Source organism: Artibeus jamaicensis, unplaced genomic scaffold, assembly GCF_021234435.1.
Source record: "Artibeus jamaicensis isolate MK-2021 breed Jamaican fruit bat unplaced genomic scaffold, CSHL_Jam_final contig_1998, whole genome shotgun sequence".
In the NCBI taxonomy this organism is placed as follows: Eukaryota; Metazoa; Chordata; class Mammalia; order Chiroptera; family Phyllostomidae; genus Artibeus; species Artibeus jamaicensis.
The window spans coordinates 4,198,579-4,319,155 of NW_026521407.1; the positions used below are offsets into that span (position 1 = coordinate 4,198,579).

General features: G+C 40.4%; 1 protein-coding gene across 4 annotated transcripts; it reads right to left on the minus strand.

Moving 5' to 3' along the window:
- Window positions 1-5,180: 5,180 nt before the first annotated feature.
- SPAG9 (sperm associated antigen 9) lies at window positions 5,181-118,772 on the minus strand. 4 transcript variants are annotated; one of them, XM_037129638.2, is made up of 30 exons: window positions 118,281-118,772; window positions 93,430-93,550; window positions 79,604-79,674; window positions 71,805-71,899; window positions 66,343-66,493; window positions 49,598-49,805; window positions 48,929-49,028; window positions 46,602-46,723; window positions 39,713-39,770; window positions 38,661-38,813; window positions 38,207-38,258; window positions 35,907-36,037; window positions 33,854-33,910; window positions 32,666-32,839; window positions 31,537-31,666; window positions 30,730-30,819; window positions 30,329-30,496; window positions 29,739-29,910; window positions 29,237-29,455; window positions 28,757-28,952; window positions 27,258-27,383; window positions 25,975-26,055; window positions 25,231-25,298; window positions 22,676-22,824; window positions 21,301-21,472; window positions 19,098-19,211; window positions 17,772-17,810; window positions 16,684-16,860; window positions 13,844-13,993; window positions 5,181-8,823 (listed from the first exon to the last, which is right to left on the minus strand). In XM_037129638.2, exons 1-30 carry the CDS (start codon window positions 118,581-118,583, stop codon window positions 8,708-8,710), a joined length of 3,963 nt encoding a protein of 1,320 aa, XP_036985533.2. In that variant the 5' UTR covers window positions 118,584-118,772; the 3' UTR covers window positions 5,181-8,707. The 4 variants fall into 4 exon arrangements, with proteins under 4 accessions (XP_036985533.2, XP_036985535.2, XP_036985536.2 ...); XM_037129640.2 differs by lacking the exon at window positions 17,772-17,810; XM_037129641.2 differs by lacking the exons at window positions 71,805-71,899; window positions 79,604-79,674; window positions 93,430-93,550; window positions 118,281-118,772 and adding an exon at window positions 70,947-71,453.
- Window positions 118,773-120,577: the final 1,805 nt, after the last annotated feature.

The following is a 120,577-nucleotide window of genomic DNA, read 5'->3' on the forward strand; positions in this document are numbered from 1 at the left end:
ATCAATATTGGGGTCTTTTCTGGTGAGACACATGCCCAACTTTTGTTCCTTGTTCCTTACTTACTGCTCCAGGTCAGCTCTCCAAAATACAGACACAAATTGTCTGCAAAAGCCTGTTTCCACAGAATTGCAACAGGCTAAAATGCAGCAAAAGGCAAACAGCTGAAAATTCACTCTAGGATCAGTCATGTCTGGTCTGGGCTAGCCCAAAGGAGGGAAAGCAAGCTTGATGAAGAAGGGCTATAGGAAAAGAAATTGGCTCTGGCTGGTGTGGTTCAGTGGATTGAGCACCGGCCTGCAAACCAAAGGGTCACGGTTTGAGTCCCAGTCAGGGCACATGCCTGGGTTTTGGGCCAGTTCCCCAGTAGGGGATGCATGTGAGTCAACACATCAATGTTTCTCTCCCAGTCTTTCTCCCTGCCTTCCCCTCCCTAAAAATAAGTAAGTAAAATAAAATAAAATAAATTGAGCCCTCACTGGGGTGGGGAGGCATGCAAATATTTGTTTACTGTTGTGTTGGGAACCGCCCTGTCTGGTTTCAGAAGCTGTAAACCCCACATGACTAAAGCTGAGTGAGCGACCTTCAGACCATAAGCCACTAAGGAGACAAAGCTTATCTCCATGGCAGGGCGCTGCCTCTGCTCCTTTTACTTCACCTGGCCTGGTCTCCAATGCTTGGTTGGTTAGCCAATGACGGGTAAGATTCCTCAAGGGAGGGACGACATAAGACAGGCACGATCATGGGGGCCCCCAGGGAAGTACCTGGGGGACACAGAAAAGGGCTGATGGGCCCTCACCCCTTGGCTGTGACACAGCCTGAGTCCTCATTCTGTCTGCAGGAAGTCTCCTAATCTCTTGGCTGCCTTCCTTTCCCTGCCTGACTTAAGCCTGAAACTATGCTGGTGGTGGGCGCAGCCCTGTGCTGGAAAGGGCCGGTTCCCTAGGGCAATCAGACCTAAGAAAGAATGCATAAAATCCCATGAAACCTGCTTCGTTTAGAATGCTCTCAATTAAATGATAAGGGTCCAAGCAGGAAGTGAGTTTGTTCCTAAGTTTTATGGCCATTTATCTATCTGACCCTGATTCAAAATAGGTCCTCAGAGTTCTTTGTATATTATCTATTGTTTGATCCTTACTGCCTGACAATGATTAATGAGCTTTGCCTGTTTTCCTGTGCAAACTGAACACAATAAAAGCCTGTCAAGGCAGGGGTCAGTGCGATCTTCCCTTGAAAGAGAAGTCGTGCCATCCCTTTTCCTGCACAGGACTTGGTAGTCCATGTGAATTTATTTCATCGTATCTATAATGCTGCAGACACTGCGGGCTGGCGTCCGTGTCACTGTTGAGTAGTGCATTACATTGTTTAATCTTTCTAATAATCCTGCAAATAAGAGGTCCTCATTATCACATTACTCCCAAGGAAGAAATTCCAAGTTTTTTAAAAACTGCTCCACTCTCTTTGGGTGTCTTTGCACCTGAGATGTCCTGTATCAACCTTAATACACAGGAGTTTGTATTCTTGCTTGGGCAGAGTAATGCTAAGCTTTTTAATCACATAGAAAGCAAATAACCCCCCTTGCCGCCATTCCTCACCCTGCTGTGCACCTGGTAATATTATATTTGGTTCTGTATGTCTGTTCTCTACTTGTTTATTTAATACACAGTGACTGGAAGGTTGTCATAAAGCATTATGGGAAACAGATGTTGAATTAGTATGTTTTGGTGGCATCTAAAACTGTCAAGCTTACTATGTTCATGCTTCACTATGTCCCCCAGGGCGCCTACATATGAGTCCGATGAGCTTAGATGCTGAAGAGCGTGTGGGCCTCCTCCTGTGTTGAATGTTCACAGAACACTCCTTTTTCTTCAGCTGGGGTGGGCTGGGCAACAGAGAAAGGCATTCCTAGAGAGGTCGCATAGGACCAAGGTACCTCTGTTTCCTAGAGACTTGAAATAAGAATACGCTGCACTGAATAATCATGGATGGTTTTTCTATTTTCTGCCCCCGCCATATTACAAAATATCCAAAGCAGACACCACCTCGGCACTATGCGGCCAACTACTGCTTACAATGTACCGCGTAACACTTCATCACTACCCACCCCGTGTGTCTCCCCCCCTCATCCTCCGGAGGGTGTCTTACTCATGCTCAGGTACCTGACCCCAGGAGCCTCCAGAGCTTGCTGCTGAGCGCCTGCTGGGGGCAGGCAGTATGCTGGGTGCTATCACATAATCACTTCACTCAGCCACGCCAAGAACCCTGGGGGCGGGGGGAGTCACTCTCTTTGTATAGTAAGGAAACAGAGTAGTTTAAGTGACTAGTGCAGGGTCACAAAATTAGGTAACAGTAGACCCCGATTCAAACCCAGGTTTCTCACTTGAGATCCAGAAGTATCTCCAATACGCCTGCAGCAGCCTCTAGTGTTGAGCTGATCTGGCTATTCCCTTCCCACTCCAGTGAGGACTGTGGGCCTTTAATGTCTCTCAGCTGAGCCTACTTACAGGGGGGCAGGCCCCCTTCTGTGACCCGGCCTCTAGATCCCCTGCAGATGGTAACACACTCCAAAGGGTTGCTCTGCTGACTGCCTTTGAATTTATGGAATAAACACCTTGAGCAACTATGAGACGGTATGTAAATGCAAGCTGGTCATGATAACAAGTAAAGGGTTATGGCTTTTGTAGGGTAAGTGGAGGCACTCTGGGCTCCTCACCCAGGTGTCTGGGTAACTGAGGGAAGCAGTGTTCCATAGCCTCGGAGGGGCCTGATAACCAGTGTTCACATAGCCTTGAGACCGGGTCTGATAAACCGTTCCCATAACATGAAGTGGGCTCGCATGTGCAGAATTATGTTATGTTACATAATGCTCTGCCAGTTTTCTGGCTTTGTTCCCCTCTAGTACTTAAAACAGGCAGGGACTCCCCGCTGGGGGCGATGACGGTGGGAGACACACAAGGGGACAGGTGCCATGATGGGTGTCATGCTGGGGAGCAAGGGCCACGACATGAGACATGCAGACAGACACGAAGTTTGCAGCATGCATGGCTTGCCCACCCATGAATAAAGGGGTGCCTGACATCCCAACGGCTCCGTGAATATTTTCCCATCTGCAGGAATACCATGAACCTGTCTGGCCCTGAAGGGTGGCAACACGGCTTTCTTCTATGAAAAAACCAACCACCTTACCAAGTGAACGGGAGACAAACTATTCTCTGTAAGCTTTTCACGTAGCAGTAGGCTCCGAGGGCCCTAAGCTTCAATTATTCATGAATCAAAAAGGAAAGAGCTCTGCTTGGGCCTGGGGTGAGTCTGCTGACAGGTCCCCATGTGCTGGTAACAACGAGCTAAGAACGAAGGAAGCTCTGTGCTCCTGAGGTCTGTGAATCCAGCTGCGGGGCCCTTCGGTTCCTACTGTAAGACTCAGAATCACTGGGGTACCCGTTTTGCAAATACAGAGCTGACAGCCCTCAGAGGAAGAAGGAAGTATGTCCGTTCTGGGAACCTGCTCCGGGTGCTTCAGGCCATGCTCCCCTCTCCTGGCCAGGCTGAAAACGGTGGCTTTTCCGTGAAGTTGCTGGCACTCCTGAGCTGAAGCTGGTTGCTGCACCTCTCCTTTGAGGCCTCAAATCAAATTGCATTTAACTTTTTTTCCTGTAGATGGGAGCCAGTGTTCTGCTTGGACATAAAAGGAGCTAAACAATCTGGCTCCTTTTTGGACTGTGTAATTCTGACAAGTTGGAATTCTAAGTAATCAAATCCCACCCACCAGGTCCTGGGGCCTCCGCAGGGGATTAGGCTCCCCTGATCTGTGAGCGGGTGTGGGTGCGTGCAACACGCTCATGCAAATTAGCGCCAGGATCACAGAACCAGAAAGACACAGCTAAGATTTTTCTTAGATCACCTGGATGAGCCACTACCTTTAACATATGAGAAAACTAAGGTCCAAAGATATTGAATAGCATTCTTCAACCTTGGCCTCACATCACACTTGCCCAGGACACGTCACAGATGCCTGGGTTCAGACCTCACAAGAGAATCCAACTCTGTAGGGAGGTCTGGGGCGCAGTCTGATGCCCCTCTGGGTGATTCAGGGTGCTGCGACCCTGTCTAGGGTCGCTGCCACTACACTACCGTGTCTGTAAAGGAACTGACTTTACAACTGAATGGTCACTACCAGATATTTAAGGCATTCTGTAAAGTTTCCCAACTACTTTTTAGGGAAAGCCTTTTCTAGGGAATTGGCCACTGAGGAAGATTAAGTTCATGCCTTCTGTGATGGCCAGGGCTCCCAAACCTACACTGAACAGGAGAGCGCTGGGCAGCAGGGCGGGCGGGTGAGGGAGGGCTGGGGTTGAGGCCTTTGGCTGTATCGCTCCACTGGGCTATGACAGATTCGCCACTGGGTAGGACTGCAGGCAGCCCAGTGACGAGACAGCATCTGTCCTGTTCCCCCAACAAAAGTAAAACGGGCATTTCCCGTCCTGTGCTGCTGCTCCAGCGTCTCACTAGGGACTGGGAGGATCAGGAAGATGACTGAATGGGGCTGGAAAGAATTAATCAGTCTCCGAAACAATGACCCGGCAGGCCCCAGGGGCGGTTAGGTAAGGTCGGGATGAGCCTGGCTATCACTGTGTTCCAGAGCGCTCAACCTCACTAGACAAGGGGCTGTGTCTTCGTCTCTCAAACTGTCCTGTCAACATGCCAATCGGAGCGACTTTGACCGCCACGTCGGAAACCCACAGTTCTTGTAAACAAAACACACTGGATTAGTCTAAGCACCACTGCGCTGAATGTGGACTCACACTGGCCGCCACGTGATTCCTCGTGTAATCGCCCTTCCTTCCAGTCTCTCCCGAGCACACGGACCGCCAATAAGCACACCGTCTCGTTAACACCTGCACTGCAGCCGGACCCTCGTCCCTAGGAACCTGGAGAGTGGCACGCCCCGCCGCCAGGTGCGGGTCCCACCCACGCTGCTGGGAAGCCCTGTCGTCTGCTCTTCACGTCTCATGTGAACACGTGGGGCGAGCAGACGTGTTCTTCCTGGCTCCTGCGCAGGCAGTGCCAAATGGCGGCAGCCCCTCCAAAATGAATGTGTGATTGAAGATGATTGGACTTTCGAATAAAAACCAGGTTCAGACTCCTGGGAAAGGCAAAAACAAACAAAACACACCAGACCTCATACGTGTTTCATATACATATTTATATATATTTCATGTACAAAGTTACATTCCGAACCCCAGGGATTCCATAATAGAAATAAATACTGAAATAACTACATTGCTAAATGAGCCTTTTGCTCATAGAAATGAAGCCTCAGCCTCTAAAAGACAGCAAGTAGGACACTCGAACCCCTTTTTCAGGTTATAGAGGCAAGTAAAATTATGGATAAAATATCTATGACAAATAAACAAATTCAGAACATAAAATGGTTAAAATATAGTCAAATATTGAGAAATGTATGACATTAATAATAAAAACTTAATTTTTTTAAAGAGAAAGAAATAAAAATATGTCTTCTGTTCTAGAACAGCATAACCCTGGCCCTGGCCGGTGTGGCTCAGCTGGTTTGAGCATCGTCCCGTAACCGAAAGGTTTTGGGTTCGACCCCTGGTCCGGGAGGATACGGGAGGCAACCAATCGATGCTTCTCTCTCTCCATTCCTCTCTCTAAACACAATGAAAAAATGTTCTTGGGCGAGAGGATTTTAAAAAAATAGCATAACCCTGTTAGAAAAGCATTTATGATTTCCACCTTTAATTCTCTCTACTCTTCCCATGTTACAAACTGGGACCAGTGAGTCCCTCTCTCAACATGATCGACTCAGAGGAGCCCTAGTGCCTGGCTGAGTCCTTTGGTAACGGTCATAATACTCACAGGAAATAAATATTCAGTTCCACAGCATTTGCAAGACACACGTTCTTTAGGACAGTTAATATCATAAGACAATTGTTTTGCTTTGTTTTGTTTCTAAGGCAGCCATCGTTAAAGGGTCTATTCTCTAATATAGGAAGATCTTTACAAGAAATGAACACTACAGCAACCGAATGTATTTTAACCTTTTCTACGCAGACGCACAGTTTGGAAAAGTCATGTGCTGTATATTTTGTGCTCAAAACCTTTTACACTCTCAACAAGCTGCAGCTATTAAGGTATTAATTCCTATTAAAAAATTTAGATCCACAAGAATTACAGAAAAACACTCAAAACGGGGTTTCTAGAGAATATTCTCCGTTTGCCTCACAGGCAGTTTGACTTGCACTTAACCTGCCGGCCACCGTGCATGAGCTGCCGTCTGGTGAGGGTCGACCGTGGTGGGCATTCCCGCGGCCCAGCCTCACACGGAGCCCACGCGTAACTAAAGGAGAAAACTCGGGCAGCCCTTGTTTCTTCCATAGGTACGGCTTCTTTCTTTTCTGCCCTTGATGTGCAAGCTCCAGGCGGCTCACACAACCACTGTTCTGCCTGCAAGGCGCTTACATTTTGGCATTTTAATCCACAGGTTGCCACCTTGAACAAAGGGAACATTACAAGAATATAAACCTATTATTGGGGAAAAGGGGGAAATAAAGCAATCCATAGAAAATATTTAACTGAAATTACAAACATGAGGACAAGCCCTTAAAACACACCGTACAGGTGATTTGTCCTCTCTCTGGTCCCTGGAGTGAATTAACAGGGCCAGAAAATCTGACAGTTTTATAGATAAAATACCTACACACTCATATTCCTTACACTGAAGCCACTAATTTAAAAGAACAATTACAATCATTGTAACACGTTTGTTTGCATTTCTCATCTTTAAATCCTGATTTCCTAACTTACATTCAGTCGTACAAACTGTAAAAGACTCAACAGCGAGTGGGGTGTGGCTCTGGGGTCCACGTTCCCGACACTTCGCTCTCTTCTTCATCAATTTCCACAACATTCCTCAAACATGCTTAAGGATGTGGGTTTTTAAAGGTACTGCCGAAATAACAGACTGAAGCTGAAATACAAACGTAGCCTAAGCGTGATGGAAAAGCGGCCTAAGTGTTGGTGCCCTGAAGAAAAGTACGCAGCTCAAGCAAAAAAATCACCCCTTCGACGCTGCTTCACCACGCAGCCCGCGAACCGGCGGCAGTTTCACTGCGCACGGGACGTGCTTGCAGACACACGTGCCCAGAGGATCCAAACGCCGCCTCTGGCTCATTAAACCTCATGTGTTTTATAATCTAGCAGAATCGTGTATATGTTTAAAAGACACTGGTGCACTCCTGCAAACATCTTCACACGACAGCTCAGGAAAGAGTCCGGGTACTGCGGACGCCTCGACCACTGAGACCTGGGCCTGCTTTCTTTTCTTTGAAATAGTCCTTCTGATGCGGGGTCTTACCCAATAGGTTTACATTTTTTAAATAGCACTTAAATTTATATTTAGCTTTGCTTAAAGTAATGAAAAAAACATGGTAACTCACACATTTTCAAGAAGTGTGAGAGGGAAAAACGGCAGCATAATGGTTTCTTAAAACCCTATCACAGGAAAAAGCGTCAGACTCAGGCTCCGGCTCTGAGTGGGCACCGAGAGGGAAGGGACGCCGGGGTGACTCACACCCCGTGGTGTCTTGGCTCTGTCATCTTGCCCTTCATAGATGGCCTTTTAATCTTGCAAGGGCATAAAAGCTCAAACAGGTCTTTTACATGCAAAATCCAGTGCCAGCTGTCCTGCAGTTTTACACAGAACCAGAGAAAACACCGTCTCTACTCAAACCCCACGTTTACGTCCCTGGCCGCATTCCATCACCACTACAGCTTTGTTCTTGTGAACTGGGAACTGCAGTCCAAGAACAATCAGGAAACAGGTAGATTTTTTACGTGAAAAAACTCATCCAACCACCACCATCTGCGGTACAACAAACCCAAAACACAATTTCCTTTTTAAAAATCCTCCCGCTGCTAATGCCTACTTTCTAAACCTTGTAAGTATAAACCTTTCGGACACACTGGTATGAAAATGAGTGAAACTAACTAGTCTCAAAAAAAAAATCAGAATATTTGGAGAAGCAGGCCTCATAAACTTTAGAGCTCTATTAAGTCAGAAATAGGAAACATTTATTTAAATAGTGTAGTCTTCATTTCTTTAATATAAAACCCCCCAAATCTGATGAAAACGAAGTTTTTATATACCATATAAACAAGATTTGTCAGGTTTGAAAGTGAAAGTTAAAGCAATTTACAGTTAGCGTTTAGCCCTCTTGGGACACTTAGCTAGATCCCGACAATCCACCCAATGTTAGTTTGTGTCAATTTTATAATACACTGGGGGGAACTTGACTATTGTACTAAGTGGTACAGTTTCATTTACCAAGTATTCCCATTAATTCCATTATTAGTGACAGCTAAAAAGTGACCCCATCAGATGAAGTGAGTGATATCAGCTGTGGCTGAGTAAGCCACATCTGGATTGCTTTCTGTAAGTCACCAGTTTGCAGACAGTAAACATTCTTTGATTTGTTCATAATACACTGAAGTGGCCAATAACACTGGTGCAGTAAAACAGCTAGTTCTTGTATTGTTACAGTAAGACAGATTTTTGTACAGTTAACAGGGAAAAAATGCTCGTGTTAAGTGGTGAAACTTGTTTCACGAAGAAAGCATTAAATGAAGAGGGCAAGGGAAAGAAACCATGCAGAAGAGACGGCTCCTCCGTCTCCACCTGGGTCCACGGGCTCACTCACTGCCGTACATCACTTGCCACACTATCAAGTGACTCCTTTCCGCTCTGGCAACAGAAGGTTCAAGCGGAAGATCCTCTCCCAGAAGCTCTGATTCTCCACCTTCGTCACCTGGGGGATGATAAGGAGACTGCAGTTAGGGTGAGCAAGCAACACGCAGGCTGATGCACATCCGACGCGACGCTGGGTGGGTGCACAGACAGGGGTGGGTGCACAGACAGTGCGCACCCAGCCGGTCTGACTCCCCTCGCTGAGAGCACATGAAGAGAGGCGCCGGGAACCCAAATCTTCACTGCCTGACCTCTGAAGAGGCTAACTCACTTTTCGGACAATACCTGCAACACTGAGTTCACCATACTATGTTGGAGACTCATCCCAACATGCCTGCATAGTGAAGATCAAAGAAATGGGAGCTGCCCTGGCTGAGTGACTCAGCGGACTGAGCACCGGCCTGGGAACAAAAGGGTCTCCAGTTCGATTCCCAGGCTACGGCACATGCCTGGGTTGTGGGCCAGGTCCCCAGGAGGGGGCCCGTGAGAAGCAACCACACACTGATGTTTCTCTCTCTCTCTCTTCCTCCTTATCCCTCTCTAAAAATAAATAAAATCTTAAAAAGAAAAAGAAAAAGAAATGGGAGCTAAGAAGGCAAAGCTGTCCAATTCTGTGTTTATCCAAAATGGACAGTCTACTCCTGTCTGTTGCAAACTGAGAACCGAGACTAGAGAGCATCATAAATGTGAAAGTGTGGGGACAGACCCCCCGCACTAGCCAAACCTGGACAATTCATGCTTATTGTCGGCGACGCTGAAGTTCTCCGGTCCAAGAACCCAACACAGCACATGGAAACTCATCATCTCCCTGCAGCACTAGGAGATGGCAGAATCATCACGTGACATACTGCTTTTCCTGCCCACGGTTTTCAAGTTCAGGACGGGCAATGGACTGACAGTGTATGGTGGGGATGAAGAGATGAGGAGAAGGCAAGGCAATGAAACTGGAGGGATATAAAGGAGACTCGGAGGGGACTCCATGACATATTTTTTCTTTCTTTAAGAAAGCCAGAAAACAGACTAGGGTTCCTTCCGGGAGTAGCTGAGTGAATTTGGCAAATGAGGCCCTGATCAAAGGCATGGAGCGGCAAGGCCCAGCACCAGCACGCCAGACTTCTCGCTACAAGTGCACATCCACCGTTTTGTCGCTGCAGAGCTGGGTTATTCTGCCACAACGCAGTGACAACTCGAGTAGTGGGACAGATTCTTCAGCAGAGTTCTACCGACTTACGTAACAAAGGGCAAAGCTGTAACACTGATCTAGAAGAATTCTGTAATGTGCCTCACCTGAATTTCAGCTGAGCAAAAGAGGAAACACTGATACTGCCAACAGAACTGGTGGAAAAGACTAGCATTTCCCCCTGCGGCCAAACCCTCCTGTACCCAATCCCCAGTGGCTTTTCAGAGCAACGCAAATGGTGGAGAGGAGCACGCTTTAAAGGCTCAAGAAAAAAATCTGGTTTCTGAACTGAAATATAATCAGGTAGTTAGTTAGAATGTAAAAAAATTAAATTTGGTTTTTCAATTTTTTAAAATTACAATGATAATGACGTTAATCAGCTGAGACAAAAGACTTTTGTCATTTGTTTTTGAGTAGTTTTTATTTTGAAGGTTCTGTTTTTAAAATTACCATTTCAAGCGCAGAGAGTCCCAATTATGATGGATGCAAAGAGGCCCAGTCAAAGACACATTATTATTAAAAAGCCAAATGTTAAAGATAGAGGCTCTTAAAAGCAAAAGAAATTAGTTACCAGAAAGTTGCCAGCTGGGAGGGGCAGGGGGGAATGGGTGAAGAGGTGAGGGGATTAAGTTCCAATAGGTGGTCAGAGAACAGCGGTGGGATTCCAACTCAGTACAGTGTTGGAAATGGAGCAAAGATATGCACCACGGTGGGGGGACTGCCTGAGGGAGTGGGGGGTGCTGGGTGGAGGGGCGAAGGAGGAAAAATCAGGGCAAATATAACTGCAATCAATATCATATAACTTAAGAAAAATAAATAAAATTACCCTCTTTCCTAAGGCCTCTACATCCTTAATTACTTCATTAAAAATATGGAATTGCTGCCCTAACCAGTGTGGCTCAGTTGGTTGGGCGTCACCCTGCAAAGCAAAAGGTCGCCAGATCCATTCCCAGTCAGGGCACGGGCCTGAGCTGCAGCTTCGGTCGTCAGCTGGGACACATGAGAGGCAACAGATGGATGTTTCTCTCTCACACTGACGTTTCTCCCCCTTTCTCCCTCCCTACTCCTCTATCTGAAAATAAATAAAAATCTTCAAAAAAAAAAGAATTGAAGATATCTTTTAAAAAATATTACATTGTTGAGATGTGTTTCTCATTGTTAATATATTATAGGAAGTGAAAAAGGAAAAGAAACAAAAAAGACCAAATTGAAATTTAAAAAATTTACTATTGAAATTTTAAGCTTTAGGACAAATCTGTTTTTCAGGCTGGATTACAAAGACACCGACAAACCTGATAAAGCAGTTTCTATGCTATTTCCAGAACCCGCAGTGTTAAAAGATTTTAGTGGAGGTGGAAGCACCACAGAGCGGTTTTATTGGCCTAAGACATTCTGTGCAGCTCCAACCGCCGCGTCGCAGCCCAGAGGAAGCTCCAGCAGCCGCCCTGGCCGAGCGAGTCCCTCTTCAAAAAGGAATTGTGCACCAATCGTCAACTATTTAAAACCCTTCCAAGTGACTCTGCTCTCGCTAATGTCACCAGACACAATTCCTAAACTTAACATCCAATAAGCCTTTTTGCATCAGATATTCTAGTATGTACCAATAACATACAACACACCATCATTTACGTAACCCTAAATTTTAGACTTTTTATAGTATTCATAACTAAAAAGCATCTATCACAGATCTATAACATTTTGTCTTAAAGCTTTATGTTTAGGAACTTTTTGAATCGCTGTAAATTTTAGGCCAGTCCTTCACTTACGGCAAACAAACTTACGTCACGGTGCTTTACAGTTTACGAGGCACTGGACTTTCACCAACACCGACTCTACTTTCTTCGCACCTCTTTGGCTAGTCCTTCTTAGAAAGGTCCCTTCATAAGCGCTAATGATTCTTTAAGTTATTAACACAGGGTTCTACCCTAGAACCTCTTCTTCTAGCCCCGACAAAGCCTTCTTGGGTGAACTCATCAACTCTTGCGGCTTTTAGCACCACTGCAGGCCGACAGGCCCCCACCCCTTCTTCCTGAGACCTACAGCTCTTAAGCCCAAAAGCCTGGTGCACATCTTCTACCCAGACAACTCCCAACTCCCATGCTCTTCAAGGTCACCATGTCCAACACCAAACCCCTCTTTCATTCCCTCCAGATCTGCTTCTTCGACAGTCATTTCTAAGTAAATGGATTGCTCTCTCATTGCCCACACCCTATTACAGTCATGTATCTTATAATGACATTTTGGTCAACGACGAACCACATAGATGAGGGTGGTCCCATAAGACAATGGGACTGAAAAACTCCTTTTTCCTAGTGATGGCTTAGCCATCACAATGTCATAGCATGAATTACCCACACGTTTGCGGTGGTGCTGGCATGAGCCAACCCCCTATGCTGCCAGCTGTGTAAAACCACGGCACGACACATTTCTCAGTGTGCGGTTGGTGAGGGACGCGTGACTGCACCGACCACTCCCCACTGCCGCTCCTCCACGCGGGACTCCACTCGGCCACGCGCTCTCCCCTCACTCCCCTGTTCCTACACGTCCACCTGCCACACACACCTGATCACACGGCTCTTCTGTTAAGGCCCCCAACAGTTCTCCTTTGCTTTAAAGATAAAAATACAAACTACTTAAAATTAGGTACATAAAGGCTTTCCATAATCCAGCCCCACTCCCTTTCTGGATTTATCTCTGGTCAAATTTGCTTCTACTCCATGCTCTAGTTATTTTAAAAGTTTTTCTTTAATTAAGGTGGCTTCACATTTCCAAACTTTTGGTCAAACTATTTTTTTACCTTGGAATGCCAATCTCCCCAGGACCCCCATCCCATTCCCTAACCCAGTTCTTTTTTTTTAAACCCCCACCCAAGGACATTTTTTTCATTGTTTTTTTTAGAGAGAGAGAGTAAGGAAGAAACATCAATGCAAGAGAGAAGCGTCAACTGGTTGCCTCCTGCATGTACCCAGACCGAGGGCTGAACCCACAACAACCAAGGCATGTGCCCTGACCAGGAACGAACGTACAAACTCTTTGCCTCTTTGCCACTTTGCCACAACTGAGCCACACTGAGCAGGGTGCTAAAACCTGATTCTTCAGATTAACACTACTCGGTGCTGCGTCACCTCCAGCATCACTTCTGCCTTCCCTTCCCTGTCCTCCGCCAGAGCACCTCCGACATTGCCGTGTATTAGCACCGTCTCTGCACTGCCTCCAACTACCGGAGGGAGACTGGTCTCAAGGTTAAGGCTGACAGGCACATGATTAATGTTGATTAAGGTGAGAAAATAAACAAATGAAATCAATTTTGATACAAACAACACTTTATAGAGTATTTTTATTTCTCTATTTTGCAGGTGAGAAAGTGGGGTTCTGGGAGGTTGAATGACCAAGGTCTTCTGACCTCATCACACGCTCTTCACATGTAACTCCATACATGACAAAACCTGCTAGTTTTTTTTTTAGATTTTATTTATTTATCTTTAGAAGAGAAGGGAAGGAAAGAGGGAGGGAAACATGAATGTATGGTTGCTTCTTGTGCGTCCCCTGCTGGGACCTGGCCTGCAACCCAGGCATGTGCCCTGACTGGGAATCAAACAGCGGTTCTTTGTTTCACAGGCCCACACTCAATCCACTGAGCTACACCAGCCAGGGCAAAACCTGCTATTTTCTAAAGCTCCTTCAAATAAAATACATTTTAGTATATAAGAATACTAAATAGGTAAACAAATAAATTTTAAAAAAACACAGAAAGGAAGAAAAAAAAGATATATCGAGTCCTTTTCCAGGTAAGGAATTTAAAGAAAACCTCTTAGAAATCACTTATTAAAGCGGTTTCTTGTTTCCTCTAGGAGAAAACCCAAGTCACAGAGCACGGTGGAGACTGGGCCCCCAGACTTACCCATTCGGAAGTCAATGTAGCCCTCTCCTCCACTGATGACAAGCATAGACTTCAAGGGCGTCTGGCTGCCAGGCTCCTGTGCAGATGGCCCTGTTTTGTCACCTGTCAGATCTGTGCCACTAGGGCCACTTTGCGGGCTGACAACTTGACCTATTTATACAGGAACAAATCAATATTACTCATCACTGATTGGGGTGGGGAGACTCCTTTTTTTCTGAATGTTTTCAGAAAGTTGAACAAAAGCTAAACATTTCCTAATACAACCAAAGTACTGGGGATGCTAAATGCCCTGCATGATCAGAAAACACCTATAAAGGCTGTAAGAGCCCAGTCTGAAAACCTAAGTGAAGCCAGTTTAGACCAAAGCAGACACAGGCCCAGAGTCCAGCCCAGAGTCCAGCCCGGCATCTGTGTTCGGCCAGGCTGGGGGCAGCTGCCTGCCACAGACTTTCCTCGTCGGCACTGTTCGCACTGAGGGACCCTGGGAAGGTCTCTCCCAACAGGCCACGTGTGCATTTGTGTAAAAGACTAAGAAAAGTCTTCACCTTGAGCTGGATGAGCCTAATTGATATTTATATTTCAAATCCATGGTTTTCCTCTCATATGGAAAAAAAGTATGTCTTCTTTTTAATTTAGATTATACAAATAAAATTACCAGTAAATGTGTCATCTGCTCTGAAGTTTAAGTCCTAAGGTAGAATCCTTGAGCATGAAACGGTGGGGAGAGAAACCTTCAAACACTACTCACATTCTACTCTCTAAGACATCCCTCTTAGAAAGCTTTGACTGTGGGGTATTTGTTTTTTCTTGCCAGAATCTACTGTCCTTTGGTCAAACTGCACAGACCATGCTTCCAGGACATAGTCCTGTGACGTGGCACACTTTTAACAGTTAGTTTACTCTGAAAGGGTAGGACAGTTTGACTCCTTCCCGCAGTGTCTCATCCACACCTTACTCAACTACACTCCCGAAGAAGTCAGGCCGCCAGAGACAACCGGCAGCAGACTAGCTGGTTCCGCTGCAGAAGCAGGAACACAGGAGTGTGATAGTAAGGCCAGCCTGAACAGCCTAATGCTTAGGGCCAAACTGGTCAACGATGTTGCCGACTCTACTTCTAGATTTATACCCAGCAGGAAAGTCCTTCCCACATCTACAGGAAGGTCTGCTGCAGTATTATTTAATATGGGGGCAGGGAGGGATCTGAGAGGTCCATCAACAGAAGAATGGAACATGTTTATTCAGATATTGGAACACAGTTCATTGAATGCACTAGATTTTTATGTATAAACTTATTAACAAATCTCAAAAATGAGAAGGAAGTTGCAAAAGAATATACACATACCATACCATTTAAATTAAATCCAAAAGCACAAAAACACTACATATTGTTTATAGAGACTATGTCAAATGTAGTAAAAGCAGAAAACCATGGGCAGGACAATGGTTACAGATGGAGAAGGCAAGGCAATGAGACTGGAGGGGTGTAAAGGAGACGTGGAGGGGACTCCATGACGTATTTTTTCTTTGTTTAAGAAAGCAAGAAAACATTATAACCAACAGTTCCATATTTGGGAATTTGCCCTTAGGAAATAACTATACACACATACAAAATCTGGGCTTCAGGAAGCTCATTTCCCTGCTGCTCAGACTGTGGAGCAGCCAGGTACCACGTACACCAACCACCTCATCTCTGGGACACCTTGGGAAAGCAAGTGCGGTGGCTAATTTTAGGTGTCGGCTTGGCTATGCTATGGTGCCAAGATATCTGGCACCATATCAAATGGTGAATTCCAGTCGAGATATTGCTGTGAAGGTATGATTAACATTTAAATCAGTGGACTTTGAGTAAAGTGAATTACGCTCCATACAGTGAGCAGGCCTCATCCAATCAGTTGTTGATCTTAAGGGGAGAAAACAGCCCTTCCGCCCCTTCCCCTTCGGAGGAAGAGGGAACTCTGCCTCCAGGCGGCTTGTGCACTCATCTGCAATGCTAACACCTCCCTGGGTCCCCAGTCTGCCATCCTGCCCTGCAGATTTCAGGTAAGCCAGTCTTCACAATCACACAAGCCAATTACTTCAAACAAACAAACAAACAAACAAACAAACAAACAAACACCCCCGTTCCTCCCCTGCCTCTTTCCCTCTCCCTTCTCTCTCATGCTCCCCCCCAGCCCCACCTCCACCGTTGGTTCTGTTTCTCTGGAAAACCCTAATTAACATACTGAGAAACTACTATTTCCAATACTACACAGTTGGTTGGTGTGGCAACGAACTTGCCTCTTATGGGGGAAAAATTCAAAACAGGTCCTGATTACGGATGGTGAAGTAACATCACCACGACCACCTTTCATCTCTAGATGATACTTTATAGTCCCCAAGGCACTTTCATTAATTTTCACAACAAATGAGGTCGGCAGAGAGCAGATACCACGTCCACTTAAGGAAATGAGGAAGTGAGTCTTAGAAACTAGGCGACTTGTGCAAAGTAACATGCAGGCAGGCAGTGAGCAGAGGGCACCGCCGCCCAGGCCTCCGGCCTGCAGCCCCAGTGGGGACTCTGCAAGTCTCTCCTGCACAAAGCCTTGGTGACAGGGGCTTCCTTCTCCTGTATTAAGCCAAGACCATTTTTGGTGTTCTGTGGTGACAAAATAATAGCACTGCTTTTCAAAAGTAAGCGGGTTTCTTAAATGAAAATCAAGAAGTTTGTTGTTGGGGGGTGGAGGAGAGATTCCAAAACAATTTCATTCAGGGAAATCGCCTGCAATTCCAGCACTTCACATCTGAGTGGGGCTGAGGGACAAAAGACAGACAGTGACATATGACTCCTGGATCGCACTCACCCGGGACCGCCACAAAGAATTTCACAGCATCCCGATGCCCGTGGAAGCAAAGCTGTGCATGTGCCATCGAACAATAGGGTATAAATGTCCCTGGAGTCACTTTATCGCTGTTTTCGTCTCCATATACCCGAATCACACTTCCAGGACGGTTTCCCGGTGCCCCTGAGGTTTTATTTGCTGCAACGGAAAAACCAAATGCCAGATTTTATCTCTAGAAAATAGTGATGATGCGAGAGGTTACTGGTTAATCCTTATGATATTATCTAAAAGCTACAGCCAGTTGAGGTAAAACGAAGGCAGCAATGCCAAATCAAGACAAAGCTGGAAGAAAAGATACACAGCATGCTAGTCGCTTTTAAGTACCTCAGTAAATGGAGTAGGGGATTTTGCCAGTCTAGCAATAACAAGCTTACTTTTTAAATACATCTATTAATTTTTAAAAATCGTTTTAGTTAACAAAGGAAAACATTTGAATCTTAGGTATGTCTCTTTTGTTTTTTTTTTTATCCTATTTTAGAAAGCTAACCAGTTACATAGTATAAAGGAAATGGGTATATTTTTAAATACAATTTTTACACTTGATCTTCTGATTTGTCTGCCCTGCGGTAAGAATATCTCCCCTGTGGGGAGTGGTAAAGAGCTGTGCTTAAAAGGACCCAGTCACTACTACAGGGTAACTGATTTACACCAAACCAATGATTTGCTGGATTATTTTAGAATGACCAGACTCACAAAACATCCCCATTCCATGGGCCAGCAAGTGAATGAAAGAAACATGATTGGTAACAAGAGTAAACAATGTAGATTAATGACAGTTTTAAGAGATGTTTCGTGTTTTTATTGGCAGGAAAAACAGTCTGAAAGAAAGGTCAGCTGCAACAAAAGATGATAAATAGACTAAGCTGCTGCGCAGTGGTTTGGTGGCCATGTAACAGACATCAAAAACGAAACAGAAAACGCCTGCTGCGAGGCAGTGACTGCGAGTGGATGACATTTAGGAACATTCAGAGGGATCTAGAGACGTGGGAACAGCCTCACAGTGGCTACCAGAAGCCAGGAGGAAGAGCTGGTTCAGGCTCCGCACTTACCCCTCAGCCCCAGTAAACGTCCCTGGTGGAGGATTACAGCTGAAGTGAGAGAGGAGGAAAGGGGACATGGAGAGGTGCACGACAGGGAGAATTACAATGGGCCGCCACTCTCGGCGTCTTCGTCTGGCAGCTCGGTGCCCAAGCTCCTAACCAAACTCAACTCGGTATAACAATACCAAGTTACACTCAAAGATTCTTACCAAAGCCTCTCTCTAGAATTTCACTGCTCAAAAAGTACAATTTCTTGATTAACTGTGATTTTGTTTTGCTTAATCAAAAAGCAATTTCAGTGCTTCATGATTTAATAAGAACTTAATTGATGGAGAGCATTTCCTAAATGCTAACATCCCCCTCCCCCCACCTATATAAAAGAAATCCTGTTCGGGTCGGCTTTAGCTCAAGCTATTACTTCGTCATGGCAGACACTAAAAAAAATCCTGTTCAAAGTAACAATGCTAAAATGGAACTCTCCATTATGAAGAGCTGAAATGAACTCTGGGGATATCCTAGGATCTCTCAGGATATAAGTGGTCTAAACATGCAGACTTAGAGTGATTAAGAAGTTAGGTTCCTTAAAGGCCCCAGACAAACCGCCTTTCACTCCTCCTTCCTTTCCCCTGAAAAACGGTAAGACAATTCTGAGGTGTCTATTACCTCATTTTATGGACTCAGGGCACTTGTTTTCAAACCACTGCATGCCCATGAATCTTGCAACACAGAAACACCTATTTAATGAATGGTTAATGCAATGGAACATAACATGAGAAACATACGATGCATATTTTGTTCACAAAAAAATAATAATGGAACATACTATAAAAAACATACAATGTACATTTTGTTCACATTCTTTTCAAATACAGGCTGGATGACTTGTCTCCCACATAAGGAGGGCTTGCTGACCTCCTGAGAAACTTCTCCCGTGATGTTTCCTAAACCGTGAGTAAGCCGAATGGCACATCCTAAACTCACTGCCAGGGAGAATGTGAAAAACCAGGATGAGCGCCAGCAGGGCTGCTGAATGCGGCGTAATAAAGTGGAGCGGAAACAGGACTGTTACTCCTGAACTGAAAGAAAGCTTCTCAGGAAGAAAAGCTTTTCATTATAAACACTGGTCCTGATACATGGGAACTGGCATTTGCTACACAGTTCCTAAGTTCCATAGGAAGAGTGAAGGAACAGCGGTCAGACCCTGGCCGCCAGCTTGGTGTTCTGAGCTACCAGAGTTGCCGTTACCAAGACAACGCCTTCTGCCTGAACTCCAGACCTGAGCATTCCCTCCACTCGCCCGCCTGCACTGTGACAGCCAGGAGAAAACATACTTACTTTCTGTTAGTGGGATGGAGATAATGACACCATTTCCTGTCCCCACCCACAAACGATTGCAAGACACCATGAGAGCTGTGATCCTCACAAAAGAGAAGCCCAGTTTTCCAGTACCTGTACAGCAGGGGGAGACATTTCATTGAGAAACTAGAGCAGATGACGTTTTGGATTACTAGTCCCTCAGAGTAACGGGCTAATATAACAGGGGAAATGTGACCAGAACCACCTGAATGTTCCCTGAAGGGAAACATCAGAGCAAGTCTCATTTGGCTTTATCACCTACTGAGGGATAATGGGAAAAGAAAATTCTAAACATTGGTTGGCATTACACGATCATTTAGAAGTAAGATATTGTGGCTCAGGTAATACAACACAGGATTTAATTACGGAGCTGCAAAAACCAAAACACATAGCAAAACCGAAAACCCTCAGTAAAAACAGTATTTACTAAAACAGGAGGTCAAATGTCCTTCCGATTTATATATAAGCTGAAAGAGTTCTGGCTTGCCTTGAATTTCTTTGCACAGGTAAAAACAATTTGTGCTAACAAAACCAACACTCTTTCCTTATTCCTACATTTAGGATTGATAGAAGTTTAGCAATTTTAGGAAACCGTAGACATATAATTTAGGGAGAATCAATGCACTTTTATATTTCAAGGGAATTTTTATAATTTATCTTATTTCTCAGCTTAAGAAGCCAAATCATTAAACAGATAAATACACTTAAGACGAACAGCATTTAGTGCTGCCTGGTGTGGCTTGGTGGACTGAGCGCTGGCCTGTGAACCAAGGGGTCACCGGTTCAGTTTCTGGTCGGGGCACATGCCTGGGTTGCAGGCTGTGTTCCTAGTTGGGGATGTGTGAGAGGCAACCACACACTAATGTTTCTCCCCCTCTCTCTTTCTCCTTCCCTCCCCTTCTCCCAAAAAGAAAATAAATAAAATCTTAAAAAAAAAGATAAACAGCATTTTGTCATTCAAGTTCTACTTGTACAAGCTCAGGGTATGATCACAGAATCACAGTTAGAAGAAGTCTTAACTCTATTCAGTTTACACCTATGGTCAAGGTTCATCCTTGAAATTAGTCTGTGTCTACGTGTACATGTGTCCGATGCCAGGGAGCACTCACAGGTTAAAAACCTCTAATGCAGCTCCGCCTCTCTTCATAAAGGAATCGCTAATGACATCCCTAAAAGTCCTACAGCCCTGCAATAGGGGCTAAGGATACAGCAGGGAACAGGCCCCAAGTGGCTGGGCCCTTCTTGGGGTTTGTGGTCTGTGGGAGAGAGAGTTAGGGAATAAGAATCATATAAAACCAATGCAAACTCAATGACAAGCCCACGAAGAAAAAGCGTAAGAGCCCTGACCAGTGTGGCTCAGTGGACTGAGTGCCAGCCTGCAAACTGAAGGGTTGCAGGTTTGATTCCCAATCAGGGCACATGCCTGGGTTGCGGGCTGGGTCCACGGTTTGGGATGCATAAGAGGCAACTACACATTGATATTTCTCTCCTTCTCTAATAAACAAACAAACAAACAAATAAATCTTTAAGTGAAATAAAACAATTTTAAAAAGAAAGAAAAATAAAATAAATAAGAAAGAAAGAAAGAAAAAAAGTGGTCCTAAATCAAACTGGGAGATAAGAAAAGGTCCCCTCTGGCTATGACCTGTGAGCTATGGTCTGAAAGCCAAGTAAACAGGGACCAAGAACTTCTCAGGCAGAGGATACAGTGCACGTGAGGGCCCTGAAATAGAAAGGAACTTGCTGGGTTTGCATCAGTGAGAGTGTGGGCCTGTGTGGGTAGCACGGAGTGAGGAGAGGGGTCCAGGCCACCCAAATTCCTTCAATCATGTCACAGAATGTCACCTCACCTAAAGACAGTAATATTCCAAAAGTGGCTGGATTTACGTAAGTGGTGATGGTGCACGTGGCTTACTATGTAGACAGTAACAGGGACACTCGTGGTTATCCAGATGGGAAAGGGTGGTGGCCTGGTATAGGGACAGTAGAGATACAGAGATATTTTTGGAGGCAGAGTTGACAGTTCCCCACAGGGTAGATGAAGTATCTGTCTGACACTTTCAGTGATAAGAGCTCACTATTCCTCAGGCAACTGATTCGCTGGTTCTATCCAGCATTTAGTAACATTTAAAAATAAAACATTTCCTTTAGTTGACAAAAATGATATGATCTGGAAGCTTACCTAACATTTTGCTTACATAAGGCTCAATGTCCACATCCTGCAGATGTTGGTAAGTGTGTGCATGATAGAGACGCAGTGTGGAGTCCAGACGGATGGAGACCCACACGCCGTCACCTACCCACGCGAGCTGCCGCACCTGGCTCTCCTTCCTGGGATGTGCATCAAACGATTTCTGGAGAAGATTGTTCAACCACAACGTCACTCTTATTATGTAGGAGTTTGTGTTTAAAAACAGTGCTAATCTGCACAAAAATCCGGCAGAATGTGTATTATAGGAGGAGCTTAACTAGTGTTCACTAAATACGATCAATCCTCTATACACAATAGCTTCTCTCCCAGATTGCAAAACAGAAGGAAGAACAAAGAACTAAGGGATGCTCGACTTTAACTGTGCAGGTCATCGACTTATGGAGCAATAGTGGCATATCCATGCCATGTGTCAGCATTCAACAAAAAGACTGAGTTTGAGCTCGAGTTCTTGGGGGATGCAGAGTAATACATGAAGTAAGATCTGTTTGTAATTAAACAGAAGGGAACCTGCATTGCCGCATGTGTGTGTATGTATGTATCTGCATGCAATAAACAGATCTGAAAAATAAACACCAAATGGTTAACTTTGGGGTTTTGGGGTGAGGGAATGAGATTTGGGATGAAAGGCAGAGACCTTTCACCTTAAAATTTACTTGCTTTAAGTTTCCTTTTCTTTTTTTTTTTACCACTTTTATATTACTGTCCATTCATTTTTATGTATTCATTTATTAAATTATTTATTCAATTAGAGCCAGAAATTATGGCTCTTAATCTTCTACTCAGAAGATTAAGAATTATATCTTATTCTTTTTATTTTATTTTATTTAGTTACTTTAGTTTTTTGTCTATTTCTCCCATCCCAGCCCCCCCCAAGTTTCCTTTTTAAAAAAATCAGAATTGTTGCAAAGCTTTTTAAAAAGAAAGCAATACAAAGACGCTTTTGTTTTTACGATACATACTTATTGCCATCTTATTTCTCAGTCTTTGACACACTTGCGGGTTTGCATAAATATATGTGGGATGGCAGAGACTTGGGAATTCTCCTTCGTCACAACCCATTTATAATTAAACAAGTCAAGAGCCACACACTCAAACAATACATGTATGCATCTATGGATACTGAGACATTATGGATATTTAAACAATTATGTATTAATCTTCTTCCTTAAAAGAAAAATGCTTCCCACCCCCAAAGTCAAAAGTAGCAAGATGTCATCAATGTATCACTGAAGTACCCTAAAATACACAGATTCAAAAACAGTTTCAAAGGAAGCTGAAAATAATTAGTCTTAGGATCTTCAGGAAAAACAAATTCATTAAGCAGAGAAAACAGGGGTTAACTTGCCTCTATTTTCATGGCCTTTGGCTGAACCACATAGATTTTGTTCCGGTAGCCACACCAGACTTTGTCATGCACCACGGTCATGCATCGAATGGAGTGGTGAGGCCGTCCAAGGTCGAGCAGGTGATAGTTTGACAAATCCCACTGCCCATCTTTAAAATAGGAAATAGAGTATTAATTAATGCATACCACTTTTTACTGAACTTTAACACAAGAAAGATTCTATCGGGGTGTATAATTAAATTTATTTATGAAGCACCCCCAAATACTGTGTACTCAGTTTATCTTTTATCTGTAGAAATCGAGTTCTCTCAGTCTATAAACTGCAATGTTGGAAGAGACCGCGAAGGTCATCCAATCTGACCTGCCACCCAGTACCTGGACCCACACACTCACCAGCAGTGACATGATAGATTAGTTACAAGTTATTTATAATAACATTTTAAGAATTAGAAGGGATTAAAATTATTTGGGGGATAACCTGTCTTACTTGCATTCTGATACATTTTTCTGGGGTAGAAGTCAAGGGCAACTTCAGGAATCATGTGTACTATACTTTGGTGATGACAGAGTACAAATGAGAACCAACCACGAAGCTGGCCCTGCTCGCACAGTTGCAGGGAAAGAAAACATCCTGCCTCCCAAAGCAGCTGCTGCACTTGGAGAAAGCTGTAACTGTCGGGAAGTCCCCCCACCACACCTAGCTGAGGTCTGCCTCCTGGTATGGAATCGCTGACTTATCAGTCTGAAGTTTAGCTCAGTGAAAACAGAATAAATGCATTCCAACTTCTTTATTCCTGCCCCATCTCCTCCTTTCTAACCAAGCATTCCTGGCACCTGTTAATGGACCCTTCATCCTAACTCTTCTTTGTCCGCGTCCATTTAATGTTGACTATCGACAGAGTGGAGCCCTGCTCTGGACACTCACTTCTACGAGACTTAAGGTGTTAACTACCTCACGCTGAGTTTGCAGTCAGCCTTCAAGTACGTCTCACTCTTCAGACAGGTCTCCCCCATCTTACTCTTCTGAACCCACAGGCAGAACTTAACATTTTTTAAATTAAATGTACTTTACTGGTCTTGCTGTCAATATAATTTTGGATTCAGTTCACTAAAACATGTACTATTCCGTTTTTTCCAGGCTGTTCCACTTCCTAGCCGAGTTACACTCTGCCTCAGTTCCCTCACCTGCAACAGGAGGATGAGAGCAGAATCCCCTCCTCCGTTCCGTGAGGGTCAAAACCCAAGCCTGTGAAGGGCCCGAACAGAGGCCGGGCACGCTTTCTGTCGTGCGGTCACCAACCAGGAACTTCTAGCTGCCGGTCGGTTGGTTGTAAAGCTACTGAAGTACTCTTGCCTACCTCACATTTTTCCAAGCCCACAACAACATGAGACTTGGGAAAAGCCTTGCTAAAAGCTGAATTTAGTATATTTACACTTTATAATATTTCCCTGATCTAGCCATCTAGCAGGGAGGAAATGAAGTATCATTTTGAGTTGATATGTGTACCAAAGAGTTATGAAGTGCTACATGCTCAATCCCCTTCATTCATTTCACTCAGGGCAGGTGTTCTGACGCCACCACCCCTCCGTCTGTAGATGTAGAAACACCGGTTCTAAAGGGAAGTAACAGCGCTGACCGATGTGGGTGTCCTTCCACAAAACAGAGGGTCACCAGTTCCGTTCCAGGGCAAGGCACGTGCCTAGGTCGCGGGCTCAGCCCCCTGTTGGGGCATGTGCGAGAGGCAACCGGTCAGTGTTTCTCTCTTACACTGATACTTCTCTCCCTCTCCTTCTCCCTTCCTTTGCCCCTCTCTCCAAAAATAAATACATAAAATCCTAAAAAAAAAATAATCTGGGGCAGGGAAGAATATAAACAGTATGATATAAAAATGATTAAACCTTGACCCAATTAAAAGTTATTTTTAAATACTTAACCAAATGCAAGTGGATGCAAATTATTTTTTAAATACTAGAAAAAAGAAAACATACCCTCTCCCTAAATTTCTTCCAACTGAGTAAGTGTATGAGGGAAAAGCCAGCACCTCTACATGGCACCGCACAGAGGACCGAGGAGTGACGGACTGCCTGCTCGTTGCAGTAAACTTGTCTTAGCCCAGGTCTACTGCTAACGTTTACACCTCCACGCGGGCACCCCCTCCTTTACTGCTGCCACACACTGTTAGCATTCAGTTCGAACCTTTACTCTCTCCCTCCTTAAGCATCATTTCTCTAAAATATAAGAAACCAGGCTGTGTGGCTCAGTGGACTGAATACTAGTCTGCGAATGGAAAGGGCTGGTTCGATGCCCAGCCAGGGCACAAGCCTGGGCTGCAGGCCAGGTCCCCAGTTGGGGGTTTGTGAGAGGCAACAGATCATGCATCTCTCACACACTGATGTTTCTCTCCCTTTTTTTCTCTTCTCCTCCCATCCAAAAGCAAATAAATATTTTTTAATCTGCTTTTTAAAAATAAAAATAAAACATTAAGAAACCAATCTGCTTGCAAGTGCTTTTGCGAAGCAATGAGCTAGTGCAGGTTATACTCATCACAACTCACCAACTCCTCTGTGAAAGATCGCAAGGGTGCCATCAGCCAGGGCCACTAACACAATTCCTTTCACGTGTCTGCAGACAGGAAAGAAGGTGTGAGAACTCTCTGGGAGTACGGGAGGGACCGTGTGATACTGAACTAGTTCAGGGCTCTCAGAGGGCCGGTGCGTGACCGACGAGGGGCTTAAGTCAGAACCTAAATGAACACACTCTTCTTCACAGAGTAGGTTGTGCTATTAAAAACGCCAGCTGAACTAATACACAGCACGTGTGCTGACGCGGGAGCTCGCTCCCTGGCACAAAGCCCTCCTCTCATCACAGGCTGTCGGCACAGGGTCCACAGACCAGACACGTGCACCCTGAGTGGAGCCAACAGAGGCAGCTCTGTCACCTAAGAGACAAACTGATTTTTGGTGGAGAAAAAGGACTGGTAAATGCCTTAACCATCATATTCACAGAGCACACAGGATACTCCAAAACAAATATATATTAACAGGTATTAATTGCTTTTTTTCCCCCCAGAATTCTAAAGAACTCACAGCATGGTAAGCTATCCACCTGGCAAGTTTTCCTTTTAACTTTCTAATCAGAGTTTCAATCTTACTCAACTTCTCTAATTCTGTAAAGGTAAAAAAACAAAAAGCCTGGATACTTATTTAGTCATGAAGTACATGTTTGCTTTAACAGTCTTAAAATCTAGTTTACACCAAAACACAGTTTTTAAAGGAATAATTTCTAAAATAAAACTTACACAATACTGAGAATCGAATCTTTAAGTTTAATAGAATGGAGACATTTCCTCCACTGGGCCACAGATGAGTGGACGTACAAACTGCAAGAACAAAACCAAGACTGGTAAGGCATAGAGAACTTCAAGTCACTCGTTGTATCTAATAACCACCACAAAGTTCCTTCAGAAGGAAAGAGTAACAAACAATTTAGGGAAAGAAAACAGAGTATAGGTAGGCCTAAGGAAGAGAAATAAGCTGCTTAAGCAAATAGAAACATGCGAAGAACAAAAAGCCAGAACCAGAATAATGTGGGGTCAGTTAGTTTCAGGTTACCTACACTTCAGAATCCTTGGCTAGAATCCTTTTTTAAAAATGATCTTACTTTTCTACCAGACTGAATTACGCCTTTGTGACAAGTGGTTTACATCAGGCAGAGGAAAACTGTGGCCTGCGGGACACATCCAGCCCTTCACCCAACTTAGTACAGTCTGCAAGCTAAAAATGATGGTTTTGACGTGGTTGGAAAAAATCAGAGTATTTCATGACCTGTGAGATCTGTATGGACACGAACCCCGTCTAACCCCTCTAACCCCGGGACCACAGCTCCACTAACCCACTACATACTGCCACGCAGTGGCTGCTTCTGCACCACCACAGCACAGCTGAGAAGCTGCTGGAGGTCACATGGCACTTCTTACCAGATCCTTCGTGGAAAAAGCCTGCCCGGCCCTCACTTGGAAGTATTAGACCCCTATGGAAAGATACCCTAGGGACCTTGCTTACCTTCTGGAAATGTACAATTTTATAAGACTCCCACACGCTAGAAAGTGAACAAACCATGTAATAATGTTCATTATCACCTCCTTAGCTTTTACTTGATCTGTTCTGCTTTTTCTAGTAACTCTAGGAAATGTTTGGATTTGGGTCTTCCTGCAGCCATATACGTAATCCTTGGTATTTCCTGAACATACTCTGGCCTGTACAAGCCTTCTATATATGCATCGATAATTCTGTCACTCTGCAATCTTCTGTTTCTGGATCACCCAGATTTTAAAATTTTATTAACCTCTTCTTCCAAGACTATTATATAAAGGGAACACCATGACAGAGAAACATAGGGCTTACCTTCAGAACCAAAGCAAGTCCAACTGCGATATAACCTTAAACTTGTGTGTATACAGAATTCTTTAATGTAATTTTTTTGTTTATATTTATATGCACACCACATTCTACTTATATTCTTATTTCAAAAGCAAAGGTAAAAGACTAATGATACTCTAATATGAAAAGAGTTGCCACCTACCAGCCATTCTGAGCCCCAAGCCACATAGTGGGTAAAAGGCTACTCATTTTCTGGGCTTCTTCTCTCACCAGGTCTTGTTCAGTCGGCAATACTGATATTTGGTCTTTATACATGTCTGAGTCATTACTGGAAAAGGTAGGACCATAGGAAAAGGAATCAGAGTATGCTCATTTTTTGGGAATTGGTCACTTCTATATTTTAGTTTACAGTTTAAGAAAAAAGATCAAACATTAAAATTCCAGAAAAGCCAAAGTTAAATGCTTACATTAAATATTTCAACAATTTTACCACAGGAACATTAACACACTAGGAGGACCAAGCTGTGGCTAAGGGAGTTAAGAAACAGTAATGAAGTACAGCACTTAATGTATCTAGACTAAATTACGGCTCTCTCCCACAGTCCTTTGGAATTTAATGAGCTTCATCCTAAAGGAGAAAAGGTGAAGAGATGGTCTGTTTTAAAACCACACACATACACAAAGGAGGGTAAAATATAAAAAATTTACTAAAATAAATTAATAAGCCGAAGCATGCTTGAATTCACCCCCAAGCCTTTTCTTTTAGATTGGTACATATAATAAAGAAATATAACTGGGTAACCAAATTCAACACAGACAAGGAAATGTACTAATTCTAAAAAGATGACTTTACTCTTATATTAACAATTAAATATTAAGACACTTTGTTGTTCTATACAATAAGAGGAAAAATAATAAATTTAAAAAAGGATCCAGTTTCACCCCGACTGGTGCGGCCCAAGTGGTCAGGTGTCGTTTCGCAAAGCAAAAGGTTGCCTGCCGCTTTCATTTGGGGTCAGGGCACATGCCAGAGTTGCGGGTTCGGTCCCTGGATAGGTGGGAGCAGGAGGCAACTGATAGATGTTTCTCTCCCTCTCTTCCTCCCTCCCTTCCCCTCTCTAAAAATAAATACATAAAATCTTAAAAAGAAAAAATCCAGTTTAGACATACCCCATCAGCTTTCTATTAAGACCTAGAGTAGGCGAAAAAGAAAATGAAAGAATTCAATAAATAGGCCTACATTAGACAGCCTTTTAAAGCAAGAGCCTGCTAGAAAGAGTTTGCTAGAAAACTAAATTCAAAAAGGTCCTTCGAGCCCGAGTGGGAAACTGAAACAATGGCCGATCTCACTGACAACTAGAGTGGGAGTGAAAATATCAAGGATCGCTCAGAGTGGAAGACGGCGAGTATGACAATCGGAAATCAAGAGCCATACTACAGGAGAAAGTGGCCGGGGAGATTTTGACCAATATATTTTATGGACAAGACTTTTTCTTAAGTTGGAAGGAAAACAGGGCCACTGGGGGAAAAACGTCCAGAGGGGATGATAAAGGAGAATAAATGAAGACACGGCAGGAATAAGTAGTAACACCTGCCACAACGATGCCAGTTGGTGGGAGTATCTTCACTGTGTGAGGTCATTTTGGTTCCCTCTGTGCGCGCCCCTATCTGGTTCCCTAGGTTGCTGGCCCACTTGTATACCTCGACTGACACACGGGTGAGAGGTCTTCTGGGAGCTGAACTCCCAAAGGATCTGTGAAGACGTGCTCCGTGTACACGCCGCCTTGGGAGGTGTCCGCGCTGTCTTCCGCTGACCCCGCATTGCCTTCTGTGGCTTCCGTTGCTTCCTCTGCTGTAGGAACATTTTCATCGATCTCACTACTTTCCACTTCCTTTTCTAAAAATTAAATAAATAACACATGCTGACCATTCTGAGTTTGAACTTTTCTCCCAATAATTTCCTCACACAAATCCTCACTACCAAATTCCACTACGCCTACCCCTCCCTCCTCTGCATTATATCATGAAACTGAGAATTCATGACTTCATTTAACAGTCATTGCAGCATCTTCCTTAGGTTTTTTCATTCTTGTTACTTTCAGACCTCAGTTAAGTCCACAATGAGGCATCTGGAGTAGGCTCCGACTCTAGAAAGGGGGTATGTAGGGAGGTCAGCTGTACCTGGTGGTTTTTCTGTCACTGGAGAAGCACCGTTGGTACTGGGGGAAGTGGCAGCTGCTGTCACCCCTTCCGTGGAACAACCAACCACTGTGATGCCTCCCAACAGGCTGTCTGTCTCTGCGGAGCTATCGCTTGTCACGCTTCCACAGAGAGATGCTTTGTCTACCCGTCCAGGTTCTGAAAGCTCTTCTCCCGCAGGGTAGTCTGTTTCTCGAGCTCCTTAAAAATAAATAAATAAATAAACCTTCTTTTAATGCTAAGGAAACTCATAATAGCATTTTCTGCATAAAAGCACTACAGGTTTGAAATAAGACTCTTATTTCAAGTGGCAACCTTTGGCTTTGCGGGACCACACCCAAGGTCTTCCTCGACTAGAACATAAACTCCGTGACAGAGAACATACTCTGCATGCAGGAGCACATAACTGTGTCTCCAATGCCCTGATGAGGTCCTGCGGAGCAGGTGCTGACAGTGGGGAGAGAGGGGCACGGCTTACCCTCACCTGGTACACTTGCGATACACAGAACGTGCGAGTTGCAGACAGTGAAACTGTCCAGGATGTTGCCTGGTTGGACAGCATCAATGATGATAACTTTTGTAGCTGAGTGAGTGCTCGTACAAATCCAGACTAGACTGGATAATTCTTCTTGATTTTTTAACTCTTTCTGCTGCTCCTGCATACGCAGAGTAAAGAAAACAAATATTTACAATGAACTATGTGCCAATAGTCATAAAGCTGTGCTATTACAGTCAAGGGCACTACTAAGTTTATTTCCAAATTATTTGGAAGGTCGAAAATACAACATTACTTATCAGTCTAAAAATTTGCACTTAAAGCATATCAGTACCAAAAATGTTCTGTATCTTGACTGTGGCATATATTAATCAAAACTCTTTTAACTGTACACATTTCAAGTATAAGATTTATGCAAAATATACCTCAATAAAACCAATTTTCAAAAGGCAGAAAGGGTGAGGAGTAAGCAAGGACAGAGTAATCCCAATTAGAAGTTGGACCCAGAAGTCAGTTCTGGACCAAAGAGCTAAATCGACAGCCTCAGACACCAGGAGGGCAAGCGTTCTTGCACACACCTTCAGCTCCTGGTCCAGCTTGTCCAAACTACTCTGAGATGCACTACGCTGTTTACTGCCTTCTGTATCCAGACCAGCAACATCCTTGTAAAACACACTTGCTCCCACAACAGAACCGCCATCTCTGGTCTTTCCACCAGATAAATTGACTCCAACAGCACACCACAGCTTTTAGGGGTAAGAAAAAAAGTACTAAGTTACTTTCTAAAAAATGTTTAAAATTTTTCACATTTTCTTTAATAGTCTAATGATTATAAATGCAGGTATTTAATATTTAACATATCCAGTCTAAAACTACAAAATAACCTGATCCATAAAAGCAGATTTTAACATTTTTGCTTTACAAAAAAAGTCCACCCAGATCTTATGAAGTAACTCCTTTAACTTCAAAATAAATGTACCTTCATTGATGTATCTTTTTCATCTAGCGGTCTGAGATAGACAGGCACAGGTAAATTTTTCATTTTATTTTCCCCTTGACCATTGGTTACCTAATGATTGGAGAGGGGGGAGAAAGCCACATAGGTTAGCCTCATCCAAAGTGAACTGAACAGAACCGCTGAGATGCAGGCAAGCACTGCCACTGCATGTTTTCTCTTTGAAATCAAGTTCAAGTTAATTCTGTCATTCTTACTTGAAAAATGAGAAAATCAAGAAGCAATTAGAGAAAATAACAAGGTGCTACGGGATCTCAGAAGACATTTACATGTGTGGGAGTAGGAGTAGGAGGGTGTGTGCGCCGTGCGCAGGGTCGGGGAGGGAGGGAGAAACAGAATTAATGGATGTGCTGCTGAGTCTTTCGGTAACAGAGAATGTGGAATAAACAGGTAAAGTTCCTGAAGACCTAAACTGAGTGTTAAGTCAACAGTTTTTAAGGTTCCATGCCAATAGCCTCTTAAAACTTTTAAACAGATGCTTTTACTTTCCAAAAAATGAAGTCTTCAAATATTAAAACAGAGCTGGATACTTCAAATTCCACGCACTTGGCCACCTCCTATGGACCCCTCCAGACTCAGGAATTTCTTTTGGGCTCCGGAGCTGTGGAAAGTAGCCTGAAACCCACTTCCATCAACACTTCTCTAAACGGACGCCAAGTCCGTTTAGCTGGAAATGAGTGGGTGTGGGTGTGCCTTTCGATTCCTTCAGGCCCAGCCACTCTCCTGTCCCCTGCATTTCCCACTAGATGCCTGACCATGTTCACACATTACCTGTTTGTACTTCTGAGGCAGGCTCCAGCCAAAAGCCTGCACTCTGCCATCTTCCTTCTGAACGTGCGCCTTTACCTGGCGGTACTGTTCTCTCTTCTGTTCTCTGCGTGACGCTAAACTAGCTTCAGTTCTGAAAGGGAAAGAAATTTCCTTTTTACATCAAGTGATTATAACAACAGCTCTTCCCCTAAAACAGCAAAAGTAACAACATAAAAATTACATGATTTCAGATTACTTGGCTTCAGACTAAGATTCCCCCTTAAAGTGTTATACCAAGGCTGGTCTTAAGTTATGCAGTGAATCCAGTATCCAACTTTTAACAAGTTAGTAAGCTGCTTATTATATTGAATCAGCCAACATTTCTATCAGGTTTCAGATTCTGGCTATATGAAAGGTAAAAATTATTAAATATATATATTTAGAATTTTCTAATGCCAGGAAATGTGCTAGAAGTGCTAAAGACCACTAAATAAGACCAATAAATCAGAATCTTTCTAGGAAGGTAATGCAGGTTAACCCTTGGATCCCATTAACTTGTTTCAGAAGACAAATATGCAAATTGACTGGGTAAGCTATAGAGCTATGAAGTAAAATGCTGTGAAAATAATTTCTCTTTCTCTGGGCCATTAACATTTTTGTGTTTCTGACAGTTAACAATCTACCTCTGTGCCAGACCCTTCTCAGGTACTCTGTAGTTTAACCCTAACACCTCTGGGGCAGGTTCTTACACTCGCTACATTGGCAGAAAAGCTGGGGCTCTGAGAAGTTCAGGTACCAAGTTCACGCACCTGGTGAGAAGCAGAGTCAGGATAAAAATCCAAGTCCTCTGACACCAAAGGAAATGTTCAAAGTTTTAGGATAACAGTTTATATAAGCCTTTAATATTTCTATTAATATTTATCAATGTCATAGCAGCAAAAAAGACACATTAAAAAAATTCCTTCTCTTCATGAGAACTGAAATACAATTTTCCTAAAAAGTACTGACTACAAATAATTTACTTACGATAGCCAAGTTACAGAAATAGTTTATGTACAGATGAACACTTACGGCTGATGTTTTAAGGGGCAGGAATATTCTGAACCGCTACCTCACTGAGGGCATAAGCACTAGTCGGGAGAATACTTACTCTTCGCTAAGGAAGTCGAAGGCTTTGGACTTATCCCCGGGCAGCTGAGATAAGGTGCTGCTTCTCTTCTTGACAGAAGGAGTAACGTGAGAGGTGGGTGCATTATACTTTAGATTAACAGGTGGTTCAGGTTTCTTAGTAGTGTTACTTGAAGAGCTGAAAAGTCGGCTAAAACTAAAAAGAAAAGAGGGAGTGCGTATGTCTGTGCACGCATTACATGCACCATAAAGAACGATCCATAATTTCCCACAAATTCCAGAGTGCTTTTTACAAGGCCATTGAATTAGAAACCAACAAAAAAAATTCTTTTTGTAGTCACACAGTGCAGCCTTAGCAATAACTCACAGCCAAATGCAGCCAAAAGCAGACACTCAGGAAAGAGAAACCACTGCTCAGCATAGGACCCCTGTTCTTTAATGAGCAACTCCCGTAATGAAAGGAAGCAACTCTGAAGTACCAGAACGTCTCGTAACGAAGAAACACATGAAGATGTAGTAGTGTTAAACAGCAAGGTTTTGGCTGCATGGTTTGAAAAGAAGTCTAGTGCATCAGTTCTAAAAACAGTTACAGTAAAGTATAAGAACACTCATTACCATTTTAACACACACCTTACACATTTTCTTATTAAAATAAATTTAAATAATTATCTTCACACTCACTCAAAAAAACCAATACTTCTATTCAATAATAGATTCACCAAAAAGGGGTGGTAAGTGTTCACACTAAACACACGTACTTCTGGCATGAACACAGTTCAAGTCCAAAACTGACACACACACACACACACTACTCAGACCCCACAACCGCTGCATCTCTAAACTTTGCTTTGTAAAGTTCTTTACAATCACACAATCAGTGAGTAAGTCCTTAGTAACAGGGGTCCAGGTAGTTATCAACTCTATGAATAATTCCCTGCTATTTTATTTAACTTATCAGAGGGTTCCATCAAATACACAACCAAAAGGATGCAGCTTACGACAGCATTATTTCTGTCCTCGAGAACAGCCTTACCGAGCCGGCACGCTACATATCAAAAAAGAAAAGGTTCGGTTTAGCTCTATTCCCCAAACTCAAGAAAGAGAGGGAGGGGGAAATGAGGAAGAGGGGAGGTATCAAATCATTCCTGACAATGAACTCTGACTATAAGTCAAGGCCATCTAATGTCTTCGTGTGCTTTAAGATACTTACAACTGCCAGATGCTTGACCTTTTTTTTTCCTGCATGGCTGGATTTTCTCTTGATGCTCTACATTAAAAAAAGAAAGAAAAAGACAAAAATGTCTTATCAGTGAGGCGTTCCAGCTTCCTAAGAAGCAAGGACCAAAGAAGTTCATGGGATATGAGGAGCGTCAACAACTGAATTTACTAAAATACTACTGAGCTACGGCGTCAGTCAGTCTGCTAAGGCTGCAACTGAACCACCATCTTTCCCGCAAAGAGCACGATCCGAGAGAGAAGATGGTTACCTGTGCTGGGCAGATAGGCCACATGCCTGAATGTTAATTTTCTTTTTAAACATTATATTTATTTACTTTTAGAGAGGGGTGAAGGGAGGAGGAGAGGAAGAGAAACATTGATGTTCGAGAGATAACATCAATTGGTTGCCTCTCACATGCCCCCTACTGGGGACCTGGCCAGCAACCCAGGTATGTGCCCTGACTGGGAATTGAACCAGGGACTTCTCAGTTCACAGGCCTGCATTGAGCCACACCAGCCAGTGCTGAATGTTAATATTAAAAAATTTTTATTGAATAGCGAGCTCTACCTCTCTCCCTTTTATCAACATACAGCCTTGTAAATCCCTGCCTTTGCACAAAGGTTTGCATCATCTGTATTCTCGGCTCTCACAAAGTAGCTTATAATTTTACTGTTCGGGTCATTTTTCATGGGACTAAAACTTTTCCATCACTGAAAAAATGACCAGAGAAGGGGATAAACTAGACTGACAGGTATAATTCAACAACATTTCAGAAGATAAGGCATCCCAAACTGATTTGGTAAGACGATAAGGGTTCTGCCACCACTATGAGAGCCCTCCTTTCACTTTTTCAAAAAAGACTGAATTACATCTTTTAATTCAATGGAAAAGGTTAAAAATAAGCTACCATTTATTTTCACTTTATTTATTTACTACCCATTAAATGCTGGAGTTGAGAACACATTTCTTAGGACATTCTTTTTTTGTACAATAAATAAAGATGAGAATACTAACCTCCTTCCTTCTTGGAAGCCATACACGACTATACTTTTAGCAAACTGTACATACTCTACAGAACTCTAGTATAACCCTTGTAAAGGAGATATACACCGCTAAACTGATGTGATCATAAGGAAGGAACTGAGGGAGGTCAGAAGACATGCTCGTAAACTGTGGAAGAATCTGTGTGTGTGTACAATAGCACAGAGAAACCAGTACAGATTTACTGGTAAAGCTGAAGTGACAGTCCAAACTCAAAAACATGGACAAATGAGAGGTTAACTAGTTTCCAAATTTTTTATACGCTGTTCCTAAATTAAAGGCATATTGTGCCCTAGCTGGTGTAGCTCAGTGGATTGAGTGCAGGACTGCGAACCAAAGGATCAAGGTTCAATTCCCAATCCAGGCACATGCCTGGGTTGCAGGCCAGTTCCCCACACAGGGGATGCATGAGAGGCAACCATACATTGATATTTCTCTCCCTCTCTCCTTCCCTTCCCCTCTAAAGATAAATAAATAAAATCTTTTTTTTAAAAAAAGGCGTATTGTTACCTAGACTCTGACCCTTAGATGGCAGTGTTGGAGGTGAGACTTCAGATCTAACTGACAAAGATCTCAAGGGAAGTGGGATTCTGCATGAGCAGTCAGTCAGAAAGGGAAGGGAAATCCAGCAAGAGCATTTTACAGGAAGACACTGAGTAAAAAATGATTGTTTCCTGTGGCATATGAAATTCTTGTATTTTCCTGATATTATTGCAAAAGTAGTGCCAGTTGTCTTCTGAAAAATGAACATCATTCCTGAGTCATAAGAGTGTGGTTAGAGGTTGCGGGAGCATTCTCCAAGAGCCCTTTACTGGCCCCAAAGGCACCCACTTTGATTGCAATCTGTTACTAATTAATTCCAAGTGTCACTTTACAAAGTCTCTCTGAGGAAACAGAGCAAGGGGCTTGGATCCCCAAAGGCAGGACTCTCAATCTGAATGAAGAAACACCCAAAACTAGGAAACAATATTAGAAAAACACCAGAGGCGCTCCTCATACAAACCGAATCATCTCTGTCCATCGAACAGCTTCCTGAAGCTCCATCAGTCTCTCTTTATACTGGTTTCTCTCCATTAGAACTCGGGCCATTTCTACTCTAGTAAACCGCTTCCTCTGCGCCGTGGGAATATCGCTCTACGATGAAAAGAAGACCGCAGGTCACTCTGGGAGCCCGTATCTGTTTTGGTATTATCTCAGACTAAGGCAAAATCTTGAAGGTTTTAAACATCCCTTAAGTTCTAATCTACTGGATCACTTAAAAATGACCTTATAAAAATAAAATTGATAGAGATTTAAATAATTAATTATGACCAAAAGAAGGCAGACAATTTAATTTCTGATTATAAATACAGATATTTGAACATAAAGAGAAATACAAAGAGCAGTGCAGATTTTGAACTAAAACCAAAAGTTCACTATTTCCTATATACATTTAATATGCTCACCTGGAAACGTTGCTCTAACAATATTATTTTAAATTCATGTTCTATAACAACTGCTAGTCATTCAGAAATTAGTTACCAGTCAGTTTCAAAGGGGGTTCATGTATCTCAAGCCATAGATCCATTTGCCCCAAGGCCAGCGTGAAGCGTAAACTCGTTGGCCAGTTACCAAGGACCCAACTCTAAGAGTCACTGAAACACCAACAGAAATACAAGATGAAGACGACGTAGTAAAGACTCCTTGTTAGGAAGAATAAGTGATAAGAGTGCGGTGAAACCCTAAAAAGGCATGCTCAGGTCAACTGCTTTCCACTGCTGATTTCTAAAGGAGGAGCAGATTACCCTGAAAGCTTTTGTTTTGCCAAGTAAAGTATGCACATTTTGGATCAAAGCTGAAAGGCTTGGGTCACTGAGAAAGAGGCTCAGAGAAGACTCATCCTTTGTCCTGCCACAGAACTTGGCCTGTCCTTTCAGTAAAAGTCAAACGACAAATGATTAAAGGAGTTTGCAATACAGAAATCCCAGTACTAGGTCTGGGAATACCCAGGAGACTTGTATTGCGATGTTCACATAGACAGCGCTGTGTGCAGAAGCAAAAAGCTGAAAACAACTGAAGCATTCACTGACAGGAAAAGAGACGTACACTGTAGTATATTCATATAATGGGATACATTATAAAGCAGGGAATGTGAATGACCTGTACTAGCTACAATACAGGTGAGTATGAAAAACATAATAGTGGGTAAAAGACACAGGTATTCCAGACTAAATACGGTATAAAAAGCAAAAAACAATGAAAATTAAACCATACTTTGTATGAATACATATATATGGTATGACAAAATTATTTTTACTTAAGGTGAGAAAATGATAAATAGGACAGCAGATTCCTCTGGAGGGGAGAAGCACAAGGCAGCTTCAATGTTTGAAAATGTTCTATTTCTCAGGTTGGGCAGTGGATTTATAATGCTAATTTATTATAATGTTACTATTCGTAACTTAGTTATATTACATATTTATTTTTATACATCAAATATTACATTAAAAAACAAGTAAGAGATAGAAGGGGTACCAATTAGTCATTCTGCCCAGTACACCAATATATCTCAAGACTGATGCTTAAGTAGCAAACACCTGTTACAGGAAAGATAACCTAGCTACCAAAGAAGCACTAGAATGCTAAGAATACTGGCAATTAGCTCATACAGTCACACTTTGGTAATCATCAGCTTCAGAACTCATCAAATCCGGTACCCAATGCATTTTGATAGGAAAGAAAGTTTCAGCACTTGGCGCTTGCTCAGGGACTCATGGCACTTGCTAGAAGTTCTGTGATCCACAATGCCACCCCACGAGAGAAAATGCTTCACTGTTTGGCACTTGTCTCAAGTTTAGCATGAATTAATGGTCAGTTCTGAGGTACCACTGTATTTATTCCTTTGTATTTAAATATGTTGGCAACATTATGTGCTAGTGGCCTAGTATTACATGCTAGAGTTCATCTTTTTATGTTTAATGCTGTTAAATGATTTGTGTTATTTAGCTTTCATGTTTCTAAGTCAAACTATGAAGCCAAATAAAAAAAAAAAAAACCGAAAAATGTCCCAGTTGGCCCAGGTGCTTGAACGTGCTCAGAGCGGAGCCCCGGGGGGAAACACGCACATTGCGGAGATGCCGGGAGAGCACGTCTGCATTCAAGTACCACGGGAGCATAAGCTTTCCTATTCCTGCCCACAAATATGTCTTCTGACTTTAAAAAAAAAATCTTTATAATATTTTATCCAAAGCTTAATTAGCAAGACTTCTGCCCCCAAATCAAAATATCTACGGCAAGAAAATGAGTCCAAGACTGTAAACCTACATCATCATCATCTTTTGCTTTCTGCCTTGCATCTTCAGCTTCTGCACGAGCTCTAGCGGGAAGAAAAAACAAAACATGTTATATGAGTTGAGTTCATCTTTTCAAAGAATTAAAGAGTAGATAAAATTTAACCACCACTAAATGATTATTTAGCTGCCTTGATTTAGGAGAATGTACCAGGAAACTCATAGCACTGTACTAGGAAAAAACAAAACAAAACCAGTATTAAGAAGGCTGGGTGAAAGAAAATAACAAATGCTTCTAATTTCCTTATTAGCAATATTTGAACACTTCTAACTTTTCTCGCATCATAACAAACATAAAAAATGCTGACACTCAGTAGATGGAGAGGCGTGCTCACAGCAGAGGCAATCAGATGGGCACTTCAGCCCACCCCAGGCAGCGCTGGGCCCACTGGCAAAGACAGGTTTGGAGTAGCACAGCGGACACTTACTTCCTCAGCTCTTCCTCCAACTCTCTGTTCTTTTCCTCCAACTTCAGTTTGGCCTGCTTCACAGCCTCCAGCTCCCCTTGCAGCACATCTTTCTCACAGGTCAGTTCATCCACTTTTGCTATCAAGTCATTCTTCACTACATTCAAAGCATTTCTAGGAAACACATATTTGAGGTGCATCATTACAAATAAATATTCTTTCCCTCTTTCAGGTTATTCTCTTGTAGACTAAATATACGATCATAAAGCTGAATAACTGAATACTTCAAAGGCCTTCTACCTAATGTTACTTGTAAAGTTAAAAAGAAACAAATCAACTGTCAGATAGCATCCGTACGTGTTCTATTGTTATAAGTTCTGAAGATATTACCTAATCGATTAAGTAAAATTAATCCTTCTATTTAACTTTAATAATTAATGAGAAAAATGTCTGACCTAGAAAAAAAAATCTAAGATCTAATTTCTTTTGGGTACAGTGGGCACACGACCTCAGAGACACGTTCTGTTTTGGATGTACACAAATGTTCCAAAGTTGCTCCAGCACAACAAGTTAACGGTGGGCCCTGACGTTCTCCAGATGACAGAACCTACCCAATAAACAAGACTCTACTGTGTCTGAGGACCTAAGACCACACTATTGTACCGAGGAACCTGCAACCATGCTGAGGAACTCCAAAGAAGTGGGCTGGGTACAGGGCAAAGTGTTCATGCAGAAATAAAAGAAACCACAGGAAAAGAGGTAAGAAGACAGATATTCTCAGGAAAGAGCAAAACACACACAGGACACATCCAGAACATTAATACGTATAAAGTGGAACGAATATCTGCACACGACTGAGCAATGAAAACTATTCATCTGAGAAATTGGGTCCTGTGACCTGTTTGCTCGTCCGTGTATGTGTGTGGACGTGCACAAGCCGCACACAGAGAAAGAGGAGAAGATGGGGGAGTGAGACGTGTCGGTGCTGTGCTGAATTGAAGAAGTGCCAGTGACTTGGGCAGGAAGAAAATTCAGTACGTTTTCTTCAATAATAAGATTTTATATATACTTACTTGGTTTCCAACAGTTGTGTATTTTCTAATATAAGATTCTCAACTTCACGACCCATGCCTAGCAAAAGAAAAGGGATAAAAACTTTGAAAATAAATGTATCAAAAACTAAATCAGTTTATAAGCTATAGTTGTAAATTTGATTTTATACTGTATCTCCTTTAGTAATCTCATTTTGTCCATAATTCCACTTGATATAACTACTTGAATGGATTATAAAATTATAGTTTTCCATCAAAAAACAAAGCTATAGATTTTGTTAGCCAATGCTTTATAACAGTCTCTATTTTCTGAGTATTTCAAAAGGATCAAGATTTTTCTGCCAAATATTCCAAAATGTAACAGCATTTTGGGGAAAAAGGGAACAGCATTAATATGGATCAGAAATCATTTCCAAATCACAGGCTGGTATTTTAGGCTTTTCCCTAAAAAGCAGGCCTTATTCATAGAGAATTGGCAGAAACAGGGCCAGAGAAAGACGAAACCCCAATGCAGATGAAACCTTACCAAAGAAATTATGGTCTTAAAGCCCATGCATTCCATGTAAAGCAAAAACAAAGAACAAGAAATGTTTTATGTAAGAAACAGCATGAAAATAGATCGTTAATCTGTAAAGTTTTATGCATGATATGAAAAACATCTGGAATCACAATGCTATGACTTAATGCATAATGATGTGCATAAGACAGATATTACAATGATTTTCTTCATTCATAAGGATGTTCTGATAGCTTACGCCTAAAAAATGCTTTACCAATTCTTTTGCATAATAAAATTGAACGAGATCAAAAACCCCAGATCAATAAGTTTCCTTCAAAGTGTCACATCTGAAATGATAATGTTCAGTTGTCACTTTACAGAATTGTGTTTAACAATTTAATGAGCACTGTAAGGTAGGCAGGTAGAGCATTCAATGCAAGATCAAGTGTAACGATCTTTAGGGAGAAGAAAGCTATTTAACTTATTCCTCAACAGAAACAGAAGAAATAAAAGAACACACTAGAAAATATATATCAAAAAGTCTCAAAAACAAAGAAAGCAAAGAAAAACAAAACCAAGACCATAATAAGTTTAGCTCACTTAACCCTAAGCTAATGTTAGAAAATTACATACAATGGAGTAAGTAATATTCATAACCAGCTAAACAGGAAAAAATATAGATTCCTGTTTATTTCAAAGAAGACTATGTAAAGGAGCTAATATATCCCCTTATTTTAAAAAAACAAGGTAATACTTAAAATGTTTCAAATATTTCAAATAGGAATGCTAAAAATTCAATTCTCACATATGGACTCATATTTTGTCCATATTATAATGATCTCAAATATTCTCAAAGATTAAGATACTTCTACCATAAAAATTTAAATATTAAAAATAGTGCTTAATTATCTCTATATTCTCCAAAACCAAAGACAAAGAAGAACTAAAAAAGTTTCCATATTCTAATCCCAAAATAAAATTTAGCAAGATATGCTGAAATGTTTGCTTTAAACACTGATGTTAACTTTTCAATAAAGCTATAGAATCAGAAGAAATAAAGTTTAGATTTGTTTTAAAAAGTTTCTATAATGACTACATTTGCTATACATTCTCAAGCGTACAGGGAGATAAGCATAAAAGCTGCAAATATTTGCAAGGCACAAAAAAATAGCTAAGCAGAAAAAAAAAGATGGGAAAGCATTAAATGAGAACAGCAGCCAAGAGCACCTAGCTCAGAAAGCAGCACACTGAAGTGTTTAAGAGCATACACACCAGAGTATTCCCCTGGGTAAGCAGCCCAAGAGCAAAATGAAAGAATCTCAATTAGATCATTTTCAGAAAGCAAGATTGACACTCATTTATTTCAAAATGAGAGAGAGGAGACAATAAAATTCAAAAGGTGAAGAAATCATTAACTAAACACAATAAAGTATACATATTTTAAATATAAAAAAATGAAATACATGGGAATCATATCCTACAATGTAGTTTCTAAAGTTTATATACTCCCAATGAAAATTCTCTTAAAAATTTAGTTCATAAATTTAATATATCAAAAGAATTGTCCAAAGTTTTCACTTTAAAATATTTGATAAACACTAACTTGTAACCAAAAGGAAAACATAACTTGAAGTGGCCCCATTTCTATTCAAGACTTCAATCAAGCATAAACTTAGGTCTAACATATCTGGAAACTTTACTATTAAAACAAGTAAAAAAAACTGCCTGACAGTTTTCAAAATCATAGATACCTCATTTGGATTTTAACTTTGAGTCTCAAGTTAGTCCATAGGTGAGCTTCCGGATTATCTGTTAATCTCTTGAGAAAGTACACAGAATTTTATCTAGTTCTATGTGGGCATTTTTCTAAAAGTATACTGATCTCTCACAAATTCTCCAGTAAAAGAGTTTTAATTCCAAAAGGTGAAAAATCACAGATTTAGAGGTGAAACAAAACTGGCAGAACTATGTAGGAATCCATTCACCTAGTTGCTACCCAACGTACTGAAGACTCAATAGTGAGGAAAAGACACAGTTGTCTTGGTCACATATAGTCTATTCAAGGAGACAGGCACATAAAAAATTACAGTGAAGTATGAAGAGTGGCATAATAAACAAAACACAGTGCTATGGAAATACATTTCAGGGACAACTAAGCCTTAAGTAGAGGAACAGGACAGAATTCCCAGAGGAATTCTGGGAAGATGCAAGATGGAGGTAAGACGGAGGTAGATATACCATATTTTTTGGACCATAAGACACACCTCTGTTTTAGAGAAGGAAAATAGGGAAACATTTTTTGAAGCAAAAAGTTGTGGTAAAATATTTAGTAACATAAATAACATAATATTTCACCAGTGTAAATGTAAACAGAACACAACAACAGCATTAACTACCATTATTTCTCCCAAATTGGGGAGGGGGTGCATCTTATAGTCCAAAAAATACACGGTGTGTGTGTGTGTATTTTTTTTTTTTAAAAGAAAGGGAGCAAAGAGTTCTTTATGATTGGTTGTGAGGAAAGAAAGGAGAGATTTAGAATGAAGAACTGAGTGGACGGTGAGGGCATTCATTCACTGAATTACTACAAGCTGGTACAGGAGGAACCTTAGGGGACAGAACAATACAGAGGATGATGAACTGAATTTTAAACACAGCAAGTAGAAAGCTCTAGAGATCATAAGAGCTGCCTGTGGGCTGTTTGAAAGTGATGGTCTGGGGCTCTAGAAAAAGATCTTGGACGGAGATGAAAACTTTGGAACAATTAGACATGAAAGCCAGGAAACAACAAGAGCAAATCTCCTAAAGAAGCAGCCTTGGGACAGGAACATCGTGTCTGAAAGGTGGGTAGAGGAGAGGAGCCTGCAAAGCCCCATGAAAAGGAACACTACTCAGAGGCAGAAAAGAGTGCAGGAGAGTCTGGTATTACAAAACCCAGCAAAGACAGTTTTAAAGGCCATTTGAGAAGTCACGTGAAATGACAGAGGAGCTGCTGGATACAGCACACAAGGCTGTTTCAAGCCCGGTGAGTGTGGCGTAGAACGCTCATGCAGACTGCACTTGGCCAAGACGCAAGTGGAACTTGGGGAACCCTGCCATTTAAAAGTAGCCATACTTCTAAGAAGCCTTTTCTTTTTTAACAGAAACTGTCAATACCGCTTTTTAAAGAGATTTTATGTATTTACAAGAGGGGAAAGGGAGGAAGAAAGAGAGGGAGGGAAATACCAACGTGTGCCGGATACATCAATCGGTTGTTCACATGCCTGCAACCAGGGACCTGGCCTGCAACCCAGGCATGTGCCCTGACTGGGAATTGAACCAGCGACCTTTCGGTTCATAGGCTGGCACTCAATCCACTAAGCCACACCCGCCGGGGCTGTGAGTTACAGCAGGATGATGTGCAACCCACTAAGCTACACCAGCCAGGCCAGTGTTTTTATTTTTAAATGGTAAAGGCCTGAACATGTTTAAATGATAATAGAAGAAGTTAACAAAGATGCAGAAGTAGAAAATATAGAATATAATCAAGAGAAAGAAAACCCCAACATTAGGATGCATGAAAGTATGATTTCTAAGTTCCAGAATGTGGCCATGGGGAATAAGTAACTAAAGTGAATGGAAAAAGGGGTAAACAAAAATAAGAAAGTCAGGGGATGAGACACCAATCAAGATAAAGGTCAAATTGTGAGGGGTCACCACTTTTAAATTATTAAAATCAGAAAAAAGTAATATAAGCACTGTGTACATGAATAATGATCATAAAAATTTTATAGCCTTAAACAAGAAAAGTTTTATAATAATGTAATTAGAAAAATGAATAATGAGTTATAGAAATGGGCCATGTACTTATTCACCAGCCCAAGTCCTATCACTGCAACTTGGAACACAATTTGGTTAGTTCAGCTACATTCCACTTAGTGAGTATGAGACCTTGGACGCTGCCACTGAGCTGCCCGGAAGCCGTGAACAAATAACTGCCTTGGAAAGTTCATGTACTAGCACTGACCGGAAGTGTTCATGTAGGCATAAGCTGCTACACCTATGGTAATATTTTTAAATCTTCTGATTTGAAACATTCTAGAAATAAACATAGCAATATCTGCAAAAGAAAAAAGATAGCAATTTACGGTCTATTCCTTATTTTTCAAAGTGGCAAGAAAAGCACAGTATTTTAATTTTGCTTTTAATCTATTTACTATGCTTAAATTTTTATCGTAAAGATGAAAGCCTTCAGGAAAAAACTTGATTTAGAAGACTACAATTACTTCTAAGTACTATGTGACTTCTTAACTCTTTATAAAAAAAGAAGTTTGGGCTAACATGTTCAAACATTAGATTACTCAATATTGGACAGTGAGGCAGCAGAGTGTAGAAACTACTTTAAAAAGTACTTCATTCCAGTTAAATTCAATGGGGCAGCATGAAGGACATTTTTGGGGTGATGTATATGATTCTGGTGGTAGTTATACAACTTTATGCATTGTTAAAACTCAAAATACTCACCAAAGAGTGAATTTTACTATATATAAATTTGAATCTAAATCTAAACATTTAAAACTTCTCCTTTCTTGCATTTTTTACTTCTGTCCCTCAATTTTGCCAGAGAGTCAGTTTCTTAAACCAATCAAATCTTAAAGGAACTTTTCGTGCATAATTTAATATTAAATAAAGTTAAAGCATAAATTTAAATGTAAAAATTCAGTATTTTTAAAATTGTTGTTCAAGTATAGCTTTCTGCCTTTCCCCCCGACCCCAGCCCAACACCCAAGCCCTCCCCACCTCCCTCCCGTTTCCACCCACCCCTGTTACTGTCCATGTGCTCTGCATAATTGTTCCTGCAAACCCTTCACCCTTTTCCCCTAAATTCCCTCCCGTCTCCCCTCTGGTCACTGTCAGCCTGTTCTCAATTTCAGTGGCCTTGGTTACATTTTGCTTGTTTGTAAAAATGGAGTATTCTTTATGAATGAACCCTTTGGCTCTCCTTGAGAAAAGCAAACTCACTCAGTTCCAACATTTGACCTCTCTTAGACTTCAACAATGGCAGCCCATGTCTAACACAAAATACGTTTACTTATATACTTCTGATCTCTTACTAGATAGACTAGAAGCTCTGTTTATACAGAACTTATGTCTCCTTCAGAAGAATACTTCAAACTGTCAAGTACGTAACCGGTAATTAGTAACTAACATGGAAGCACAGACTTTTAAAAATACCACAAGGTTTTCAATTTCTGTAAGGTCTTAAGTTATAAGAAAAGGCACACAAAAGCTATTTGACATGCGTCAGAGTCATGGCCTGCTGTTGAAAGGGCCTTTACAGAGATGACCTAGAATAGGAGTTAGCAAACTTTTTCTCTACAGGGTCAGATGGTGAATATTTTAGGCCTTTGAAGCCATATGATCTCTGCTGCAGATTACTTAAGTCTTCTGTTGTAGTGCAAAAGCAACTGTAGACAATAAACAAATGAGTGTGACATTGTTCCAATAAAACTTTATTCACACACACGGGAGGTAAGCTGGATTTGGCCCATGAGCTACAGTTTGCCCAACTCCAGAAACAGAGTCCATCCTCTTCCTTTTATACACACGGAAACCAAGGCCCAGACAGGTTATCTGGCAGAGGTCACCAGATACACAGAACAGCTGCTGCACTATTCTTTTCAAAGCAGATGTTCTTCAACAACACACATTCTGAAATTATTACATTTCCCATAAAGCTAAAACAGAATACTCAGTGAAATCTGAGAAAAACCAAGTATTTAATTTCACATATAATTAAGGTCAACATAATTTTTTTTTTTTATTTCAGAGAGAAAGAGAAGGGAGGGGAGAGGGGAAAGGGGGAGAGATGCAGGGATGCGGTGGGGTGGGGGGAGAGATGGAGAGAGACAGACAGGCATCGGTTGCCTCCTGCAAGAGCCCCTACCAGGAGCCGAACCCCCAACCTAGGCATGTGTCCTGACTGGGAATCAAACCCGCAGCCCTTCGGTTTATGGGACAACATTCCAAACAACCCAGCCACACTGGCCAGGGCAAGGTCAACAAAATTTAATGAAACCTATTTGAGCAAGGAACTAACTAGCCATAAATCTATACATCTATACACACACACATATCACTGTGTTCCTTCTGTGTAATACTGTCTCAAAAAACATCAAGCATTCTATAAATTGTGTTCTATGAATCTGAAATACAAATTTAAGCGCAACTCGATTTTAGGCATATCCATATGCAAAGATGCTTTCATTTAAAACCTTCATGTTCTCAAAGAATACATTCCTATTAATTACCTAAAGGTACAATAACTGCACCACTAAGCAGCTGTGGACACTGTAAAGGAATTTTCAATTAAATCATTAAAAAAATCTATGTTTAAAACAGCATGATATTTTTTCAGCTAAGCTATCATACCTAGTAAGTCTGCTCCTTCATCCACATCTCCAATTAGGCCCGTGCCAGCTGAAGACAGTTCTTCAAACAGAGATTCTGTGTTGCGATCAAAAGCTTTGTTCTCTATGCCTTTGGTGGGAGTGCTGTGCAACAAAAAAAAACAAAACCAAATCAACAAATACTACAAAGACTTTTTAAGTGCTAATGAATACAATAGGCTAAGTTACATACAAAATTTTTTACCTATAACTTCCAAGTAATACAAAACATGATTTTAAAAGATTTCCTAAGAAGCCCCCATTAAAGTCCACAGAGATAACTAACCAGTGAAGAAGCAATGCCTTTGCAGTGAGATCCCAGCAGACAGGATGGCAGCTAACAGCACTGCTCTGTTCCGATCCAGGCAATCTCTGAGTACTTTACATATACTACTTTGGTGAAGTCTCACGCCTATTCTACAAAACAGGTGCTGCTATTACACCAGCTTTACAGAAGAGGAAACTAAGAGGTTAACAAATTTGCTGAAATCATCCAGCAAATGAAGGAAAGAGGCAGGATTCAAACACAGGCAGTCTGGCTTCAGAATCCATGACCTTACCTACTATGTTCAATGTTGCCTGGTTATAAACTGGCGTGGCTGTTTTGGTTTTCTTTTAAAACGTGAATACCCACACCCACCGGGCCAAGAATTCAATGTTAAGAAAATATCCTATAAAAACCCTGTCACAAGAGGAGTGGTCACAGCATTTTTATAGTTGCAACACCTACTATAGCAACCCGAGTTACTAGGTAGGGCACAGATGAAGTTATGGATATATATAAAATTAAAACCATTAGAATAGAGCTTTATAAACTACAGAAATCCACTATATAAAGCTATTTTTAATAGGAAAACAGTATGTATAATATAATCCTTTTTTGTAGGAGTTTATAGGAGAGAAATGGGAAGGTGCATGTACGTTTGTACATTAATGTTACAGTAATCGAAAAGAATCTATGCAAGATTTCCAATTAAACATGGTGAACCAAATAGTCACTGATCACCTAATAATTCAAAATTGAACTGAAGTCACAGTAAAGAAATTAAAAAGGACCCACAGGACATACAGAATAGAAAAAGAAATTAGAGCAGACGAAATCTGAACAAAACTCTGTAAGATGGCAAACAGATGGGCAAAGAGTAAAAACTGGTTTAACAGACAAGAGAAAACTGACACCCAAGCCAGTAGGGTTTAGGGAGGATGTCAGTAAACTGCCAAAATCCCTGCAAAGCCCAGGAATGAGGGAACCAGCGATCTGCAGAGAGGAGCGTGCACGGGGGAATACAAAACAGGACGGGATGAAAGCGACAGAAGCAGGAGTATGAGAACTGGGTCCAATCCTCAGGAAGGCTCAGGCCTCCCTCCTTGCAGCACAGCTCCCTGAATAATGGAAGCCAAGTTTAAATGTTACCGGCAAGAAATGAAATGAAGAGTAAGTCATTAAGTGTGAACAAAACAGGCACAGAGCATCAAACAATGAATTGTGTACAATAATGATGTTGATAATATTAGCTAACGTACTGAACCGGGCACTTTGCTGGTGATTGAACATATACTGATTCATTCACGTCTCACAACCATCTGAGGTATTATTACAAAGTCCTTTGATGAATGACTTTATAAACGGCTTTACAAATCAGATTCAAATCCAGTGCGGATTTGAACCCACACAGCCTTACCCTAGGCTCAGGCTTTCAACCATGACTGCATACGGCATAATACCAGCAGTGATCAACAAAGAACATGCATTTTTAATGGTCATTATTAATTAATTAAAGAATAAAATTTATAGAAGAAATTAAAAGGCAGTAGCCCCTGTCTGACATCCTTAAACATCAGTCTATTTCCATGACCTCAATTAAGATGATAAATAACCATTTTCTTCCCACCACAAAACATCCTCCCCATGTAATCTGAGATAAATTTCTCCCAGTAATGAGACCATTACACTTCTGAAGGGAGTACACTCTCTTCTTCCTGATCTTGAGAGGGAACAAAGTTCGCGCAAATTGTTAATTCCCCACTCCTGCTCCTACATGTCCTGAAGTTCCGGAATGTATGGGGTGCCCTCTGGCTGCCCTTTCCCCCTGTTCTTCGGCATTCTCCTAATACCTGAGTCCGCAAAGGCAGCATCTCATAAAACATCTAAACCACGTGCAAGTCCAGTTTCAAAAACGTAAATACCAAAATTCTTCAGCAAGACATTTATTGAAGTGCATTGTGTCCGGTGAGAGACCAGAGAACAACAGTATACTTCTGCAAGAGGGAAAAGAGGAATAAAATGTCTTAATCTGACATTTACAGCACCTTGAGCCTTTATATCCACTGAGATCTTTGTCCATGTCCAGCTCAGGAGTGGATTCAATGATCGCCTGAACTTCTGACTTCTCTTCATTTTCCACAGAGCCTAATAAGGGACAAGATGACACAAATCATGAGTATATTACATACTATCCCTAATATGAAAATTCTGTTGTTTCTGTGGTTGCAAATACATAATTTGATCATAAAATTTTTTTTTTGAAGAGTGGATTCTAGGAAACATAGTGTAAGACAATATGTCATATATTCAATTAACAATATCAGAAGCTAATAAATAATCAAAGTTTTTATTGTATTTCTCGGGACAGAGTTCAGGGTATCCCAGGCCAGAACTCCCTGTGCTCCTTCCTATTTAAGGGGTGGGATGCACAGAGCCTGAAGACAAAGACTAACGATCTGAGGCAGGGGCAGAACAACAGAATCCTCCTACCTTTCGGGCTCTCCAACCTTCCAACCCCCAACAGCTTTCTCTCCAAACTTTATTCAATCATCAGCTCTTTAAGCTTATTTATAACGGAGCACAATGATTTGTTTGTTTGTTTATTTGTTTAATAGGTCCAAAGCACCAACAACCCAATGATGAATTTTCTCACACCCACATCATCTAGATTTATTGAACACTCTGCTAATAAGTAAAGCACCAGGATTCCGTACCTGTTGATACACTTCTAGTTTCCTGGGCTACTTGTACTTCAATGTGCTTGCTTATCTCTGACGTATTCGGTGTATCTGCAGCCTTCGCAAATCCTTCAGTATCTTCCTTCAAGGGAGTATCAGTAGGAAGCGCTGCCACATCTGAAGCGGCTGTTGATGCTGGGGTGGTGGCTTTAGATCCTCCTTGGCTAACATCAGAAAGTTCATCCTACAAACGAAAGTAATTACAGAAAAAAGTTTAAGTAAGTAATTTATTTTAAACCATTTTTAAAATGGCTAAAAAATAAACCTGCTGAGAGAAAATCCTATGAAACACAGTAACGAAGGGTAACTGTGTGGGGGGTGGGGTCGAGGGGCCCAATATATGCTGGCAGAAGGTGGTTTAACTTCAGGGTAGCGGGCACATAGTGCCATACGTAGATTTTGTATCATGAAAGTGTAAATGTCAATACATTTAATACAAATTTTTTTAAAAGAGTCACTGATAAAATGTCTTAGAAAAAGACATACTGTAGTCAGCACTGCTGCTGTGTGCTATGACGGACAGCAAACACAAACGCAACCGCACCTGGAGGACTTGACTTCATCACCCAAACTCTCAGTTTTACAAGCATGAAAATGATTTCATCTCTATTATCTTCTCTCGGTACTAATTTACTATCATTCATTTTGATGTAGCACAGATTCCACCACCAAGATGGCTGGAACAAATATAAAATCAATTGCCAGATGAGAACATAGGTTATGCAAAAGGAATGATATTTACTGTGCAAACAGAGACCTGTTTATCCCTTCCCTTCAAGTCTCAGAGCCACAGTTCCACTCCCAGGTTTGGGGGGGATGTGGGAGGGTGGGGGCATTGTTTTTGTTTTTAAACAATGAGAAATGCAGACAGTAGCTGAATGTGAGCACTGCACTCAGCATGGAGGTATCACTAGGGTCTTGAATACCTTAGCTTCCTGGTGGGCTTGAGCTTTTACACATGGATAAAACCAAACTCAAGTATTTGCTAAAGATACATTCATCCTACTAAGTCCTTGCTATTATTCTCAGTATTTGACAATTTCTGTTGTTCTTGGACTTGGATAGTAGTTGGTTGGCTACCGATTATTTTGTTGTTGCTCATGATCATTTTAAAAAACATATAACTATGGCAGATATTGATCCATTTACCAAAACCAAATCTGAGTCTTAATCCATCAAAAAAACCAAACTGATTTATCCACATTAGCATATAATACTTAAAATGAATTTTTGGTGACACAGAAAAATGGTTCTATGTTAAACTGGAAAAAATGTGTATTTAAAAAAATAACCAGGGATGCATACAAGTTGTCATTTGTAACAGCAAAGACAAACAAATAAACAAAACAAAAACAAAAAATGGGGAAACCACTTAAATGCTCCAAAATAGGGAATTAAGAAAATTACAGTATACCCACACAACGGAAATACAGTGCAGCAATTAAAAACTGTGGCTCAGCTGGTTGGGCATCACTGTGCAAAGCAAAGGTCACTAGTTTGGTTTCTGATCAGGGCACATACCTGGGTTGCCGGTTCAGTCCCCAGCCCAGGCACGTATGAGAGGCAATAACCAATGGAGTTTTTTTCCCTCCCTTCCCCTCTTTAAAAATAAATAAATAAATAAATTCTTTTTATTAAAAAAACCTGCATTGCAGAAGAATATTACTGAAGTGGGAAATACTCAAAATATTTTACAATGAGATGGGGGATTAAAAGGTTTGTACAGTATGATCAATTAAAAAATAGATGGCTAGAACAAATTAATTCTCTTCGGACACATCCAACCATTTTAATGGTGCCACTGGGTTTGCTTTGCTCTTATTAGCATTTATGTATTTTTCAAATAGAAAAAGTTATCAGAATTGGAATATAAACCTTTATATACCTAAAATTTTCTGGGACACTATAAAGTGATTACACAGTAAATATTATTTACTCCTTATACTTTTCTGTTTCCAAATTTTTTAATATGCATGTGTTACTTTTATAAAGAAATAGTAAATAGGTTCTACATAAACTTGAACTAGTATAACGAGATAAAATTACCTTTTACCTTGAAAGTTTTGAGAAAAAGAAAACCATTCATACTATTTATGAATGAAAAGCTACCCATTCATTATCACCCATGTTGAAGATAACTTCATTTATTTGTCTAAAGTGCAATACTAACCATATGTTAATAATGTTAGCCCAATTGTATAGCCAACTATTTTCTTCTGTGTATGTCCAATACTGAGCTGATTTCCAATGGGAAGAGAAGACAAACCAAAGAAATAAGTACTCCAATTCTCTAACACCTCCTCCCCTCTTAAAATTACAAGACAAAATTGCTATTTCCTTGACCTAGTGACTAGTACCCAATGTAGCATCTGATAAAAATTTACTGATCAAGCAAACTAGTAAATCAGTAGCCAAATTATTTTGTTGTTTGTGGAGTTGTGTCAGAAAAAACGACAGTAATATTTCTGGAGCCAAAGAGGCCTACATACAGTGAAGACAACTGGAAGGCATCCTGAGTATCGCTCTCTTGGTCTTTGCTTGAATGTGTATTCCATTAAAAAAAATAAAGTGGTGTTATACTGGTTAATCTAACAGCATGGTCAATTCATATTCATGTTATCATACACATGATTCCCACTCTTTGAAAACTTAAAATATCAAATTCAGCCCTAACTGGTGTTAGGTTGGAGTTGGTTGGAGCACTGTCCCATAAACAAAAAGGTCTGGGGTTCAAATTCTGGTCAGGGCACATGCCTAGGTTGTGGTTTCAGTCCGTGGTCAGAGCACATACAAGAGGAAAACTGATTGATGTTTCTCTTGCACACAGATGTTTCTCTCCCTCTCTTTCTCCAAAATCAATAAGCATGTCCTCAGGTGAGGATTAAACTATATACACATATATAACATTTGAAAGATGATATAAAATAAACAGTCCACATTCTTGATTGAGAGTGTTAATGAACAACAATTAAACCCATCTGGACCGTGGGTTCAGAAAGTCCCAGAGAATATGAAGTTTGTCTACACTGAGAAAATATGGGTTTAAAGCTATTTGAAAAATAATTAATTTAAGGAAATTAGCTCCTTTTCTTCCTTATCACTTCCACGCCAAGATCTAGTTATTTTTACCATTTAAAAAAATGACTCAGCGCCCTGGCTGGTGTGGCTCAGTGGGTTGAGTGCTGGCCTGCGAACCAAAGGGTCGCTGATTCAATTCCCAGTCAGGGCACGTGCCTGGGTTGCGGGCCAGGTCCCCAGTAGGGGGCATGTGAGGGACAACCACGCATTGATGATTCTCTCCCTATCTCCATCTCTTCCCCTCTCTCTAAAATTAAATAAATAAAATCTTTTTAAAAAGTGACTTAGCAATTAGAGTTCACAATATAAACTGTGGCAAAGCCATCCTCCCCAGGTCTTTTTGAAGATCTGGAAGTATGAAATTAACCAGGACGAAGCCGAACCTAAAACAGAAAAAGGACTGTGAATCTAGAACAGAAAAAAAATCTCAAGGTTTAGGGTCACAAGGAAGTGGTAAGTTAGGATGCGTTTGGAAGAACGTGGTGTTTTATATTTTTCCCGCGCTATCCAAATAACACGAAATTTACTTATCTGAAGTTTACTTCCCTCTTACACTTCTTTGACACAAAAACATTTTCACTCATTAAAACAGCTCACTGTGTGGGCTCTACTTCTGGATCCCAGGGATAGAGTATACTAGCTAAGGAGGGAAAAACTCAAGAGTTTTAGGGGACAGTTTTCAAAAGATCTGTTTCTCCTTGGTCTGCCAGGCGGGTGACATAAAGCTTCTACCATCAGGATAGCACCAAGATGGGGAGTCTCTGCTCCAGTGCTTGGCCGGGGATGCAATATTCTTATATTGCATCTCCTATGGAAGGAATTATGAAATTCTGTCTCCAACTAAAGATAGAATGGACAAAGACAAGCCTAAAAATTAACCTGTTAAAAGATTAAATATACATATGTCACTTTTAGTCCATAGTAAGCTCATGTGCAAAATGAGGGAAAATTCATACTAAGACCCAAGCGGAAACCAGAAGCATTTATATGAATTTTTCAATATAAAGTTATAGGGGAGCTGCATGCTATCATTTCACATTTAATCAGTGACTCCTGGAAACCTCCAATTCCTCCTTGACGCCAGTCATATGCCGGGTTGTATTGGTTTGAATAATAGTCTTAAGGACAAATGCCATTTAACTTTTCTGAACGCCACTGGCCTATCAATTCCAACTGCCTGATGTCATTAAGATATCCTCTTCAATGGCACTTGTGGGTGTCAAACAAGGATATTGACAAGGTTGTCAAATCTCTGATAAATGTACTTATTTTATAACCCCATTCCCCTCTGTAGTCTTTAAGTAACTCTCACATTATAGGCTGTGCGCGTCACTGGAGAAATGTCCCAAAAAAAGCAGGGACCTGATTTGGAATCCTAGTGCTTAATTACAAAGGAATGGTGATCCTATGCACACTTAAGTCGTACATTAAAAAAATAGGCGTGAGCCTTGGCAGCTGTGGTTCAGTGGATTGAGCGCAGGCCTGTGAACCAAAGCGTCACCGGTTCCATTCCCAGTCAGAGCACATGCCTGGGTTGCAGGCAAGGTCCCTAGTGGGGAGTACATGAGAGGCAACCATGCACTGATTTTCTCTCCCTCTCTTTATCCCTCTCTTCCCCTCTCTCTAAAAAATGAAAAAAAAATCTTCAAAATAAAAAATAGGTGTCATTCAATGATTATATATAAAAAGGCAACAACTGTACAAAAAGATGCTCAATATCACTAATCATCAGAAAAATGTAAATCAGAACCACAATGAGATATTGCCACACCCATGTTCACGGCCGCACTATTTCACAATAGTTAAAGGGTAGAAGCAACTCAAGTATCCAGTGACAGATGAATAAACAAACAAAATGTGTTATACACATACAATGGAGTATTATTCAACCTTAAAAAGGAGAAAAATCTGGAGAGCATTTGAGATCTTAATTCCCAGGATTGTCACTGTCACCAACCTGCCTGCTAAAGGGCTTTAGTGGACCTGGATTAACGCCGACCAAGTGGGTTGGAGATATCTTGTCTTTCTATCCCAAGCGCCCAGCTCGCCAAGCCTGTGATGAAGTCGGCTCTCCACAGGTGTTTGCTGTATGAAGCTGAGGGTGCCCTGATTGGGGCTAAAGAAAGCTGTTCCAGCAGGAAGGCAGCCCATGGTACAAAGACACTGGGCTGTGTCCAGGACACACAGAAAGTATGCACATGCTGTCCCAAGGAAGACACTTGTGCAAAGCGTGCTAGTTTTCTTACCTAAACCTGTACAAATGTAAATCGGTTGCCCTTCCACACAATTCACTGTATTTTCTCTCCCTTATTTGAAAAAGCTGACTTCAGAGGGGTAAATTATGGATTACAGTAGAGCCCTGGCAACCACTGTAGAGGAAATAACTTTCTTTCAGTGAATAACATCACTGAAAATGATGGAAACCTCCAATTCCTGAAAGTGATGTTATTCCAAACTGAACACTCGATGTCTTGAGAGACCAGATGACGAACAGCCAATGGTCAATAGCTTTCACATACTTTTTGCAAAATGTTTTGAAACACCATTCTCACGTCCTATTCTCCAGCCTTCAGAGATTCAAGACTACTCCTGATCTGGTGAGAGGTAAAGATTATAACGGAAAAATATCATGCATTTTCTAAATGTTAGCATGTTTCCAAGTATCTTTGGCTTATACTACCTCAAGATGACAAGATCCATCTATCTATTATCTACTACTATGTTAAAATGAGGGGCTGGGTTGATTTTTTTTCTTTTGACTTAAAACCACTTTCTTTAAGCCTCTAGCTTAAGCAATATCAAGGTTCAGAAGTCACCATATGAATCACGTCGTACCTTATATTTTACCAATAAGCAGCTCATCACCTAACCCTTTTTTTCTATTCAGATAACTCTATGACACCTTCTTGAAATTTATTCTAATCATTTTGATTATTTAACATACTAAATATTCTAGTTTAAGTGCTCACTTAGGCAGCATGTAATATATAATATATATATAATAGCATATAATATAATAGCATATTCCAGTTTATACATGGAAATGTTTTACTGCACCTTCCTTTCCCCTTCACATCATTTCTGAAACTCTTCAATAAATACAAATAATCAAAGGGTGACCAAGATTCAAATTCTTCTTTTTTTAAATCTTCTTGTTCGTGTTTTTTTTAAAGATTTTATTTATTTTTAGAGAGAGGAGAAGGGAGGGAGAAAGAGAGGGAGAGAAATATCAGTGTGTAGTTGCCTCTCGCACGCCCCCGACCAGGGTCCTGGCCTGCAACCCAGGCATGCACCCTGACCGGGAACTGAACCACCAGCCTTGAGGTTCACAGGCCAGTGCTCAATCCACTGAGCCACATCAGCCAGGGCTCAAATTCTTTTTTAAAAAACATCTATTTATGCATATTCTTTATTTCTATCTGTATACTTGACCTTTATGACACCAAAGAACTTCAAGTTTTAAATATTCTTGGTCTGGAAATCTATCCAACTCTTGTTGAAAGCTTAAAATACAGCTGATAGCTCTCTGATAATTCTCTCAGAAACACATATATAGGCTTGGCTGGTGTAGCTCAGTGGATTGAGCACAGGCCTGCGAACCAAAGGCTCGCGGTTCGATCCCCAGTCAGGGCACATGCCTGGGTTGCAAGCCAGTCCCCAGCAGGGGACACACGAGAAGCAACCATACATTGATATTTCTCTCCCTCTCTCTTTCCCTTCCCTTCTAAAGGTAAATAAAATCTAAAAAACAAATAAAATTATTTTAAAAAACGTATAGATTAGCAAGACATTACTTACTTTCCAGAGACTAGATTGCCTCTCCCTTACGGTTTACATGACCTTTGATTTTGAATTCTCACCATGTTTAACTGTTCTCAGCTACTCATTTAATCAAAAGTTAGGTTAAAATAAATGGGTGGCTCTCTATAAGAATGAAAACATTAAGAACCTACATTTTTACATGAAAAACAAAAAGCAAGCTACAGAAAAATGCTTAAAGAATAAACTCACTTATCTTCCAAGGACAGTACTAATATGTATCATCTTTGACATACATAAAGACAAAGGTCTCAAAGATACACCAATGACTGGGGAGAGTGTAATTTAGGGCTGGGGAAACTTACAGTTTTACTTTAGATCCTTCCATACTATTTAAATTTGTGAAACTATATTAATATAACTTCTAAAAAGTTCTTAGGCCAGTTTTATAAACTATTTGAACGATGATTACCTTAACAGCATTTCTAGTACCTGGCATTGGGACTGACACAGTGGGTATCAACAAATATTTTTCTAATGTAAAAAAGCAAGGTAAGTTTTTTCCAACAGGAAATATTCGAAGTTATTTTTCCTATTCTAAAAGCTTGTTTAAACATTAAATGTCAATAAGCTTATGTGCCAATTACTTCAAAAGAAGTCACATCAATATATAAGCTTTAAACAACATCATATGCAAATAGTGTTGTTTAGGTTTGCCAATTTTCATTCTCAACAGCATCTTTGTCAATATACAACCCAATAAATATGCCAAAGAGAAAAACTCATTTATAAACACTCACTAAGAAAGAACCAATTCCATCCCCCCTTCTCCAAGCAAGATCTTAAAGGGGGAGAAAGTATATATCTTATCATTTTATTTGTTATTATACCTCAATAAAATGGGATGAATGAATGAAATAGGGGAAAATTACAAAAAGATTAAAGGAGTAAATCTTCACCCCTTTTTCCCTTCAAGCTCCAGTAGTCAGCTGTGTTTGGTTTATGAAGTTATCAAATACAGATGAATATGAACAAAAAAGTTTGTAAATAAAAACTGATGTTACAGAAGAAATTCCTTATCCTCTGTCAAAAGCAAAAGCAACATGAAATATTACAACATATAATGCATTTTCCTTAAAATTTGATTTCTATTTTACCCTACTGTAGACACTAATAGCAAAATGCAAAAGGAGGTGCTGTATAATATAAACAAATGAGAAAACACAACTAACACATCAAAGAAAGGGCCTAGAAGTCATCACATTCCAAACAACAAGTACATTTGGTGCATAGATCTTGATTCCCACATATCATCCTCCACTAAAAAGAACGAGGGCTGTTTCAAGAAGTAGTGGATTGTGGGGCTGAGGCAGGGTGATTATGTAACAGCGTGGAGCATCTTAGGAAGGAAGGAAGGAAGGAACAAAGGAAAGAAGGGGAGTCTGGGGAGGAGAGGGAGTTCTCAATAATAAAGGGTGGGGCATGTCAAAAGCGTGTGGGAGTCAACCTGAAAGGGCTCCCAATGTCCAACAATTTCAGCAACAAAATAAATGACAGAATTAGATAACCTACATAATAAAATAAATGTCCATGAGTACAAACAGGATGGAAGGGAGGTGTGTTTGGTTTCCGAAGTTATCAAATAAAGATAAATGTGAGCAAAAGATGTGAGGGAGGGAAGGAGGAAAAGCGAAAGGAAAATTTCCCCTTACAGAACAATTTTAGTTAATAAATGTAGAGGATTAAGAAAACAGAAAATAAGCATTGCAATACCACAATAATAACTGTAGATAAGATCCACTAATGGATACTAAAATCAGTGGATGAAAGTTTGAAAACAGGGTATTTGCACGGTCCTAAAGTATATCCACCATGAATATATATTAATTATAAAGGGAAAAATAATAACTTTACAATGGAGAATCCGACATGCTCCATTTTAGCTAAACTGAGTGATCAAGGTTAACATCACCCCTGAGGCATACTGCATTTTGCAGTATTCTTGCCAAAAATCTATAACCTCAATTTAATCATAAGAAATCAGAGAAGCCCAAATTGAGAGATCCTGCAATATAACTCACAGTACCCTGCAAGCCTTAAGATCATGAAAGGCTGAAGAAATGTTACACATTAGAATAGACTGAGAAAACAACACAAAGCAGTTTTCTTAACATTTTATTCTAAAGGATGGACAGATGGACCAAAAAAAAAAAAAAAAAAAAAGGCCGGGGCATGTCAAAAGGTTCAGCCTGAAAAGAGCTCCCAATGTCCAAAGCCGGAAAAATTTAAGCAACACATGTCGGATCCTGGGACATACAAAGGACAGCAGGGGGAAAACTCAAAAACCCCAAATCCGAGTCTGTGGTCTAGCAAATGGCATCATACCAACATTAATTTCTTAGTCTGGGTAACTGTACAATGGTTAGTTAACATTGGTGGATGCTAGGTGATGATGGATAGATGGGAACTGCGCTATTTCTACAACTTTTCCGTAAGACTAAAATATTCAAAACAAAACGTTTTTTTAAAAACTGGGAGCTTTCACTGTTTGAGAATTTAAAATTATGCATGCATTTTTATAAGAGAAAGTTTTAATCACAAAAGATACAGGAGTAAGGTTCAAGTACCGTAGAGATTCAAGTTTGGGAAACCTAAAAAACAGGAATAACCGAAGAACTTGAACCACGAATGGAGGAGGAGGAAAATTCTTCTGAACAAGAATGCCCGCTGGCTCTGTTCAGGCAGCTCCTGTTCGCATGCAAAGCACATCTTCTGAAGAACGCAGCACCCAGTGACTACTGGCTTTATATGCCAGACCCTGCTAACCAGAGTTTCTCGCAGTTGTTCTACTAAAGTATTTCAAGTCACAGAGTTTTAAAAGTACTCTTTTTTAAATTTTTCACAAGTAGGTACCAATGCATGGTACTTTTAGTTAAAATTGTTTTTCTCGGTTCTAAAAGTTACATTCTACTAACAACCCGGGAGACTCTTTTGGAGCATATACGCACATGCATACATATACTCACACACGTCTTCAGGCATGTGTGGGAACATATGTGTGTATGTAAAACTGGATGAAGCCTGTGAAATCATTGCCAAATTGATACCAACCAAGGTCTAGAAAAAGCAGAAACACTTTATATGTAAGATATATGTCAAAATATTTTATCTCTTTCCATATTTGGGCATAAAGGAGAGATATGTGAACTCTAAACTTATAAAGTAATAAAGAATTTACACAGCACTGCCAATGAAAGTACAATCCCTTTGGCAGGTGATTTGGCAATATTACCCAGTCATCTCACCTATGGGAATTATAAATGCGAGTATGAAATTATGCACACAGTTATCTACTGCAGCATTGTGGGTTACAGCAAAAGACTAGGAAAAACTAGATGTTCCATCAATACAGCAGATTTCACTGCAGTTGGGATATGTGATCCCCCCCCACTGCTCTTCCTCTACTATTTATTCGGATGTATCACCTTCCTTCACACCCTTGTTTTAAATTTCTCTGCTGGATTCTTCTTCTAAGCCTACAAACAACTCGGTCTCTCCATTCTCAGAGTACTGTTCCCTCCACCCTGCCAACTCAAGTTATCCTTTTTCTCTCCCACCGCTACAGCACCTTCTTCCTTCAGTAACCTACACTTTTTACTTCCTTCTTTCATAATTCACATCCACTCTTGTTACTGACCCTGCAATTCAAACACATACCTACAGATTCAGTCCTTATCCCACTTGACTTCACACAGCTGACTCTGCTAATAACCCCTTACATTTTAAAACTCTATTGGCCTTTGACTTTCAGAGGTGCTGTCCCTTGTGGCTTCACCTCGCTGCCATACAACCCCCCCCACCTGCCATGGAACCTGCCAATGTCCTTCTCTCTCCCTATACATCTTCTGCTTCCTCTTCACTCTAGGCTGCCCCCACCCACACCCCAGGATGCAGCGTAAGGAAGCATCGGGTTTCCTCAGCTGCTCAGACTAGGGCCCTTCCTTGGGGAGAGCCTCATCACTGTGTTCAGGATCTGACACCCCTCCAAGCCAGGCTGTCCCTCTGCAGGGACCAGGGCCCTGACCTCTACAGCAGGCTATCCCCACATAGGTCCCCTCCTAACCTTGCTTGGGTTTCAACCCCCACCCCCCGTGAACACTTAACTTGCTTTGCCCTTCCTAGTACCTTTATGACTGAAACATGCAGAAATAACAGAGGAAGGGCAGCTAACGCAACACTACACTATCTTAGTAACTACAGCTTTATAGTATGTCATGATGCCTAGCGGGTCAAGCTCTTGCTCTTCTTCAGGTCTGTCGTGGGTTATTCTTGGCCTTTTGCTCTCCCATTCCTTTTTTATTTTCAGCTTATTCATGAATATTAATTCAACTGAATGAACAACCCTACCTTAACATTTCTGCCCATCCTAGCGTTAACTTTTATAATACACTTTTAACAGTACAGTTTTGGTCATTTAACCTAAGAAGCTGCTTTTACCAATTTTGCTAGAAGCCCCCAGCAAAAAGTTTCTGTTGATGCAATAAAAACCTCCGCTGCTTTTTCCCTTGAGCTGACCTCTAAACTAGACTTGAAGACCATCAACTGGGTATCAGGCGAGGCTTCATATAAGCTGTGGCATTTAGAATGGCCTTGAAAGAGGGTTATTTCTTTACTGGTAGTAACCTAAGCAAGATATGTACGTGGGAAAGCTATAAAGGAAAGCAATTGGATGCCGAGGTCTGGAATTCAGGGGAAGGGGCCATGGCTGGAGATTCAAATTTGTAAACATCGGATCTGTAGGTGGCATCTACAGACGTGGAACTTCAGTGACCCACATTAAGTAGGGAGGAAGGCTGAGCTTTAAAGCCTGGGAACTCAACATTAAGAGGTCCAAAAGCAGCAATGGAGGAGCAGTGAAGCAAACGAGTGAGTGAGAAAGAACTGTACCCTGGGAGCAGAGTAAAGAAAAAGCATTTTGCCCTGGCTGGTGTGGCTCAGTGGACTGAGCGCCAGACTGTGAACCAAAGGGTCACAGGTTCAATTCCCAGTCAGGACACATGCTTGCGCTGCAGGCCAGGTCCCCAACATGAGGTGTGCAAGAGGAGACCGCACAGTGATGTTTCTCTTCTCTTTCTCCTTCCCTTCCTCTCTCTGTACAAATAAATAAAATCTTTTTTTAAAAAAGAAAAAGCATTTCAAGAAGCAGAGAGCATTCAAATGTGTCAAATGCTGCTCCAGTGTAGGGCAAGGACTGATAATTTCCCATTAGATTCGTCAAGACAGATGTTCATTCTGGGGGACCCTGAAAAAAAAGATGTTGGTACAATAGGTAGGACTGAAAGTCTCAGGAGCGGGGTGAAGATAAAAAACTGTTCCTCAAACATGCCAGTGTGTCCCCACCTCAGAGCCGTGACCGGTGCTGTCTGGTCATCCCGCAGCACTCGTCCCTCCAGACCTTTCCTGGACGTGCACATCCCTCACCACCCTAAAATCAGCACCCTCCCTACTAACTACTTTCTACCCTTATCTCGCTTTCTTTAATAGTGCATAACAATACTTTAAATTGTGTTATTTCATTTGTTTACTTGTTTGTTGATCTCCCCCACAGTATGAAGGAATAGTATGCAGAAGCACTTCTTTTTAAGGACAACAAGGACATTTTTCTAGGTGCATTATTCCCAGCAGATCTTCCAGTCCCTGAAGATACAACCTTACTGACTAGCAATCTCCTACGATGCAGCAGCAAAGAAGGTCCATGACTTTACCACCACGAGCAAACCCCCTTGACTGCCATTCTTCCGCCACAAAGTTTCCTACTTTCCTTGGTTATAAACCCATCATGAGGTTTTCTCACAGAACATTTTCATCTTAACCAGAATTCACACACAAAAAAATTGTGTTAGTAAAATTAATGTTAATTATGATTCTCACTTTCAAGTTTTTTCATAATAAAGGCAAAGCATGCTCTAAATGTAGCCAGTGATCCCTAAAGTTCTCAAATGAAAGGTGTAAGCTACTTTACATTAGAGACAGTCTGGTCCGTGGTCCAGTTCCTGTCATTCACGGAAACTGAGAAGAGGGGGTACATGTGATGCAGTCCACAGGTAACTCCAAATGGACTCCCAGCCTTTCATAAAGTTAGACAAAGACATCTGGTCAATAGCAAGGCCTTGGGTAAATAATATAACATGTCCTAATGCTTAGACCCACTTTACAGACTAGACTTTTGACATTTTATAAGGTCAAACTCTGTTCCTGGAAATCTTAGCTGTTGAGCCTTTATCTTTATCTCATTTACTGGCTCCATATTCAGAGGAGAGTTATTTTTAAAATTCTCTAGGGACATGTGCCTTAGTATTTCTTCGAGGACACACACAAAAAACACCCATGATTAAGTCCATATTAATAATCTTATAAATCAGCTTATAAATCACCAGTCAAGTTCTGTCACATCCTGTCAATGGATTAAAGGAAAGAGAATTACAATACTCTTCTCTTAAGGTGCCTTTTCTATAGTAATTAAAATACTGTTAGCCCTGGCTGGTGTGGCTTAGCGGATTGAGCACTGGCCTAACGAACTGAAGGGTCACTGGTTCAATTCCCAGTCAGGGCATATGCCTGGGCTGTGGGCCAGGTCCCCCGCAGGGGGGACACATGAAAGGCAGCCATCAAACATCCATTGATGTTTCTCTCCCTCTCTTTCTCCCTCCCTTCCCCTCTCTCTGGAAATAAATAAAATCTTTTAAAAAATATATAAATGAAAAAATAAAATAAAATACTGTTACCATATGGTATAAGTTTTTGATGTGCTAAAAGTATCCCTCCTACTTAATTTTGTTTAGAGAAAGGGACACAGCAAGTAGGCGACTGAGGGCTGGTGTTTCAGAAGATCTGTTAAACCTAGAGACAAGCTAAAAAAGCCAGTGTGGCTGTAGCAGTACAGAAAGAGAGTTTCCTGGTGGCATTGCTGTAGACTGATACTGAGCAGCTACATGATTAGCTTCTAATAAAATGAGCAACAGCAAAAGAAAAAGGAAAAAAGGTGAGGTCGGTCCTACTGTTAAAAAAATAGTCTTCAGGAGAAGGAAAGCTACCAAGTATTGACTGACCGCTTAGTTCTCTGAGCGCATTTCAGAGGTCAACAGAAGGGACCTCCACCTTCTAGAGCTGGGAAACAGACCATTTGCATCATCCTGGAAAAGTCTTCCTGACATCTAAAACAAATCATTCATTCAACATATTCTGAGTGGCCATTGTGGGCTAATAATACAGCAGTAAACAAACTGCAGGGATTGCATGTTCTTAGTGGAGAGAAACAAAGTCAGTAAGTAAATAACTTAGCATTTTAGAGGTAGCCGGAACACCTAAGGCTCTGCTCCTCATACCTAACAGGCACAACAGATCAAAACATGGCTCAAGAACAACTCAGAGCCCCAGAGCCCATAAATCTAAGTGATGAAGAAATAGCCAAACGTTCAGATGCATAGTTCAAAACATTGGTGATCAGGATGCTCACAGAACTGGTTGATTTTAGCCACAAATTAGAGGCACATATGAAGGCTAAACTAAGTGAAATGAAGGGAAATGCACAGAAAACCAATAGTGATGGAAAGGAAACTGGGACTCAAATCAAGGGAGTGGACCAGGAGGAGGAAAAAAATGACCAAACAGAAAAGGATGAAGAAACAAGAATTCAAAAAAATGAGGAGAGGCTTAAGAACCTTCAGGACATCTTTAGAAGTTCCAACATCCGAATTACTGGGGTACCAGAAGGGGAAGAGGAATAGCCATGAGTGGAAAACTTATTTGAACAAATAATAAAGGAGAATTTCCCCAATCTGGCAAAGGAAATAGACTTCCAGGAAATCCAGGAAGCTCAGAGAGTCTCAAAGAAGTTGGACCCAAGGAGGAACACACCAAGGCACATCATAATTACATTAGCCAAGATTAAAATGAAAGAGAGAATCCTACAAGCAGCAAGAGCTAAGGGGACAGTCACCTACAAAGGAGTGCCCATCAGACTGTCAGTGGATTTCTCAAAAGAGACCTTACAGGCAAGAAAGGGCTGGAAAGAAGTATTCCAAGTCATGAAATCCAAAGACCTACATCCAAGATTGCTCTATCCAGCTCTATTAATTTAGAATGGAAGGGCAAATAAAGTGCTTCTCAGATAAGATCAAATTCAAGAAGTTCATCATCACCAAGCCCGTATTATGTGAAATGTTAAAGGGACTTACCTAAGAAAAAGAAGATAAAAAAGATGAACAGTGAAAGGACAGGAAACTCACAGTTATTAAGAACCACACCTAAAACATAAGCAAACTAAGAGGACAGCTAGATCAGGAGCAGAACCACAGAAATGAAGATCACATGGAGGGTTAGCAATAGGGAGAAGGAGAAGGGGGGAGAAGGTACAGAAAATAAGTAGCATAGATGGTAGCTAGAAAATAGATAGGGGGAGGGCAAGAATAGTATGGGAAATATAGAATCTAAAGAACTTGAGACACGACGTGGTCATAAACTAAAGGGGGGAATGGTGGGTGAGGGGAATGAAGGGGGGAAATAGAACAACTGTAATGGCATAAAATATATTAAAAAATAAATAAAAATAAATTATTTTAAAAAAAGAAGTATCCTACAAGCTATCTTCAAATACTTAGACTATGACAAGTACTTTGGAGAAAAAAAGAGAGCACGAAAAGAAATTAAGATATAAATAACTCATTCGTATTCACTGTAGGCAGCCTGTTTGCTTTATGACAGAATAGATTTTCTAATGTAACAAGGTTCCTTTATAATTAACATTACTCTTTTAAAGTATACAAGTATTCCACTATAAGATATAGAATACAACTTTATTATATTTAAAAAACTAATTATTAGTATGTCTCCATTCCTAGAGTACTTTATATATTATACTGTATGATATATATTATACATATATATCATATTAATAACTTTTTTGATGACAAGCTCTTGGTCAAGAATATACTCTATGATGAAATAACACCAGGACTTAAAAAAAATTTTTTATGTATTTATTTTAGAGACAGGGGAGGGGAAGGGAAAGGGAAAGAGAGAGAAACATCAGTGTGTAGTTGCCTCTCACATGCCCCCCACTGGGGACCTGACCTGCAACCCAGGCATGTGCCCTAGACTAGGAATCAAACCAGCGACCCTCTGGTTCACAGGCATGTGCTCAGTCCACTGAGCTACACTAGCCAGGGCAACACCAGGACTTTTTAGTGAAACACAATGAAATTTTGGATATTGCTTTTTGAAAGGTTTTGAGGATGGAGCCAATTATTTAAAAGTGAAGTTCTACTGAATTGTGAAGGTTCAGAACAAAGAACCAGGGATTTCAGGTGGCAGTAATTTCCAATTCTAAAAAACATAATTAGCCCTGGCTGGTGTAGCTCGGTGGATTGAGCCCAGGCCTGAGAACCAGAGGATCGTGGTTCAGTTCCCAGTCAGGGCACATACCAGGGTTGCAGGCCAGTTCCCTGGAGGCAAATTCCCAGCAGGGGATGCACTAAAGGCAACCATACATTGATGTTTCTCTCCCTCTCTCCTTCCCCTCTAAAGATAAATAAATAAAAATATAAAACAAGAAAACCACATAATTAGGTTCACTGGTCGCCCGGCCCTAAAATCATATATGTAGCCTAAGTCAAATAGAAATTTTGGTCATTAGTATCATTAACTTGAAAAAGAATAGTAAAAAATGAAACTCTTTGGGATGAACTCCTTAAAAAGACAGTTTTACCAACTAAAATGTACCCAAACTATTTCATTTTTATTATGTTTTGATTGTCGAGTACTTCAATTTGGATTTAAAAGCCTTACAAAATATAAATTAGATATTTCAGCAAAATAAAGTTTACCTTCAGGCTGGTGTGAGACCGTGGTTGACTTAACTCCTGAAACTTCCATTGCTCTGATCCAGGGGTCTCTCCTCCCTTCTTTGTGTCAGGAGTAAGCAATCCATCTCCAACGGGTAACGGGAAAAGCCCTAGTGATATGGGGCGTTCTTTTCTATACGAGAGGGGAGAGAAAAAATTAAGTACTTATTCATGTTTAATTCTTTATTCATTATGACTATAAGTAATAAACCTGGGCTGTTAAGACTTTAGAATCATTACTTTTAAATACTGTCTGCCTACCTGAACTAGTAGACTTACCAAAGAGAAAGTACGGGTTCTTAGAAGTTTAAATCAGCCTGAAGAAATCAACTAAGGAAAGTAGTAAGAAGTGATTAAGAAATGTTATAAACTACTGGTGAGTTCCTTGCCCAGAAAGTGGTGTGTAGTCTGCTTTCACAGAGAGAATAACTGCTCAATTTTCACTGAGGCTTCAGTTAGCCCTAGGATAGCTTGCAACCTACTCCTGTGGCAGTGACCTGACCTCTGCTTCTAGATTCCCAAGCCCTCACAGAGTCCTGGAGGTTTGCTCAACCTTCTTCATGGTATGCCTTTTCTGCCTAAAGGAAAATGAACATATGATCTAAACCAGGGTAACTCATTAAATTGTAAAAAGAGCTCAAGAAACTATTATCCCCTGAAGCAAGAAAGCTGTATTTTTCTGCAGAACCCATGTATGAGTTCCTTTTAATTACAGTACATATGAGAAGACCACTGTCAGTTTTTCTAAACAAGGAGGCCAAAATGTCTGTGAAAGACTGTAGTTTCCATTGCTTTGTGGGAGATTTCAATGAACAAGAGTTACAATTTTAATAATAATAGAATTGCAACAAGAAACTCGACCTTTGCTGATGCATAGAAGATTCCAAATCTAAAGGATCAGAGAGTATGGAAGCAAGCCTACCACAAGGTCATCCTAGGTCATTAACTCAAAAGTGTGGAAACTGGCAAGACAGGGGACACTAAAGGTTTATTAGGACAGTAAACTTGACCTTGACTGGTGGCAATTTAAGTTTGAATAGAAACACTGAGGTTATATATAAAAGTGGCATATTCATTTTTACTAAATATGTATTTTATTCTGTAAACTCATTTTTATATCAAGAACTTAAGCCACTTCTGAAATGTGCCCTCTTTTAACACAAAGGGCTTGCCCCTCCATTACTAATGACAATCAGAAAGAATTGTAAAATTGCTAGAACACTTTAAGATTAGGTGAAGCAAAGGGTCAGGAGACTGCATTTTATTAAGGTTGTATGCACAAGAAAATGAAACAGAACTTGATCCATTAAGTAAGAGTTAATTATTCATCATTTCTTCACACTTGGGTTACTTTTCCTACTTGATCTGGGAAGAAAATTTGCATGCAGGTAGGCAGCATAATAAAAGGCTAGATTTTAATATCAAATCCAAGTCTGTGACGATGAGCTGCCAAAACCACCAAATGACAAAAATCAAAGGAACTCATCAGCTATCCTGTTTATTTACACTGGTTATTCCCAAATGCTGGTTCAGTAATAAAGCTTTCCTAATTTCATGGCAAACTCATCAGCTATCCTGTTTATTTACACTGGTTATTCCCAAATGCTGGTTCAGTAATAAAGCTTTCCTAATTTCATGGCAAAAAGATGCATTGTATATTGTATCATTACTGGAAAATATAGTACATATTTTACACATATACATTTCCATATGTCATGGAACCTGTTCTTTCTTGAGAATGACCATTCTCTGTATCTTCTCTGCTTCTTGGATTTTAAAATGTTCTTTCTTTCTAAATTATAATGACAGCAATTGGGAAGTGTTTTGTTTTCCACACTTGGCAAAATAAAGAGTTGTTGACCTGATGTTTATCCCTTATGTTTGGAGGAACATATTGTGGGAACTGAAAATCTTAATGACATAAGCAAAAGAATGACTAGGAACTGAATAGATGGAATTTAATGGAAAGCTCTCTAACCCAAAATACAGAGACAACCAGGAAGATATTACAGACTTCATGTGAATCCGTCACACTGCCAATAAAATCAAATTACAGGCCAGTCCTGAGAATTATCTTCTTATATGAATAACCATTCATTTTCGCACGTGTCAAACACTGAAAAAGTGTAAAACTAATGGGGGAAGGAGAGGATCCACCACTGTGGATCCAAGTTTTACTTTCCTACTATGGTTTTTTATTATAAGAATTGTTCACACCTCTTATCTTGCTTTTATTAATCATTCAGATACTGCTCTACAGAGAGGGAATTTTCTTCGGCCACTGGCTACTATCTGTGGATGACACTCAGGGTTACATTGTTTCAACTCTTAAAAATCATCTTACTACATACATCCCTTACCTCGTCCTTTTGCTGATAAATTACATAAGAGTTAGGGGGAGGGAGAAGGACATGTAATTATGCAAGCCAGTTGGAGTCCTACTTTTGAAAAGAAACCCCAAAATATGACCATTAGACTTTTACACTATGTTGGTATGCATGTTTAGTACGCTATATATTAAGTGTTTCACTAAAATTCATGGAAGAAACCAAAGAATGGGATAATTGGAAAAATATGAAGTGGCAGATTTAATTCTCAGATGTTTCGGTGCTATTACTGTCTAGAAACAAAATTATCATCAACTATCAGAATCCTTGTAGTATTCTTTTTAAAATGGCCTTAGTTTTCTATACATCCATTTTTTAGTTGTTCATTGAAATGTTACCTTACATGCATAAATAATTTCACAAATATGTTTTGGCTTCATTAACATTTAAAGTAAACAATCATATATATGGCAGTAAAAAAATTACATGTGTTCAATACCATGTAGCAAGCACTGAAATGGATTAACTTCTATATATGATCTCATTAGTCTCCATAGGGACACAGGGATTTTTGTTTCAGTCTTCAAATTAGGAAAAGCAATGCTCAGAGACTTTAGACACCGGTAATCAGCAGACTGGGTTCAAAGTCAGACCTGTTTGACGCCAAGGCCTATACACTTTCCTTGGAACTACCTGCTTCTTGACAGTTTAATTTTAATATTGAAGACTTTGATATCTTTATTCAGATTAACAGCAACTTGTGTCAAGGAACTTACTGCATTTAATCACCAGCTATTTGATCAGGACAATGGCTGGAGCTAAAAGAGTTCTGCCAAAAGGGGGTACACATAAGAAACTATGAAAACCATCTACTCGTTTAGTTTACTATATATCTTGTAACTGATTAAGTACAAAATGATCATGTCACTTGATCTTTAAAACGGCCCAATGGGGGTGAGAACCTCTGAGGAGGAAACTCAGAGGAGCAAACAACTGGCCACAGGCCCCACAGCTTCCACGTCTGTGGCAGAACACGTGGACACAGGCAGCCCGGCTGCAGAGCCTCTCACTGGCTTCAAATCAGTCTTATTTTTAATATTCTATATATTCTTAAGTATATTTAATTTCCTAAAAGCTTATATATACATACACACACATACAAATCTTTCATGTACTGAAATATACACAAGTAATAAGATTGCTCCTCATTTTTATAAAACCACGAAAGGAAACAACCAAGGTATTTAGTTCTGGACCATAAATTTTAATTTCTGGACCTTAAACTAACGTTGAATATGAAGTGACCTGTGAATTAAAAAGAACAGATTGAAGACATTTACTACTTTAAGTCCTCTTAATTTATCTAACCCACAATGAGAAGTATTTTAAGTAAACATTTAAATTAAAAAGCTATACACTATGAACCTCCATTTAAAACCATGTGCAAAGCAGAAAGCTGAACAAAATCAGAGAGTTTAGTTTGATGAGTTAGAAACAAAAGAAACCCGAACCTTAACCCTCCAAGATGTAGGAGATGGTTCCTACAGGGTCGAGTGGAGTAAACGGCAGAAAAGCTGGAGATTAATGACCACCCCCACCGGCAGGCACGAATGTCTGTCACCCAAGTCTACAGAGAAAGGGCAACATCTGACTAAACAATAGTGAATAGGCTTTGTAAAGCTTTCACAACTTTGATGTGTAAATAATGGAGGAAAATGCATTCCTTGCCCTAAAAGGTTTAAATTCTTTCACTTTACAATATAATTTGTTTTAAGGGAAAAATTAGTTCCCATGAGCTGCTATCAAAAATTGCAAAAATAATGACTGAACCGCTAACGGTCAAAGGATAATTGGGAAAAAATAAACACCTCCAGCTTTTGTCTAATCAACTCTATGTCCCAGAGTAAAAGATATCTGCCCCTAAAAGCTCCTATGCCAAACCAGAGGTTGTATGAACTTGGACCTGGCACTCTGCTTCTGCTCGCCCCTCACTCTTTCAACACTCTGCTTAAAACAAGACCACACTGACCTTGTACTTGTAGGTAAGTACAATATGAAAACCCTTTTCTGAAGTCCATAGTTTTCAAACATAAAGCAGCATCCCTAAATGCTGGTCTACAAATGAATACAAATAAAAATAGAAACCCTAGCTTCAGGCCATTTTCCATTGTTTCAATCTGCAACAGAAATGGTTACAAAGCAGATGCCTGAAGCTTGAGAAAAACCAACTAAACGGGCTGCTAAGAGAGACTGGAGTACCTGAGTATCCTTGGTAGGTTCTGCGTCAGAGCTGGCACACCGGTAGAGATAGAAAAGTGCACAAGCAGCAATACAGAGAGAGATACTAAGATAGCAGAATTAATGACCACCGCCCCGCCAACAAAGCCAAACACAAACAGCAGCATGCATCCAGGACTCATGGCGCTGTGCTGGCATGGTGAACCGCCCGAATCAGGAGGCCTACACGGGGGCCAAAGGGGTATCTTTGTAGTAAGGATCTGTCATTCAGCTGCTGCCACGAAAACAATGCCATCAGCAGCAGCTTTCCACTCCGTCCTGCAGCAGCTCCGAAGCGATGACGTCACCCCGCTCTCCCCGCCTCATAACCATAGAGCTGCTGCCCCTAGCATTTATGCAGCAATCCTGAGCGACAGGCAGCCTATTAACTACGTTCCTCTCCACTAAGTATCCTGGCTTAGCTCATTGGCTACAATGCTTGGAGATCTACATAATTTATTCACACTCCTACATCAAACAGAAGTCTCACTAACCCTTTCAACCATGCCTTGCAGTAACAAAAAAAGACTTTAACCAGGAGAACTGAAAATGTTCAGCATTCCTAAAAATCAGAAAAATTTAAACCTACTGTAATCTCCATTACTAGAAAGCAATCAAAATACATCAGTATGCTGCTTGTACAACATGGCCCACAATTTACCTCTGAAATGGTGAAAGTTGTTTCTGTTTTTCTATGCTATTCTTTCCTACAGCATTCCAACCACAGTAGGGAGCTTTTGAATCAGCCTAGCTATTGTTCCAGGATTAAAGAACAGAGAGAAACAGAAATAGATTATTCATTTTTCTTTTTTCTCAAGGCAAACATGTGACACAGCTTACCTAATTCTACTATGTGCGGCAGACTCTAGTTGATCACTCCCTGAGAGCTGATGAAGTTTTGTCCTTTCTAAGTGTTCCATATAATTATGGATCATCTGTTTTGAAGAAAAAAATACACAAAAATTTAAGACTAATACCTGGAATAAAAAACATGGAGTTTTAACAAGGAAAACATTTCTGTATTAATTCCTTATTTAACAAATTACCCATAGCTCCATTTAAAAGATCATTAGGCCCTGGCTGGGTAGCTCAGTTAGTAGAGTATCGTCTCAGTACACCAAGCCTGCAGGTTCGATCCTCAGTCAGGGAACATACAAGAATCAAACAATGAATGTATAAATGGAACAACAAAACAATGTCTGTCTCTCTTTCTCCTTCCCTCCCTCCCTCTCTCCTCTTGCCACTCTAAAAAACAATAAATCAATTTTTAAAATAATTTTTTAAAAGAATGTCAGAATGAAAAAATTTTGAAGGGGAGGGCTAAGGGGAGTAAAGAGGGCAAAGGAGGGATAAACGGGGACAGAAGGAGACTTTACTTTGGGTGGTGGGTGCACAAAGCAGGGTGCACATGTTCTGCTGGACTGGACACTTGAAATCTGTGTGGTTTTATTAACCAATGTCACCCTAATAAACTCAATTAAAAATAATTTTAGTGGCAAAGAAATGTGCAAATGCTTACATTTAAGGATGCTGGTGTCATAAAAGTAGGCAACATGCTGCTTAGCATAGCAAAAAACCTTTTTTACATTGCAATACTATTAAATGATATAATTTTGACATAATACAAATTAGGACACAGACACTTGGGAAGTGATCAGAGAACTGGTTAAAATGAATAAGAGAGGGCATCTGAGAAGCTCATGAAGTGAAATGGGAAACAACAAAGAAATTAACATGAAACTTGAGAAGAAAATGACAAGGAGAAAAATCCAAGATGTCCTCAGAAGAGCTTTCATCTGTGAGAGTTTTTGTTTAACAAAACCATACCTTTACGTGGCGATCTTTTCTATTTTACAAAGGATTCACAGAGTCAAGATCACCTTCAAGTTAATTAATTTAATTAAATGCCAAGATGTTTACTTATTATTTCTATATATTTAGTTGAAAGAATGCTAATATATTTTCTCCTTTGTTTGCTAAATTACTGGTATCATTACTTAATCTAATTATCTATATAGCAGCACATTAAAACAAATAAAAAACCAGGGCACTGTGATTTTGTGTCTTGGATAGATGAGTTGAATATGAAAGTGAAAACTTCAAGGTTATTAAGTATATAAACTGCCAAGAAATTCTATAGCCCTACTAATATTCTCAATAATCTGTAGTTCCACTTTTAAGAAACTTAAATCTGACATTAAAATATGTAAAATGTGGTAAGTTTCAATTATAAAATAAAAAAGCTTTTCCTACATATTAACATGATGTGAATAATAAAAAGTAGCCCTGGCTGGTGTAGCTCAGTGGATCGAGCATGGGCCTGCAAACCAGAGTATGGCAGTTCGATTCCCAGTCAGGGCACATGCCTGGGTTGCAGGCCATTTCCCAGCAGGGGACACATGAGAGGCAACTACACACTGATATTTCTCTCCTTCTCTCTTTCCCTTCCCCTCTAAAGACTCCTTCTCTCTTTCCCTTCCCCTCTAAAGATAAATAAATAAAATCTAAAAAAAAAAACAAAACCAGCACACATTAAAAAAAAAGTAAATTAAAAAACAACAAAAGTAGGGCAGGGGACAGGGAGGAAAGGAAGGGGAAGGGTCTAACCAATGAACAGGTACAAAGGGCCCATGGGAACGGACAACAGGGTGGGGGACTGGCTGTGGGGGGGGTAGGCAGTGGGGAAAACTGGGACAACTGTAATATAGCAACAAGTTTCAAAAAATAACAAAAGGTATGTTATCAATATAAGAAATATAAATATTAAGAATAGGCAAACAGAAAAGTCAGTATCTTTTGGGGGAATATTTCCTGAATTCTTAAAACTGTCGCATATCTTTGGAAGTTTCTAAACTTTAGCTGTATGAAGGTGGGTTTTGATATTAATAATTTAAATATTCATTGTAGCATGTTAAAAAGATAACTGCTGAAAAAATTTTAAACAAAATTGAACATTTTTTAAAAGTACACTTTTGTTGTGAATATTTTAGTTGGCATTCATGTACAATCATGAAATATGTAAACCAATCTCACAGTTATTAGCAAGTAAACATAATGCTGAACTCTGATGCATGAATGAAGATGAGTAATTCCATCAAATCACATATTTTTTTAAAATATTGTAATTTTTTTAAAGAGAGGGAAAGGGGTGGAGAAGGAACTTGGCCCACAACCCAGTCACGTACCCCAACTGAGAATCGAACTAGTGACTCCCTAGTTCACAGATCAGCACTCATGCCACTGTGCCACACCAGCCAGGGCTCAAACATTAAAAAAAAATAATTAATTAGGTTTGTTCCCCACTTGAGACTAGTCCAAACAAGCAATGTACAAGGCAAAGAAAAATGAATACAGAATCACATGAATATGGTATGTGAAAATATTTTTCAACCTTTAAGTTTATATATACACTTCTTTTTTTAAATGTACAGATTTTCTCTTTAATAACAGTTTTGCAAAAAATACAGTTTGTCTTTGTATCAGCAAGCCAGAAATAACAAGCTGTTTTCTTCTTGTTGTCAGGAAGAACTCTAAGGAAAAATATTTATTTTTTTAAAAATTTATTTATTTTTAGAGGGGGAGAGAGGAAGAGAAACATCAATGTGTGGCTGCCTTGTACGTGCCCCCCACCGGGTACCTGGCCAGCACCCCAGGCATGCGTCCTGACTGGGAACTGGGAATATAGTAACCACCCTTTGGTTCCCAGGCCTGCACTCAATCCACTGACGACACCTCCAGGGCTAACAAAAAATACTCGAATGAGACTAATATAACAAAATGATAAGTGGGCCAATTATCAATTTATACCTTCAAAAGGTTTTAGAAAACCTAAGTTGAATTCTTTTATACTGGATGGTAATCATATAAAGTTGTTTAGTTCCAATGGAAGAATCTAAACTTCATTAAGCAATTCAGATGAACAGAAACCTCCCCAAGATTGCTTTTATAGTAATGTTTATTTAATATAGCATAAAAAGAACTATAAATAAAACAAAGAGAAAATCAGTTTTACTCCAAAATAGTTAATCTACAGATTGACTCTTGTATTAAATGATTAAATTAAAAATGTTTAATAAGGTGCTTCTCAGATAAGATCAAATTCAAGGAGTTCATCATCACCAAGCCCTTATTATATGAAATGTTAAAGGGTCTTATCTAAGAAAAAGAAGTTAAAGAAACATGAACAGTGAAAGGACAACAAACTCACAGTTATTAACAACCACACCTAAAATGAAAGCAAACTAAAAGGACAGCTAGATCAGGAGTGAAAACATAGAAATGAAGATCTCAAGGAGGGTTAGCAACAGGGGAGTGGGAGGAGGAGAAGGGGGGAAAAGGTACAGAAAATAAGTAGCATAGACAGTAGATAGAAAATAGAAGGGGGGGGCAAGAATAGCATGGGAAATATAGAATCTAAAGGACTTGAGACACATGGTCATAAACTAAGGGGGGGTAATGGTGGGGATGGGGGGTAGGGTGGAGGGGAATGAAAGGGGGAATAGAACAACTGTAACAGCATAATCAATAAAAATTTTAAAAAATAAAATAAATAAATTAATTTAAAATGTTTTTAATTTAGAAAATGCTGAATCCTAAACCTTCAAATGACTGATCTCAATTCAGATGTAGTATTCTGCCATTCCAAAATGGTCTAGGTAGTGAAACTGGTTCCAACCCAACTACACTGGAAGTTAATAAATAGGAGAGAATAACAACAAAGCAGCAGCTGACATTTATTGAGCACCAACTACAAGTCAACCAGTGCACTACCAGCCATTGCTTCATTTAAACCTCACAACAATAGTAGAATTTTAGGGGACTCCAGTTTAAAGAGGTTAAAATAACTTGTCCTATTTGACCAGCTAGTTAATAATCAACTATGTTCTGTCATTAGCTGGTTGGCTTTGGGGCCAGAACTCAGGTCCCTCTGACTCAGAGCTGAGCAGGTAAGCCTTATAGGACTCATGGTGTATCTGACCTTTTAGTTAGTTCTCTAGGCAGACAATAAGCTCATTGTCTTTTCTTCCTCACACCCACAAGAAAACCCCACACCCTTAAGCATTTCTTGACGTCTGAAATAAAATATGCACTAATTCTATAAATGCACAAAAGAGTAGAAAATATAAACTGTACCAAAAATAAATTTTAATTACAGGGCTTCACAATGTAGCTCTGGTCTTTGAAAAATCACACGTGGGAGGGCAGGATCAGTACTGCCAGATAGAAGATAAAGAAAAGAGTAAAATGGAAGATGCTTTAGATCATCTATAGTTGGGTCCACCAGCCTCATCCCTCCTGATCTCAGAACTGCAGTTCTTAAGTTTCTCAGGTATACACATCTATTCACACATAGTCAGATGTCAAGTCAGCAACCAATAGGTAGAGTCACAAAAAAGGACTGCAAGCACACCATCTGAAAAACCCCAACTCCCTCCCTCCCAGAGGAATGTTCACATTAGAGGTTGACTGTCAGCTTTGACTAAAACTGATAAGCGAGGCAATAGTGAGGTTTTGGAGACAGTAACATGGATCCCTTTAATTGTGTTGAACTTAAATCTTTCCATATGCGGCCCAACAATCAAATATCTATATCCACTGAGTCACTCTTCTTACAGCTGCTGGGATGTGGTAAAGCAAAAGGGCACAGAAGAATTTCCAGTACATTTAACACCCCTGTGTTCCACAACCTAAAAGCGTTCCTGAAAATTCAGACGATGGATTCAGACAGACCTAGATTCAAATCCAGTCACATACTAGCATTGGGGCAGATCACTTCATACTACTTCGAAACTTCGATATGTAAAGTGGGTTTGATCAGATGATAAAATGAGAATGCATTGAAATATTCCCTGATGTAACATCAAGGGTTCAAGTTTTCAGGAATATGAAGAGTATGCACATGTGGCCGAGTGCCTCGCAATTACTTGATGTTTATTATGTCTTCGACTTCCCTCTTCTTTAAGCATGTTTTTTAAGCACTTTCAGTGATGTGTATAAAATTTTGGATCTGATTAGAGAACAGTTATTCATGTTAATGAATAGTCATAGTTTTCCCTAAACAGCAAACAATGTGTTGGATATAAGTGCTATTGAAACATTTTTAAAAGCTTACTTTAGTTTGTAATAATTGTGAAAAAATGAAGGTTAACTCTTTCAGACTTCCTTTCCCTGAAGGTTCCCAGAATTTACCTTTCAAGGACATCTGGGTCATTAGCACTCGATAGCAATTTACAATTGCTAATTGAATGGCATTTCTTGGACAGATGTATAAACGCAGAAAAATGTGGTCTCCAGTGGAACAAACCCACATATCAAAGCAGCTATATCGGTGTTACATAAACCTTCCTTGAGGCAGGGCAAAATAAGGGGGGACCATCGGGGCTGAAGGCAGAAGCTGCGGGGACTGAGGGAGAAGACCTGACAAAAAGAGGTGCTCTGCTACATGCCGCATCAGCCTCGGGTACTGCACAGGCCTAGCTCTGGAACCGGTATTTATGAGTTCTCCTGGGATCTTTCTTCTTCCTCGAACTATCCTACTGTGAAGGAATAGGACAGAAAAATTATTATATCCTTTTATTTCAAGGTGTCAAGTTGTTTTTCGGTAGCAACATTAGTATTATTAAACAAATACGTAGCCCTGGCTGGTGTGGCTCAGTGAATTGAGTGCCGGCTTGCAAGCTGAAAGGTCACTGGTTCAATTCCCAGTCAGGGCACCTGCCTGGGTTGCAGGCCAGGTCCCCAGCTGGGAGCATGTGAAAGGCTATCCATTTGAAGAATCTCTTGCACACAGAGGTTTCTCCCTCTCTGTTTCTCTCTGCCTTCCCATTTCTCTAAAAATAAATAAAACACCTGGCTGGTGTAGCTCAGTGGATTGAGCGTGGGCCTGCGAACCAGAGGATCACGGTTTGATTCCCAGTCAGGGCACATGCCTGGGTTGCAGGCTGGTTCCCTGCAGGCCAGTTCCCAGCAGGGGATGCACTAGAGGCAACCATACACTGATGTTTCTCTCACCTTCTCCTTCCCCTCTCAAGACAAATAAATGCAATCTCATAAATAAATAAATAAATAAATAAATAAATAAATAAATAAATAAATATGTGAGGGAAAATTATAAAATTTCACTTTATGGTAATTTTTCAAGAATGCATGTATTTTACGCATACTTCAATTTAACACATCATACTTTAACAATCCTCAATTATTACAAAAGGTAGAATTTCAATGAAAAAGAAAAGGATTACTCATCACTATCAATTCACTTCTGGTACACACACGTATTCCCCCAAACATATTTATAATTATAGCATTGATAAGCACTACTAGTAAACGCTATATACAAGGCATTGTTCAGCCACTGAAGTGAGGGATGTAAAAAGAACCAACAATAAGCCTTTACCAATTGTTGTTTTAACAGTCTTGATCTCCACCAGGTGCCGTCTCATTAAAATGCGGGTATTTTCTATGTGCTGAAAGGCTTCTGGGAAGCTTCCTGTCTTCCCAGAGCTCTATGTCCAGCCCTCTGTGACCAATCTTCTCCCTCTGCCACTGAATTTCAGTTCGGTGGCACTTCATGCTGTGTGAGGCTATGTCAGCTAAGGTAGTGATATCAAACCTTTATGTCAGAAAGAAATCCAAACCCCTCTCCAAGAACATTTTAAGCACATTATTCCAAAGCTGATAAAACCAAGTGCAGTGGGTTTTATCTCCCTGAAAAGCAACAATATACAGGTTTCCACTAGACACAGGACAAGCGATCACTCAAACCAGTGAAAGAAAAAATGAGAGCTGAAGGCTGGAACTGTCTGCATCATGGGAGAGATTGGACTAGGAAGGGAAAAAAGAGAGGGATTCTTTTTTCTTATAACATGCAGTGCATGCATGTATGGAAATTCTATGTATTTAAATATGTGACCCCCAAGCTGATGGTGATACAACAGAAATAATTTTCACATTAAGGAGATATAAACAAAAGCAACAAATGAAAGAGAATCATAAAAAGGTTTAAAAAAACCCTCAAGTACGTTTTCTAATTTACTTTGGATAGATTATGTACTGAGGTTACTAAATTAAAATACTGAAAAATATTAAAATTTTGGCTTTGTGACTTTACATATGTAAGTGCTATGATATAATAGGAAGAGCTGCCCTATTAAAATACTGAAATTTCATGCAGAAAACCTGTTTCGGAGTCACTTTGATTTAACACATTATAATTTGTGTTTATATTATTTGTTGTAAGCCTAAGGCCAGTAAGCCCTTTATCTGAATTATAAATGTAAAGAATCCTCCACGTAATTTACCAATCCATCCTCTATCAAGTGTTAACAAGATAAACTAAACCAGTTCTCTCGTGGTAGCTTCTTGTACACTTCTGACCATGCACACTTAAGTTTTTACTTGACCAGCCAAAGGACCAACTCCCGGAGGCACACTCATGAAATGAAATGAAAAGGTAATTCCAAGTAAAAAACGTTAAAAGCCAACATTTGGTAATTAGGCAAATGCTACATGAAATTTAATGTTTTCTGAGAATTATCCCCAAGAATCATACTAGCTGATTTTCACAGAAAACTTAAGACATAATTCCTAAGGTTTTTTGTACTTAGTATCAGCACGGTAAGAATGACCCAAAAACCCACCTCAGTGTGTCTTTGATGTAATGCATTATATTCTTTCTTCAGTTCTGCTTCTCTTTCTTCAAGTCTGCTAACTGAAATTAAGATACACACACTTAATCAAAACAAAACATAAAAAAAATTACTTGAAAATTCCATCTTAAAATCTGGGAATGGGTTAGCCATAATCCTTAGCAACTTTAGGACTTGGTTGCCGCACATGAAATTCTTCACAAAGCTAGTAACCTCATTTTACCATCCCTAATAAATAAAACTTTCAGAGGGGAGATAAACTGGATTTAAAAAAATTAAACAACAGATTGCTTCTCCTAACACACACAGGTTTTCAGGTCATCCCCCTAAATAGGTGTTTTAAATGGTATAAAATTACCTCTTTCAAAAGCACTTTGCAGATCACCTCACAGAAGTTTTAACCTGGGATCAGGGCCCAAATCATTGATTTCTCACAGTATTCAAGCTCTTTTTTCCCTGCAGAGCTGTGCATGAGCATGCCATTGCTTTAAGCACTGAGATACTTTTTCTGCTTTGAGTCTTAATTGCAGGGACTCATCTTCTTTTATTTAGCTCCCTCTGCTGATGGACTTCGTGAGGGGCACTGATTTGAAGAAGTGCTCACAGAGCACTACTTTATGGTATCAAAAAAAAGTTTTAGACTGCTCAGACAGGATTTCACAGGAAAGAATGGTAACAGAGAGGACTGATTCTGAGAGAAGGTGGAGTTCAAGCAGGAACACAAAGAAACCACAGCACCCAAAATAGATGATGATGAGAGTGTCCCAGGCACTGTCAGCACAGAGATGGGAACACAAATCCATGCTGCTGGCAGGGCAGAGAGGGGAGACTGGCCGGCCTGGAGGAGCCCACGCTGGCGGAGAAGTAGTAGGAGGCAGTCTGCTGGGGTGAAATACAGCTGGTGCTAGGGGAACCTGTCCAGATACTCATTTAAGTCTGTCTGAATGCCTGACATTAGTTAGAAACTCTCCCGGCGCAAGGGCAGCTACCTGCCAATACACAAGGCGGTTTGTAAGCGATAATCTGTAACTGCGTGAACACAGCAGATACGAAACGACAGGCAGTGTGTGCTGCTTGCTAAACTCAATGGTTTGGGCAGCTTTTCTTGCCACCTTTGTTTGAGTATCTTGAAAATATGTTACTAATTAGGAAAACTGTAGCTCTGACTTCTGATTTGTTTCTAATGAAGCCTCTAATTTGGCTCATTAAATTTACACCAGTGAGTAAACACACATTACAGTCCGCATGATGCACACACTATTGTGCCAGGCACGGGTTTAGTACAGGTGCTCCTCATCCTGCAGCTGAGGACAGTAAAAAGCAAACTTGTAATGCAGATGTGTTATGACAACACGATATCGAAGCCGTAAATTTTAGTGCTACTTCTCTGCCTTTTATATGAAAAGAGTAAATCCAAGCAAATTGAGACATTTAGTAACAATTTCCACCACTTGTCAATCTGGTCTAAAAGCTGAATCCTGAAACTACTGGGTAAACCTTATCTGTTTTTAATTGTACATATTCAAGATTTTCTTGGTATTATGCAACCAAAAAAAAAAAAAAAACAAAAAAACAAACCCTGGCAGCTAAGGCTAAAATAAACCATGACTATTATCTATAACCTTCTATTTCAAATTTGTGTCCCACACTAAACCCTTGTTATTCTTGTCAGCTAATTTGATATGAATCCGTAAAATAAATTTATATTCCCATCACTACCACTACTAACAGCTAACACTATTATACTTATTATGTACCATGCACTGTCCTATGTATGTTACATGAACAGACTTATTTGAGCCAGACACCAATCTTATGATGCAAGTGTTATTACATTCATTTTAGAAATCAGGTAACTAAAGCAAAAAGGAGTCCAGTAACTTGCCCACAGTCACAGAGCTAATAAATGGGAAAACCAGGGAGGGTTCCTGATGGAAGAACCTAGGTCCAGAATCTGTTTTGAATTACCATGCTACACTGCTGCCTCTCAAGAAATGCTCTTTATATAATACTCTGTTGTATATATGGGAGCCTACTTTGAAATTTTACTCGTAAAAAAAAAGTAGAGAGTACTTCTGAAAAGAACCTAGTCACAGACAGGTACCCAACTCAAGGGTATAAAAATGCCGAGTAAAATACATGCCCAACTTTATTAATCATGGAAAAAGCATTTTAAAACCCAATGCAAGAAGCATCGCATACCTGTCAGAATAGCTCAAATGAAAACCACAGTGTGTCCAGTGTGGGTGGAGCAACAGGAACTCACACATACTGCTGGTGGGAGTATAAACTGGTATGGCCAATGTCAAAACTGGCAAGTCTTAATAAAGTTGAATATTTGACAATCCTATGACAAAACAACTTCATTGCTAAGAGGTATATAAGTGCGTCCATCAAAGGGCAGTTAGAACAATGCTCAAAGTAGTACTATTGTAATAATCCAAACCTGAAAGCAAACTATCAACAGCAATATTTATAAAAATCCATGTAGTAGAATACTATACAACAACGAGATGAACAAATTATTGCTAGACACATTATGGACTAATCTCACAAACAGGATATTGAGGGAAAGCAGCAGAAGCAGAAGAATACAAAGTTCATTCTGGCTAGTGAGGCTCCGTTGGTTGCAGCGTCCTCCTGCAGTCTGAAAGGCTGAGGGTTGCATTTCTGGTCAGGGCACATACCCACGTGGTGGATTAGATTCCTGGTCAGAGCGCAACCAAGAAGGCAATCGATGGATGTTTCTCTCTCCCTGCCCCACCTCTCTCTAAAAGAAATGAAAAAAAAAAAAAAAGAAAAGAAAAGAAAAGAAGCAAGCTCTGGCTGGTGTAGCTCACTGGATTGACTGCTGGCCTGTGAACCAAAGGGTCGCTGGTTCGATTCCCAGTCAGAGTATATGCCTAGGTTGCGGGCCAGGTCCCCTGTAAGGGGTGTGTGAGAGGCAACCACGCATTAATGTTTCTCTCCCTCTTTTTCTCCCTCCCTTCCTCTCTCTCTAAAAATAAGTAAATAAAATCTTTTTTAAAAAGGTCCTTGGGTGAGGATTTAAAAAAAGTGTAAACACATAATGAACTAATCAAATGTATTACAAGTGAGGATACTTGTTACCTTTGGGGAGGAGTTAGCAATCTGACAGATACAAGTAACCTCACTCCATCCCGGTCCAAACACAGTGTATTTCCATTCACATAGAAATTCCCTTGGCTTGAATACTTGTTACTGTTTATGTTCTCCAGCAACCGCTATAAAGTCAACAGGATTTAATCAGACTATTCAGAACCATTACAAACAAGGTGTGCTGATTCATCATGAAAATGTGCAGGCAGTTCTGGCTGGTGTGCTCAGTGGATTGAATACCAGCCTGCAAGTGGAAAGGTTGCCAGTTCGATTCCCTACCAGGGCACATGCCTGGGTTGCAGCCCGGGTCCCCAGTTGGGAGTGTGTGAAAGGCAACTGATTGATGTTTCTCTTGCACACTGATGTTTCTCTCCCTTTCTTTGTCTCTCTCCCTTTCCCTCTCTGAAAATAAATAAATAATAAAATCTTAAAAAAAAACAAAAACCAAAACCCATATAGGTAGATGAGCAAAAATGTTACCAGATTAGAGAATTATAAAAAGAAAAAAGATGGGCATCCTGGGAAGATAAGTTGGAATTACTCTTTTGAAGGTCACATTGGTGATATCTGTTAAAATAAGCAATGTGTGTAGTATTACTGTTCTTATTTAAAACACACCAACATATAATAACTGCCAAAGTGGAACTGCCCCCAGATCTGTCATCAGTTGGTTGGTGAAGTGAATTACGACACCTGTACAATGGACTACACAAAGCAGTGTGTGGCTTTGCTAGTTCCGAGTTATGTTATCTCAGGTGTATTAACCTCTCTGGGCCTCCGTTCACAGATTTGTAACTGACGAATAATGATAGCATATCACAGCTGAGGTCAGCACTGAGTGAGTTAATATTTGTAAAGGGTGCAAAGTATTGCCCGAGCACACATTTTGCAAATACAACCACAAAAGGAAATGTTAAAAGCAATGCAGTATATCTATATGTACCTACATGGATGGTACCTGGAACTGAAGGGGCGGATCTGCATCTGAGAATAAAAAATACAAACAACTTCCAATACGCCACTACCATGTCAACAAAGCCAAAGCTGAACTGACTGTCCTTCCCAAACCTCTTTGTCCTTTCCCATAATCTTCTCTGGCAAAAATCTTCAGTTATTCTTTAGTTCTTCTCTTTCCCTCACGTCACATATCCAACTTATCAGCAAACTGTTTTATCTTCAAAATAAACCTAAATTCTGACCACTTTTTACCATCCCCATCACACTCACCTTGGTCTAAGACATCACATCCTGCCTGAATTACCACAACTCTCTCCTGACCAGAGTCTCTGCTCTAGCCTCTGCTCCCCTGGATTCTCCAAACAGCAGTCTGGGTAAAGTCAGAGAGTGGCCGACTGAGCCAAACCCTGTCACATTGGTTTTTTTTAATCCTGACAATGCGATATACATGTACACACACATACATATACTGAAACGACACGCGCCACTCCTGGGGCGGGCCAATAAAAACCTCCCACACGTAACGCTCCATTTCCTTTCCCCTTTCCTCCGACTTGACGACTGACTTGTAGCTGAAAAGAGCCTGTGTCACCAAAGGAGCCACCCATCCACGGGGAACATCCATGTTAAACTTCACAGAAACGACAAATAGCATTTGAGTCAATACGTATGTATTTCGTGGAATAGTTTGTGTCTTCGCTATTCTGGATGATTTTCTGAATGTTATTCTGGCGATTATTTACTCCAACCTAACACCTTCAGCAAGTACCCTGACAAAAAACTGTCTACAACTTAACATATTTCATGTTTTCTTTACCTGTGCTGTGATTCTAAAGACTAGCATTATCTTTTTAAGTATATGAGTTAACCACAGATCATATAATACAAATTGATAACCTCTTGCTTTTTTCTGAAAATACTTAGTATGACAACATTCAGTACGACCATGTAGTCAAAGGACTCTGTTTTCTCAAGGCCTAACTCCTATGAGTTATAGCATTTAACTGAGAAGTACTTTTAAAAGCCGGGAAGAGCCCCTCTTCAAAGACCTGAAGGCCACCAAGTGATTATTGGTGAGGGGAAAAGCACAGGGAAGGAGAAGGAAAGGGAAGTGGGAAAGACGTGCCCATCTGGGCAAGAACGGTGCACACCCCTAAAAACCCTAAGTCCTGTAAAACTAACCTATGCTTTAACTGTTGCATTGAATCTGAAGTACACTAAAAGATCGTTTCTTGTTTAATAATGGTTCCCATGTGAACCAAAATCTCAAAATGATCTCAGGAAAAATCCTAAAACCTTATCATTTTACTCATCACCATAGTCACAACATGAAATTAACTGGAAATAATCTCTTCATCCTTCCTATTCCAAAACAACAGATAACTAATTTCTTAAAACTACAAATATTCTGGGGAGAAAACAAAACAAAACAAAACAAAACAAGGAACCTTAGAAGGGTGGAGGGGCAAAGAAAAAAGAAGAATCAAATACTAATCCAAAATTCCCCCTGATGATAGCCAATGGAGATATTTCAGCTGGTTTTAAATTCTCTTTCTCTCAGTCTCTCTTTCCAACGAGCAGGGGATATGATTAAGACAGGAAGAGCCACCTGCTCTACCCGCTCAAAATCAGAGCTTACCTCCTTAGAATGATGGCCTTTGCCAAGTTTGGACCACCTTCCATCTCTGTTGTCTTCTGCCCCATCAGACTGCTGATAGGCCTACGGGGGGAAGAAAGAGAAACAGACCTGCTAGATTGCCATTATCCAACTCATCATTTGCCTTCTCAAAAGGGATTTTCAGTTCTTACGTTCAGGGAAGGCAGACAATCCAATTGTTACTGGCCTCAGCACACTGACATAGGTCTTTCAGAAGCCTTTCCTTCAAGAATTTACTGTCAAAAGTCTCAACAGGTAAGTAAGAATCCAATGCTACTTAACAGCAAACAAATCCCAGACGACCACGTCAAAACAGTAATAAAAACCTCTCCTCTACCAACTAAGCCTTCACCATATCTCTAAATTTCAAAAGACTTGCAGACAGATATGATGTTATTAACCAATGACACACTGTGAAATTCTAAAGCATCCTCATGAATTGATGGTCACGTCCTTAAAAGAGAGTAGGATGACTTCGAAGGTTCCCAGTGGCAGGGGCGTTCGCCATCAGATCCAGTCCCTGACTTGAGGGTGCTGCCTTGCCACACACGACAAACGGTGACGACTCTCCTGCTAAAAGCCTCTACAACCATCTGAAACCAACCCTTTTCTCTATTTCAATCTGCCCAGACAACAGAACAACTTGGTTATCTTCCTTAGCCATACCTTCAGTGTCTGAAGGAGCAGTCATTCATTTTTAGTCTGTTTTCTAAGATAAATCACCATAAATCCTTTAACCTTTTACTCATAAAATTAATTTTCCATGAAAGCTTTAATTCTAGATTTTAATTATAAATTACATCCTTAAGGTTCTCAATAACTAACACTGGCCTACAGAAATGAAAAGAGTCCAAATACAAATAATAAAACATAAAACACATCTGAAGATCACATGGGATATTACCCACTGAAGCAGACCTAATGACATGTTAAGTGTTTTTGCATAAATTATCTTGCATCTACTTTTCTGCTTTCCTTCTCATAGGCTCTAAAAAAAGAAACACCCTTAATCAAAGTATACTAAATGTATATTCTTAATATTGCAGAGAACTAGATTTAAGTTCAGTCAACTAAAAGTTACTTTCTATACAACAAATTTTATTTTTGTCATTTTTTTAAAATCAGAAGATGTAAACTCCTAAAGCTACCTTATTTAAAGCTGCCTTTCAATGAAAACATGTCATCAGTTACCTGCTTTAATCATCTAAAAATAATGTAGATAGAATTGCCTGTTCACAAGATAAAATTAAAAATGGGAAAAGTGACCAATTATGTTATTATTCAAATTCTGAGAATATTAACATTCATTGTCAATTGCAAAGCACAATAAAGAGGCCGGTAGAGCCTTTTACTGGCCTGAAAGGTTTTTTTCTTTTTCCTTTTTTAGTGATTTGAAAAATACTGACAGAAAATATTTAGGCATTCTTAACGATTAACTTTGGTATAAACTATACCTAAAAATGAATTTTTTTCCATGTTGTGGAAATTCTCACTATATAGGTCATATCATTAATGACAGACCTTGCTTGTAAATAACACCCAAATATGGTCTGTTTTAAGCCATTTATTCCTTTAAAACAAAAATTATGTTAATGATTACACAGCTTCCCTATATTTTCCATCTACTGGTATGTAAATTCTTTTTTTTAAGACTTTATTTTTAGAGAGAGGGGAAGGGAGGAAAAAAGAGAGGGAGAAAAACATCAGTCAGTTGCCTCTTCCATGCCCCCAAGCGGACCCGGGCGTAACCCAGGCCTGTGCCCTGACTGGGAATGGGGAATAGAACCAGCACCCCTTTGGCTCACAGGCTGACGCTCAATCCACTGAGCCACACAGCCAGGGTTAGTAGTGTGTAAATTCTTATGACCAAGAAAGAAGTGTCTTCTGTATAATAAGTGTTTCACAGTAAAGGCTTGAAGTTTTCTTTCTTTCTTCTTTAAAATTTTATTTATTTTTAGAGAGAGGGGAGAGAGGGAGAGAGAACATCGATGTGCAGTTGCCTCTCGTACGCCCCCTACTGGGGACCTGGCCCGCAACCCAGGCCTGTGCCCTGACTGGGAATCAAACTGGTGACCCTTCGGTTAATAGGCTGGCATTCAATCCACTGAGCCATACCAGTCAAAGCTAAAGTTTTCTTATCAGACTAAGATCTAATACCAAATTTAAAGAGGAAATGCATGCTATATGGGGAACATAAAGGGTAGAAAGGTCAGAGTACAAGACTCTACTCCAAATGTCTGCAGTTGTCAAAAATATTTCTCTATTTAATATTTTTAAATGGAATTTTCATACCAAGGACGAATGGGCAGAATCAGAAAAGAATCTTCAAATAGCTTAAAATCACTGCTATCTAAATCTTGCCTTCTTCTCCCACAATTCAAGAGAAAAGGCATCTAATATAAATATAAACTCTAGAAGCTTGAGGAAAACAAATTTTTTCCTAAAGAATGAATAGTAAATGGTTTTATATCAGCTGTGGGTGCTAATATGTTATATAAAATGATTCAAATTCATAAGTTATTATAAACAAAATAAAGTACACAACTAAACCTTACTTCTCCAATTCTGTTCACATTAAAAATGACCAAAACTATTATATATCGAGAACCACTATTCATAATTCTTTAACCTGCTTCCTTAAATATATTCTAAGAAAATTGTAAAGAGAGGAAAACCTACAGGTGTGAAAAATAGTCACTGCAACATGATTCACTACACTGGAAAAAAATGTCCAAACACCAACAGAAGTTTTTTGTGTTTTTAAAAAATTTACCAGTATTTATTTTTACTGATTCATTCCTTCATTCCACAAAAAACTTGAGATAGCTTACAAGAACATATAATAATTCATTATATATATGTGTGTGTATATATGTATGTATGTATATATGTGTATATATATATATATATATATAATGTGGATGAAAGAAAAAACAATTTAAGTACGCTAACCAGGTAAGATCCAAACCAGTCATTATGGCTGCACTTCTAAGTTTGTTCTGAATTTACGAGTAGACAACACAAAACAAAACAAAGTGACCATTAAATGATTTTCATTAGAGGAAAGATAGAACATAGTTCCTCAGGGAAAAAAGAATGGTTAACAGATGGCATAGCTTCTGGATGATGGGTGCAGGCAGACATTTTTAAAAATTAATTACTGACTACACATACAGTCAAAAATATTGGAGTCGAGTCAGGTGGGTATAGACTTACCAGGTGATCACTTTGTAAATTATATAAATGTCTACTCGCTATGTTGTATACCTGTAACTAATACAATATTGTTTGCCAACTAATTAAAAAGTAAATTTTTAAAAATAATAAAGATTATACAACAAAGGAAATATAATAATGTTAAGGAAAAGATACAAAATTATATATACACTCCAACTGCAGTGATATAAAAACTACACATGGAAAAAAGAATGGAAGATCATATATATAACCTGTCCCCACCACGCAAAACAACTGATTCCTTTGGCTGCAATGATCATATAATATTCTTCTGTAACACAGCCATAGATCTAGACTAAATACCAGGCATACAACAGTAGTTTAATATTTTAACTGTATTAAAATGTCTGTATCTACTTGCTTCATTTAAGGTATTGGGTTTACAAGAGAGAAATACTCAATATACAACAGCACTAATGAATAACAAGTATTTTCTGATGAACCCATTACTGCCGCACTATGAATGAATGGCAAGGCTGGTTAACTGTAGATGCTTAAACAGCTGAAAAGCACCAAAAGGTCTTTCTCAATCCACTACTTCCTTATTCCACACCACATATACTTCAGATTCTTTCTCAAGGCTCACAAGATGTCAACTACCAAGAAGTATTGTTACTCGCAAATAATAATACACAACATTTTTGAGAAAACCAAAAATATTTCTTATGTAGTTCAAATTTTGAAAAAAGAGCAACCAGAAATCTCCAAAATCAAACATAACCACAAAACGTTACGGACTCAACTTCTCGACACTGTGAAGTCACATGACGACCTGGTAGATTCTACACTACCACAGGCTGGAAACTATGTCCTTTAATTCAGTTCCCATTTCTTGATATTTTCTTGCTTCTCAAAGCAAGTAACTACAACCCAAATTTCCCCTTTTAACATAGGAAGCAGTCTTCAAAGAAGAACTTGGACTTTTACTGTGGCTATTTTTAAAAGGGATATGTGCCCTAAAACATTTATAAGTCAGAACTGACAGTGTTTTAAAATTAAAGACTGTTATACTGCTAGAACATATATAAAGACGGAAGTTAGACAAGATACTATTATCATATGGTACTCAAAAAATGGCACTAACCAGAGAATCCATCCCTCCTCTACTAAGGTGACCTCATCAGTAATTTCTGGGGCCTTCTTATTTAAAACCACATGTTAGGAACACTTAAAGTATTTTAAAATTTTAAAAATAGGTTGGGTTACAATTATTTTAACAAAAAGCACTAGATATACTTCCAAAAACAAAAAAGAATCTTAAACAGTCCTGACATTGTTTCCTATTATACAAAAAAGAATCAACATATTATGACATACACCCATTTAAATGTTTTCATCCTTTAAAAAAAGGATGTCCTGGTTTTCCTATGGGAGAGGGGACTGATGATACTTAAAGATTACCTCCAACCACCAACTTTTTGAAAAATAAGGGGCTTTGATACATAATTGGAGATTTGGGGGGAGAAAGCTAAAAAAGTATAATGAAAAAATATGCAGACTATTTTCCCTCTAAAATATTTCTCAGATGTTTAAACGTGGTAAAGACCAGCGAGAAAAAATTAAGACATAATAAAATTTCACATCATATCCAGTGAAGGCAGAGAGAAAAATAGAAGAGGAAAATAATCAGATGGAAAAGAAAGTATAACTCCAAGGTATCATAGGAAAAGGGAGTAAGTCCCAACGCATTCATAAAAGAAGGCTCCTTATAGCTTCAGCTCATGGACCAAGAGATTTAGTGTTAATCAGTTTGGGGCCTCTGAATGGTCTTCGGAGAGGGTGGTTTGTTTCCCCCCCCCCCAGTAAGATTTTATTTATTTATTTAAACGATTTTATTTATTTTTAGAGAAAGGGGAAGGGAGGGAGACAGGGAGAGAAACATTAGTTGCCTCTCCTATGGTCCCATCCAGGGACCTGACCTGCAACCCAGGCATGTGCCCTCACTGGGAATCAAATGGGGACACTGTTGGTTTGCTGGACGATGCCCGACCCACTGAGCCACACCAGTCAGGGCTGGCTATTTATTTATTTATTTATTTATTCATTCATTCATTCATTTAGAGGGAAGGGAAGACAGGGGGAAAGAGAGGGAAAGAAACACTGATGCGAGAGAGAAACATTGGTTGGTTGGCCCCTCGTACACACCCCACAACCAGGGACCAAAAGAAAAACCCAGGTATGTGCCCAGACTGGGAATCAAACCAGCGACCTTTCACTTTGCAGCAAGATGTCCAACCAACTGCGCCACCACAGTCAGGGCTAAATGGTCCATTATGATTAACCACAGCTGTAACTTCTTTTATCATAATTCAGAAAGCAAAGTTTATCTCAAAATGAGATATGAGACTCCCAGAGGGAGATATTAATAACAAAAATAATGTTTTCAGAACAAATGTAGTTCAAGATCATATCTAATACTTGGTTACTTGGTGAAGAATTTCCTCATCACTTCCCTGAAAAATTATCAGTATCAATTCTTTTTAAAAGGTACCTTAAAATGAAAAGATACCTTATTTTTAAAACTTACTTTGAATTAAAATAGAAAACAGTAATCAGTACTTTTGAGAGAGACTGGATAATACCACAGAACAAAACAATTCCAAAATAGGTAGATATGATTCACTGGCCTGGATAACACATCTCAAAGAACAGACAACTACATTGTATTTACATTAACTAGAAAGAAATAGGAAGTAGGTTTAAAAATTTTTAGTAATAAAAAAGATACAGTGCATGCAAAAAAATTAGTAATTCATTCCGTTTGGTTAGCTTTGTGATAAAAGCAGCAGTATCTCCTTTGAATTTAAAAGAGATGTTTTAACAGACTTTAATATCAATAATGCAATTTAAACTACAAGGTAATTCTTCCTTTACTAAATCCCTTATCATAGAATCAGATTAATTAATTCATAAAAGAATTCTAGACAAGGAGTACCTTTATACTGGGTAATTTTAAAAAGTTCTTTACCTCAAACTTGGTACTCTTTTCAGCAATCAAGAGGAAAATTTAGAAAGTAAAATAAGGAGAGGCTGGTTCTGTTAACTCTGCCATTAGTGTTTGGTTCTAAAATACTAAATAATACCTGCTATGAAAACACAATCAAGTTGGGATTAAAATATCTCCAGTAGCTCATTTTTCTTCTTGAACTAGAAAATACTCAAGTCTAAAACACACCAAAAGCTTAAGTGCCATTAGAGTGGCACTGTTACTGCGTGGCACCCACAGTAACGTGGCTCCAGGAATGCACTTGTCAGTGTACGCAGCTCTCTAGTAAAATGACAGCAGTCCTCTGGTGTGTTCTGTGTTAACAAAGAAAGGGTACAGCAGTCCAGGCATCTACGAACTTAAGAACACAAGGACATGACACGTGGCTTATTCAGCATCGCTCCAGCTGGCTCCTGTTACCGAACAGCCCCTACCTCCCTTCTCCAACACCTGCTTAACAACCAGCAGCCTGAGTGCTCTGAATCCTGGAAGGCCTGAACTCCAGATTCACTGCGGTCTAGGCTCCTCCATCGTCCTAGAGGGAGCAGTCAGTTACCGCACACACTGCAAGCCTGCTAGTGAAGGTTATCCACCCTGCACGCCAGTCCCTCAACAGCAGGCCCATATGTGCCCTTGATGGGTGAGGTGGGGAAGGGTCACTGCTGGCGATCTGTGGCTCCCGAAGACTCTGAAAGCTTACAGTTCTGAGATGAAAACTGGAGAGCACTCTGCCTGCCTGCATGAAACCTGGAACAAAGTTTCCCCCCTAAGGTGTGGGTTGGGGGGAGGGAGATATGGGGAACATCTGTAATTGGGTCAACAATAAAAAAAAACTCTCCCCAATTTCTTTTTTCTAATTTTGACTTAATTAGGACCATTTTCATTAGTCCAAAAGGGGACACCATTCTTGGGGTTTGAAATAGTCATTGTTTATTTTTAATTTTTTAAAGATTTTATTTCTTCTTTGGAAAGAGGAGGGAGAAAGAGAGTAATCAGTGTGTGAGAGAAACAGTGATAAATTGCCTTTCCCGGCCTGCAACCCAGGCATGTGCCCTGGCCAGGAAGCAAACCAAGAACCTCTCGGTTCAGAGACTGGCACCCAATCCACTGAGCCACATAGGCCAGGGCCAGTAATTTATTTTAAACCAAGAAAAATATATAAAATTATACTAAAATAAAACGATGCTGAAAAATGATCATCTAAATGCCCTCAGTTTTCCACTACAAAGAAACAAAAAAAAGAATTGTCATTTTTATATATACTTCAAAGCCAGAGTTTCTCTTACATTTGTAAACCCCCAAACAATACAGAAACCCATGAAACTTTGTGTTGTTGAACAGAATGAGAAGAAATGGGCCTGGCCGTGCAGCTCAGTTGGTTAGTGTCGTCCCAACGCACAGGGCTGTGGGTCTGATTCCCAGTCAGGGCACATACAAGATGCCACCCATAAATGCATCAGGAAATGGGACGACAAATGTTTCTCATTCTCTCTCAAAATTAGTCAATTAAAAAAAAAAACTTACAAAAAAACAAAAAACCTTACATGCGCACACCCCAGAATCCTGCATAGTGGATACAGCCTAATGTTAACTACAAACAAAGGCTGGGAGTGAAACCGAAGAGTCTTAGAGGCGTTTTTGATTTAGTCATTTCTGCAGAGCAGGGCATTTCACGTGCATTTCTGCATGTGAAACCGGGAACGAAGAAGAACAGAACCTAGCTCCCAGGTCTCACTCTTGAGTCTGGGATGACAATTCCGAGCATATATCTGGAGCCCTAGTCAAATGTCAGGCTGAGTCACTGCACTATTACAGCCCACTCTTTAATGGGTACTTATGAAGAGAGGTATTTTTACTTACTCTGGTCAGCATAGTTTTTTGCTTTCAGTTCAAGTTGTCTTGTTTGAGATTCTAAAGATTCTACTCGGGTCTGTAAATCCTTTTTCTCCTGTTCTTGAGAGTCTTCAAATTCAATGAATTTCTAATAAAAGAAATATTTATTATTTTCATTAGCAAAATGAAAAATTTTAACATTATCAAATCCTGTGTTTCTTGGTATCACATTCAACTTTAACTACTCAAAAAGATCTCAAAATCATAAATTTAGGTTGATTTTTTGTTTCTCTATAAAAATTAAGTTTTAAACCCTCCAAATATAGAAGGAAAAGGTGACAAAATAATGTTTCTGAAAGTGTCTTTACTTCATATAATAGGCATTCAAAAGGAAACGCGTATTTGTATATCCTACCCTCAAAATATAAATCCTTTTATTAGTACACTTGCATATCCATCCAAATTCAAGTCACAAATTTTTACATATTTTATACTTAACACGTACAACAAATAGAGAACCAAAGGATGATGAAATAGCAATAAACACTTGTTAAATGATTATTTGATTAATGGACAGTCTTCTAGAGTACCTGAACCATGGAATTTAAATTCCTAAGAAAAAGCCCTGGCTGGTGTGGCTCAGTGGACTGAGTGCCAGCCTGCAAACCAAAGGGTCACTGGTTCAATTCCCAGTCAGGGCACATGCCTGTGCTTCAGGCCAGGTCCCCAGCATGGGATGTGCAAGAGGCGACCACACACATGTTTCTCTCCCTCTCTTTCTCCCTCCCTTCTCCCCTGTCTAAAAGTAAATAAAATCTTAAAAACAAATAAACACCTTTCTCTTAAATTTTTTTCTTTAAATTTGGTTTCCAGAACTTTTCCTCTATTTTAACACTGTTCATTCTTGGTTTTCTTCATTGGTTCTTCCTCTTCTCCCCAAACTTCTTAACACTGGCAAGCTCAGTTCTTGGACAACTTTTCCTCTTCATTGTTTACTCTTATTTCCTTGTGACCTCATCTAGGTTCATGGCTTTAAATACTAACTACATGCGGACAACCTCAAAATTTCTAGGCCAATCTCTGGCCCAGTAATGAATTCCAGATTAGTGTGTCCAACTGCCTACTGAACAACTGCATTTGAGTATCTAAAAAGCATCTTAAACATGACATGTCAACGCTTGTTTCTCCTGGTCTTACCTAGTTCATTAAATTACTGTGGTCAGTTGCTCAGGCCCAAAACTTTAGAGTCAGCTTTTTTATTTTTATTTTTATTGCTGTTCAAGTACAGTTTTCTGCCTTTTACTCCCATCCTAGCCCACCCCCCCTCCACTTCCCTCCCATTTCCACTCCCTTAGTTTGTCCATGTGTCCTTTATACTAGTTCCTGTATGAAGTCAGCTTTGATTTTTCTCTTTATCTAACATCTCATGTACAGTCCATCAGCAAGTCTACCTTCGGATCCAACCCCTTTTCCTCACCTCCACCCCTAGCCTGGTCTGTGCCCACTCATTATTTACTTCCTGGATTAATTCAATAGCAATAGCCTCCTAACTGGTTTCCTTCCACCCTTGCCCCCTCTACAACGCATTCTCAATACAACATTGCCTTACCTCTAAGAAGTAACACAGAGCAAATGAACAACAACAAAAAATATGGCAGCTCAGTTTACGCCTCTGCTCAAAATTGGATGGTGGCTGACTGTTCTCCCAAAGTCCTAATCACGGCCTTCAAGGAAGGACCAATACAACCTACCATCCCTCACCTCTCTGAGGTCATCCTTGAGTACTCTTTCTCCTGCTCCCCCCCCCCCGCCCCCCACATAGTGATACAACCCTGCCTGCAGTTCCTCAGACACTCCAAGCCTTTGCGCTGGCTTCCTACTGCCTGCAATTCTCTTCCTCCAAATATCTAAATGGCTCACTCCCGTCTCACCTCAACGTCTTTGTTCAAATCCCGCCCTTTCACAAAGACTTTCCTCGCTCATTGTATTTTAAACTGCACAACCACTCCCCACCTCCCTCCCTGTTTTTTTCCCATCTATAGCACTTATCCTTATCTGAAACACTGTATATTTTAGTAAGTATATTTTAGTAATTTATCGTGTTTATTATCGAACTTGTCTCACTAAAATGTAGGCTCCATAAGGGCAAGAATTTTTGTTTTTGTTTGCTGTTGCAGAACCAGCAGAAAGAACGATGGTGGCACATAGCAGGTGCTCAAATATTTGTTAAACAACAACAAAAAACTCAGAGTAAAACACTGAAACCCACATAGGAAAATGTAGAGTTCACGAAAAACCTTACCCATCACTAACTATACCTTAGTTTTAATATGGAAAAATTTTGCCCCTCTGTCCTAAAACTTTTCAATCACTGTAGCAGAGGTTGGTTTTTGTCTATACACTATGTCTCCTTAGAGGAACTTCTCCTGTTTCACCCTCATTCCGTTCAGTTAATGCAACGGGGGTGGTGAGGCTGCATCTCCCTGTGGGTGGGCACAGGGCTTGAACACGCTGGTCAGAGTCCTCCCTGGGACATCTGTCTGCTATTTAGGAAAATACCACATCCCCCTCTTCCTCTGGAATCCCGAACTCAGAACCTAGCAGGCTTAAGCTGTAGACAGCCATCTTTTCTAACATATGGAAAGATGTTATTCTAACATCTGAGAATAAACCCAATATAAAGGAAAACAAAGAGCAAAGGGGAATAAAACCTTGTATAAAGATACCATTTGCTGGAGGATTAGCAACAAGGGAGTGGGAGGAGGAGGGGGAAGGTACAGAGAATAAGTAGCATAGATGGTAGGTAGAAAATAGGGGGAGGGCAAGAATAGTATGGGAAATGTAGAAGCTAAAGAACTTATGACACATGGACATGGACTAAAGGGGGGATGTGGGTGGGGCAGGGGTGTGCAGGGTGGGGGGAATGAAGGGGGGAAATGGGACAACTCTAATAGCATAATCAATAAAAAATATTTTTTAAAAAGATGCTATCTGAGTCTTAGATTCAGCAGTTCCTGGACTCAGCATTTCAAGTCCTTTTTGTTTTTTGAGTTCTTCCCCCCTAGCTACATAAACCAATAAATTCCTATTTTATTTAAGCTTGTTTGAATAGGTTTCGAGAAACCAAAAGCATTCTAATATAGTTATTTACTTTTTCTCAAGAGACATTTGACTTCCACATACCACTAAACAATGTTTTTTCTTATCTTTGAAACTTAAACCTACCACCTCTGGAACATTGGTTCTTTTTTTAAATTTAAATTTGGTGTGGTAACACTGGTTAATAACATCATACAGATTTCAGATATACAACTTTATAGTATGTCTGTTTATTCTATTGTGTACTCACCACCCAAAGTCTAGTCTCCTCCTGCCACCACATATTTGACCTTTACCCTCTCCATCTTCCCCTCGTCCCTCCTCCCTATGGTAACCACCATGCTACTGTCTGTATTACGAGTCTGGGGGGGAGGGAGTTTGTGTTGTTTGTTCATGTGCTGCTTCTGTTTTATATCCCACACATGAATGAAATCATATAATTCTTTTCCATATGACTTATTTCATGTGGAACAATGCTGTCAAGACCCATCCAAGTTGCAAATGGCAGTATTTCATCTTTTTGTGGCTCAGCAGTATTCCACTGTGAGTGTGTATGTGCACATACCACACCTTCTTTATCTGACTATCCACCGAATGACATCTGAGTTGAAACACTGGTTCTCAGTCCTTTGGGGTCCACAGGTCCATTTGGGAATCTGATACATCCATGAACCATGTTTCTCCCTGGGAAAAAATGCCCACCCCAAATTATGCCTGTTTGTCTTGGGGAATCAGAGACCGCACAAGTCCTTCCACAAACACCTGATTTAGTAGCCCTGCCCTACACTTTACTATTAAAATATTCCGTATTTGTGAGGCTTCTTCTTAGAAGCCTCACACCACCATTGTTTATTTCTCCAGAATATGGATCTAAAGATGACTATACATAGAAGCAGCAGTGGTTATAGTGAATAAAAGGAAAGTGACAAACTTGACAAAGCTTTCAAACAAGTCATTCATTCATTCATTCATTCACAGGCCAGGTGAGTGGAACATGACTGAGTACCACACCATCCCTGCCTTCCAAGGGTGTTGTTCGCTGGCTACAAACTGAATGCAGGCAGGTAATATACAGGTTACAATGAACAGAAAAGTAGCAATTACATGTTGCTAATGAAGTTTGAGTTATTTCAACATTTTTAGGTGGGGATATAAGCAAAGACCTAGTATTAATAAGAAAATGCAATTATTTTTTGACCTGCTTTGAAAATGATGCTCCCTTGGCTAACTGATCTGTTTATCTGGGTAAGTAACTAGAAATTCTTATTTTAGCTTTTCGTGCTATGAATAAAATGTATTAAAAAATACAGAGCAGATGTTTGCAAGTAACACTTAAAATGCTGTGCTACTAAACTCCTAACAAAAACTTTACCACTAAAGGGGGGGGGAATGGGCGAATGTCAAAGGGCACCAATTTCCAGCTAGAAGATGAGTAATTCCAGCGATGAAATGTACAGCAGCACAAAGACTACAGTTAGCAATACTATTCTACTGCGTATGTGAAAGTTGCTAAGAAAATACACATAAAAGTTCTCACCACAAAAAATATATTTGTAACTATAGGAAGTGATTAATGTGTTAACCAACCTTGTTGTGGTAATCATTTACATATATGTGTACATATGTGTGTGTATTGTTACATTGTATACCTTAAATTCACACAATGCTCTATATGTCAATTATTTCTCAATAGAGCTGGGGGTAAAAAAACAATTGTACCACTATTCTGCCTATTCAGAACACTTTCGTGATGGAGAGAAGAAACATCACATGGACACACCAGGCTTTGTGTCTCATCTGTTTCTTGGCGACCCAGTTTGGCCACAGAAGGGCATAAATAATCCATAACTGTTCAGCAGTCACTATTATATGCTTACTCTACAAGCATTTCTTCGACCTGCGTAGATGATTCAGTCTTCAAAATGCTTCACATTTTTTGACAACTACTAAGACTTTGTATCTGTATCAATAATCTTAAGTAAATATGAAAAAGGGAAGAGATCTCCTCCCCCCCAAAGTTGTGTGACAGTTCTTGGATGGTCCAAGCCATTTATCGCCAAATGGAAATCTTTTGTTTGTGTAATCTCCCTTCGCAGGAAAGGCCCAGCAATAATGAAAATAGTCTACGCAAATGCATAATCCCAGGCCTCGCCTTCTAGCAAATTAAAACAGAGACTACAAAACAAATTGCCATGGCTCATAATGTTATGGCTTTTTTCCTTTTTTTAATTCTAAATGGTGAATTTTAAACTTTCTGGCATCATGAAATTCCTTTGGGAATCTTAGGAAAATAGATTCCTTACCCACAAAGGTAAATATAAAACACAGAACAATGCACTCTGTCCTGGCTGGTGTGGCTTAGTGCTGTCCCGTGAACCACAAGGTCACCAGTTCAATTCCCAGTCCCAGCAGCCTGGGTTGCAGGGTGGGTCCCCGGTTGTGGGCAAGCAAGAAGCAATCAATATATCTCACTCACGTCATTAATGTTTCCCCCACCCCTAAAAATATAAAATAAAAGCTTTCAAAAAAAACCCAATGCACTCAATTTCAATGCATTTTCAACTTCTATAAGAAATCAACAATGATTTCCCTCACTTAGAAAAACTATAAAAGTTTTTTTTTTTAAGATTTTATTTTATTATTTTTAGAGAGAGGGGATAAGAAGGAAAGAGAGGGAGAGAAACATCCATGTGTGGCTGCCTCTCACGTACCCCCTGCTGGGGACCTGGCCCGCAACCCAGGCATATGCCCTGGACTAGGAATCGAACCGGTGATCCTTTGGTTTGCAGGCCTGTGCTCAATCCACTGAGCTACACCAGCCAGGGCTGTAAAAGTTAATTTCTAAACACTTTAAAAAATATTATTTTATAAACTAAAAGAATAAATAGAGAAAATAAAAGTTTTGGAGGGTGTATTAAAATGCTGGTAATGCCTGTTCAGCAGTGGTAGGATTCAAGGTCATTTTACCTTCCTTTTAATAGTTGTATCCTTAAGTAATCTTAAATTGTTTTTTAAAAAAACAATAAACATTTATATATTTTAAAATAATAAAAGACCCTGGCTGGTGTGGCTCAGTGGACTGAGTGCTGGCCTGCAAACCAAAGGATCATGGGTTCAATTCCCAGTCAGAGCACATGCCTGGGTTGCAGGTCAGGGTCCCCGGTGAGGGTGTGTGAGAGGCAACCACACATTGATGTTTCTTTCCCTCTCTCCCTTCTGCTTTCTCTAAAAATAAATATATAAAATCTTAAAAAATAATAATAAAGGAAAGAGGGGGGTATACAATCTATAGGCCTATACCCCTTTCCTAGTGGCCTAAGAGCTACACATGAACCTTAATCACTTGCTTTTCACCTTAGAAAAGCTTGACATATCAGGCACTAAAATGACCATTATCATTACATCAAAAATGAGTATTTTTCTTTTTTTATTATAAAGCACAAACAGTATTTACTCTTTTCTTTTTTTTTTTTAAAGATGTTATTTATTTTTAGAGACAGGGGAAGAGAGGAGAAAGGGAAGGAGAGAAACATCAATGTGTGGTTGGTTCCCTTTCATGCGCCCCTTATTGGGGACCTGGCCTGCAATCCAGGCATGTGCTCTGAGTGGGAATTGAACCAGCAATCCTTTGGTTTTCAGGCTGGCATTCAATCCACTGTGCCGCACCAGCCAGGGCTCTTTTTTTTTTTTTAGAATTTTATTTATTTACCTTTAGAGGGGAAGGGAAGGAGAGAGGGAGAGAAATATCAATGTATGGTTGCTTCTGGTGCACCCCTTGCTGGGAACTGGCCCCTGCTGAGAACTGGCCTGCAACCCACAAATGTGCCCTGACTGGGAATCAAACCGCGATCGTCTGGTTCGCAGGCCCACACTCAATCCACTGAGCTACACCAGCCAGGGCTTTTTTTTTTAATTTATTGATTTTAGACATAGAGAGAGGAAGGGAGGGGAGACAAAGACACAAAAAGAGAGGGGTGTGGTGAGGGGAGGGAGAGAAAGAGAGAGAGAAGGGGGAGAGTGAGAGAAACATCAGTTTGTCATCGCACTTATTTATACACTGACTGATTGCTTCTTATCCGTGCCCTGACTGGAGATCAAACCTGCAACTCTGGCCTATTGGATGACACCCTAACCAACTGAATGACCTGGTCAGGGCCGGGATAATTCCATTTTAATTATATACAATTCATGCTGTACACCATGACATTAGATGTGTTTACGTTGAAAGCTAAAACACAAGAGTTATGTATTCAGGACTACGATACGGAAGTGTGGACCCACCCAAAAAGCCTATGTAGGAAGACTGCACAAAAATAGGTTCATTTTACAGACTTCATTTTTTTCTGATATTTTAAAGGTTTGTATTTTAAAGGAGTTCTCAAACAATGTGGTTTCCTTTTGTTACTATAACTTGCATATAACACAATATTTTTAGGCAAAGTGAATAGGATTTTGGAAGCTTTAACCTAGCCAGAGACATTTTAAAGAAGGAAAAAAGTAAATTAATGGTCATAATTAACTTACTTTTTTAATGGTCATAATTACTTTATTAATGGTCATAATTAATAAAGAAAATCCCTGGAGGTTGTTGCTTATTGGAGTAAAGACGCAAAAAACAAAAAAGAAGGGAAAAAGCCCTTTAAAGTAGTAGCTTTAAATACCGTAGTGTCTAAAAAACAATACCATCAAATAAAGAGATGATTTTATTTCAAAGTATCCACCAAGATATTATCCTCTTCATTTACTCTGAAGAGTTGGGGAAGGAAAATATTTCCATTATATTAAATAATTGTGGTTCTATTCAGTTCAGTTAACTGTGCATATTCATAATTGATTTAATGTGATTTAACTTCTTGCCAGTGGCTTAACTTTATAAAGTCGGACACCCTGAAATTACACTTGGAAGGCGGGAAAGGGGCAGTTTTTCCAATTATAAAACCATCCTCCCCCTGGAAACGTCTGGTTACTCCCTCCGACACAGGAGAGTCTGTCAGATTTCTCAGTTGAGTTGGCGTAGGGCACACATCTCCCCCCAACTCCCACCTCCCCCCACCTGTCTTTAGTCTCTCCCTCACACACATACTTTTAAAAAAAGTACTGGGCAGGGGTAAGAGCCCATCAACAGGCTTTTTAGCATGTATGATAAACACATCTTACTAGATACCCTTTTCCCTCTCAACTAATCGGCCAGCAGCACTGACGTAACTTCAGACAGAACTCTCCTGGGAGCAACCAGACACTGTTAAAAGAAGGCAGCAGACAATACAGACTTATGTCAGGGTCTAAAAGAACAAGCTCTGTGATGAAGCAAACGGCTTCGCGTCCAGATGGCCTATAGGTGCTGTTTGCCCCACTGTTCCAAAGAAAAACGAATTCTTTGAAAGGCAAGCTCCCAAAGTTTAAAAGAAAATCCCTGGAGGTTGTTGCTTATTGGAGTAAAGATGCAAAAAACAAAAAAGAAGGGAAAAAGCCCTTTAAAGTAGTAACTTTAAATACCGTAGTTGTCTAAAAAACAATACCATCAAATAAAGAGATGATTTTAATTCAAAGTATCCACCAAAATATTATCCTCTTCATTTACTCTGAAGAGTTGGGGGAAGGAAAATATTTCCATTATATTAAATAATTCTATTTAGTTAAGTTAACTGTAATTGTTTTACAGTGCAGCCTCTTTTAAGAAATTACAGGATAGACCAAATAATAATGCCACAGAGAGATGGCTGCCCCAGCTCCCATATATCTAAAATGTGGACAATTTTCTCAAAAATTTTAGAAAGGGGAGGAGTACTATTACAGAGTAAGAGAAACTTAACAGACATATTAAACCAAATGTAAATATGTGGACCATCTTGGTTCAATCCTGATTAAAACAAGCAACTACAAAACTACATTAATGAGACAACTGGGGAATGTGAATACTGATTAAGTGTTATTAAGAAATAATCATTTATAAATTTTAGATGTGGTTTTTAAAACTATCTTTTAGAGATATACTAATATATAGTTTTTTGATTTACTTTAAAATTATGGTGTAACTTCTGGTCAAGATGGAGGCACAGGTAAACATGCTTCACCTTCTCTCACAACCACAGAAAGAATTACAACTAGACTTCAAAGCAAGTAACACCCAGAACTGTCAGAAAACAGAGCTGCATGGAAGTCCGACAACCAAGGATTTAAAGAAGCCAGAGGGGTAGGAGGTGCAGAGGTGCAGAAATGGGTGGGTGGAGAGGGGGGGGGGCAGGCGTTGGAAGGGGTGGTACCACATTCACGTGTGGTAGATAAAAATCAGGAGGGACACCTTGGGAGCCAGTGATCCCAGATCCAGGTCAGACCACACAGCCCAGGGTTCCAGCACCAGAAAGATAAATCCACATAACTTCTGGCTGTAAAACCCGGCAGGGATCGTGGTGGTGGAAGAAACTGCTGGATTTTCAGGAGGCTCAGCTTATAGGGCCTACCAGACTTAATTCTTACTCAAATCTACTTGCTCTGGATTTTACCACCAGGGTAACAGCTGGAAAGCCACCAGTCACACAGAACAATTGCGAGGCGAACCTCCAGAAACCAGGCAGCAGCAGTGTCCCCTCTCAGAGCCCATCCCTCACACAATGCCACAAAGCAGGCTGCCCCACCCTGATGATTACCTAGGGCTCTGCCCCACACAATTTACAGATGGCTTTTCTACAACAGGCCACTAAGACAGGAAATCAAAGCAGCTCTACCTAGTAAGACACAGAAACAAACAAAGGGAAGCAAGCTGACAAATTGAAGAGACAAAGAAATAAGTATGCCCCCCCCAAAAAACAGAACAAAACCCCAGAAAAAGAACTAAACAAAATGGAAATAACTGACCTATTAGATACAGAGTTCAAAACACTGGTGATTAGGATGCTCCAAGAACTCCTTGAGTAGGGCAACAAAATTAGAAAGACCCATGAGTGCGGGCCTGCGAACCAAAGGATAGCGGTTAGATTCCCAATCAAGGCACATGCCTGGGTTGCAGGCCAGTTCCCAGCAGGAGACACACAAGAGGCAACCACACATTGATATTTCTCTCCCTCTCGCTTTCCCTTCCCCTCTAAAGATAAATAAATAAAATCTTTAAAAAAAATAAAAAGACCCAGGAAGAAATGAAGGTTATACACTAAGTGAAATAAAGAAAAATGTAAAGGGAACCAAGAGTGGAGGGGATAAAGCCAGGATTCTAATCAACGGTTTGGAACATAAGGAAGAAACAAGTATTCAACCAGAACAGCAGGAAGAAAAAAGAACTCAAAACAAGCGAGGACACTATAAGGACCCTCTGGGACATCTCCAAATGTACCAGTATCCGATTCATAAGGGTGCCAGGAGAAGAAGAGGAAGAGCAAGAAATTGAAAACTTATTTGAAAAAAATAATGGAAAAAAAACCCAAAAACCCTCCCTAATCTGGTAAAGGAAATGGACAAATCCAGGAAGCACAGAGTCCCAAACAAATTGGGCCCACAGAGGACCACACCAAGACACATCATAATTAAAATGTCAAAAGTAAAAGATAAAGAGAGAATCTTAAAAGCAGCAAGAAAATAGAAAGTTACCTACAAAAGAATTCCATAAGACAATCAACTGGTTTCTCAAAAGAAATTTTTCAGGCAAGAAGAGACTGGCAAGAAGTATTCAAAGTAATGAATGAAAAGCAAGGACCTACAAGACAGATGACTCTATCCAGCAAAACTATCATTTATATGAAGGGCAGATAAAGTGCTTCCCAAACAAGGTAAAGCTAAAGGAGTTCATCATCACCAAGCCATTATTATATGAAATATTAAAGGGACTTATTTATGAAAAAGAAGAATTTCAAAACTATGAACATTAACATGGCAACAAATTCACAACTATCAACAACTGAATCTAAAAAACCAAACTAAGCAAACAGCCAGAACAGGAACAGAATCATAGATATGGCAATCATTTGGGGTATATAAGCTGATTATATAATCATTTGGGGAAGGGGGAGAAAGGGGGGAATGGTGCAGAGATTAAGAAGCGTAATTGGTAGATACAAAATATACAGGGGGATGTGAAGAACAGTATAGGAACTGGAGAAGTCAAAGAACTTACATGCACAACCCATGGACATGAACTAAGAGGGAGAGGATTGCTGGAGGGGAGATGGGTACTGGGCAGAGGGGGGCAAAGGAGGAAAAACTGGGACAACTGTAATAGCAAAATCGATAAGATATATTTTTAAAAATTATGTTGCAAATGCTGAGGAGAAGGACAGACAGATAAAATAATATTGGCTTGACCCTGACTGGTATAGTTTAGTGGGTTGTGCATTGTACCGCAAACCAAAGGGTCATGGGTTCAATTTCTGATCCAGGCACATGCCTGGTGAGCAGGTTCGGTCCCTGTTTGGATCACATACAAGAGGCATCTGATGGAAGTCTCTCTCAACCATTAATGTTTCTCTTCCTCTCTTTCTCCCTCCCCTCCCCTTTCTCTAAGTAAATAAAATCTTTTAAAAGATATTGGCTTGATGTTGTTAACTCTTAAAGCTGAGCAATGGGTACGTGGAGGTTCATTATACTATTCTTTCTACTTTAATGCTTGGATATTTCCACAATTAAAAGCTAACAAATTAGTTGAAATAAAATTATTAGTGATACTTAAAATATGACAAAATTTTATACTGTTTCCTATCATTAAAAATCAACATATATGCACAAAGGAGCATATATAAAGATATTCATTGGAGGGCAATTTATAATAGTTTTAAACTGAAAGATAACTTAAATGTCCATCAATAGATAGCGGACAAAGCCCTGGCCAAATAGCTCAGTTGGTGAGAGGATTATTGCAATACACCAAGGTTGTGGGTTCGATCCCCAGTCAGGACATAGACAAGAATCAACCAGTGAGTAGAAAAATAAGTGAAACAACAAATTGGTATTTCTCTCTCCCTCTCTTGCCAAGATTAATTTTTAAAAAGATTTAAAAAAATAGTGGATAAGTAAATATGATAGATCCATATAATGAAAAAACTGTGTAATTAGGAAATTGGGGTGAGGGTGGGAGTGAAAATGGGGGAAGAACAGAAGTCTAAAGGCGATAGTCAGTAATATCCCTAATAGGTCCCCAGAGCCATCCCAGAGCATCCAGGCGGCCCTCCTTACCTAACCACACAGAAAAGAGGAAGTTTGTTTCCTGAAGAAACTCAGGAAGAGCGACTCTAGTCTAGTGGAGACGAGGCACAGCCCAGAGAGGAATGAAATGGAAAACCTATGTACCAAAGAGTAACACTGCCAAGCCCCCTTCCTCTTCCTGCCTGTACCCAGATTCCCGTGATAACTAGGCTTATCTACCACTCCACTGCCCCCACCTTCAAAGAGATTATCTTCTCTGGAAACACTCAAATGTCTCCGAGAAAAGACCTTGGGGTACTGAAATCTGGGTTCCCAAAGGCAATGAACTGCATCCAGACACAAAGCTTCTGCTCTCCTTTTCTAGTGCCTCACTCTTAAACCATAAAGGGACAATTAAGGGTTATCAAGTAACTGAAACTTCAACCTGAAGAGAGAGACTAAAACTATATAAAAAAAGGAGGGGAGTAAACAGGCAAAGCAGGAAAAAAATGAAAACTATAATTAATATACTCAGAGACCAAAGAAAAGTGACTGTATCCATGCTACCTTTAAAAACAGGAGGTTTGAGGGGAAAGTAAGAACAAGGAAGAGCTCTTAGAACTTATAAAAGTACAAAAATTGAAGAATCTAGCACTTTGTTCTTCTGGTACAAACTATACTTTGGGGAAAACCAAATAGTTGATAAGGGAAAAGTTCTGCTTTATAAGAAAACTGAGCTAATAAATGCTGAAGGACTAAGTTAGAATAGTGCCACTTTCCACTCCTTAATGAAATAGTAGGGAATATCCAGTCTCTGCTCAGATTTTCCTGGTTGTCTCATAAATGCTTGTATGGGTAGGTTTCAAAGTCTGTAAGTTGCATTTGGGTGTTACATGTCTCAGATCTCTTTTATTTTATTTTTTTATTTTACTTATTTATTTTAGAGAGAGAGAAACATCAATTTGTTGTTCCACTTACTTACGCATTCAATGGTTAGTTCTTGTAATGTGCCTGAGTGGGGATTAAACCAGCAACCTTGGCATGTAAGGATGATGCTCTAAGTACCTGAGCTACTTTACCTGGGCCTCAGGTCTCTTTTAAACTACAGATTCCTGCCCTGGCTGGTGTGGCTCAGTGGACTGAGCGCCGACCCGCAAACTGAAAGGTCGCTGATTTGATTCTGAGTCAGGGCACAAGCCTGGGTCTCACAAGAGGCAATCACAGATCCATGTTCCTCTCCCTCTCTTTCTCCCTCCCAAAAAATAAATAATTAAAATATTTTTAAAAAATAAAAGAAACTACAGATTCCGATTCCTGCCCTGGCTGGGTGACTCAGTTGGTTGGAGCATCTTCCCATACATCAAACTGCAGCATCAATCCCGGGTTGGATTCCCAGTCAGGGCGTGTACAGGACACAACTGATTGATGTTTCTCTCTCTACCCACCTTCCTTTCTCTCTAAAGTCAATATACGTATCCTCAGGTGAGGATTTAAAAAATAAACTACAGATTCTCAAATCCTTTTCATGCAGTGGTCCTAGCAGCCACTGATGACCATAAGGGAGTCCTATGAAGCCATTGTCAAAGTATAGTTTAGATATAGCCAGGCATAGGTTGCTGCTAGTGACGACTAAATGAAGCAGGCAAATTCACAGAAAAGGAAAAACAGAATCATCAAGAAAATATGCTCAACCACACCAGTGATCTGGGAAAGGAAATTAAAACAAGAGGTTGTTTCAACACACATCAGATTGGCAATAGAAATCAAAATCTCTGATAGTGTCAAGTGTTAGCAAATACAGAGAAATAACTTTTATACACTACTGGTGTACACATATGCCTCTTTTAAGGATTAATTTTATACTACTCAGACTTAACTTGAGTTATAAAATTACACTTCTGTCTTGTCAAAAGTAAATCTTTCCAGATATAAACAACCCACAACTGCCTAAAAATGTATCTGAACAGTACTTCTGATACAGGCTTATATGAATAGTTACAGAAAAAGCATTTGACAAATAAAGAGCATCTACAAAAACTCTGCAGCTAACATCATACTTAATAGCCAGAGACTGAATACTTTCCTCCTAAGTTCAGGAACAAGACAAAATTTTCACTCTTGCCATGTCTATTCAATATTGTACTGGAGGTTCTAGTCAGCGCATTAGCCAAGAAAATGAAATAAAGGCATTTACATTAGAAAGAAAGAAGTAAAACTACCTCTACTTGCAGACGACATAATATTGTATATTTAAAAATCTTGCCCTAGTTGGTGTGGCTCAGTGGATTGAGCACTGGCCTGCAAACGGAAATGTTGCCAGTTCAATTCCCAGTCAGAGCCCGTGCCTGGGTTTCAGGCCAGGTCCCCAGTAGGTGATGCACGAGAAGCAACCACACATTGATTATCACTCCTTCCCCCTCCCTTCCCCTCTCTAAAAATAAATAAGCAAACTCTTTGAAAAAAATTAAAAACTTTTGTGCTTCAAAGGACATCATCAAGAAAGTAAAAACCTACAGAAGAGAAAAAACTATCCTATCATATATATGAGACTTGTATATACTATATATATAATGGAATATTATTCAGCCTTAACAGGAATGAAATTATGATGCAGCCTACAAAGTCTACAGAATGGATTAACCCTGAAAACATGCTAAGTGAGATAAGTAAGACACAAAGGGCAGATATTGTGTGATTCCACTTACTAGATACAAGAAAGAAGTCAAACTCACAGGGACAGAACATAGAGTGGCGGTTTCCAGGTGTTAGGAGAACAGATAGTGGAGTTACTGCTTCACAGGTAAGGAATTTCAGTTTGTGACGATAAAAAAGTTCTGGACATTAAGGGTGATGATGGTCGCAAAAAATGTGAGGGTACTTAGTGCACTTAAAAATGGTTGAAATGGTAACCTTTACATATATTTTACCACAATAAAAATATTTTTAAGGAAGAAATATGGTGGCAACTACATAAAGTGAAATTTTCACAGGAAAAATAGACAGTCTATTTTTCTAAAAGGCAGTCTTTTGGGGAATGAACATTTTCAAGTCAACGAAATTAGCACTGTTAGTTGACCAGTATCACTAAGAACCATAGCCATGCTTTTCATACTTTCATAAGCATACTTTTAAGAAAAACTAAAGCACCAAAACAGTTTCACCATATCTGTTTTAATAAAAAATGTTTCTAGAACTTCATATATATATATGTATGTATCTTCAATATAAAGCACATAAAAATATACCATTTGGTGGTAAGAATCATCATTCTGAATCACTGTGAACCATCACTGAAAACCACACTGCAGCCCTGGCCAGGTGGCTAACTGGTTAGAGCACCATCCCATACACCAAAGGTATCGGATTCGATTCCTGATCAGGGCACATACCTAGGCTGCAGGCTGGATCTCCAGTGGGGCCTTTAGGGGAGGCAACTGGTCAATCTCTCACACCTTCCCCCACCTTCCTCTTCCCCCTTCTCTATAAAAATCAATAAATATACCCTCAGGTGAGGACTTAATGGAAAAAAAAAACAACAAACAAACCATACTACATTATCCTGTGTGACGCCTTCGAGATAAAATCCTAATTTGACAACACCGCCCTTTACTTTCTGACCCCTGATCTATTCAACCTCAATTCTTGCCACTCTCCTATGCGGCAGAAGTACTGGTATGTATTTTAAATAACAGTGTTATCTCAGTACTTGTTAATTTGTTCTGGAACTCATGGTAAGTGCAGAAACTGTGGACTACAAGACGACCAGACATTTTCTCTTGGGGGGGCCGTGTCCTGACTCATACAAGTTCTAGCAAGCACTACAAGTCCCAAGCATGCACCAAATGCTTAAACATTTTTTTCTCATCAAAATGTGATGGATACAGGGTTTGACGAGTTCTGAAGCTGATGAATACTGAGGCATGTCCGTATATGGAAAACTAATAAATACTATACAAACGTGTGAAAATGTCATCTTTTTGTAGCTGTTTGAATACATAACACAGATTTCGGCTCTGTGACACAAACCCAGTTATCATGCCACACTGTCTCTGCAAAGCCGTCTCTCAGCACCTTATACGTACAGTGCTTGTTGAGAATGCTTACCTAGGGCTGCCCTATTTACATCAGACCCCACCACTGGACTTGCAGCTCTTCAAGGACAGAACCCTGGCCTAGTCGTTCTTGTACCCCTCCTCCAAGTCCCATGCGTTTAATTTACAGCTTTTTTATAAGTGAATAAATGAGTTGAACAAACAGGTAGGTAGAAGTCAGACATATAGATAATATTTAGTATGTATTAACCAAATGCCTGGAGCTTTGAAAGGTTCATTTTTCTTGTATTATCCTCGTAACAATCCTATGAAATTGATACTGTTCTTACCCCATTTACATTTAAAAAATTAAGGGCTGGCGCTAAGAAATTTGCCCGTGATCACTCACCTGGAAAGTAACAGAGCCAGGATCTGAATTAAGGAACTCTGACCCTATGGCCCTTGCCCTTGGCCACTGCACGCTATTGATTTTCAGTATACTTCTGAAGAGATACCTGCCATGTGATAAGCATTTATCTCAAATTAAAATGCCCTCTTAATTTGCTGTTTATAACCTGTCGAGGGCTAAGAAACTATTTTACTTAAATGTGAAGCATCTTCCCACACAGGTTCGATAGATCCCTGGTTAAGGGCACATACAGGAGGCAACTGATACATGTTTCTCTTTCCCTGTTTTCTCTCCCTTCCTCTCTCTCAAAAAAACAAAAAACAAAAAACAAAAACCAAAAAACAAAAAAATGATAAATGTATCCTCCAGTGAGGATTAAAAAAACAATAATAATAATAGTAATAATAATGGTAAATAAGTACTTTGTCTTTAAATGTTTCTTCAATAGACAAAGCTCATGAACTCCACCGCATAGTCTGACATTCGTTTCAGCTATTTAAAAACCTTTTGTTCACCGCTTGTCCCTCAGCTACGTTAGAGATTAAAATTGAGTCAATGACTGCCTGAATTCCTATCCCAACACAAAAGTATTCTTTAATGAGAACTAAACAGAAAAACAAATGACTAATTTCTACCAAATGCTTCCCAAGTGACATCAAACATGTCTAAGTCCACTATTTTCATAATAGAACCAGAGAGAAACAGTAGCCTTCTTTAAAAGTTACCCTCTGACTTTACAAAAGCCTGTTTATTTGATTCCACACTTCTGACAAACTATTCAACTTTTTAAAAGGTGTATGTTCCTGAACAGATAACAGTAAACCCCTCCCCCCCCCCCAAAAAATGAGGCTAGGATAACAGGTAACTGAAATTAAACTCAAATTGAGGATACGATCATTAAAATTGGAATTTTTATTTAAACCATAATAGCAGAGGCTAAGCAGAGGCTTCTAACCCATATAGATTTCAGTGCCCAAGATTAAATTTTTCTTCTTCAGATTACGTTTTCCTTTGAATGTAAATGCTGTTTTGCTAATCATTTTATTCGTTACTTACTGCAGGGCACTACTTCTGTACCCAACTACAAATGTCTACCAAAAGATTCTAAGCAGATAGTTAAATTTAAGTTTTGGCACTTAACCTTCATTTGAATGGAAAATTTATTCGGACAAACCAACTTATTTCTCAACCATTAACTTAGAAGCAAATATCTGTGGCTAAAATAAATAAGAATACAATAGAAAGCCACTATTAAGTTTAAAATAATCCAAGAATCATGGTGCTAACCTGACTTTAAGATCACCTAGCCCAACCTTTGCAAATGAGAAGTAACGCCTACAATACTTCTGAGAATAGTTCCAATGATCTTAGTATTTCACTTTTTTTAAAATTTAATATATTTATCTTTAGAAGGGAAGGGAAGAAGAGGAGAGAAATACCAATGTACGGTTGCTTCTGGCGCATCCCCTGTTGGGAACTGGCCACTGCTGGGAACTGTCCGGCAACCCAGGCACGTGCCCTGACAGGGAATCAAACCACGATCTTTTGATTCGCAGGCCCGTGCTCAAACCACTGAGCTACACCAGCCAGGGCAGTATTTCACTTTTTAAGTGCACAAATATTTCTACATTATCTACCATGCACAGGACAATGTAGGTGAAGTGTCTGCAATACCTACAGTCAGAAGTCATGGCTTTTCTGTATATATAAAAGTCAAAGGACTTACTGAAGAACTTTTTGGAATTTTTTGCATAGCTTGGCACCAACAGTAAGGATAACACCTTAAATGCACAAAAGAGAATTTTAAATAGTTAGGCTTAGCAATTTGACCTTTAGTATATTTATCCATCCATCATTCATCCATCCATCCAACAAACCAACAAATAGTATCTATTAAATAGCTACCGGATCCCAGCCATGTATTAAGAGAGTTAAAGCAATAGGTTAGTTTACTATAACATTGGAAGTGATGCCCTGGCTGATGTAGCTTAGTGGACTGAGCATAGCCCTAAGAACCAAAGGGTTGCCAGTTCAATTCCCAGTCAGAGCGCATGCCTGGGTTGCAGGCCTGGTCCCCAGGAGAGGGCATGTGAAGGGCAACCACACATTGATATTTCTCTCTCTCTCTTTCCCCACTCTCTAAAAACAAATAAATAAAATCTTCACAAAAAAAATTTTTTTTAAGTGCTATGAGAGGGGAAGAGGGGTATGCTATGGAAAAATGTAAGATGAACACAATCCATACTTGGCATTCATAAAAGGCATCCTAGGCCTGGCTGGTGTGACTCAGTGGACCGAATACTGGCCTGCGAACCAAAGGGTCTCTGGTTCAATTCCCAGAGCACATGCCTAGGTTGTGGGCCAGGTCCCCAGTAGGGCCCCACGAGAGGCAACCACACATTGATGTTTCTCTCCCTCTTTTTCTCCCTCCCTTTCCCTCTCTTTATAAATAAAATAAAAAAAAAAAAAAGGCATCCTAGAATTAAAATCTGCTGAATGAATAGTTAGGCAGGCAATAGAAGAGAAAGAGAGCTCCCAGCCTACAGGCAGCTTTTAAAGAGGCCTGGAAAGAATATGTTTCACAAAACAAACTCAAAAGTATTCAGTATGGCTCAAAAAGGAAAAGATATGGCTGATAAGAAAAGGAACACCCAGACTGCAAGGCCTTGTGTGTAAGGTATCTCAGTCATTTTAAGAACTGTAGACAGAGCCCTAACCAGCGTGGCTCGGTTGGTTGAATGTAGTCCCACAAAAAAGCTGCGGGTTCAATTCCAGGTCAGGGTACATGCCTGGGTTGCGGGTTCAGTCAGTTAGGGTGTGTATGAGAAGCAATCTATTGATGTTTCTCACATCGACGTTCTCTCCTTCTCTTTCTCCTTCCCAATCCCTCTCTCTATAAGTAAATAAATACCCGACTGGTGTAGCTCAGTGGACTGAGCACCAGCCTGTGAAGCAAAGGGTCACCGGTTCAATTCCCAGTCAGGGCACATGCCTGGGTTGTGGGCCAGGTCCCTAGTAGGGGACACATGAGAGGCAACCACACATTGATGTTTCTCTCCCACTCTTTCTCCTTCCCATCCCCTCTCTCTAAAAATAAATTAAATATTTTTTAATAAAATAAAAATAAATAAATAGGGGACAAATAGTAATGGAAAAATTACAATAAAAAATAAGTTTAAAAAGATTATGAGAGACTTTAACCTGGGCACAAAAAAATAAAAATAAATAAAATATTTTTTTAAAAAAACAAACCCTAGACAGCCACTGTAGGCTTTTCAGTGTGGAAATGATGTGATCAAATTTACAATGTGATGGGCAGTTTACAGGATGGGAATACAGGAAGCAGACAGATCAGTTATGAGACAGTTTTAGTTGTTCATTCATTTATTGAGAAATAGTCATTGGTTACTTCCTACGTGCCAGACACTAGCGTATAGTCAGAAAGACAGGAAATTCCAACTCTACAGGATTTGGACTCAGGATGCAAGAGATGTGCATATCGTGAAACAGAGTACTAGAAATGGATTTGAAAAGAAAGGGATTCCAGCAATACTTAAAAGTTGGAAACAAAAGAAAGTAGCAATCAATAAGAATGAAGGAGAGAGAAGAGTTTAGCATCACTCAGGAGACATTCATGTCCAATAAACAACAATAATATGGATGCAAAACTCCAAAAAGAGATCTGACCTCGAAGTCTTAAGCTGTCAGCTCCATGAGGAAAGAATCTTGTGTGCTTTACCCACCACCATAACCCCAATGGACATAGTTACCAGGAGCACAGCTGACAATAAATATCTGTTGAGTGAATGAATAAGATAATACATTTTGGAACAGTCCAAAAATGGTAACTGAACTCACTGGAATGAATATCATCAGCTCTCAGTGTGCAAAGTGAGAACTAAAGTGGACCTTAGTCCACTAAGGAAAGAATGCAAGGAACACCAAAACTAGAATGATGAAGAGGAAAACTAAGAAATGTCCAAGTCACAGATCCAAAATTGAATGTTTTTTAAAGAAGCAGTGACCAAAAAGAGTTAAATATTGCTGAGCAGTCAAGGGTGAGAAGGAATAAGACAGACAGAAGAAGAAATGCATTCATTAGAGAGCTACTTACTCTTCAGAATTTTCAAAAATAACAAGTAGGACAAACTCTAGCTACATATTCCTCATGTTTCAAATCTAAATAATTCCTCTTATGAGATGAATTGTTTCCTTCCTGAGCAGCTCACCCTTTTATAAACATGTCTGTGGCGTCCAAGCACCTGCCTCTATCATTATCATCTTTTTTGTATGCATGGCATCTATCATCATCTGTAATTAACTGGTTCATTTATTCTTTATTACAGTACAAATTCCAAGAAAGCATGGGCTACCTTCCTTTGGTTACATTACCAAAGCCTAGAACAGTGCCTGGCTCAAAAAATATTTGTTCCTTCTGATCATCAATGTGTCTGTTTATCTTTCTCTCTACCTATAATAATGGGATAGGATAGAGCTAGAAGATCATGAAGTTTCTTCCCAGCCCTTGAAAAATAACTGCAGGAACAGAGAGTGAAGATATATTTTAAAGGGCAGTAACAGAATCCGGAATCACAAAAGTTCTAGACCTCTCCCTAGTAGGGAATCCAATCAATAGGACTTCAAATTATGACTAAAAAATTATTCTTAGGCTCTGTTACCCTAGTGGAGCAGGTAAGCAGTCAAAAATCCTGGAAAATATATTAAGATTAAAAAAACTTACCAAAGAAAACATTAAACATAAGGTCAGTTTCTGAATTCCTGTATATCAGTTTCAAAGGGAATATGATCCATGATATTTTTATACAATAATTTTAAATTAAAAATTTTAACCAATTTTGTTTTATAGATCTCAGGTTTAAACTGCTTTTCTTTTTTAAGAAGATTATTTATTTATGTTTCAAGAGAGGGGAAGGAAGGGAGAGAGGAAGAGAAACATCAGTGTGTGGGTACCGCTCACATAGAGGCAACCCCGCTGGGGACCTGGCCCACAACTCAGGCCTGTGCCCTGACTGGGAGTCGAACCGGTAACCCCTTGGTTTGCAGGCTGGCAGTCAATCCACTGAGTCACACCAGCCAGGGCAGATTTAAATTTCTTATAGAAAAGTAGTGCAATTATTGCAATTATGTGGTAGAATGCTCTCATTTTTTATAAGATCAGTACACTAAGCAGTGAAGGGTAAAGTGTCATAACATCTGCAAGTTACTTTGAAATAGTTTAGCAATTTAAAAATATGTATATGTAGCCCTGGCTGGTGCACTCAGTGGATTGAGTGCCAACAGCGAACAAAAAAGTTGCTGGTTCAATTCCCAACCAGGGCACATGTCTGGGTTGCCAGCCCGGACCTCAGCTGGGGGTGTACGAGAGGCAACCGATCAGTGTATCACACGTTGATGTCTCTGTCCCACTGGTCCTCCTTCCCCTCCCCTCTCTCTAAAAGTAAATAAATAAAATCTTAAAAAAAACCTAAAACACACATGGCCAGAGCAGGGGAGCCCAAAGGGGCATATGATGATCGATAAGATAGATTTCTTTTTTTAAAAACATAACCGAGCATTTATTTATTTGTAATGTTTTTACTTTTAGAGACAGGAGAAGGGAGGGAGAAAGAGAGGGAGAGAAACATGGATGTGCCAGCAGCTGGTTGACTCTCATACACCAACTACACATCCCCAGCCACGGACCTGGCCGGCAACCCAGGCATATGCCCTGACCAGGAATCCAAACAGTGACCCTTAGGTCTGCTGGACACAATTCATCCTACTAACCCACACTAGTCAGGGCAAGATAGGTTTCTTGATTCGCACTTGAAACTGGTCACACAAAAAATCAGCACTTCTCCAGGATGACTCACAAAACAGCAGCACGGGATGGGGGTGGGGGGCAGTACAAGGGGACTAAATGGTAATGGAAAAAAAATACAATAAAGATTAAATTAAAGACAAAAACAAAAACAGCACTTAACTCCACACAGACACACACAGACACACACACACACACAAAATGCCAATAAAAGAAAAAGACAGAAGGTATTCAATTCAAGTAATATCACTATGATAAAAAGTCTATTTCTAATTACTTGCTGAGAATTCCTGCAAGCAAGAGATTATTATAGCACTGCATACCTCCTAAAACACTCTCACACTTACATACCCTCTTAACTTTCCACAAAGGTGCTCAGAATTTACTTAACACTTTTTGGTGACAGGCAATTCTCAGACTTTCAAATACTTTTGCTGTAACAACAGACTCTTAAAGTTTCCATATTAATGCCACACTCAAAACACTCACAGAAAATTAAACACAAAATTCACTTCTGCATATTGGCCTAAGAGACTGAAATTTCTGGGTACCCGTAATACTTTAATACTTGATTTATGATCTAATGTGAAAACTGATAAGGCGCTTTTATGTTTGTGGTCTGAGAGTTGGCTCATCTAGCATTTCATCAATGTTCTCTAGTCTCACTCAGGTCATGGCCCTTTGCCCAAAGCTTTCATAGGGAATTTATAGATGTGTTTGAAAAATTATAAATTACAAGAGTCACTGGATAACCTCTTTTTTTAAAGTTGTTTACTTAAAAAATTAATACAATCCAAAGTCTAGCAATCCAATTCTGCAACCTGTGGCAGATGGTTTTCTTGGCCTGTGTGACCCTGGCATTTTGCCCGTATTTACATAGACTGACAGGAATTGAAGGGTGGAGAGAGTGTTTCTTTCGCCCAAGGTTATAGGCCAAGCTGGGACTGCTCCTCACCTGTATGTATGTGTATGGGAATTCCCCAGTCTCTCTCCCCAGTACCTCCACACTTACGCAATGGCCTGTCTGAGCACAAGGCACGCCACCTCAGAAGTGTACTGATCTCTGGTCTATAAACAGTGCTAATAAACTAATGGAAATTATTATCCCACCCTCAGATTTTTTTGCAACTCCTCCTTCCCCTATAGGCTTCCCCTAAAATAAAGTCAATTTTGTTTGGCAAATTCGATGGCATTCCTTTGAGGCAAGTGGATCACAAAAATCAGAACTAAAAGTCAAGCTTAAAAAAGAAAAAAAGAACTATCTGACCTGGTGCAAAGAGGGGTGGCAGCGACAAAAGTTTAAACAGCAGTACTTCTTAGTCGGGAAATGAGCTACCAAAGAAATCTCAGATCCTAAAAACTTTTCAAGTATCTCTGGAAGGTAACATGCCATTCCTTCAATGACTATGTATTTAGCTAGGCGTTGCTAGATGCTCAGAGAACAAAGATGAATAGGACACTTCCCCTGCATTAGACAGTTTCAGGCCAAGACAGCCTGAAAGCTAAAAATCCTGGACTGTCTCAAAAAGTCAGACTTATCACTTGCACTCCAAAAGGGCCACGGACCTTGGTGAAGGTACTGAGGTCACTGCTGGAATGTTAGCCTTACCAGCGGGCCAAGTACACCTGGAAATTGCACTCTGAAAAGGGTTGCCAATAGTCACCTACCATCTCCTCAACCCCGCCCCCGCAAGTCCTCTTCATAAACAAACAGAGGGTTTTTAAAGGGAACTGTCCAAGGTTACCACCTGATACGAAGGAATGCTTCTATGTGGGACACCAGTAAAATAAAATTGTACATTCTCTATACTTACAGAGTATTGCTATACAACACCCAAGTGTTAACAAAGTGTCAACCAAAGCAAGTAGAATATAAAATGAAACCTATTTCTCAACAGGGTTAAAACCTCAAGAAGAAACTGACCGAAAGAGGGAGGTCTCTAACTTCCCAAAGCAGTAACCCCAGAAAGGTAATGAAACCAGAGAAAGTTACATATCCAGGACAGGAAAGTTTAAAAGCACAACCCCCCATGGTAGAAGTCTGAACGGCCATCTGACTGTCCTACGGTGGTCGGAAACTTCCCCAAACTACAAAAAGCAATCATACATCCTAAAATCTCCAACCTCAGCCAAACCCATGTCCCCTCATGCCAGACTGCGGCTTCCTCCCCCGGCCTCGCCTTCCTAATCTCACTCCCTTTTCCTGGACACTCACTAGCTTCCCTCGGCTTCCAACACCGGGGCCCGGGGCCCAGTGGACCTCACGCCGCCGGGCTCGGTTCTGGAACCTCCGCCTCAGACCCGCCCCCACGAAACGGGACGCTGGCACGCCTACCCTCCCGGCAGGGCCGCGACCCCCGGCAGCCCTGGGACCCGGCCCCGCCCTCCCCACCGGCCGGCCGGCCCTCACCTCCTCGGCGTGCTTGCGCAGCGCCTTCTCCCGCTCGTACTGGGTGATGAGCTGCTCGTTGTCGTCCCGCAGAAGCTCCAGCTCCACCTGGTGCTCCTGGTCCTGTGCGAACACCGAGTCCAGGTTCTCCAGCACGGCCACCACCAGTGGCATCAGCTCCTTGACCACCTCCTCGTCGTAGCGCCCGATCAGTCGTTCGAACTCGCGGTAGATGGATCCGGCCAGGCCAGACACCCGCTCCGACATCACGGCCCCGGAGCCGCCGGGCTCCTCCTGGTACACCACACCGTCCTCCAGCTCCATGGTGACGGGCGGGCCGCCCGGGGAGTCTCCGACTGAGGGGGCAGCACGGGCCCGCACACCGGCCCTGTTGGGGCTGGGGTTGGGGCTGGGCCCGACGGGGTGGGGGCTCGGGCCAGAGGAGGGGAGGGGTGGGGTGAGCGCACTCAGCCCAACCGCCGCTGCACCAACTGCTTGGCGGCGGGGCCGCGCGCGCCACACGTCACCCGCGGGGCGGTACCCGCAACGCGTCGGCCCGAGGGGCGGGGCGGGCAGGAGGCCAAGCGCGGCCAGGGGCGGAGCCTACTCGTATCCGTGCCTCCGCGGAGGCGGGGCCAGGTGTCACAGATTGTGAGGTCGGGGCAGCCCCGTACGGGGTCGGCGTGGCTGGGGCTGGGGCTGGGGTTGGGGCTGGGGTTGGGGCTGGGTCCGGGTCCAGCGGACTGGGAGCCCTGGCAGGAGCTGGGGAGGAGTTGGAGAAGCGCACTGATTCCAACTGCTGCTGCACCAACTGCCTGGGCGGCGGAGCCACGTGTGCCTTACGTCACACGTGGGGCGGAGCCCACTCCGCGTCGGCCCGAAAGGTGGGGCCCCGCGGGAGGCCCAGCGCGGCTAGGGGCGGGGCCTATGCGTCCTCGTGCGCCGGCGGAGGCGGAACCAGGCGTCAACACCCGGCGCCGCGCGGACAGCGCGTTAGCCAATGGGGCAGACCGCGAGAGGAAGATGGGGAGGCATGTCAGTGCTAGGCGGGATTTGCTGGGCGGGTCCCAAAGGAAAGGGAGGGGTTCTGGAAGCGTAACCAGCCGTCCAGAATTAATAGAGCTAACATTGCTCTTGGTTTTTACAGCTCACAAAGGAGTTTCACATTTGTTCCTCAAAACAGGCGTTGTAAGACGTTTGGCCGCCGTTTTACGGACAAAGTAGGCCCAGAAAAGTTGTGTTTCCCTCAAGGTCATGCAGCTAGAACGGGAAGGAGGCTGATTGGAGGCTCAAATCAATTCTGATTGAGAATTCCAGGCTCAGAGAAAAGTGGAAAACAGAGGGACAGAGAAAGCAGCAGTAACTTAGACAAGACCTGAGTGATAAAACGGTCTTGAATACGATAGATCAATAAATGCTATATGGAATTAATGAAAGTAAGGATAGACTAAAACAGAGGAAGTGCAAAGCATTCTGGAGGATAATATTGTAACGCCACGTCTTGGCATTTTCCCAAACACTGAGTTTCTGGGCTTTTCCCGGCCAACTTGGAAGAGTGGCATTTCCTGGCTCCCGCCTCTCCGTTCCTAAGGTCTCGGAGAGGGGGCGGAGCGGAGAAGGGTGGGGTTGAGCAATAGACAAGAAAGGGGGTGGGGTAACTGGGATGAAAAGCCCCGTGATAAGGGAAGCGAGGTCTTCGCCGCCTTCGAGAGCATCACGTGTGGGGAATGACACAGCACCCAAGCCTTAGGCGGGCTGAGTCAAGGGTCTCTTCCTGGCATTGGCATTCTCATCTAGCTTCTGCTAATGGAACGGAAGTCACTCACAAAAGCCCCTTCTCTCCGCAGCAGGTGACTCAGGAGTTCTGAGGCTGGCTCGGGGCAAGACTTGGATAAACAAGCGTTTAGTTGGGAAAGCAGCCACCTCCCAGGATCACAAATATCCTCAACTTGGCGTTTACAAGTTCAAGGTCTTCCTACCAAGCATGAACTAAGTCTCCCAATCTGGACCCACCTGGAAACCCACGAAAACGTGTGGAGGTTGAGCAAGGGCCAACCTATAAACACAGAAAGATAAAAATTAAAATACTAAGCCATATGAGGTCAGGTGGGGCTGAATTTGTGGCCTGTGCTGTCCCCCTTCCTCACCCTTCCCCCACACCATTCTTAACATTGTTTGTGTATATGGCTGGATCTTAGTAAGGTCAATTACTCTGTTGCTTGTGAGCCCCAAATTATGCCCTTTTGCTTCTAAACCTCACATTTGAAACCAGGAACAAAGAGTCTTCCTTTGGATCCTTTTTTTTTTTCTTTTTAAAA

Excerpts from the sequence above, each read along its gene's own strand:
- SPAG9 (XM_037129638.2), bottom strand. The coding sequence starts at position 118,583 with ATGGAGCTGGAGGACGGTGTGGTGTACCAGGAGGAGCCCGGCGGCTCC. Across the intron at positions 29,456-29,738 it reads GTGTATCGCAAGTGTACCAG|GAGCTCGAGAAACAGACTAC; the intron begins GTGAGGGTAAGC and ends TTTATTTTTAAG. Across the intron at positions 8,824-13,843 it reads CTACATTGACTTCCGAATGG|GTGACGAAGGTGGAGAATCA; the intron begins GTAAGTCTGGGG and ends ATCATCCCCCAG.